At 39.6% G+C, this 109,157-nt stretch overlaps 5 protein-coding genes across 8 annotated transcripts; 3 read left to right on the top strand and 2 right to left on the bottom strand.

Annotated features, from left to right (window-relative positions):
* Positions 1 to 25,977: 25,977 nt before the first annotated feature.
* SLC7A13 (solute carrier family 7 member 13) lies at positions 25,978 to 32,553 on the bottom strand (the record flags this gene model as incomplete). The annotated part of the gene is made up of 4 exons (XM_080339312.1): positions 31,637 to 32,553; positions 29,053 to 29,184; positions 26,990 to 27,354; positions 25,978 to 26,223 (listed from the first exon to the last, which is right to left on the bottom strand). The coding sequence occupies exons 1-4, from the start codon at positions 32,358 to 32,360 to the stop codon at positions 25,978 to 25,980; spliced, it is 1,467 nt and encodes a 488-aa protein (XP_080195438.1). The 5' UTR covers positions 32,361 to 32,553.
* Positions 32,554 to 38,117: 5,564 nt separating this feature from the next.
* On the top strand, positions 38,118 to 57,048 carry LRRCC1 (leucine rich repeat and coiled-coil centrosomal protein 1). Of its 3 annotated transcripts, XM_080340476.1 has the most exons (19): positions 38,118 to 38,296; positions 38,807 to 39,012; positions 39,359 to 39,424; positions 40,168 to 40,335; positions 42,127 to 42,290; positions 42,390 to 42,599; positions 43,374 to 43,567; positions 44,565 to 44,748; positions 45,088 to 45,236; positions 46,406 to 46,610; positions 48,358 to 48,497; positions 49,788 to 49,989; positions 50,953 to 51,138; positions 52,352 to 52,526; positions 53,245 to 53,408; positions 54,255 to 54,463; positions 54,652 to 54,789; positions 56,066 to 56,201; positions 56,778 to 57,048. In XM_080340476.1, the coding sequence occupies exons 1-19, from the start codon at positions 38,238 to 38,240 to the stop codon at positions 56,898 to 56,900; spliced, it is 3,078 nt and encodes a 1,025-aa protein (XP_080196602.1). In that variant the 5' UTR covers positions 38,118 to 38,237; the 3' UTR covers positions 56,901 to 57,048. The 3 variants fall into 3 exon arrangements, with proteins under 3 accessions (XP_080196602.1, XP_080196601.1, XP_080196603.1); XM_080340475.1 differs by lacking the exon at positions 56,778 to 57,048 and having other exon boundaries at positions 56,066 to 56,678; XM_080340477.1 differs by lacking the exons at positions 38,118 to 38,296; positions 56,778 to 57,048 and having other exon boundaries at positions 38,903 to 38,988; positions 56,066 to 56,678.
* A 3,238-nt stretch (positions 57,049 to 60,286) lies between these two features.
* Positions 60,287 to 74,940, top strand: E2F5 (E2F transcription factor 5). Of its 2 annotated transcripts, none has more exons than XM_080340556.1 (9): positions 60,287 to 60,469; positions 66,258 to 66,367; positions 67,006 to 67,169; positions 68,406 to 68,447; positions 69,846 to 69,910; positions 71,502 to 71,769; positions 72,459 to 72,659; positions 73,066 to 73,110; positions 74,429 to 74,940. In XM_080340556.1, the coding sequence occupies exons 1-9, from the start codon at positions 60,341 to 60,343 to the stop codon at positions 74,536 to 74,538; spliced, it is 1,134 nt and encodes a 377-aa protein (XP_080196682.1). In that variant the 5' UTR covers positions 60,287 to 60,340; the 3' UTR covers positions 74,539 to 74,940. The 2 variants fall into 2 exon arrangements, with proteins under 2 accessions (XP_080196682.1, XP_080196683.1); XM_080340557.1 differs by lacking the exon at positions 74,429 to 74,940 and adding an exon at positions 73,866 to 74,333.
* Positions 74,941 to 75,099: 159 nt separating this feature from the next.
* Positions 75,100 to 79,799, bottom strand: RBIS (ribosomal biogenesis factor). Its single transcript, XM_080340558.1, has 3 exons — positions 79,641 to 79,799; positions 76,589 to 76,705; positions 75,100 to 75,287 (listed from the first exon to the last, which is right to left on the bottom strand). The coding sequence occupies exons 1-3, from the start codon at positions 79,758 to 79,760 to the stop codon at positions 75,219 to 75,221; spliced, it is 306 nt and encodes a 101-aa protein (XP_080196684.1). The 5' UTR covers positions 79,761 to 79,799; the 3' UTR covers positions 75,100 to 75,218.
* A 1,061-nt stretch (positions 79,800 to 80,860) lies between these two features.
* On the top strand, positions 80,861 to 100,996 carry LOC308053471 (carbonic anhydrase 13-like). The gene is made up of 7 exons (XM_080364352.1): positions 80,861 to 81,107; positions 87,213 to 87,410; positions 90,840 to 90,958; positions 94,247 to 94,342; positions 95,464 to 95,526; positions 96,374 to 96,529; positions 98,796 to 100,996. The coding sequence occupies exons 1-7, from the start codon at positions 81,077 to 81,079 to the stop codon at positions 98,907 to 98,909; spliced, it is 777 nt and encodes a 258-aa protein (XP_080220478.1). The 5' UTR covers positions 80,861 to 81,076; the 3' UTR covers positions 98,910 to 100,996.
* Positions 100,997 to 109,157: the final 8,161 nt, after the last annotated feature.

Here is a 109,157-nt window from a genome sequence, read left to right as displayed (position 1 = left end):
AGGTATAAGTGAGAATCACTACTATAATGTGTTAAAATAAAAAATAATTCAAAAAGGGAAGACTTTAAAAAAAATTCACAACCCAGGCTTATTAAGTCTGTTAATGATGTGATTTTCTGCCAACTGTTTCCTGTTTGTTTCTCCACAAAGAATCTAGAAAGAATAATGACAAAGAAACAATTACCCTTCTAAAGCAATTTTTAGAAAAGAACATGTATTTTATTCTACCAAATAAAATTCTAGTCCCAGTGAAAATGCCTCGTTCACCTTTCAGCAGAAAAATACAATTTTGTCCTTCTACAAGAAAGCCATCCTCCTTCTAAAAGACAAAAGCAAAAAATATACCTGAAAGGTGGCTTCTCTATCCAGCAGCTTGTTTGTTATTTAATTGGCTTGTTTAAAGGTCTTACTCCTCATTTCAGATCCTTCTCCATTTACACGCTCAGAATATCATGGCAGCAAAAACTTGATCACTAAGAAAACACTACACATCTTGAAGAATACCTTTTGAGCACAAAATTATAATTGACAGCTGTGACGTTTAAAACTATGCCTGGATACGTGCCTGAATTTATCTTTTAGTGTAAAACAGAGCTTAAATGGATTTTTCTATTAATAAATTATGTCTATTAGAGAAAATCCAGTTACTAATTAGTTCGTTTTGCCCACAGACACTACTGTGCTACTACTGTGTTGATGCAAACCATTCCCAGGTCCTTTAACTCATGGCCCCAGAGCTAAAACTTCCTGTGACAGGATGTGAACAGTGAGACTTAGAAGAGACTTGAAGACTGTGTGACACCTGTATGGGCAAAACTTGATGGAAACTTACTGTTTAGAGTCATATAACTGAGAAAACGTTGGCAAATCCTCAAGAGCCAGTCTCTAAATGATTATTATTCTGTGCCTCCTTCTCCACATCAAGCACTTATGGTCAAACATAAACAGCCATCTGCAAGGCAGGTGTCTGCTCCATACCTTGTCTGTCTCTGAGAGAGACCTTGATTTATCCTCCAGGCCTTAGTCCCCTGTTTTCTGGAGGTGCTCGCCTCTCATCACCATTACAGAAAGAGCCTACCAACATGTCTCGTATTGGCCCAGTGATAATTGCCATGTAGAAGTTAGGTGAAGTGAATACCACCCATAGACATAGTTGCATTTACTAGGTATACATGAACTGGGGAACCTTGTCAGAAGTTTATCTGGTTTTAGTCACTCACTGTTCGTAGAATGAAAGAACAAGAACAAGAACAAGAACAAGAACAAACAAACAAACAAACAAACAAAAAAAAACCAATAAACTAACAAACAAAAATCCTATCAGAATCCATTAGCAAGGGAAGCTTGACATGCACAAGCAAAAAAAATTCCAGTAAAGTCATGGAAAAATACTAGGTGCTTACCTCAAATAGGTCACAAAATTCATTGAATTATTTTAATACAAGCAAGCTATTTTGGCCAACTCTGCTACCACATAAATTACATTAAAAAAGAACGCAAATAACCAATCAGTACTGCATAGCTGTTACATTAGTAGAGCAGCTGGACGCAACATTAAAGTCCTCATAAACGAGAGGAATTATTGTTGTTATGCTACAGCATAAGACTTGAGTAAGATTTTTAAAGTAACATTCATTTTCTTGATTAAAGATTAACAAGGTTAAGTGTTTAATTGGTATTTTAACCAGATAGCAAGTAAAGAAATTCTGCAGTTGCGAGCTGAATGGATTTTGTGGAACAGGAGAACACATTTCTTTGTAGAACTTGAAATTTAAATAGCTAACTCAAATCACATTTGTTTAGGAACATACTGCTCTAGATTTAGGAAAATGAGGAGATCTGGTATTTTGATTCCTATGCTTTGTTTCTGTCTCAACTGTTTTTCTGCTTCATAGACAGTAAATCTTGTGTAACTAATCTTAGACATTTAATGACCTTTCAAGTTTGGCTCAAAAAGTTAATGATGCTGATATAACACTATTTCATCCGTGCAATAGTGTCCTCTTAAGAGTCCTAAAATACCTCTTTACCTGTCAACACAACATTTTCTCCTAATGCAGCAACACATTTCTGGACCTGCATTTTTGTTCATATAATTTCAAGAATTTCCTTCTCCTCTCTGTGATATAGGTTTTGTCCTTTCCACAGACTTCTGCTGCTCCATCTGTATCTTTTTAAAAACTAAGGGGTTTTTTTTGCCTTCTGTAGCTGTTGTTCCCTTTTAATTTAGGTGTTTCATGTTGCCTTATATCATTAAAAAAACCCTTGTCCATCTCTGAGCTGGATGTCTCACTTCTCCTGACTTGTTATGTTCAGTCTCTGATAGTTTTGCCCTGTTCCATAGCTCAGCTTAGTCCAGAAAGTGGCTAACAGGATTATTCATTGTCCTAAGCTTCTTCTGTCACCACCTTTGCTCGTTATATGGGAATGAGACATAAAAGAATTTCTGGCTACATGAGTGGAAAATACAATGGCAGACAGTGATTCTTGAGGAGCAGTTTTTATAACAGTAACATAACCATTTCCCTAATTTCAGCAATAATTCACACTTTGTATGAATTATCCCAGATAATTGTCCAGATTGTCATTCATGTTATCCAAGTAAGATGAACACAGCTGTTTGGGTTTTTTTTCTGATTTAACAGCTCAGGACTATTTAAACCTGTGAAACACGCTAATATTTAGTATTTGCCAAGAGGCTATTTAATGTAATATTTACTGGTTGATAATGTCACTACATGTAGAGAAGTTGCTTGATTTTCAAACCTTACTACTTAGTAAGAGCAATTGGAAAGATGAAGCTATATGTTGTAAATGTCATAGAATCTTCCACTTTTAGCAGTAGCAGATGTTGATCAAACGACATCTCAATAACTTGACCATAAAACACTCTAGGATTCAAACAGATTCTCTCTCTCAAATCTATTTAAGGTAGATTCTGCTTGCTGAGCTCAGAGCTCACTTTCAATGATAAGGGGAGCAGAGAGGGCTACGCTCCTTGGGAGAGGTTAATCCAGATTACATTCACACACTAGTTTTGTATATTCAGAGATACCCAGTACAACTCGGACTTTTTCCAGACAAGTCAGGAAAAGAGAACGAAGGGACTTTCATTGCTGGATATATGTATCTCCTTTTGAAGGTTGTTTAGAAGTCCTCGGATTTGCAAAAGTAGAACCATCAGCTCCTGTTTAAACAAAATAAAACTATAAGAAGGCAAAAGGAGTAGAACTGTTTGAGTTGGGTTTTGACATTGCAGTAGCGTTCAAATTAGTAATCCTTAGAAAAGCCACTTTTAACAATAGAGAGTGATGATGTCCAGTGCAGCAGGAGTTGCAGTGGCACGCTGACCAGAGCTAAAACCACTTTGGCCCACCTGGATTTTGTACCCATGCAGCAGAGAAAAGGAGATGTCTTTCTACAAAGGGAAATGTGTTACTCCACATGATGCATATGAGGTACTTCTACCAAATGTGCATAACCGTCAAACCTATGCAGACTGGTATGCAAGGGGGTCCAATAGATACAGACAGAGAATCTACCATAGTCAAATCTTGTTCAACTTGAATAAAATTGGCTGGCAGCCAAGGACCATAAAGAGTAAGGAACTGGCAGCTTCAAGTGAAACACTCCTTCAGCTGCAAGAAACTGTGGGCACTCTACAAACTTCTTCATACAGGGATAACATCCGTTATGAAATAACTTTTTTAAGACTTACTGAGAAAGAGCATGCAGCCATAATTAATAAACATAAAAGCAATACTTACAAATCACAGCACTTAACAGAGATTCTAAAATCATCACAATCGAAATTTAGTTTCTGTAAAATGTGTTGTATGGTAATCCAGGAAAAAAACTCTCCAAGTTGCCCTGATTCTGAAGAGAAATAAAGAAAGTCCACGAGAGCACAAATCACTGATCTGTACCTGCCTTGATACAAGATAACTACTTCTCTTTGATCTTGGATAACTCAGTTATTTTACTTTGTTGAAGATGTTTGTGGAATCTCCACATAATATGAGAAAACTTTCCAGCCTGCTGTTTCAAGTGGAAAAGGATTCCTGTTGAACAACAACAAAAAAAAAACCTCTCCTCTCTATAAACTTTACCCTGAACCTCCTGACCTCCTGACAGTGTTTTAATTTCCTATTTGCAATGTACTAAGAGGTACCTTCGTCTTCTGCATTAAAATTTAGTTGGTGTCTCAACTGGATAGGAAGAAAGATTTCTCCCCAGATTAGATTGTTACTTCACAAATGTGGGACATGCACTCATATCTAGCTACAAATGTTGATTCTTGGTTGAATTGCAAACTTCAACATGGTCTCAATTGTGATAATGGACACATTAATGGTCCTAATCCCTTTGACATATCCAAAATAATCAATTTATCTCCTAGTTAATGTTAGGATTTTTCCAAAAGACTGAAAAATGACAAATATTGTTTTATGGGAAAATATTTTTCAGTGGACATCTTTTTCCTACAAGAGCAAGCTCAATGAACTGACTCATTTATTCCCCACAACCATTTCATTTAAAATACATTGACAAAAGCCCAGCTGCAAAAGTGACTACACTAAACCACTTCTTCCTCAACAACACAATAGAGAAAACAGATATTTATTATTTGAGTTTGATTGTTCACAGCTGCTGCTTTCATCAGCCAAGCATAAATATTGGATGTTGGACCCATGCCACAAAATTTGGCTTCAAATTGTAGTGCCCCAAAACAAATTTTGTGGAGTTCAGGTGCAGTCTTATCACAGAATCACAGAATGGTGAGGGTCAGAAGGGACCTCTGGATATCATCTAGTCCAACCCACCTGCTAAAGCAGGTTCACCTAGAACAGGTGACTTGTAAATTGGGTTCTGGGGTGAACTTCCAGTCTCCTCCAGATCTGTAGGAAATTGACTAAATTTGAGTATTTCTGTAGTCAGTACACTTACAGACTAATGATGCAAGAAAGGTTAACTTCATCAACTTGAAGCACTTGGTTTTTAAACATGAACCTGGAGCTACTGAGTAAAATATTTACACGGTCTCTGAAAGAAGGTGTCTCTAAATCTAACCTCTATCCTGAATCTTGGGATGTACAGCACAACATAAAGAAACAGCCACAGGGTTTTTAAGAAGAAAAGTATTTCACTTAGGAACCTATAAAAATCTGATTCCTTGTTTAAGTCACACTCCATTGAGGTTAATTATCTCTATTTCCATTTTTTTGTGTATGTGAAAGGGCACTGATGTAAAAAACAATATAGGTCAGAACTCATTTAATCAGCAGTTTGGCAAAGGAAAAAGCCATTCTATATTGCAGTGTAGCACTGGCTGTTTGCCTTATGTTATCAATCTTTTCAAACACGGGGATTCAAACTAAAGCAATAAAATATGAACTTCGATTTTTTTTTTTTTTCCAAAAGAATACTGAAAAGGCCACATTAGTCAGAAGAGACATTGAATAAACTGAATAATAGGATGAATATGAGTTTCTACATGTGTATCCAGATCGGGATTTTATATATCCTCCTTTTTTTTTTAAAAAAAAAAAAAAACAACACCAAAAAAACAGGTGATTAAAAAAAATTAAAATTAAATTAAAGTATTTGGTCTCATATATGTTTGAGTAATCTCCAGAGATGTATTCTGTTATGTACAAGCTCTAGTTAACTCAGCTGTACCTTTAAGCTGGTAGCGTTTATCCAGGCCAGCATTTATACTACTTACAGCATAGCACTTTCATCATGAAGGATCCCCAACTGATTTCACAAACTCTGTGTTGGCTCATGTTTAGTCACATCATTTTCCAATGGAATACATCCACTGTTTTGATGGATTATAGCATCAGTTTAAGAGCACAGTGACAACACAGCAGTAGATGGGGACTGAAATATTCTGGATTTACAACAAACTACAGAAAGATTTAAGTAGATTTCCTACATATCTAGAAAATGGGTACTAGCTTAAGTCTTGCCAACCACCCATACAAAATTGCTCTGATTAAAGAAGTTGACTTGTCGAGAATGGTACATTCAACTTTTAATACTTAATCATGTTTCTAATTACAGTTATTTTATGGCTGTTGTGTACAACTCAGCATCAATCTGGAAAAGTTGAAAACATTATAGCAATGTCTTTAAACTCTAAAGGCAACCTACACCACTGTGCAAACCAAGGACCAGTTTTTGTCTCTAAGACAGCCACCATTTCTCTTGGAGAACCAACTCAGACAAGAACAAATTGGAAGCTTTCTAGGCATGGCAAATTGGCATCTATGACACTCTAGCAAGTATCTTCATAAAAGATATGGGATTTTATTGCACTACATCATAAGACTTGAAACAAAGACCAAAGATGGGAGTTTGTCTATGATATCAGCCAGGAGCTTCCTCTGGAGGATCTGAGTGGTGTTCATCTATAATATATGTTTCACATCAATTTCATGCTGACAACTTTCAAAAGAGTGGCCATCAGAGTGAATTAAAAAAAATTAAAATGAAAAGATACTTTACTTTTTTTTCCTTGTCAGTGTTGTCCTCCTTGTCCTATGCTTTGATCCAGTCACTAATTTTTAGCCTGGAATATGTTTAAAAAACAGGTAAACTTTTTCTTCAGATGTATCTACAACTACATTAACAGCTTTAAAATACTTAGGTTAGTTTTAAACTGATATTACCATCTGATATTATGAATGAGTTACCTGGGAAAATGAAGTTAGATATGTCATGCAAAACTGAATTTAGCTGTTATGAATAATGAAATGTAAGCATGTGTTTGGGTTTTAAATTATGACCACAGCTTAATTATCTTTCAACTTTATTGTGGAAGGCATTTAGCCCTCACTTGAACAGATTTATATTTAAAGAATATGTATGTGTACATAAGAAAATCATTGGGATTTCATTGATGTGATGTTATAAATACAATAGCTTTGATTTCTTGACATATAAAACAGTTTATATAATTGCTTTTCATTGATTTTCAGAGATTTTACTCTTCCTATTAGAATTCTACCAAACCCTTTCCTAGGTGCCATTCAACTGTGAAAAACTTCCTCGACCTCAAAACAAGAAATATCTGAAGTCCAGGAGTCAGCACCATCAGAAGTGAAATGAGAATCTGGCCAGACTCATGAAAAGAAAATCAAATAATCTGTTTCTGTCATATTCACATTTTCACATGAATTCCATTCCAAGCCCACAATCTTCTTTAACACTTATATTTGCTGAATCCAGTCTTTTGATCTGGATAATGATACTGTAGATGAATCCAAGAAAAGCATTGCAATTACAGTTATTCTTGCAAAAAAGATTAGAACCACTTAGGTATGAAATAGACAATTTGAGCATAGAAAGTCTTTATAATTGCAAATAGCAGAAGATGGAGTAGATGGCTGCCAAAGCAATTCAAAAGCCTGAGGAGGGCAGGGTCTCTGCTGCCTGCACAAGCTCTGTTACTGCCCACCCTGGGTGCAGGGCCTGGTTTGGGAGAAGAAGGGCAGCTCCCAGCCCTGCCTTCACCTTGCAGAGGGGGAACAAACTGCATCCTGACAAGGGTTGGGAGGAGACACCAGTTCAGTGGAGAAGGTGACATGGATTAGTGAGGAGAGACACATAGAACTCCTTCCTCCCTGGAGCTCTGTGAGTCCAGCCCACCTCCATGCTCTAACACTTTATGGTTGTCACCTACCACCTCTAAAACTCTCCCCTTGCCATCCATCCTCCCTGCCACAGCCCCTCCTGGGATTCACCCTCTGCCCCAACATCTTGAATGGCACTGCCCACAGAGGTAAAGGACAAGGTCACCAACACCATCACCTTGGGGCAGAACTTACATTTTGTCTGTGGGCTCTGGGGAGAAAGCCCACTTTGAAGTTGACTGAGCTTTGAGCACCATTGTCTTTAATGGTCCACGTTGGCCAGCTTTTCATCAAGTTTAAACTCACTGTAAGTTTAAATGAATCCCGCTTAAACTGCAATTACACAAGTGAATGATTAATCAAACTTAATGAATCTCTACGTGAAGTTGTTTCTGAAGAGGTTTCACAGTGCATCACAGAGTGGCAAATCTTTTTTATTTGGGAAGTGTTTGTGTTAAATAAAGAATACTGAATGGTATCATACGCAAGTCTCAAACCTTGGGAATTTGCTACCAATAGGGGAAGCAAAGGAGGAACAGGAATTTTCAGAACAAACAAACAAACAAAACAAAAACAAGGGCAGATTTATACAGTATCTAACTTGAATTACTGTGTCTGGCTTTGCATTTTAAACATGGACCGCAGTAACATGGATTTAGACTAGAAAATAAACCCAAGACTCAAAGTTTCCATTTGCATGAATAAAAGTGGTGTTATCAAGAGCACTGTTATATTTTCCTCCTTTGTCATTGCTGGCACTGTGCAACACAGTTTACTAATGTATGTTCCAGAGGGGTGCAGTGGGTATTGCATAGTGAGAGTGTTTCTGCTTACTTTGAACTCAGGGCTCTGCACTGACGATAACGCCACTGTTCCTCAGCTCCTTTAAGGTATGTCCAGGTTTGGAAACTTCCTTGCCTTCCACTTCTTCTCTGAAGGGGGCATCTTAGACAGATATAAGGTATGGATTTGCACCACAAAAATCTGACAAGGACTCTTCCAACTGTACGGTACAGAAATGTATTTTCTTCTTAGGAAGTCAGTAACTAATAGCAAATGCACAGGGCTCCAGATACGTTAATTCCACGTCCTACTAATTTATCTCTGAAAACATTTAAAGCAGTTTCCTCTTGTGCCTAGTAATAGAAATTCATTGTCTCTCTGAGAATTCTTCCTTTCTTCAGATACTCCTATCAAGAGTTACCAGGTTCTCTAAAACTGGTTATGCATTCAGAGTTTTATAATGAGAGAAATTGCTTTTGGTTGTTCTGTCTTCTTATTAAGGTCAGAGATTATATAGGAGATTACATATTTGTCCTCAAAGAAAAAGAGATTTATTGCCTTTGCCAGAGAGGTGTAAGAAGCTGGAACATTTTTTCTTTCTTCTTTACAATCCAAAGTATTAGAGGAGTTTTAAAAAGTGATATGGAATGTGTGGGTGCAAACAATATTTAAGCATTAACAGCAATATAATAATATTACTGCACTACAGACCCTCTACATGACATGTTCAGCTTTTCACAGCTGAAATGAAAAACTTAATACTGTATTTCTGTATTTTTTGCTCTTCTTGGTTTTTGTTTGTTTTTTTGTGGGTTTTTTTTGTTGTTGTTTGTTTGGTTGGTTTTTTTTAGTAGTACTTACAAGAGACCAGAATTGCATTTTCAAACCAAAATATTTGTAACAGAAAGCACACGTGCAGGCATATTCAGTGGGGACGGCATGGTCTGGAAACAGACTGTTACCTGATGGGCAAGTAAAAGCTGTAGAAGGCTAACTGACCAATCCTTACTGACAACCTTTGAAGACCTAAGAGATGACTATAAACACAGTCTGTCAGGGAGGGACATGAGGATGAGCGGTCCCTCCTTGCTCTCTCTGGACAGACACCCATGTGCACTGGCAACACCAACCATGACGTGATGCTCAGTGCTGGTACCAGAGCCGTAGCGTGATGCTGGATTTCACCCTGTGGCCCAGCAGCCCAAGATCCAGAAAGACTCAGCCATGATTCTCAGCACAGGCTGTTTCAGGCATGTTAACTGCTGTGTTTAGATGGCTCTGGCCAGCCCAGGAAAGCAAAAGCTCATGGTAGCTCCTGCCTGCCTTGGAAGCCATATATAGGAAATTAAGATGCTCATATTAACAAAAAGGTTAAATCACTTGCAAAAAAGGTATGCCAGTGGGAGGGCAAGAGCCATGAACACCTTCAAATATGGGAGAAGCCTTAAAACAGGCTAAAAGTGCATTTCACAGTTGCTACAAGGATTTATCTCATCCCACAATTAGTTTGGATACAAAGCCCTTTGACATCAAATAGAAAGTCCCTCAGAAAATTCAATAGTTTTTGATCCTGGCCAGAGAGAGGAAAAAGCTGTGGGACCCTGTAAATCCTGATTCAGCTTTTGTTTAGTATGCTCTAAGAGTATGGCTTCATATGTTTAAGTTAATTGAAAGCACAGTGTTTGCATAATGTCTTCAAGTTGCCTTTTGAAATTGGCTCTGTTACTTTTATTTAGTAGTTTTCACTGAAAAGCAAGGGAAAAACTGTCTCACCATTGTATTGATAGCACAAAGGAAATTGCTTTCATAGTATTGAAGGGAACTATAGTTGATGTAAAAATTGAAGCATGACCTTAGGAAGAACACTGTCATTTTCAGCATCAGAAACACAGTGTTCCCAAAAAATCTTTTCCAACCCCAGAAAAGCTGTCACCAGCTATTCTGAAGCCTTGCCTCTAAATTAATAGAGCTCAGAAGTTAAAAGTCTGTACATGGAATGGAAAATTTTTCTAACTGGGAACAAGGCTCATAATAAATAAAAAGGCTAGAGAGGTTTGGTGGGGTTTTTTTCCCTTCTCTACGGGAGAGGTTTCAGGGGGATTAAGATATGACAAATGTTTGACAGTGTAGTGAATTCCTATTCCAAATTGCCTCTTTCTCACTTAGTATATCCCCACTGGACTTGATAATGAAGTCAGATCACGTCTTTTCCATTCACACCACTGGACTTATGAGGTGGACTGGTGTTAAGAGGACAGAAGTGCTCTTTCTGTGGAGGATTTAGAAACCCACATACCATATTCTTTTGGATTTAATTTAAATTCAGGAGAAAAAAATACAAATATTGTATATGTGATTTTCATAAGAACACAAAGGATATACATCAAACAGCTGTACTGGATTCCCAAAGGATATTCTAGCTCCTAGTGTCCTGCCTCCAATGCTAGCCAGTGGCAAACAATAAAAACTATAAAAAGGAGAGCAAGCATGTTGTGAATATTTTCCCAGAGTTACTTTCTCAGCCTCTAGCAATCCATAGCACCAGCATTTACAAACCAGAGATACAACTTCTCATAATCCACAATGGACTTTTCCTTAGTTGATTTGTCCAGTTGTTTTTTTGAATCTTGGTAAACTTCCAGCATTCACAACATCCAGTGATAAGAAACTCCACAGATTAACTATTCATTGTGTGAAAAACACCCTCACTTTTGCTGCCAACTGATAATTTTGTATCCACTAGTTATTATACTGGAAAATAAAGATAAAAAAATGTTCCCTGTCCACTTTGCCTATGCCGTTCACAAATTTACAAGCCTCTTTTTATATTTTGCATTTCCATTCAATTGCCTCTTTTCCAAGTTCAGTATCTATGACTAGTAAGGAGGCATTCTTTGTCTTTATTTACCCTTGCAACCCATGTTTCTTTTCTGTTTTTACTATGCCCTTCTGAAATAGGAATGAAACTGCACATACAGTTTTTAACTTACGAAAGGGCACAGTGCCGTGCTCTGTTTTGTTCTCTGTTCCTTTTCTGATCATTCTTCTGGCATGGTGTTTGCTTCCTTCTTTTACTGTGACTGTGATTGGAGCTGATATTTTCATCAAAAGGACCTGCTTTAACCCTGAGGTCACTTTCTGTAGCCTTCTCATATTCCAGCATTTCCCAACATTTTAAAATAAAGAACATTATTTTGCACTGTGTAACATTTTTTTTCTCATCATATATAAAGCAAACTGCATCCTGTACTCCTTTATGAAGACCATGGCCAGATGATCAAGAAAAATTGCTGTGCTCCTCAGCACCGGGGTCTAGTTTGAGGCTCCCCAGTTTAAGAGAAAGAGGTAAGGCAGTGGCAGGGGATGGCTGCCAAGGGGCCTAGAGCCCCATGAGAAGGAGCTGCAGGAGTTGGGCAAAGAGGGGATGCTGCAAGAACCAGCAGTTACTTGAAGGGTAGTTGCCAAGGTGACAAAGCCAACAACTCCTCAGTAGTGGCAAATGACATAGCAAGGGGCCACACATTGCAGTAAGGGAGGCTGAGGTTGGACACTAAGAAAAATTCTTTCACTGGAAATGTAGTGCAGGTTTCCCAGAAAGGCTGTGAAATATCCATCCTTGGAAGCATTTAAGATTTATGTCTAGACATCAGCACAGCTGACTTGACAGTTGAGTGTTGGTGATGGTCCAATTTTGAGCAGCAGGCTGGACTTGATAACTGCCAGAGGTTCTCCCAACCAACGTTGCTGTGAGTCTGTCACTGAATGACTTTACAGTTCTTACACTCAGTATGATAATTGCTGATGTGTTTCTTGAGTTAACAGTGTAGTGAAGCTATCTGAATATCTTCATCAGTATTCAGCTTAATTAGATATCTGTAGTTGTGCATCCTGGCTTTAAAAAGACAAATCCTTGAGTTTTAGAGGATGGTAGGAGCAACAGTGAAAAATGACACTGAAATACCATATTATTTCATAGAGCTCACACAGTGGTAGTTAAACTTTGTTTAAATTGACAAAGATTCACCCCTAAGATTTTACATCTTTTAGAAATAATCATGTAAGAGCACTTGTGTCTTTGCATATTCAAAAATAAGAAAGAGCTTTTAAAAGAAAATGTGTCTTTAGCACTCAACCACGAGAACTGATCACCACAACTCATAGAGTGTGATTTAGGTAACCAGCCAGGTAGATCAAAAGATTCTGATCCCCTTGGTTGGCTGATTCAGTGTGTTACAAGCATGGGAGATGCTGAAGACTTCAAATCTTCGGAGAGAGATGAAAAAGGACTGAGCAGGTCTCAAATGTTTTAAATATTAGATTCTTCCGTCATCTCTTTCCCAAGAGTTTCTACTGCATTTAATAAGGTTCATGGACTCACAATTCTAAAATAGCTGTTTTCTCTCTGTACTAAAGAGACGGTAACATATTGGGTTTATTTCCACTAATTAGATTTCACAATCAGCTTCATTCTTTCTTATTCACAATACAAAATTTACTTTTCTGTCTTCTCTGTGTTGCTTTCATTCTAATTTCAATTACAGTGAAGAAGTGACTAGAAAAGCATTTCTAGCATAAATTCAAGTGTGAATGCAAAAAATCCTTGTTCTGGTTTATATTAGTGAAAACCAACTTATTTACATATTAGAAAGAGGAAAGGAAATTTTACAGAAAATACTGCAAGGTGTATGTTTGAAGACAACTACTTTTAAGTTTGTCAGACACATTTAATGTGTGCAGCTTTGTGAATATGCACCCAAAATATTTTTAAGCATAAAACTCTTTATATTATGTCAAGGAAAAAATAAAGATTATTGTACTGACTAAGACAGTAAATATTTTTCAAGACAAATATCCATAATATAGGCCACGTGCCTGTTTGGTTTGAGCAGCACTTCGCTCTTAGGAAAATAATTTATTGTCAGTAATTCGGTAAATAAGTTTTGCTCTCATACTGTCTCACTTTTTTCTGCTCCTTTCTTGGATTCTTTTTCCACACTAACTTCTAAAGTTTTTACAAATATTGCTCTTTAACTTGCTCTTCAGGGAGAACAAAAATAATTTATCATATTGATGCTTTGATTGAGAATGGTATATTTCATTACCTGACTTGATTATGGTAACCTTTAGAATTAAGTTAATGGTGTGAATAGAAGAAGTAGAAAATTCATAATTCATTTATTAAACACACTGCAGCCCTTGCTTCAAATTAGCTGTTTACCAGACAGACAGTTGACATACAGGAAATGCAAAATGGGTGCAGATACAAAGAAGAAAAAATAATATTCAAATTAAAATGAAAACATATGATGCTATTCTGTTGTGACCTTGGACTTAAAGATTTCTTTCAGATGAAAGCAAGTACTTCATCAAGTACATAATAAATGTGACTGGTAAGAATAAAAACTTTACTGGCATGTTATGCTTTCATACTCTTGCAAAATGGACTACAGATATTGCAAAATTATGCGTGTAAATGATCAATTCCAGCATTTCTCAGGTAACAGGGTTTGAAGTGTTCATCAACATAATTTCACCAGTTTAAGCTTTACCCTAACTGTGTCACCACACATAGAAGTGAGGTGATGTGGAAGCCCACAATGATGCACCCTGGCAGCCAATGACTCAATTAAGGCAGAGCAACCACTTCTCTGTCTCTACATACACTGAAAGATAAAAGAGTGACTCCATGCTTCGTCTCTTGTCAAGTCAATGAGCCAGAAATGTGGAGATTTAAAATGCCAGCCATCTCTCCCAAAGTCCTTGGAAGGGACCTAATCCACTCTTAAAAAAAAAACATTCTGGTAGGATTCATCAACTCTCAGCAACACAAAACAGGTCTGGCCCCTTTTACAGGACAGCTTCACATCTTCAAGGGTGACACTGACGATGGAGGCAGGGACAAAGGCTAGGAAAGCCTCAGCAAATGTGTTGTAAGTGTTTCTGGGACAGAAAAGGCAGAGCAGAAAAGTGAGTGCAGGCTGGAGGCCAAGGCATAATCAATGGAGAGCTCCAGGATGAGGTGCCCCCAGGGTAGCAGCCTTTGGACTCACCTGGGAGCGTGCACAGGGCCAGCAGAGCCACGCTGAAGCTTTCTGCTCCATTCCCTCCTACAAAATACCCTGCATGCAGGGACAGGGAGTGGATCATGGAAAACTAGTGAAGTTGGCTTTTTCACCAGAGGCTCCCTGTATGTCAGAAGTCCCAGCTCCCTCAGCAGATTTCCAGCTGGCTTCCAGCAATGAAGTGGTGCAATGCACCTGCAACAGGCACTTAAGGGACCACCACAAGGCTGTGCTGCCATTCAGCAAGACCTGGACAGGCTGGAGGACTGGGCAGAGAAGAACCTAATGAAGTTTAACAAGGGAAAGTGTAGGTTGCTGCACCTAGGGAGGAATAACCCCAGGCACCAGTACAGGTTGGGGGCAGACCTGCTGGAAAGCAGCACTGCAGAGAAGGACTTGGTTGACAACAACAGGTTGACCATGAGTCAACATGAGTCAGCAATGTGCCCTTGTGGCCAAGAAGGCCAACCGCATCCTGGGGTGCATTAAGACAAGTGTGATCAGCAGATCAAGGGAGGTTGTCCTCCCCCTCTACTCTACTCTGGTGAGGCTGCATCTGGAGTACTGTGTCCAGTTCTGTGCTTTCCAGTTTAAGAAGGATAAGGAATTACTGGAGGGAGTCCAGCAGAGGGCTACGAAGATTATTAGGGGCCTAGAGCACCTTTTTTATGAGGAGAGACTGAGAGAGTTGGGTCTGTTCAGCCTGAAGAAGAGAAGGCTGAGAGGTGATCTCATCAGTGCTTATGAATATCTCAAGGGTGGGTGTCAAGAGGATGGGACCAGATTCCTTTCAGTGGTGCCCAATGATAGGATGAGGTGCAACAGAACAGACTGAAGCACAGGAGGTTACATCTGAATATGAGGAAAAACTTCTTTACTTTGAGGATGCCAGAGCACTGGAACAGGCTGCCCAGAGAGATTGTGGAGTCTACTTCTCTGGAGACATTCAAGATGTGCCTGGACACATTTCTGTACAATCTACTCCAGCAGGTAGGTTGTACTAGATGATCTTCAGAGGTTCCTTCCAACCCCAACCATTCTGTGATTCTGTAAAAGGACACCAAATTCAGGGAGAAAGGAAAGCTCAGTTAAAGTTGCTGTTCCGACTCCATCTCAGGCTGCTGAAACAGTACGAGAGGTCACGGGGAAAAAAAAAGGGTATGCAGTGCCCTTGTTTTGGGAATACATGCAGACTGTTTGAAAGCTGCCATTATTTATCCAGAAAAGCAGATTACAGCAGCTACTGATTGCATGAAGATGTGCAAGAACAGCAGTGGAGTAATAAATACTGCAGTAGTTGGTGTGGATCTTCAGTGCACAAAGGGACTGAAGAGATGTTACATGCAAGTACAGTGACAGAAAAAATGCTGAAAATTCTGAAAAAATACACTAAGGAAAAATTTCAAGAGACAAATTCTGGTGTCAAAAGAAACTACTGCAATAGATTAATTTTAAACAATGTCATTTGAATTACCACAGTAAGAAGAGATAAATGCTCCTTTTTAATATCTGAAAATGTTCTAAGAGATGCATTTCAATAAATTTAATGAGAATGTTTTAGAAACTTAAGAAAAACATCCTCAAAGGATCTTCAAGGAGTTAAAATGTAGGCAGGGTGTTCTAAATGCATTAACATTTATGTGGAACGAAAGTTCAAATAAGACCCTTCAGTCCTAGATATGATTCAAGCCAATAAAGAACTAAAACCCTGCTGTGTTAATGGGAGCCTATCCATTGGTTTCACTGGGATTTCACTTCAGCAAGCCTCAGATATAGTCCTACTTTAATTTAAAGTTAGATTTTCAAACTCAAATCAGTACTTTTTATTTGAGGAAGATTTCTTAAACTGTACTGAAACTCAGCAGACAATGATAAATGCTGCTTTCCTGCCTATTTCCCAGTTTCTCACTTTTTACACACTTCAGACCAGCTCACAGCCAGATACTCACTGATCAGCATCACTCTGCAGCTACCACCACATTTATTTTTGCCTGTTCCTCTGCCAGATCCCTGATCTCTGTTCGGTGCTGTTAGCTTATACTAAATACATCTTTCCCCAGCTTGGGTCTGGAGCAGGGAAGTCTTCTGGCTCTGACGGAATTAATCTTTCATTTGTCAACCTCTTTGACCACCTCAGCTGATGTTAGATCACAGACAGGGAAATTACGTTTCTTATAATAAATGCACAAAGGATGGGGTCAGACACTGTGGCTGTGGTCATTTATTTAGGGCTGCTGGTTCCTGACACCTCCACTGGTCCCAGGAAACCTCCTCTCAGAGGTCTCACTGCAGGTGAAAGTCACCTGGCCCTCAGACAAAGTACCAGACAGGGCAGATGCAAATATTGTCACCCACCCTGCCTTCAGGTTGCAGTGGTTGGAAAGGTATGGGAAGGTTGGAGAAGTAGTAAATCTGTCCTTTACACATGTATCAAGTAAATTAATTGGCTTTAAGGATATACATGTGTTGTTGTTGTTGTTGTTGTTGTTGTTGTTGTTTTCTGGATTACTGTCTAGAGTGCTTTGGAAAGCACAGCTAAAGGCTGCACAACTAATATACAAATCAGTGAGGTTTCCAACCAGCCAAGTGAGGGATCAGAGACGCAGAGAGGCTTCTCTGTCTCCAGAGCTGTTTAAAAGGAAGAGTGACTCTCCTTCCCACCCGCAACTTGCTGTTGGTGGATTTCTTGATGAAAGACTTCAGCATGTAGTCAAAGACTGTTACATTAACCATGGGTGAAAGGAGATGCTTCTGCTAGACCAGACACAAAGGGAACTGTGGTCTGAGACATACCCTCATCTTTGAGGGTTGCTGCTGACACCTCCTATCTAAACGTGCTGGTTTGTGCCAATCAGTCGAAGGTGGACAAGTTGCACCATTGACCCTGCAGAAATCACCGTGGCAGGCTCCTGGTAGGAGGCAGGTCATTTAAAACAGATGTCTTTTTCAGACATCTCCACATGATGCTGAGATCTCAACATACCTTTCCAAAAACCCACCCCCAGGTCTGAATTACTTGATCAAGATTTTCAGAGGAAATACTGTGAAATGATCAAGGACTGGATGCAATTCACCTGGGTCCCAGCTGAAGTTATTAGTATGATACCAGCTTTATTAATACAATGGCTCTGCCACTTAGGCATAGGAATCCCTTTGTCTAACATACTGAAATATCTGGCTAGTATTGTTATGCATGCATGTTCTGAAAACAAAGAGCTAAACCAAAATGAGTCCTTAATTCAAGCCTCAAATTACATGTCTGATTTAGAATAGTTGAATAAGAACCACATGTTGTCAAGTATTTTAGGAAATGGGGATTTGTGAGACTAAAAGATCAACTACAATGCTGATCTTTACATTATTTGTTTTTTCTTAATGAAAGACCTTGTCTCTGGGGTTAATATATTATATTGATTATATATATTATTTGATATTGATTTGGATTATATACAATATCATTGTTATTGATTATATATAAAATCCCAAAGATTAATTATGCTTATAGTGATGATGCCCTAAATATTGATTCTTCCAATTGTGCAGATTTTTTAAATGCTGAAAGGCTAAGGTTAGTAAGGCTGAAGCTAGTACTAAGCAGGGAATGTGTCAGTGGGTTTCAGCTCCAGAGAATCTTTTGTGTTTTCTCCAACTAAAATATAGGCATTATCTTGATTACAGGAAGAAAGCTAAGAAGAGCCCAACTCAAAATATCAATGCCACTAAGAGAATCAAGAAGTGACAGAGTTGCAAACATGATCAGCTACCACAAGCACAACATATTCTTCTATTGCACTGGGAAAGTGATTATGAAGTATGTTCAGAATCCCCCAAGTTAAATGTAATAATGACAATGCAATAAGCTTATATTTTTTCAAGATACTTGACTCATCCCTACTTTATACTTCTGTTCCACACCCAGAAATTATACAAAACTACCACAGCACATGATAAATCAATTAAAAGCTGGTAAATTACAAAACATAATTGTGAAAAAGGATGCATCCTCCAACAGATGTATTCCTAATAGAGTTCCTCATGTATCGCCTTTCATCCTTAGGCTCTTCAAAATATTTTATCTAGCCTGGAGAAAAAACACAAAGCTATCCCTGACATGCTTTTGGTCTGTCAAAGCAGAGGAAAATCACAAGTAATGAAATGGCAAGCTGCTGCTACAAGGCATGCTGAAAAATCTGGACATAGTCACTGAAATATGAATTTCTGTATCACCCCTCCAAAACAAGAAATACAAGCCATGTTTCTGGAATGTGGGAGTCTCTCCTGGGAATCACTGCTTTGAAGCAGATGTTAGAAGCCTTGGCAAATAACTAGTTAAGCATAACTCCTTAGAGTGACACTGTGGCCAGGCTCAGAACACAATTCACACAGTGCAAGTAAAAATTCCCCTGTTTCACCCTATAAGAACTGTACTTACATCATTTGCACATCCGCTTCTTGGATACAAAGCCCAGTTTTACTGTCCTCAGAGGGTGCTGATTGGGCTCACTTAAGAGAAAATGAAGAAAGAATCACAAAATCAATTTCATTAAATAAACTGAAAAATCACTGATTTTAATGAAGATTTCCCTCTGTGAACAGGGAAAGCTCTATAATGACTTGGTCTGTCTAATAAAATCTCTATGGTGAACAGAAATTCAATAATAGCAAACAAAGAAAGCACTAAATGCAAATCAGAAAGTCAAAGAAGACAAATTCAAAAGTAAAATACTTTTAGCAATGCATTTTTTACACACCAGAACAATTGTACAAGCTTGAGTATCAGTGGAAATAAAAACTAAATCAACCACCAAGTGTAAGGTAACAGGCAGAAAACTTGCACGGCAATGAATCCACAGAGGAGATGTTGTTTCTGACAGCAAATTCAGAAATTTCTTGTGCTGGAAGCTGAAGACCACAGTTCAGTGCCCTGCATGTTTTCATGTTTGGGTGACTTTTTGAGTATTACTACAATAGTTCTGCCAAACTAGTCCAACCACTGTTTGCAACGAGGATAAACTGCAGATCAGAAAAGTCTCTTTTACAAAGACTGAAATCCATATGATAAAATTCAACTGACATGTTTTGGCAGATGTCATGTTTATCCTCAGGAGTTTTTGAAAGTAAATTAAAAATGATTCCATAACCTTTTTGGCTTAGAGTGAACTCACAACCACAAACTGAAATCATTAGACAATTCTGAGGAAAAAAAATAGAGCTGCCAAAATGTGCTGCATAAGAGAAACTTTTAAACAGTGACAGGAATTGCTTTGACAGAAATGTCTGCTACCAAGTGTGTCAAAGGGTGAAAATTTCTTACTGCAAAAAGGGATTAAGAATAAATAGGATAAATAAAATTTATTCTCATGTTTCCTGAATATACTTTCATTTTTAAACAGGACTGAATGAACATATTGAGCATAGCAAAATAACATATATATGGATTTCAAATTCAGTCTGAATTGCTTCAACATTCAGGTCCAGGGTCTTGATATATCATTATATGCTAAATTAAAGTGCCTATTAGAAATATTTTGCTCTCCATCAAGTCAAACAATTTCTGTGTGGCTAAACCAAAATATCCAGGTTCCAGATATCCTTCATGGTTGTTTTTGTGTCATTAACTTTCTGCTGTTGGAAAGGATTCAGGTAGAAATCACAGCAATTTCTCCCTTTGTGGACAGAGAACTGGAAACAGTTCTTCAGAGGAGGTCTCAGCGTTGCTGCCAATGGAACACAAAGCAGGACCTCACCGAACTTCACTTCAGTTGACCTTTCCCAATGACTGTGGACCATTTCTCATAGCCACTGGCAACAACCCTGATCTAATAGTGTGCTTCTACCAGAAAGGAGGCAGTGGTTTTGGTTATTAGATGACCATAACTCTTGCAGAGCACATTGTTTGCTTCTATCCAGCTGATCACAGAATCCTGACTTTTTTGGCTCTGTGCCCTGCCATCTTATTGTTTGTTTGGGGGTTTTTTTGGCATTTTCCATTGTAGGCATGCATAAACTGTTCAGTGATAGCTTCATTTTTACAGATTGTTGACAGGCATATGAAAGAGGGTAGAATCAAGGTCTGATCTCTGTGGGGCTGCTCTAGAGACTGCTTTTCACGGGTTAAACTGAGATCTCATTTGACAGTTTCTAAAGCATTTAATGTGTGTCATGTTGATTTTGTCATCTTTCAGACATTTCATAAGACTTTTCTCATCTCGTTTCAAGTAAATTTTTAATATTATACATCAACATTATTATCCTTTAATCAACCAAAATTACAGAAGATATAATGTAAAGCTGGTTTGATAGGATTATTTTCCATAAACACAAATGAACTGGCATTAATTATGCTACTCTCTTTTAATCCTTTATTCAGTTTCATATTAGCTGTTCCATTATTTTTGTAAGGATTTATGTCACACTGAGAAGCCTATAATTACTTGGGTCATCTCTTTTATTCTTTTTAAATGTGGCATGCTAACTTTCTTTTACTCTCCTAAAACTTCCCATGTGTTACAAGAGTTATTAAAAATCAACATGAATAGTTAGGCTCCTCTAAACCTGTCAGATACAGGTTATCCAAACCTGCTAATTTAAAAATGTTTAATTTCCTGTTCCAAAGCAGAACAGCAACAGCTTTACAGTTCCTGAAGCGCTTGTGGCTCTTACCCCTCCACATCAAGCCAGCAAGAACTGGGAATGCTCAAGGTCCCCCATCACTTGGAATAAGTCATAGAGGGCACTGACAAGAGTAATTCCTGACTGTGATCCAGAAGAGAAGGTGACAAGTGAATATGCTTTGACCTGTAAGCTGGTAAAACATGATTGTTTCTGGTTTACCAGATGTGGGGAACCTCAGCAATGCCCACAGTGCCATGTACCAAACCTAAGATTAGAAGTCAGAAGGTCTGAGCTGCTCCACGTCTTACAGCTGCAGGCAGCTCCTCACACACCCTCCCCTGTGCAAACCAGAGGTTACAGCCAAAAAACACAAACAAAAATGTGCAACTGCTTATTATTTATTATCTTTTTATTGGAATCACAGCTAACAATAACTATGAAAAGGGAAGTAAATAAATTAATTGCTGATTTTTTAAATTTCTTCTGTACTATTGCTGTTTTTTGCCTCACAGTGAAACTTTTCATAAAGTAGCCAGCACACATGGAATTAGCAAAAAGTATATCTACAAGTGATTTTTAAAATAAGACTGATTATCATTTGGGTTTTTATGTTGTCTTTTTATAGTGATAATAGGAAAAAAATATTGCAGAAATACATATAAATATTGTGTTAGACACCTAGAAAAACAGCAAGGGATGTTACAGGCCAAACTCGCCAGTATAGTATTGAAAAAAAAATCCACATTTTAAGTTTATTTGTTGTAAGGTTGAACTTCTGAAACATGCAAGTATGCATGAGCTTACAAGAATTATGAAGTCAAAGCTAAAAAAAAATAAATAAAAAAGGTAAATAAATATCGGATGTAGTCTAGTACTAAACCAGTCACGCTTTTATACAGCATTTTCTGAGATATGTTCAAGTAGGAAAGCAGCTGAGACCAACTAGTGTCACTGAAAACAAGCTATAATGTTAAAATATTGAATTGCTCTTGGCCAGAGCAGTTAATAGGAGCTATACATTTGAATGCTGTTCCTTTATGCTTAGTGCTTGGAAATGTGGAATGATCCAGTAACAATGAGAAATCTATATGAATTGAACACTGTATTTGCTTCTTTGTGATCTGGCATTCTAAAACACTCAAGCAAAAGAAAGGCTGCATTAAGAGAACATCAAGTGATTCATATTCAGAAGACAGAAAATACCATATCTGAGATTGCTTTTATAATGTTAATGCAGCTCAGCTCTGTAAGTCCCTTTCTAAACAACAGGCCATTTAATAAGAGAATTATTTTTCAGAAGACATCCACTTCACTCGGATCTGGGAATACATCAAGAGTTTATGTTGAGGAAGACACTGAATTTGAGACAGCAAATCCTGCATTTGCTGTAGAAATGGAATTTGACGTAGTAAATGAGGTGGTACTTGCAGAAGGGTTGCTGGATTAAGAAATTTGAATATTGCCCAGAAGAATTCAAACTTCTCTCCCCATAAAAATCCAAGGTCATACTGGAATCATTTAAAGCAATATTTTGTTACATTTTCATTAATTATGTTTTTCTCATTTTCTATACCCCATGTTAAATGCTTATGTTTTGATTTAGTGGAATTTTAAACTCTCATAGTTGTAATTTAACATTTCATAGACTTTATAATGTTCTAAAAGAATCACAGCTACCCACACTTGGTCAGAAGTTGAGTTATTCATCCAAACCAAAGCAACTGTGATAATTTATTCTTCTTTCCTTTTTTAACCATTCTTAGAACTTAATTCCAGGAGACTATGCACTCTATGCATACTATGCATACTATGAACTTATTAATTATTACGAGAAATAAGGTCCCAGGTATCCCAACTTAGGAATCCAACATCAGCAAACAATTTTGGCCGTACTTCCTTTGTTCCCACCTAAAAGGTATGGAAGAACTGAAATCTGCATATGGTGGCTGAATATCCACACAAGATACGTATGCATTGATTCCTTTTCCTCTCCACTTTTTTGTCCTGCTTCCTAAGGTAAAGAAACATCCATAGCTGGACCTGAATCTCCATCAGTGGTTCTCCATCAAGGTGTTTGATCTGCATTGAAGGATCTCACTTGTTGTGCAACCCACACATCAGCTTAATTCACTTTCCCCAAAGCAAATTGATACCACTGCTTCAGCTGATGAGAGTGAAGACAAATTAGTAGTTGTTTGTGAAGTGCTCAGATGCTGTCATGAGGAACACCACAGGAAAGTCTGTAGGAAATTAATAACCTGTATCAAGAACAGCATCTGAGCAGAGAGTGATAAATAAAGTGCAAGGTCACACGTTGAAAAATGGGAAGAAAACAGAAGTGAATAATCTGAGCACCATCCATTTTATCCAATAAATGAGGTAAGGGTATATTGAAAGAACAGTTTATGATCTGATAATCAAAGGCCACTCTAAGGTGCCTCTACAGAGGGAGCAGATTAAATTTGGATGGGAAATCTTAATTCTGACCTGGTTTTACTGTTCTTGTCCTTGTTGATTCTTTGGCAATAATAACTGAAAATTTGGGTTGTGTGCATGCCTGTTTATATGCCATTTCTCAGTTTTTTGTTAACAGAAAAAATATCTACTAGGTATTACAAGAAGATACATAGATGCAATCAATTTACTATTACATTTCATTGGGACTTTTGAGTTTTCTAATTTGCTGAAACTGCTAAACCTCTAAATTCAAGTCTTGTATCATTAACACACACATGCTCCCATTATCCAAACATACCCTGATATGTGTATTCACTAAGTACTCAACTCATTATCGAATTCAAGAGTAAAAACAAGCTCAAGCAGATCTACTAACAAGAAATTACACAGAAATTACACAACCAATTGAGCAACATTCCCTGGATGTCTGCTTTTTCTAACCATGTGGTCTTCAAAACAACATCATTGCCCTATCCCCTTTTTTTCTTCTTATAATTCCCATTTTTATTTACAGATTAAAACCCAGATTTAAATAGATGACTTGATCAAGACCAGTTGAAAATCTGTGGCACTGCCAGACATCACACCTACATTTGCAAATCCCTGGTTAGTGCTTTAGTCACAGTAAAATCCTTCCTTCCTTTTAATATTCACCAGAATCAGTTCTTAAAATATTGCTTCTATAAAATGGTGTCTAGTTTTGTGATTTTTTTTAATATTTAAATAATAAGAGAAATGTCTTTCTGACAGCACTATTGAGCTAAATTAAACATTGATTCCTGTCTTGCTTTCAGCAGGATCCAGTCTCCAGCTCAGCTGTATTCATTTAACTCCTCACTTGCATAGACTCTTCCTACAGCATTTTAAAAGGTCTAATTTTTACTTCAGATTTTCATTCTGTGTATATCATCAGCTGTGAGAAAAGCCACTTTCTTCATGTACCAGTTTCCTTTTGGGGGCTTTATCCAGTGGAAATTCAAATCCTCCTGAACCTTCAGTGCGTTCCTAGCATTATAGGACCTATGCTTCGGGTACTTATGGATAAAGTCTTTATCTAACATTCTGACCTCTAAATTTTTGATATATCAGAGAACTGGATGTTCTAGCAAACACTTTTTCATTCTACTGTGTTAAAAGCTAATGCTCTGTAAAACTATTTCTCTCACTGGCACACAATCCAGCAACCCAGAACATCACGGTTGAAGAGCGATGTTAGTCCAGAGCCCTCTACTGGTTGTAGTCCTGAGCTTCATATAGACAGATTTGAAAGGGGGAGGAAAATATTACACACATAGTTCTATTGTAATCACAAAAACAATAGCACATATTAATAGATGAATCACCTAAGTATACGATGTTTCTTGTGTACTGATTCTTTGGTTTTAAGTTTTAATATTCAGTAGACATAATATGGCCCAATTAACAAAATAAAAAAATCGAGAATTTATTTATCTTGCTTTCATAAACAAACCAAAAATGGAGGGAAGGAGGCCTAAAACACTCTGATTTCTCAATAACACCCAGAAGGAAATAAGAAACAAGGTAATATTAATGCTTGCTAAGATTAAAAAAAAAAAAAAAAAAAAAAAAAAAAAAAAAAAAAAAAGAGTAATCTAGATATCCTGAGTTTTACCACTGTAACAAATAAAATAGATAATTCTTATTGCTTTACTTTATGCTTAGCAAGATTACACTCTGCATTCGTATGTGTTGATCTGAAATAGCTAAGGCACACCATGCACAGTTTTCTTGGGATTAAAAAAGGTCTCAGTGAATTTTATAATGTCTTTCAAATGTTTTTATTAAAACATAATAAATTCAGATGAAAAAAGTAGCTAATGAACAGAAGTATAAAGCCTCTATAACCAGCTACTATGAACTATAATTAATCCAGATAGCTTAATATGGAGACCAAAAGTATGTTGTACAATGATGTTGATAAGTATGCATTTACTCATTTATTATATGAAAACATTAATAAGTATTGGTGCTGTAATTTAGTCTTATTTCTATTAATGTGAGTCTATACGCAGCTTTAGCTGTGTCTTCAGGAGCAAGAGAGAGCATTTTACAGATTTTACCAGTTCAAGAGAGATTCCCATTTTAGATTCACCTATTAAATATGTATACACACAAACACACAAAAATATATACATATTAACTCCTGAAGCTAATGTCTATACATACATATGCATATAGGTATATATGCAGATATGTGCACACATGTATATGCATGTATATATATACACATGTATATACGTATGCAATATATGTATACTCATGTATACATGTATATATTATATATATACACACATGCATGCACACCTGTATATCACACCTAAGATCCAACTTGTGCCTTCTACAATTACGGTTAAAGAAAATCCTTGGCGGTTCTTAGTTGCACTGGGATTAAACATTTGCCATTATTCACATTTGCTCTCAGCAGATCCATCAGCAGGAGAAACTTCCAACAGCAGCTGTAACTGGCAAGTAATTTTATCAAGAAATGCAAAATGCAGTTTAAAATACACAAAAGGGAAATAAACAAGAAGACTTCCCAGCATAAACAGGAAAGCATAAACATACTGCATGTTTGGAGACCAGACTATAGGAGCTACAACCAGGAAGAAAGACATTGCCACCATCACAAATGGAACTGGTAGAAACACCTGCAAGAGAAAGGAAAAAACTGGTTTAGGAAATAAACTCCATATGATTTCATGCATCATTCATAAGAGAAATAACGCAGTCTTAGCTACATTTGAGTACCGTTTCTCACATTGCTGCAATCCCACCCAGGATGAGATTCATCTGGCCTCAAATTCCCTACAAGACAGGCAACTTTTCTAAAATACTTGCTAAGCCTCCTTCTCCTGTCAAAGCAGAGAGACAGGCAGTCCATGAACACCATTCATCCACATTTGATATTATGGACACCTAGAAGAAACTCAGGGTTGGGTGCCTACAAGACGCCTTGACAATGAGCATACACTTCTAGCCTGTGTTTCTGACAGCTAGATTGAGATTAAACACACCCTTCACGTCTGCAGCTGTGTCAGGAAAGATGAGAGTAGATCAAGGTTTAATTAACCATGAATGGCCGCTTTGGACCCCACACTGTTCTGGTGACTGCTCCACACTGGTTTGGTTTCCTATCTCACACTGTTTCCATATCTTCCCCTTTCTGCACATACCCATCCCTTGTTTTCAAGTGCAAGCTCTCTGGGGCAGAGATCATCTGTTTTGTTTTGTTTTCTCCTTTCTTCCTACAGTGTGAAGTAAATGTGTTAAATAAGGCTCTAAACATTGTGGTTATTATTCGTATTTTTGCAGTGACTATCCACTTTTGACTTGCATTTGTTCCGTAACTTTTGCATGCTACCCATGACTCAAAAAAAAGTCTTGAAAAATATTTTGTTACTTATTTCCATTTACTTTGTATGGTCGATGTAGATGAGGTTCCCGGTATCGAAGTACAATCAGGCTTGTACAAGTCAATCCAATCATAAGCCAGGCAGAAAATCCAAAGTAATTTGTTAACATAATAAGGTCAGAGGGGATTATAAAAATGGATGCAATCATGGTTGAAAAAATCATGGCTGGTGCTGGAGTACAGGAGTGGATGTTAAGCATGGATATTAAAACAGGTAGATGTCCCGACTGACTTCCAGCATAGCTTAATCGACCTAGTGTGAACATGCTGCTGTTGAGGGCACCAAATATTGAGATGGCAACAGAGAGAGGAATGATCCAGGCAACCGAGGGGATCACTCGATCAGCCCAAGTGACTGCCACAGCAACTGCAAGAAAGCAAAGCATTAGTGTCGCATAGGTACCATGTTCTGAATTACTGTCAGACTCAACAGAAACTTCACTTAAAATACATGAAATACCTATTATTTACCAGCAATGCCTATTTTTTTGTTGCAGTTGACAAACATGACTCATCTAATCCTAAGGGTATTTAATTCAAGAGCTAAAAATTTCCTGGGGGGGGATGACAGCAAGAAGGAGTGCTGCCTGCCAGAGCAAGCTGGGCAAACCTGCTGGGGCCAATACCAGGGTAATGAACTGCCCAGCGGGAGCAACCTGCATCCCACCACCATGAATCACAAACCCACACGCATGGGCAAGGCCACATGGGGAAAGAAAATGAACGCATTAGTCCTCTGCGTGACCACAGCGGTGACATGATCTACTGTTATGAGGGAACCGTCAACAGGAGTGCGTGTACAGGCAGAGACGGGTCAGCGAGCATGTTATTGATGAGGTTTTGGGTTGGGTGGAACGGGGAAATTTGAGAGTATTTCTGAACAAGAGATATTCAATATTTCTTGGAAAAAAACTATGGCCCATATTATAGCGAGGACTAATATTCAGTGGGCCTATAACCAACTGCCATGAGGAATATAGGTCTTGCAGCGATCTGGGCAACATGCAATGTTATTAGAGTAGGGGAAAACAACCATCAAAAAACCTGTAGTGAACAAACAAGCACCGGGGCAATGCATAGCAGTGTTTGAAACAAAAGCTATAATTTTAAGGCTATGTCCTCAGCTGATGTAGATAAGCACAGCCTCTTCAGCATTTTTGGAGCCACTCATGCCAGCTGGGCAGCTGCTGTTCATGGATACTCTGATATTCGCTGCCTCTTTCATCATAGGACAGATCTGTAAATGTGTGCATGTGTCCCAGCAGATCGCCTGACAATGGCTCAGCGATAATACCAGGTTGCGGAGTGACAGCTACACCACTCCCATTTATGTAACTGAGCTGTTCTCACAGGAAAAAAAAATAACCAATCTATCCAAATGACAAATGTTTTTTGGCACTCCTGGAGGCAAGGTCTGACAGCTCGGTCTTGTTAGAGTGGTATTTAAAAGGTGTTGTTTGGACAATCAAGGAGAAATAAAGCTCCTCTTGTACCTTGTCACTGGTGCAGGATCTGAGAGATGTTTTACATACGCTGGACTTTAGTATAGGCTCTTCTAAGGAATCCCAGTACTTATAATGAATAACCCCCCCCCCCCACACACACACAAAATGGCTTCAGTTTTGTATCCATAGTATTTTCTATATTCCTTATCATGGTAGATTTGTCCACTTGCAGAACACTATTGGATTTAACCGGAGACACCATCAGGTAGGGAAAGAAGGAGAAGAAAGGACTAAAACCACAGGAAAACAAAGGCCTTTTCTATATTCAGTAGAGACCTGATCTCCACTTGATTTTCCAGGTTTTAACACACTTCCGATTTCTTTTTTGACAGTGCAGGTATAAACCAACATTTTCTACAAATAATAACAGCTGTCTACATTCAATCCAATGTGTTTCATACAGTAAAATTAAACAAGAATTCCCTGTTAAAACTTAGAAAGAAACCCAAACTTCCTGACCGTGAAGTTATATGAGCAGAAGTAACCCAATAAACTGACATCAGATGGGTACGCTAATTGCCCACAGCTTTTTAATTAAAAAAAAAACAACACATCCATACCTGAAGATACGATTTCCTTAGGCGTGAGGACAGTCAGATATGAGATGTTCACCAGTAAATAAAAAACAATCACTGCAGGAACAGCAGTCATCACAGTTAAGGGGATATTTCTGCTAGGGTTTTTCATCTCTTCTGAAAAATACAATTTAAAAAGACTAATAAAGCAAGCAATGTAGCTTCTGCAAGTTTGTTTCAGGAGTGAATCTGTGCAGAGCTTGACAAGGTGAATACCAAAGTCCTGCCCCAACCACTAATCATAGCTGCTAAGCTACATTGCTTGTGAGGTCCTAGTGTAGTTCTCAAATAGCCTATTACTAAATAACCCTAAACATTTTTTTTCTTTTTCTTATTGAGCTATTTTTTAAGTATTATGGAAGGAAAGATGGATGGAGGTCTGATTAACTGATTTTAAAAAATTACAAAAGGACTGATTTGATTAAACCCATATTTGACTTACATTAGAAAATTGATGTGGTAAGAAATTTTAAATCACTAGCTTAAACATGAGACTCTGAAGTCAGATTATTTATTCTTACATCACCTCATGTGTCCTGATCTGACACTTTCTAAGTGTATTTTCCTGCTCCTGCACAAAACCTTTATCTTTGCCAGTACATCAGGAAATGCAGAAAAGGTAATGGGAGAGACTGAAGGTGTTGACAGAAGAGCAGTAATGCAGTTGCTTTAAAAGGGGGTCATTCCCAGCTCGATTCTGCTGTTGATTATCTTTTGCAGGGCAAAGCTGACAGAGGAAAACTGTTCAGTGCTAAGCCTGGCATCTTAACTTAAAACTGATCTTACAAATAAGAAAAACCTCCAAATTTTGCAGTGGCACTGGCACAGAGGCACTGGCACACGTTCCTGACTCTGTGATAGTTCCAGAAAAAGATGGAGTTGGTTTCCAGAACTTTACTAATTCATTCTCATCTCAGTCAAAAAGCATCTTTTTTGTCTCTTTCACTCTCGCTCCCCCTCCCCTTCCCACTTCCCCCAGCATTTACAGAAGCCTTCCTCAGTATTACCAACCAATAACTCACAAGGGGGATGAAGTGAATAGTCAAATGTGGAGCTTACTTTAGCTCTTCATATGAGACAGAAATCCCTTTTCTGCCTCAAATATAATTTCTGTCTCATTCCCAGAGCATCAGTTTTGAGCCACCCCAGCGCCAGCCACCAGGCACAGAGCCAGAGGGACTGAATGAGCACAACAGCAGAATTCAGATACGGACTATCAGAGAATTTTGGATTTATTTCAAATGTAAGAAATACACTTGGTAATTTTCAGCCCAGAAGTGGACAATCCTCAAAATTGCCAATTTAAATTTATCTTTCCATTTGTTTTGTTACAGTCCTGCATTCCAGCTGGCACCTGAGCTTCAGCTGAAGCTCACAGAAATGAAGTTATTGTTGAAGAATAGGAAATTCAGTTCAGAAAAGGACAAGTGCGTAGGTTGCATCTGTCTAAACAGCTGTGCTGCCCAGTGTATGGTATTTATTATTACTGCTAATTGATCAGAAAATAAATTTTACCAATAATTTTTACCAATATATTCTCAGGCTTACAAAACTAAATTCTTGCCTCTAAGGAAATCCTAAGAATCCAAAATTATACTTTGCTGATTTATTTCACTTTTTTATTGCAGCATATTGTTAACACTGGAATAGCTGGTTTGTAATAACAGTAATTTTTTTAAACATTAACCTGATTTTCACACTGTTCTCACCATTGAACTTTGTGTTATGCATTTCACACAGTTTATTTACTGTCCTACATGTGATAGAGGTCAATGGGTAAATAAAGATATAAAAGTAACACTCACTTGCTCACAACTTAATTCTATAAATCTGATTGTATTATGAAACACTATCTCTGTAGCTATATGAACATTATCTCTGTAGCTTTAACATAAAACTGCTGTATTTATTATTGCCACCTGTGTCATCGGATACAGAATAGGATAAGTAAATGGATATTCAAAAAGCTTTTGAATGTTTAAAAACAAGTACAAGCTATATAAAGGGATTTAGACCACTTTCTTCTTCGCCTTCTGTGCAAAACTCTGTTTTCTCAAGGAAGTAACTACTGACCATCCCATATATACTATAAAATCATTAAATTTTAACACTATTCAAAATGAATTTGTCCCATGTAAAAAGCCAACTACATAACCTCAGAGATTTAATACAAATGAATAAATTACCTTTTTTTTTTTTTTTGGTCCTTACTGTGAGCATAGTTTGGCATGGATATCTTAATCCTTTTCTAAAAATGTGCTGACACTGAGATAGACAAAAAGCAGCTTTTTAAGGTATGAAAAAATCTGTTTATGCCTGAGATTTTAAGTGAACTATTCTGATTTCTCTTATACTCCTTTGGAAATGTCAGTCTGATTCTGGAGACTGCACAAGATGCAGGAAACTTCCCTAGAGAGGAACAAAGCCACTTCTACTAGCCCAGACAAACTCAGGACCCACATAAAACATGAAAGACACTATGGTCTTGAAAGAGAGAGAAATTCTACTAAGATGAGCTGAGGAACGTAAGAACGGTGACTGCAGAAGAAAACTGAAAGGACTGAGATACCTGCCATATAATTGAGGGACCACCAACCACCGTATGCATACAGCCCTTGGAAGAAGGCTTCGGCAACCTGCGACGAGTTGGGCATCTCTGAGCTGAATGTGTCCTCAAACCTGGCCAGGCTCTCCTTCCTCCCTCCAATGAGGAGGACGATGCCACCGACAGCGATCACAGACAAGGCCATCATCTTCAGCAGAGTGAAGACTGTCTGCACCCAGGTAGCCACTTTGACACTGCGGCCATTCAAAATCCCCAGAGACCAGAGAACGGCCAAGGCCAAGCATTTCTTCAGCACGTCTGGTGCAGGGCAGACGCCGTAGAAGGGCTGGGTGGCGTATTCAGCAAACAGCAAGGCTCGAGCAGCATTTGACGCCGGCTTGGTAAACGTTGACGTCCAGATAAACATAAAGGCAGGTAGGGACCCGAGGCCTCTTTTGATGTGGCTGTATTCTCCTCCAGAGAAGGGCAGAGCGGTCCCCAGCTCCGCATAGCAGAGGGAACCCATCAGAGACACCAGTCCAGATGCGATCCAGATCACCAGTGCGACCCCGACGTTGAGTAAGGAATGCTTTAGCACCCCCGTGGGAGACACAAAGATCCCTGCCCCAACAATCGTTCCTATAATAAAACTTACCCCATCGAAATAACCTATATTTCTTTTGAGTTGCATCTTGGCCTTTTGTTTCCTTTTCACATCTTTAGGGCTGTTGCTCTCTTGTTTTCCCATTTTGTTCTGTGTTGTTTTTTTGGGTTTTTGTTGGTTTTTTTTTTCACAGCAGATTATATGACTTCGGAGGATTACATGTATTTCTGTCTCACTTCGTTGTTACCAGATTGTCACAGCCCTCCCTAATTGCTAGTGAAATGCTATGGGAAGCCTGGCTTAATCATTCAGAAAAGAGAGCATACTTTGGGTTCTGATGCCTCGTGTGTGAAGATGATTAACCAAACACTTCAAGAAGCACTGGCAAATCATGTACATGTTGGTTTAATATGTACTTCAGAAACTTATGGGGGTATTTTTAAAGAAACTGCCACAACAAATAGTGCAGAATAAATGCTCTTTTCTTGTTTGATTTTCATTGACAGATTTCAAATTTTTTATGTATGTCTTCAGAGACAACTGTGAGAGGTGGGTAAATGTGACCTTGGCATCAGACCTGGGGGAAGGAGAAGGACATAGCAGCATGAAGAAACATGTCAGCGCTCTTTATGTTATTGACAGTGACACAGGCATTATTTGAACAGTCTGGCACTATTGTTCCACCATCGATACATAAAAAATGAGAGTGACCACCAGCGAACACCACCACATTTTACCAAATCCCCATCAGTCACCAAGTATAGTGGAGCTTGTTTATACTTCACTCATTAAACACTGCCCTAGAAAGAAAATGATCAGTTTATTCCCAGCTTTTCTCAAGCGCTCATCATTACAGCAGTAGCCAAGCATTTCCTGAGAGGGTATTAATCTTTGGACTCTGCTGCAAGGGGAAGGGGCTGTATCATCATTCCTCTCGTCTGTATGGGGAACAGAAAGACGAAGGATGAAAGGTCCCACCACCTCTTCAGGTGTGGCCACTGATTTTTCTACATATTTAACAATCCGTGGTACATTTTCTGTTCAAAATATGGAAAAGGAGCATCTCTTCAATCAGATGTGGGTATGTCACTGCCATAGACACCTGCTCCAAGAATAACATATTTGTTCTTTCTAAGAGATGTTGAGAAAAATGGGCAGAGAGTGGTAAAGTAACCAAAAAAGAAGCTCAGCATATACTTTAAGGGTTGTTAAATGCCCAAACTAGTACCTGCAAAGTTCTTACTTTTTGCCAGATTTTCCCAAAGGTCAAAGCTCTGTAAGGCAGTGAACAGAACTCATGGTTTTACAGGGTGCAACTTGAAAGACACAGTGGTTCAGATCAGTCCTGAACAGCTGGATTTTCACTCAAGTACCAAATAAATTAGTCTTAAAAATTAAGTTTATGTAATATGCCATCAGGTAGACATCTGTAGTTAAACTGGGCATGTGCATAGGCTGTTATTTTATTTTTTTTTTCCAATGACTTGGTTAAAGTAAGTGTCTGTCACTATGCAGAAACTATGGAGCATGGTCAGTGACAGAATCCACACCTCCAGAAGAGCTTATAACCATAAGACAATTCTTCCATCTTCTGCAAATCAATGCAGCACTCATTATATACCTTCACTTCCAAAAAACATCAAGTCCTACAGAGTACAAAAATTTTAGTTATACATGAAAATCACCTCTATTTATAAAATTTTGCATGCATTTTAAATGGCATATATTCACTTTAGAAATTGTACTATGTATTTAAGTTCAACTATACATTTACCATTTATTATGAATAATTCATAATAATTCAAAGTATTTATTCACCAGTATTCATGAACTGGAAATTAAGTGTGACAAATATTTTAAACAACTAAAATATCTTATTTCCTGTTTTATTTCAATGCCTTCCCTGAGTCTCCTTCTTTGTGAATGCATACCCATTTTTTGATATCCAGCAATCTTCCAACTCTTTATTTACAGCTGGATTTGGATTACTATTTTTAGAACAAATAAATGTTACACTAAATGGCAGCTTGAAGTACAGATGCAACTGATTTGGTTTCGCTGTTCATCCTAAAGTACGTTAATTTCTAGTACAATAGAGGCATTTCCAAAATCTCCCAAGCAGCAGATTATTAATAATGAGGATTTTTTACTTACCACAAAGCTGACTGATTTCAGAAAAGCCTACTGAGATTATTACTTTCTCATGTGTGCTTTCTGCCTACCTCAAAACAATGTTTCTAGACTTTCAGTGAAATGCTTTGGAGATTTATGCAAAGCATGCTTTTCATTTTGGTGTGTTGTTGCCAGAGTAAGAGGAGGCAAAAGCAGAGATAATGACAACATTCACAGAATCACAGAATCACAGAATCGACTGGGTTGGAAAAGACCTCAGAGATCATTGAGTCCAACCCTTGGTCCAACTCTAGTCTGTTTACTAGATCATGGCACTAAGTGCCATGTCCAACCTCACTTTAAAAACCTCCAGGGACAGCGAATCCACCACCTCCCTGGGCAGGCCGTTCCAATGCCTGACCACTCTCTCTGTAAAGAATTTCTTTCTAATATCCAGACTAAATTTCCCCTGGCAGAGTTTAAGCCCATGCCCCCTTGTCCTATTGCTGACTGCCCGGGAGAAGAGACCAATCCCCACCTGGCTATAACTTCCCTTCAGGTAGTTATAGAGAGTGATGAGGTCACCTCTGAGCCTCCTCTTCTCCAGACTAAACAACCCCAGCTCCCTCAGCCTCTCCCCATAGGTCTAATGTTCAACCTACAAATCCAACAAAAACTGACGTTTGGGGAACAGCACACTGACATGAGCATTATCAGGGCAGAACTCAGTAACACAGCTGGTTACACAACAACAGGTAGTTTTCAGCCAAACTTCTTTTTTTTCAGTAGGTAAGGGTAAGAGTTTTCTGAAGCACATCATAAATATTCACTCCCCAGGTTTTCTGTAACACATCCAACTTCTCCCTCTGGCTGAGAGGATAAATTGCCACACTCTATGTGATTATCTCCAGGTCTCATATGTCAGCGTCTCCTGCCTCACATCCAGCTGTGTACTCAATACCTGGTCACAATCACTTTGATGGCATTATCCAGGGACTCAACCGTTGAATATAGGGCAAAGATAAATGATTAAAATAACCCAGACACATTTGTAAGACAAGCCTGAGATCCCCCAGGTACACGGAGTACACTGAAAGGTCGTATCATCATCTAAATAAAATGACACAGTACTGCAGTTTTTACAGTCAACAGGGAATGACAACATTTCCTTTGAGTGCCAACTACCGAGTACTCTTTGACAGTAAAGTGAGGTCAAGAGAGTGCAATAAAACAGCTACAGCTGATCCTGAAACTTCAGCTGATCATTTCCAGTTCTCCTAGCATTTAGGATTTTCCCTTTTAATTTTCTGACTTCCAAAGTTATTTTAGCCTTCAGTGTCAAGTTTTTCACTGTCAACTATCGAATGCTTATCATGGCTGACATCTTCAATCACTGTTGTTTCTCTAGAAAAAACAATACAGAAAAATAACGGAGGCATACTTTTGTGGCCTAAAATGGATATGTATTATATGTACTTGTAATGAACTCAATTTCAATGTACTTGGATAAGGAGTCTCAATTTCCATCTTGTAAGAATTTCCTGTGTGTACTCATACAGTCTTTCCTATGATCCACTCACTGATTAGATGGACTAGAAAGAAGCCCATCTGTTTAAACAATGTCAGATTTTAAAATATTTGTTTAGTTCCTTTTCAATTAACTACACAGTGTTTCAAGCATGATATTGACTTATCTCTGCATCATCCCAAATCCTTTAATGGGAGAAGACACAGCAAAAATTAGAATCTAATTTGTCTTGCAAAGTTTCAATAAATATTCTTTGTGCTGTCTATAAAGAAGGTTACTGCTGCTGACATTCAGCAAGGATAAAGAAGCAGAGGAACAAAGCAAAACCTGAAGAGATTCTAGAAAAAAAGCAGTCATAGCTAGTCTTCCTTAGCATATGTCGAGACAGACTGTATTTAATGACTGAAAAACTTTATTTATAATCCTCCTTTTTTTCACCTCTTCTTCACCTCACCTTTTGTGGGAAATATGACATTTTAAAGTAGCGCTTCTGAAAGGAGTTCAACAGCTATTGACGGGTTTCTGTAAGTCCCATTAGTTAGAAGTCAGTTTGCCATCTGCCGCACTGGACCCCATGATGTATTCACAAACTTTCACTTAGAAAATTAGTCTGCACATAGGTGCAGGTGACAATCTACTACCTTGGCAACATCCTTTTTCCCTGGTACTCTGCCAAGCTTACTATACATCTGCCTTTCAGTAAAAGACTTAAGGACCTATTATATGTGTTTTTCAGGCAGGTATATCACTCTACTTTTACTACTGATCAAGAAAGAGACCCCACATAGTAGTCAGCTAATGGCAAACCAAACTACACAGGGAAATCCACTCTATCTTGATATGCTGCAATGTTTGCACTTTCATCCTATACAACGGTTCACACTAGCCATAGACTTTACTTAAGTATTCCTCGTTGTTAAAATATCAATATAAGTGTGTTTACATGAGCTGCTGTATACATTCTTTGTTGGGCTGTAATGTGTAAAGAAAAGTATGATGGATTTTTTGCAGTAACAGATATTAATAATCAGTGGCATGTCCAACGATACCACTTTTCTATGTAAATGTAGGTATTTAATAACTAGGTGTCAAGACTTTGTTAGGCTTCCCCTGTAGTAAAAAGCAAGAGATGGGTTGAAACTAATCCAATCCCAACATCTGTATGAAGTGTTCACTGGAAATTATTCCACTTTACTTTTAGATAGTTAGATAAATATAACCCACCACCCACAACATCAGGATGCTCCTGAATTTTCTGTATCAAATGCTCAAGGTTGTACTGTAAGCTTATATAGTGATGCTATACCACCCATGAAAAAATTTCAGTATGGTACTGTACAGGGCTACTACCATAGCACTGATATTTAAAAGCATGTACAGTCCAAGTAAGAAGTCTGTTAGAAGAGGTCTACCTGGAGGAGACTGGGGAAACCTCATTGGGGTCTACAGCTTCCTCACAAGGGGAGGTTGAGGGGCAGGTGCTGATGTCTTCACTTTAGGGGCCAATGACAGAACTCGAGGGAATGAAAGGAAGATGTGCCAGGGCAGGTTTAGGTTGGACATTAGGAAAAGGTTCTTCACCCAGAGGGTGCTGGAGCACTGGAACAGGCTCCCCAGGGAGGTGTCACGGCCCCAAGCCTGACAGCATTCAAGAAAAGACTGGAAAATGCCCTCAGACACATGGTGTGAACTGTGGGGTTGTCATATGCAGGGACAGGAGTTGGACTCGATGATCCTTGGGGGTCCCTTCCAACTCAGGACATGCTGATTCCAAGTGGCTGAAGCTCAGGCAGGCCTGCGCAATGCAGCAGGTTCGGCCATTGCCCAGGGGCCTGCCTGTTCAGGGCCAGTGTGCTGAAACCTGGGGGTTCCATCGCAGTGCCAGAATCATCCCTAAACAAACAAACAAACAAAACAACAAAGCAAAGCCCTGGTCGACGCGTCTCCCGACCGGCGCGCACCCGCCGCCCCCCGCTGCGCGCTCCGGGGCTCAGGGAGAGCCCCGCCCCACAGCGCCTCAGCCCCGCCCCACAGCGCCTCAGCCCCGCCCCACCGCGCCTCAGCCCCGCCCCACCGCGCCTCAGCCCCGCCCCGCGCCGGGCAGGCAGCGGCCTCACCTGCTGCAGTGCGCATGCTCCCAAGTGCTCCTCCCTCTCCCTCCCCCACCCATCTTCCTGTGCATGCGCCCTGACCATGGTGGCGGCGGCGGCGAACGGGAGGGAGGGAGGGGGGAAGGAAGAGAAGTGTGGAGGTGTTGCTTTACGGCTGTGTTGTCGTGCGGGTGCTGTGTTTCAGCCGTAAAGCGCTGCGTGTCGCCGTTGGGCGGCGAGGGAAGTTTGAAGTGGGGCGGCGGTTCGTGCGGGGGGCCCAGCGCCAGCGCCATGGCGGGCGGTCGCGCCATCCCCGGCGAGATCAGCCTCATGGATCAAGGCGTTAAGAGGTGAGGGGCGGGCGCGGAGAGCTGGGCCCTTGGGCTGAGGGGAGGCAGTGGCTGTGGCCGTGGGGGGCGCCGGGTAGGGCGGCCCGGCCGTGGAGCTAATCATAGAATGTCCTGAGTTGGAAGGAGCCCCCAAGGATAATCGAATCCAACTCCTGTCCCTGCATATGACAAACCCACAGTTCATACCGTGTGTCTGAGGGCGTTGTCCAGTCTTTTCTTGAACACTGCCAGGCTTGGGGCCGTGACACCTCCCTGGGGAGCCTGTTCCAGTGCTCCAGCACCCTCTGGGTGAAGACCCTTCTAATGTCCAACCTGAACCTGCCCTGGCACATCTTCCTTTCATTCCCTCGGGTTCTGTCATTGGTCGCCAGAGAGAAAAGTTTGGCGTCTGCCCCTCCTCCTCCCCTTGTGAGGAACCTGTAGCCGCGATGAGATCTCCCCTTAGTCTCCTCTTCTTCAGGCTGAACAAACCAAGTGGCTAAAGCTGATGGCAGTACCTTTCCTTTGCAGCCTGCTGGAGCTGCCCCTCCGCCCGGACCTGCACACGCTCAACGTGCACTGTAATCACATCACCAGAATCGAAGGGCTCAGCCACCTCCGGAACCTGCGGCATTTGGATCTGTCTTCAAACCAGATCCGCCGGATTGAGGGGTTGAGTTCCCTGGCTCAGCTGCGCACCCTCAGCTTATCCTGTAATCTCATAACCAAAGTGGAGGGTCTGTGATATTTATTTCTCTCTGGTTAGCAACTTATGAGGCTTTTCTAACACTTGTGTTAGAGTTTTCTTCTGGAAAATACATGTGTAATTAAGCTTATATTAAGTTAATATAAGCTACTAACCATATTATGTAAATTTTAAAAACAGCACATAGTCTCTGTAAGCTTTATCACAGAAATATGACTTAATTTTAAAAAAAAAAGATTTTTAGTTTATGATTGTAGTTTATTATCACAATTTGTAGTTATGACTTTAAAAGGCTTATTTTGCAGGATTTTGTTTGATGAAAAAAGAGCATTCTTCTGAAAACCTTAACTGTTTTTCTTTTTCTTCACTTTGTTTAGGACTGGAAAAACTCTTTAATTTAACTGTACTGAATTTATCGTATAATCACATACATGATCTCTCTGGTAAGTGACTTTGGCATGTGCAGCAAAAAGTATTTGCCTCACTTAAATTTTGAAAAACTTGACCAAATGCATTTTTAGACATTTCTAGTAGTTCAGCCAATTGACTGAGTAATGCTACTAAAGGTGGCAATTGCTGCTACTCTCAGCCTTCAAGTTTCTAACATAATGGGTTGTTTTGAACTGGAATTTATTCTTCTGTATTTGGCCAGACCAAGCATGTTCACAAAGTAGTCCAGTAAATATTTCAAACTCATTTCCAAAGTGAAAAATACAGCAGTCTCAGAAGATGTGAATTTGGATACGATATGCAAGTTTTCTTCTAAATCTGTTAGTGAAAGCAACAACTGACCATTTCAACAAAGATTCTAAGCTACAGAATCAAGGGAGTTCATAATAGAAAATTAAAAAGGACACTGATAACAATTTTGTTGATGAACTGAGTAATAGAAAGGAACTTCAAGTGAAATGCTTATTTTTCCCTGCTTCTTAACATTTAGAAACTAATCTGTTTCTTTAAAGTTAGCTCCCATAAGTAGCTTGACTTTGGTACTATGTAGTAGTGTACCATAAATAATTATACATATATACATAATAAACAGGGATTTGGAGGAAAAGTTGTTGCATCATTACCAGTTATGATGAATTATTTACTGAATATTTTTCAACAAGATGCTGTTTTTCTAAACCATGTAGTCTAGGATCATAGCAGAAATCAGTTTGTCCTTTTTTCTTCAAATTTTCAGGATTTCTGCACCTTCATGGAACCAACCATAAGATTAGCCGTATTGACCTTCACAGCAACTGTATAAACAATATTGATCACTTACTTCAGTGCATGAAGGGGCTTCGCTGTTTGATGAATCTGACACTGGAAAAAAATGAAAAGGCCAATCCAGTTTGTCACACAGCAGGTAGGGATCTCATCTTAGGTATGTACTTTGTGCTTCTTAGGTCAGTGATTTCCCCTAAGCTGTCAGCAAGGTTCAGAAGCTTGTAAAATCATTCATAAATTGGCCAGCCTGCAGAAGTCTAAATTCTGTCAAAATGGATTTGTTTTCCATAGAGAAAGCTCCCTGTCTGCTCTGGGCATATGCTCAAAGATGTAACTTCTTGTTTGCTTTGATAAGGTTCAACTTTTCACGTTTTAGGTTAAAGCAAGAGATGGACAAAGAGCGATGGGAACAGAAAGTATTACAGAAATGGGAGGAAGGCAGTATTACCCTGTTTCCCCAAAAGTAAGACAGGGTCTTATATTAATTTTAGCTCCAAAACTTTTTTACATGCATAGCTGCCTGGACACTATTTAAATTGACATTTTTAATGAACTGTGAGTAGGGCTTATATTTTGAGCATCCTCAAAAATCCTGAAAAGTCATGCTAGGGATTATTTTCATGGAAACAGGGTAATACTATAAGGTTTGGAGGGTGGAGAATTTGAAGAATATACATAAAGATATTGTGCTATACAGAAAGCGAGGAGGCATGGGAGTAGGTGGTTGTCCTCTACTGATAGAGACTACAAGAGGAAGATGAGTAATAAGCACTATCATCCTTTCCTCCTTTCCCCACAGCTTCAGTAAGCAGTGACAGACTATAAGTTGCTCTGCAGTAATTAGCATTTTCGTCAAAATGGTAGGCAGTGTGGAGACAAGTTGGAGTGTGTGTGGGTACATCACTTTCAGTTCTGTTGAGGGTAGGTTTTTTTGTGCTGTTTAAATACTACACTCTGTATTCAAACAAACTAAACTGTAGTATCCTATTTTGGTGTAGGTTTTATTTGTTTTCTTCCTTTGTGTATAAGAAAGGAGAAAATCTCTTACGGCAAGTTAGAAGTGGAGGATTGATACTTTTGGGACAGTGCAAAGATCATTTTGGAAGTATTTAAATGTCAGTCCATGACTCTTCATGCTTCCTGAAATATTTAAAACTCTGAAAATTTCATTGCCAACTACAAAGTGTAGAACAGTAGGAATTACAATTACACAAAATAAAAACCCATATCATGAGCATGTAAATGATACAGATGTAATATGTGTACAGTTCTTAGAAAGAAACCTGAGATAATTGAGGGAAGCCGAATAAGGCCTTAAGTAATGTTTTCAAAAGCACCCATGAACAAAGTTTACAAATGCATTTAGACACGATGGAAGCAGGAACAGGACTATTAAAGCTACCTGGATAACTGAGAAAATTCCATTGGTCTTTCTTCTGGAAGTGTTTATGTACCTCTTCAAATCTACCTCATTGGTGTCACTTTCAAATGTAACTGCAATGTTTAGGAGACCAAATTCTATGAATTTCAAGAAATTTGACTTCAATGCCTTACAGTTTCATAACGCCTTATTTCACTCGCTGAAAAAAGGATGAAGTTATCTCACCACTTTCAGAGCTTGTCTTTCCATTATGTTTGTCTGTCCTTGCACTTGGTACAACTGTTCTGGTTGTGTGTGCGACTGCAGTGTGCTGAAAATGGGGAAAATCCCTGTGCAGACCAGGACCAGGCAGGCAGCTTCTCAGTTTGTGTAATGTTGTCTGCTGAAAATCTTGTGGTTGGGGAAAGATGAGACACTTGTAGATACCTCACTACTTTTATTTTCTTCTAATAAAATGCAATGAATAATTTAAGATGACAGGGTACCCAAAAAACACTAGATATCTCTTTTGGAGATTGATTTCAATTTAAATGTGGTCTTTTCCTCAAGGTTATAGAGAAACTGTTCTCCAGACATTGCCCCAGCTAACAGTTCTAGATGGAAGAAATATTGCTGGCGAACCAGTGGACCCAGCAGAAGAAAAGCGTTCAGATTTGCAGTGTTTAGAAGACATTTTGGGCGTTTCCTCTGGGTGCCCATCACCCAGAGATCAGGTGCCATAGTTTTTGTGTGCTGATTTTAAAATTAGTAAATTTTATTTTTATATTGCATGCAAGTCATTATTGTTACATGGTTGTCTTTCCTTTTGATAGAACTCTGTTACCTTACCAGTGGTGACACCACATATCGACCAGGCGTTGGCTCATTTTCATCAACGTACAAGAATACCAGTACAAAGTGCCATCAGCTCCTCTACAGAGCTTGCCTCATCTTCAGAACCAGAGAAGGCTGAACTTCATAAAATATACAGTGAGATAAGAATTAAAAACATAGAGGATCAAATTTCACAGATACTGCAAAAGGTAACTTTTTTTTTCCTGTGATTGCACAGAAGTTTTGTTTATCAAGGCATATACTCCTTTTACAATGCAAGAGTTTGCTGGGACAGACTGGAGATTTTCTGCTGGTATGAATGTACTGACTTTGTGCTAATGTAATTTTGAGAAACTGGCAATAAAATAAAAAGTCTTTAAAACTGAATATCATACTTTGAATCATGAAAGCTTTCATCCTAAATAAGAAACATAGTTCTCCTAGTCCCATAGACTATCCAATCATATCACATTAGATACAAAATTTTCTAGGTTTGACCCTGAAGCTATCAAAATATGTAACTGAACCTGAGTAAAATATGAAATGCAGTAAAATATCTGTATTATAGACTTGGTGAAATTTAATTTTGCTAACTAATAGGTCAAGTTGGTCCGTTATGTTTGTTAGGTATGTTTTAGTAACAGTTGATTATGTACCTTGCATGTTTGCAGGGCTTTTTTCTTAAGTGCTGCACTTGTTTTACATTTCACACCAAACTTCTGCACCAAAGGATTCTAAACGGACTTCCAAGTACTTCAGAAAGATACAATTACGTGTTCTGAAGCACGCTGTTCTGTTGGGGTTTTTTTATCTTTAAAACAATGTTTTAGCAAGGAGGGATGGGGTAGTTTGGAAGCGATTCTTCTGTATCAATATTATTTTGTAAATGTTAACTTTAAAAAAAAAAACCACCTGAAAAAGTGTTAGAGATTAGCCAATTAGAAATTGAGAAATAAACAGATAAAACTTGTATCTGTTCTTAGGTATCTGATCCCTCAAGAAGTGAAGCTCCTCCAAATGTTCTCAAAGCTAAGAGAGACACAGATCCAACTTCTGAGAGTGAAACAGAGAGTGGGAAAGAGAACAACAGGAAGGTTGTGAAAAGAAGCAAGATCCCTACTTACCGTAAAACTACTTTATCTACTAGGGGTCATCCTAAGAACAAAATAACTGACAGGTATCCTGATGTTTGCCATATAAATCCAAAATTAATTTAAGCTGGATATTGTCGAAGTGAACATAATTTGATTTGAAACATTTTGCTGAAAGTGACAAGTGGGGTAAATTAGCTCTGTTAATAATGCTCTAAATATCAGTAGGTACTGAGACTTTATAACAAATCTATTGATTAGAAAACAATTGTGTTAAGCTTTAGATGTGTTCCACTTGCCCCAAATAAAAAGAGGTATTTGTCAGCTGGCCCTGCTCATTAATGTTTAATATACAAGCTGCTTCTTTCTTAATCTAACTGTTCATATATAACCTTCTGCATCCTTGTTTTTCTGTCCTTTAGGTGCTATGTATTATTGAAAAATTTTTGAAGTTTGCTTTCCACTCAGGTCATTTCCCTATATGAGCATTTTCTGTCATTAGGTGACAAGGAAATTGAACTGAAGATTCCAAAATTAAGACTTTCAAAATTCTAATATTATTTCAACTTAGTTATAAATTGTGGAGACAGAAGAATTCTCCACAGACAGGAGAACTGAGTCAAATTTAAAAAATAAAAAGATTCATGGTGTCAGAATGATGTTCAGGAGCGTAACCGCCCGTATCTTGTGATGAAACCAAAGATGTCATAGTAATTTGTTTGATTTACATAGTAAATATCAGAAGTGATTAATAGAAGAAGAATAAATTGGAATATATCCGTTTAGTCGGCCACTGCAGGTCTACAGCTACTCTGCTTCTCTAACATTGTTCCATATCTATGTGATCGTAAGATGTTTTTCAGATAGCATCTGGCAGTACTACACACTTTACAGTTGAAGAATTTTATTTAGCTGTTTGTTTTATGATCTGCTTGCAAATTATTTTCTGGGTGTTTTTGAACTCTGCACAATTCAGCTTTTACACAGAACTGTAAAATTTCATCCTGTAAAAGTGTCTGAATCCTCTGTTACTGTTTAAGCTCTGCATATTCCTAAATATACTTTGATGTCCTGTTATTATAGAGAAGAGAAGAGTTCCTCAAAGTGTCTACGCTCCAGTCAGAGAGATGCTCATCTTAATTCATCACCTGATACAGGAAACTTGGAAGTAGTGGGAAGAAAAGCTGAAATATTAATTGAAAGACAGAGCAATATAGAAAAAGTAGAAGAAATTAATTCAAATGCCACAGAGGAATCAACATACCGAGTATGTTTTGCATAATTTAAAGTTAAATATGAGTATGTCTTCAGCTGAAGCCAAGCATATGTCTCCTGGTGGAACTTTAGAATTGGAGGTGACAAAAATAATTGTGTAGATTAGCATTAAAAAAAAAAGAGTAGAGTTCTTGTAGTGTCAGCTGGAAGATAATTGATTTTATTTCACTTTTAGGGGTTTTTTGGCCTGGTGGCTTGCACTTGCCTCTGCCATCCATGAATTCCAGAAAGGGAAAAAAAATCTTGTCCAACAATTATTAACATTGTTTGTCTTTTTTGGCCACATTTGAATGTTTCCTAGTAAGCTGATTCTTACCACATTCTTCCTAAGGCGCTGATTCAAGAACTGGATCAAGAGAAAGAAAGGAGGTGGAAAGCAGAGCAAGCAGAAAAGAAATTAATAGAGCATGTCCGAGAACTACAGAACCATGCAAAAGAAGAAAAGAACATTCAGAGTATGGCTGTATACACTACAGGCAGGTAGGGAAACAGAGTGCTGTAGTTTAAGAGTTTGGGGTTTTAATTCAGGACAATTCAAATTAAAGCCTTAAGAAATGAGAACAGCTTTAAACAATATACTTACAAAATAATGCATCAAGAAGTAGTGCTAGAATTTCTCTCTGTATTACCTAGGGAAATTCTTTTCTACAGCTTTCTTCCTGTTCTTCTCTTGGAACACTATCAGTACACCACTTACCTACATTCCCAGCCATTACTTGCCAAGTAATCTGTATCGTAATTGTACTTTTTCTTTCTATTCAAGTTCTTGTAGCTGTTTCATGTCATAATTTCAACTTCCAATTTCCAATCTCCCTTTCCACCTATACAAACAGCTCTTTTGTTTTTTTCCTGTGTGGTGCAATTGAGTGAAGATGTTTCTGGCAGGCCAGAGCTGGCCAATAGGCAATACATCATGTGGGTCAGGTCTAGCATATCTTCGGATAGACTAATATTGTCATCCTTGTGTAGTTCTGAGCAGTGTCCTTTTTTTTTCAGTTCTCCCTTCTAACAAAGCATTGTTTGTTGTCAGCTATGATTGGAGATGTCTGCTTTATTTGATGAATATGATGCAGTTAAGAAAATGCCAAAGACACATTTTCTTTCTTGTAAGGAAGAAACATGTCAAATGCTTCCTGAGTTACCATCCATGTCTGTGATTATTTCCCTCCCCCCTCTTTTTTTTCGTTTTGTTTTAGGTTCACTTCCTACCTTTATTTGTTATCACCTTGGATAAGAGGCTTATGATGTTCCTTTTCTTTTGAAATAGTTCTTGTATCAAAAATTATCAGAATATTAAAGGGTATGGCATTTTTTTCTTAAGAAAACTACCAAATTATAAATTGATGCTATACGTTTGACTTCTCTATAAAGTAAAATGAAACCAGAATGTCATTTCCTTAAAGAGCATCTATGAGGTTGTCTCCAGCTTAATTTCTCTTAAAATTAAACTACATATAGTCATGCTACACATGACTTTAGTAATAGCTTACATATTTTTTTAAACAGGTTTACGTGATGGTGCTGTACATAGTAAAACTCAGCAAAGAGCAAGATAAGGTGCTGCAACACTTACTAATGTCTTCTTCTCAATGTATTTGGTATCAAACTAAATACTATTTGTAATACAATTTTCTTGCATTCATTCTCAGGTTAAAAGAATTTATATTGAAAGAGAGATATGTTAAAGCACGACTGCAAGCAGATGTCCAACAACTGAAAGGTGAAACTGAAAGACTTACTAATGAGTTAAATCAGGCAAGAAATAAAGAAGCAGAACATCAGAAGGCCATGCAAACTTTAGAAGAAACACTATCCAAGATGGAGACACAGAGACTGCAGCAACAAACAATAGAGGTAAATATTTTTCATGAGTAAAGAATAACGGCAACAGGATGGCTACTCAAGATATTTTAAAAACACTAGATTTTTCAAGCCTTAACTCTGCGTTTTCCACAATAAAAGCTGATTGTTTTTATTATGTAGTAGTAGTTAATAACAAGTATACATTTTAGTTATCAATTAATGTATTTTATAAATAGAAATAGCTCATGTGATGTGGTCTTAAGACAAAGAAAAACAAGTCCTACGTATTTAAAACTGAGAGTTTATATTTTCTCAAGATGCACAGTAACAAAGACTTTTTTTTTAAATGTTGCTGAAATCAATAAAGATCATATTAGTGGGATGGAAATCTGGTGGTTCTGTTTGTTTTGCCAGTTTAAGGAGTTAGATGCTTCTAATTGCAACCACAAGAAAACAGTAATTGCTGAGAACTTATTTTAAAGATTCTGATCGTTTTGAGGTTTATTTGTTTGCTTTGGGATTTGTTCATTTAGTTTTTACAGATGGGGAAGATCATGATGCTTTTGTTGTCAAAGTCACTTTGTTCAGTACACAAATACATTAAGATCAAGGTGCTGGACCCACATATTGCCACTATTTCTGACTGAATAATTCACTGGTGACTTCTCAGTGGCAAAAATCAAGTTGAGTGGACAGTTGTGATGGAAGTCTGCAAACAGATTTGGGATTTTTTTTGTTTTGTTGGGGGGGGGCGCTGTTTGTTTTCTTGTGAGCATTGGCAAATAAACTGGGCTGTTTCTGGATTCTAGCTATGCCATTAGACAACTGACACATAGAGTAGTCTGTTAATCACTCACAGACTTGATACTCTGGAAAGCACAGAGATTACCACTGTGTAAGTACCAAATGTGGAGACCTTTTGCTTTCCTTAGCAAGATAGTAGTTACTGCTCACTGCTTGAGCACAGAAGGATTGAGGTAAATGCTACAAGTAATGATTAGAAATAAGAATATCTCCATTAATATCACCTCTGCTGTTTCTGTTGCATGCTCTAATTTGCAGCCTTAATTCTGAATTAACATTTCATAAGTAATTAAAACCTTTTTTATAACTTCATTCATATATTTTTTTTCCTACTTGTTGAGACAGAAAAGACAGCTTTGTATGTAAAAGGCTTAAGATTATAAAATGGATTTTTTCATAAAAGCTTGCATCAAATGGAAAAAGTGGAGTGTGCCACCTGGTGTTTATACTGATACTCCATTTTTTGCAGCTCTGTTCAGGAACTTTAATCTGTGAACCTGAGAAAGATACAGAATTCTGTTAACTGGATTGTTTAAAAAAAAAAAAAAGTGGTGTTGAATGCAGCTAAAAATGTTTTGCTTGGAACTAATGCAAGCATTACTGTACAAGAATTTGGAATTAAGGAAATCATTCTGACAATACACTTGTTCCACTTCTGCAAGACACCTTCAGGTTCTTTTTTAAATTAAATAAATATTCTTGGTTCTTCAAGAAAGTTGCTTTTTGTGTGTTGTAGCAAGCTAAGCTAATTTTAAACATCTTGTCTTAAATTTCTGCAAGTGCAACAAAATGTATTAAATGGACATAACATAATTCCATAAAATTTTATGAAAAATACTGATAGTTGTGGAGCATGCTGTAAACATAATGGCCCAGGTGGTCATGTTTGAAACTTCTATTAAAGCACCTGTTCCTTTGTAGTCTAGTATAAGACATGAAGAATAGATAACAGTTTCAAGAAAATCTTGTTCCTCTCTTTATGAATTCTACACAGATGAAACAGGTGCAAGAAGCAGAGCTTAAAGCATCAGCAAATGAAAGAGAAGTACAGTTACTTCGAATATCCTTGCGACAACAGAAGGAGAAGATAAAACAACTACATGAGCTTCTCATATTAAGAGAGCAAGAGCAAAGGTATGGGGTCTTCTATTTTTCTTTTCACAAAATACAGATACTAGTGTTGCAAATGTGTTTTATTTAAACGCATTCAGGAAAATGTGGAGGTTTTGGTTTTTTTTAATGGGAGAGATAGTCTTTATGAAAATGTAGATGTCTTCCCACCAATTTTCTTGCTCATCTAAGAATATCTTCATATCTTGTAGATTAATGATTCATAAGTCAATGTAGGCAACTGTGTTCTTCTGGCCTGTCATTTGATAGGTTGTTGTCTTCTTATATGGCTGAACTTTTTATTTCAACGCTAAATAGATAAAAATAAAATTGCATTTGAATTATTCTGAAGATTTGCATATACTACAATAACACAAAGTGTTCCTAACCAAAAAAAAAAAGTCTGCTTCTACAGTACGTTGCATTAGGATAGGTGGGTGGGTGGCTTGCCCAGCTGTTATCCTGTTTGCCTCCCAAAATTTCCTGGTTTTGGAAAATACCTGAACGCAAGTTCTATGCTGTTTAAGCTAATATAATAAAATATGTGTACAAACTAAAGCAACAATTGGTATGTGGTATACTAGTATCTGAGGGAGGTTATTAATAAAGTAAGGTGGTTACACTTGCAAATTGTACAAGCATAAGTGTATTCAGACACAAAAATAACTGCAGGTTTAAATGGGAAGAATCTGATAGCTGTGTTTTGAGAAATTCCACTTATTATCACATAAATCCTCAAAAGATGTAATGAGGACAGGGGGTATGTTTTGTGTTTGTGGTTTCATTCAGATGAACAGAATAGTCTTCAAGTGCAGAGTAATTTTGCTTCACCATTCTCCCATAAGGATGCTTCCAGCCAGAAAGGAGGCTTATCCTGGAACACAACAGGACCCTAGTGCTGCTGCTTTTCAGGTTTTGGGTCTGAGGGAAAATCAACAGTTGTTGCGTGAGGGTGAAGAGGATGACTGTGAAAGAGCTTAACTGGCTGTACAGTGCTTCTCCTGATTCCAGTGTCTCTTTCAGATCTTTGCTATTAGCACAGCAAACAAATGGTAACTAGCAGCAAAAGAACAATTTGAATAATTTGTACAGAAGCTTGAATCATTCCTTTGAGTGTTTTAATGGTAGTCAATGCACTTTCCCTCATCCCAGGACCATTGTCATAGAAGACTGAAATCTGTCTGTGAAACTAAGGAATTTATCCCATTTATTATGTAATTTGTTATCCTTTTTAAGAAATACTAAGGAAATTAATTGAAACAGCATTGTGAGATACTGCAGTTCTTCTCTCAACTATACGTTTGGTTACTTCAGGAAAGAACTTGAAACTCGAGTTGCTTTAAATGGACCTGAATTTCAAGATGCTGTGTCAAAACAAGTGGCTAAAGAGGAACAGAGGCATGAACAGCATGTTAAAGAATTTGAGGAGAAAATTAATATGTTAAACAAGAAGTATATGGATTTAGAAGATGAATTTCGTTTAGCTTTAACTATTGAAGGACAAAGGTTTAAAGAGGTAAGACTAAGAGAACATTTCATCTCTTTAAAGTGTTTGGGTTTGTAGTTTTGGATTGGTTTTTTTTTTTGATCCTTAAAATCTTTGCTCTAAGGATTCATCTGAAAATACTGGTAGTAAGATTTGAAATACCAGTTGCTAGAAAATAAACACCCAGTGGTAAGTCAGCACTCAAACAAACAAAAAAAAGGCATTTTTGTTTGTTAAGTAAAATTTAATCAAAAGAAGTTAGAAAACTTCTATCTGCTGGTATTAATTTATTTTAAAAGATGTTGACCTTCTATTAGAATATATTCAGTTATAAAAACTTTTGTGGTATTTTAATAAGGTTATGGTTATGTATATACCAGCGTATTAAACAACAGGGAACTTTATTATTAAACTTTTCAAAACTGAATTTTGGATGCGCATTTTGAAATTCAAATACAAAACTTGCTTACTAAAATTCCTTAGATAACATATAAAATAATGTGAACACTAGCTATAGAATTAAGTGAGATAAAATTTTAAATGCTTCACCTTCATTAACTTTGTTTTCTTCACTTTAAATCAGTTGGATACGTGGGAGAAGATGGCAAAGAAAAGACTGTTCTTTCACCCTTCAAATCTTTCTCGTGCAAGGAAAAAATCTTTCCAGATTTCATGTTAATCTTAATTAACAATGAGGTTTAAACAAGGCACTGTTTTTATTTCCCAGCCTGTGATTTTTTGCACTGCTTCCCTTCCAGTCATGAATTAGTTTTTTCCAGGTTTTTGTTTCTTACAAACTTGTAGCTGAGTAGAAACAGTTTTTTGAGTTGAAGCATCACCAACAAACTGGTAGAAAGCCATTTTCAGATATTCATTAATTTCACATACTGTTGGTGAAATTCCATTTCTTTGAAATTCAAATGTCATTTGTCTGTATGTATACATACTTTTTGCAAATGTTAGCATTTTTCAAATTGTTTTATAAAACTTTAGGTAAAAGAGGGGTTTGAAAGTGCTGCTGCTGATCTAGTTGAATACAAACAAGCCCTCTTTGAGTTGGAACAAAAGGAAAAAGAGATGGCAAGTCTGATCCAGGACCTGACAAGTATAGTGAAAGAACAGAAAGAAAAGATTGCAGAATTAACAAAATCAAATGAAGAAGCTACAGCAAACCTAAAGGTACGTGTTCAAAAACATTTCAACTCCATAGGTGATTTTTTTGTAATATTTTATCTATAAAATAAAAAATTCCATACAAGGTAGATTCACTAAAAGATGTGTGTTTCCTGTTGCACTAAAACCTAATATTCAACATCAGCCTTTATTCTTGCATCTTGCATTTCCTTTCTCACAAACATTTTGCTCCTCATGTAGCAAAATCTAGACTTGTTCATGTCTTCAGAAGTGCACTCCTTGCCTTGTGAGCACTGGCAGTTTGTATATAAGAAGTGGTCACTCTAAACTGAGATTTAAAAGCCTGCAATAATACCCACGAACCTCTGAAAGTAATGCAGTATGATTCTGCAGTGGTCACTGTACATGAAGTAAAAATGAAATTGCACAAATAATCAAGTGCACTTATTAGCAGCTTAATATCTCTGAGAGTTGCATGAAATTAGCAGTATTAGCCATTATCTACTGTCTAATTTTAATGTTAAATACTGCGGGCACAGTTGCTTTATCTTGCACTACTGATCACCGTATGATAACATATTATGGTACTATGTTGTCCATAAATAATTCTTAAAAATCTTAGGAACAGAACTTTGAAACTATTGCGTGATCCAGGCCATGTATGTATCCAGTACAACTCTGCACAGCTGTTTCTAATCTTCTCCTACATGTTGCTGTTGGGGTGTCCAAACACTCTGTTGTTACACAGAACAGGATTCTGCCAGTCAGTGATGCTGCTAAAAACAAAATTTAAAAATAGCTGTATTAAACAGCTGTAATCTGTAAAACAAAAAGTAGCCTGCATAACTGAAGATAAATCTTTATCATGGGAAGTGGAAGTTCATCCCAGCTTCTGTCTGCTTTTGATTTGGTTTTTAATATCTTAACATTCTGTGACTTTTAGTTTATCTTGTTTTTTGACTTGTGCATTTATGATTCTAAACAAGTTTTTATAATGGGATTGATAATTTAAGGTAGCTATTTGGAAATCAGCTTTACAGCTTCCTGAGGATCAAAGTAGATCTATTTGAAGGAAATGTTTGTGTTTCAGCACTGGGAAGAGATGCAGATAGAAACCTGTATGCAAACAGACTGTTCCTCAGTGAACTGAATTTGCTGTATATCAGTATTACTTTCCTAGCTGCTTAGTGTTGATTTGAAATTTTGAATAGTTGTTTTAAAGGTTCTGACTGTCTTTTTCCAATGTTCATTCATACAGTGTCGAACCGGGGAACTTGAAACTGTGACTGAGGAGGACAAACAGAAGGCTCTGCAAGTTGAACTTCTGAAAAAGGAAAATGGAAAACTTATTTCTCAGCTGACAGCCCAGGAGTCTGTGATTGATGGGTTAAAAATGGAAAGAAAAATATGGGGGCAGGAGTTGGCACAACAGGGTAAAATTTGTATTGTTTTGCAGACAAAATGGCGGTGTTCAATGCCACACCTTTCAAATAAAAACTCCGATATAGGTGTAATCATGACAAGGTTTCTGGATGCCTTGTTGATCTTATCCAGCTGTAAAGATGCTGTGCTAAAATAGATCTTCTGTTTTGCTATAGGAACTATAACAGCAGTTGTGGGTTAGTTGTGAATGCATTTTATCTATTTACCTAAAATGTCAAAATACCATCATGATATACAAAGAATGTTTAAACATGAAACTACAATAGGAAAACAAGGATTTGAAAATAGTGTTATGTAATGCTACCAGTTTACTAGATTAAGTCTAATGTGAAAATTTCAGTAGGTATCTTTAAACAAAAAAAAAGTTAAATATGTTTAATATTGGGTGAAAAAAAGCTTGGGCTTCTTTCATGTTTTCCATGATTCATGTGACTCAGCACCACCTTGTGGGCTATTTGAGATTGGCTGAGTCTGTAAAAATTACTGTTGACTTTTGTTGAAATTTTCAAAGGATAAAATACAGACCATCAGTTCTGTGTTTCGTCTTAAGTGTTACCGACCTACAGATTAAAGCACTACAGTGTTTTCAGTGGGCAAAATGGTCATACTCAGTTTTTAAGGTGGTTCTTCCCCTGCACACCCCCCTTCCCCAACATTATACTCATCTGTAAAATGAGTGCTGCAGTGTGAGTATCCTGTTTTATCTAGGAGCTCATCTTGCTCAAGATCGGGGAAAACTGGAGGCAAAAATTGAAGTTTTAACAAATGAAATTGAGACATTAAAAAAGCAAAAGGAACAAGGCAGTGATACTATAAAAATTAAGAACAAAATAGTGGATGATCAGACAGAAACAATTAGGAAATTAAAAGAAGTAAGTGCTGTGTCTGACTATTTGTGTCCTTAGCTAAAATGAAGACTTGCAGTGAAAGTTACTGTAAAGGCTGTAATGAAAGTCATCTCTGCAATCCTAGTTTTACCTAATGGGGAAGCTCAGTTGGGCCATCGGGGCAACTGATTTCATTGAGAGGAGAAGAGGACTTTGTATTAACTTGATGTACAGAAATGCTACTTTGAATCTTTCATTGAACCATATTTATGTAAGGACTCTCTTGTCTTTGCCTTGCTTCAAGTTATTCTTGATAATTCCTCTTGAGAGGAAAAAACAGGATAGCATAATTCTTACTGTGCATTTAAAAGGGGGAAAATATTAATTTTGCTTCAGGTTTACTTTAAAATATTTTTTTTTCTTCTTGTAAATCAATATTTTTAACAGCAGAACTTGTACGTTTTGTTCTATTAATTCCATTAATCTCATTTAGTGACTTAAGATTTTAGCTTATTAATCAGAGCAAAGTTTTATAGTATGTTATGTAAGTCAAGGTTAGATAGTTTACTCATTAAACTATAGAGCCACGAATCAGAATGCGAGTTCAGTGATTTGTGTATGTAGAATAAGTTGTTATATATGAGTTTAAACTTTTCTTTCCATTTCAGAACTTTGTTTTGATACTTTTTTTTGAACTCTGACTTCTTTCAGATGAAGATTATTTGACTATCACTTTACTAAGTGTTTTTCATAAGATAATAGGTTTAGAAGAGTAAACTTCCATGTCAGTCTCTGTTTTATTCCAGCATAGATGAAATGATACTCTTTAAGGGTAACAATAAAATTAAAGTGAAGAGACTTAATGTGTTCTAAAATATTTCTCTTCTAAAGGCCTTACAAGAAAAAGATAAACAAATCAGAAAACAGCACGAAGAAAATGTGGAAGCTCAGAAATTTTTTCAAGTACACTTGGATGAAAAAGCTGCTGAAATTGAAGAGCTAATGGTAAAACTAAAAAGGCAAAATGAAAGAAAAGAGGAATTAAAGCAACTGGTGGAAGAAAAAGAAGTAGAACTTGATGACATTAAGAACGCACACAGGTGATACATACAAGTGGCAATAATTCTTTGGGATTGTAATAGCATGCAGCACTGCCATGAAGTTCTTTTTTGTTCAGAGAATACTTGCTTGCAATTACAACCCACAGAAACATGGAAAAATGGAAACTTTTTCCACTCTCCAAAGGAGTAGTATCTACATTCATTGTAAATATGTGTTTGATTTTCAGTGCACTGAAAAAGAAGTGGCAAGGTAAAGGAGAGCTATTAAGCCAGCTGGAGGTGCAAGTTAAACAAATGAAGGAGAGCTTTGATATCAAAGAGAAAAAGCTGATTGAAGAGAGAAATAAAAGTCTTCAAACTCAGAGGTGAAAACCTTCATAGCTTATTTTGTGACTGCTCAGTTATTATAGAGTTGCACTGTGAAAAGGCATAAAAAATATTTGATGTGGTGAAAGAACACACAATACCTTTTTAAGTACCTGGTGAGCCCAGCTGCTGCAAGCTCTGCATGCATGCAAGTAGTTCTTGCTATACAGGTGACTTATTTTGTGGAACTGGTGTTCAGTTACAGCATTTGTACTTCAAACTTCTTAGCTATGATGCCATTTTCTTTGAAAATAATTGGAGACTACACTACAGTAGATTGCTGGATGGCTGCTTGTCATGAGCATAGTTTGATAGCATTATTTTTTTTTTTACTTTATTGTGGCCCCCTTCTCTTATTTTTCTTCCTTCCAACTATTCTTAAGATGAGCTAGTCAATAAGTCTGCATATTTATCTAGCAGTGATAACCAGACTGTTACTGAAGGAATGAGCTAGTATGACTAAGGTTTTTTGCCTTACATTTTTAAACAGTTTAAAATTACCAGTGAAAGTGTAATTAGGGAAGGTCATTTGATTATTAAATGAAAGAAAATAAATGGATGGTCAAGTTTGATTTAAACACCAAAAAAACCCAAACAACAACAATGAAAGGCAAAAAATAAACACCCACACATTTCAAATAGTCAATAGTTACTAGGTTTTGTAGTGGTTGAAAGATCAGTAGTGAAACTGAAATTTTGTTCCAAATAACTTTGTTCTGTATCAAAATTTTGATGTAAATTCATTGTATAGTGGAATAATTTGCCTTGCTTTCTGTTGCTAGATATTTTAGAATTATCCCCTAAAAGCAGAATTTGCTTGGAGCCAAGGAAATGCTTCACTGCTGTGAGGCAGACACTTTTCTATTTCTGTGAGATGCAGGCGGCCAGGCTGTTTACAGGATTGCATAGTTCAGTCATTGACTTCTCAGGAAGCAAAAACATGTTGAGCAGATGTTTCAAAACAGGGACTCCTTATCCCTCTTGATAGTAGCAATCCCAAATCTTTGTACTCTTTGCTAGTGATTAAATGTTTTTGCTAAGGGGAGGGTCAGAAGCCTTAAATGTGGTGCATAAAACTAGAACATGTACTTCTGAAGCTAGATATTGAAATAATTGTCTTAATGCCTGTGTTATTAAAACCTCATTGAAGGCAGAATTGGGCAAAGCAAAATACTTCGGTTGTTTCGAGGAGTGTGGTGACTTTTTGTTTTGTTTTTGTTTTTTGGTGTTTGTTTGGGTTTTTTTTGTATTTTGTTTTCTTTAATTATTTTTTAGGATTGCTGTGGAAAAACTCCGTCAAATGGATGATGCTTTTAGAAAACAACTCGAGTCCATGGTGGCAGCTCATCAGGCAGAATTATTGCAGCTGACAGAGGAAAAGGAAAAACAAATTGAAGCAGCAAATGAAAAAGTAACTTTAATACTAAATTTATGTGTTTACTGTATTTGCATTTTTATTCTACAGACACTAGAACAATGGTGCTTACAGTTACGTGGTTTTCTGGCTGATCTCTGGATGGAAGCAGCCCTGCTTTAGTACTCAATCTTGGCACCGCAAGAAAAATGTCTAGAACTGTACCCTCATGAGGTTCTGTATTCAAGCAAAGCAATAGCTAAACGTTCCTTATCTATACAGGAAAAAATAATTATGATTATGCTGCATAACCCATTTAACTCACCTAGGCCAGTGTTAACGGTTACTGATCCTGTCATGTACTGCATTCTTATTAGCGTGACAACTGGTGCTTTTTCTACATAGCAAGTATTTTGGTTTTGATAAATTACTCACCATCTCCTAGCAAGTTAGTACTTTTTTTTTAAAGCAAAACTCTGCTACTGCATCCAGTGGCAAAAGCAGTGCATTGCTTATTTAAGCATAAGCATATAACCCTTGCATTGATCATCAGTGTTAAAAATTGACAAATTATGGTTTTTTAGGTGTATTAAAGAAACACAGGAATTCTTTATGATCTCTGTCCTCTTTCAGGTTTATTGTGTTGAAGAAGAAATGCGGCAGCTTTTACAGGAAATGGCAAACAATAAAAAAGCCATGGAAAGTAAAATAAGACGACTTACACATGCACTGAATGATATTCAACAAGACCTTTGAAGATTATTAATGTATACACTGAAAACATGTATTGGACAAACTTAAGCAAATATATACACTACAATGCACTTTTTTCTTGTTTGCTAGAGAAGAAATTATTTGATGTATTTTGATGGTTCAAGAAACATGTAAATATTTGTACAATATTTTAATAATAAATAATTATTTCTAATCATTGTTTATTTTTAACTCTTTTGTCAGTATGGGTCAAAACACAGATATAGGTGAAAAGCATCATACAAAATTATGAATTAGCATGTTTACTAAGGGAAAAGAAGGTAGAAAGGCTCAAAGACAAGTGCTTCAGGTTTTCCTTCACTGAGGTAAAGATTCTTGTAATGAGAGATGCAAGAATTTACCTGAAAGTGTTTACTCAGCCACTGTTGATGAAGTCATTTTTGGCAGCACAGTGTGTTTCTGTACCAGCAACAGGCTTCCTACTGGGCTTTTGAAAAATAGGAGATAATAAACTAACAGATTCTTACGGAAGCTACTCATAAGCCTTCTGTTAACGTGGTTGTTCTACTTCTTTCACAATGAAGACTTTACTGTCTCTACTGTCCATGGGCATTTATTTCATTTGTTTGTTATTACATCCTGAACTGTCCATGTACTACATTTTGATTAATGCTGCAGTAGTAAGTGAAACAGTAAGTAGTAAAATGAGTTCTGTGTTGCTACACCAGGTGGAGCTATTTCTTCCCATCCGGCAGTAGCTGAAGCAGAGTCCTGATGCCCCGATGACAATAGAAGCCACTAAGAGTTTTCCAGCAGCTTGTTCAGAACTCAGGCACAGGTACAATGATATGTTGTAACTCTGTATATCCATTTACGTGCCCGGCAGCCCAGTAAAAGCACTGGTGCCAGCAGAAGGCCCCTGGCCTTTGGCTAATTGTGTGAGGCTGGTTGGGCTTGTTATCAAGCTGTGTGATCTAGAGCTTGATACCTCTGGTGATGAAGTGTAGCTTAAGTGTGGGTTGTAAAAGGCCTTGAGAACATGGGCGCAAGTTGAAAGCATAAAAAACGACTCAGTAACGGTCCCAGAGCTGGGAATGGACTGCTTTGGCTTTAAGAAAGGAAGCAGCAGCAAAGCAAAACAGGAAAACAGCCCCACAACTGAATAAGGCACCTGCAGCAGACTGAGAAAACACCCCCCCCTCCCTGCTTCACACAGTAATGTTGTCCAAGGGTGGAGGTGGAGGGTGGGGAATTGCCTAGAGATTGCAGCCTCATAAAAGGGTCAGATCCCAAATCTGTGGGAGGTGACTGAAGTAAGAGCCCCGCTTGAGCTGCCTGCACACAGAGATCCTGCACCAGGCCCTGGAGACCTCTGAGGGCTGGAGCCATCAGCACAGTGAGGAGGCGTCCACTCTGGTGCTATGTGCTCCAGCGCAGGTGGGATACAGCTGTCACGGACTGACTGCTTCGTGTCCATGCTAACAGCTGATAGTATGTGAAAATTAATACATTCTGGTAAGAATGAACTCTTAGAACAATTGGATTAATGAATGTAATTTTACTGTAAAGTTTAAAATTAGCCTAACTTATGTGTCTGCTTCCATCCCAGTGATCTCTTGACTCTGTGATACAAATATATCAATGTTATCTAAATGCAGAAGAAAAGGTGTTCTCATTCTTACCTTGTGCTCTACACACTCTTGCTTCTTCAGAAGCCATATTATGTGAGGAACTACCTGGAAAGCTGTTCTGTAGCATTTACATGGACGTCACTTATGTAGAAAGGCTGCAGCATGTCAGAGCACTTTTCTGTTGTGTTTATGAAGTGTTTCCTTGTGCCCTCCTTTTTCTTTGCTTATTATTTAACCAAGTTACACCCTGGGGAGAACAAAATGAATATGTGGAATGTACCAGGAAGATAAAAGAACTTACTTTTACTCCAATTCAATTTATTAATACCAGCTTAGAGTTTCTTCTAAAATTTTCATTCTGAAACTATTTTCTGATTTCATCATAGTGAGTTGTTACTATTTGTTACTATTTTTTACATAAATTCTCTTTTTTCCTTGCTCTTGGCTCAAACAGCTCATACTACAGTATCAGGGTACATGCCCGCGTTAGTAGTATTTGGATTGTTTGTTTTTCATGTAGCTAATTCTACCTCTGGCATTGTTTCCCTCTTTATGCTTGCATGGCTTCCTTAGAACTTTTTAATAGATACTTGAGTTATTTCTACCTTGGGAAAAGGCCTCAAAACAATCAAATAACAAAAATATGGTGTAGATCAAAGCTGTGCCATATATACCTATACTGAGGGATAAATTTCAGCCAGAGATAACTGGAAGGTATAACTGAATACATAAAAATAAAAATGTGAACTCTGTCCTTGTCAGATGCAAGACTTGTTCTCCTGCATCGATAGTGACAATTTAAAACTGAACCCATGATTAGATTTTGCTTTGTTTTCATTTCCAGACAAGATAACAGAACTATTTAGATCAATACTGAATGTATAATCAGTCAGGAAATTCCTGCATTACCTCAGACCAATAGAAATGTGACTCAGGGTCCAGAGAGTGCATACCTGCTCGCTCCCATACACACATACGTTGCCCTGAAAATTATATTGGCTATGAAGGTAAAGCTCTTATGTGGCATGGCAACATTGTGTGGCCCACTGCCTTATGTGGTGGGGCATCCCAAGGTCTTTCCATAACAGCATTTCTTTCTTGAAGTGCATCTGTTGAATTCTTACGAGATGTGGACTTTAAAGCTTCTGTTTTTATCCGATGGTGACTGAAGGAAGGAGGTGAACCCCGATGGAGCGTGAGGCTGAGTGTATCTGGACATGAGTGCAAGCGATGGGGTGAGCACCCGCAGTTCTCGGTGCCTCCTGCTGGAACATCAGCACGTCCCGTGTCCTGCCTCAGCAGATGTGAGAACACAGTTTACAATTAATCTGAGTGTTCTTGCATCAAATGCACACGGTGAAAAAAAGAGACAAAGCGGTGTTGTGCAGGGGGCACGCAGGCACCCTGGTGTGTCGCCAACGCCCCGGTCCGACCCCGGAGGCGGCTCCAGGCCTGCGCCACCGGCCCTGCAGAGACCCGAGCGAGAGCCCGGCCCGGCGCGCCTCGGCCAGGTGTGATTCTCCTCCCGCACGCCGCGGGCTCCGCCGGCTGGAGGCGGCTGGAGGCAGCTGGAGGCAGCACCGCGCCGCGGGGCTCCCGGGGAGACGGGCGCTGGGCCGGGCGCGTCACCTGCCCCGCGGCCGCAGCCCCGAGGGGCGGGCCCGGCCCGTTCCCCACGGGCAGCCCCGGCCCCCCGCGGCCGAAACATGCCGGTGTCCAGGCAACGGCGGCGGCGTCACTTCCTGCGGCGCCGCCCCTCCCGCCGCAGCCCTCGGGCCGCGGCTCCGTTTCGGGCTCGGGCCGTTGCAGCGGCCGCGACACGTGGCGCGGCGGGGCGGCCCCGCTGCCGGCATGGCCGCGGCGGCCGAGGCGGCGGGCGGTGGCAGCAGCAGCCGCCACGAGAAGAGCCTGGGGCTGCTGACCACCAAGTTCGTGTCGCTGCTGCAGGAGGCCAAGGACGGCGTGCTGGACCTCAAAGCGGTGCGAGGGCGGGGCGGGGCGGTGGCGCCATGCCGGGGCCTGCCCGCGGCGGGGGGACGGCGCCTGCGGACCGGCGGCGCGCACAGCCCCGCCGCGCTGCCCGGGGGGCGGCACCGGGCCCGGCCGCCCGCTCCCTCCCTCCCTCCCTCCTCCCCCGGGCGGCGCGGGTGCCCCGGCCCCTGCCGGGCTGCGGGGTCGGGTGGGGGCTGACAGCCGCGGGCGGCTGAGCTGCGCCTTCCCACTCTTTCCGAAAGGAGTGGAATGGTCACCGTGCACAAAGTGCAGCTCGTTTGTTGCTTGTTTTCTATTTATTCTTTACTGTCCTGCGTTGCTCTCTGCACTGGCTCAGTGTATGGGCTGTTACCTAAAACTCTTTTTCTCACCTGTCCCCCTCGATGTCCTCCTACTAAAGGGGGAAAACTATGTTGAAAAACAGACCATCACCTCTAAAGTACTTTTTGTAGAAACATAAAAATGCTTATTTGGCGGGCTAGGTGGTGAATAATCTTCCCCCACTTCTGCAGTCCACTGCCCCCCAGGTGCGGAGGCGCTGGGCCGCAGCCGCCGGAGGTGAAGCCCTGGGGTGAACCCACCGTGCGCCAGGTCACTCCTGCCGGGGGTTGCTCTGTCACAGGCGGGACCCTTGGTCCATGTCCTGCTCGCCAGTCCCCTGCAGGCTGGGGCTCTGCTTGCCTGTCGGGGTGCGCGGCGCATTGGGCTGAAACGGTGTTTTTCCCTGGCTGGTGAAGATCATCAGCGCTGCTGAGGAGTTCAGCGAAGTGCCATTAGAGGCTGGCTTGGTGCTGTGGTTACTTAAGTCTTTTCTGGAAAGCTGACCTTATTTGTTGATTATTCTTAGCGGGCTCCAGGAGGTGAGCAGTGTTCTCGCGGTGTTTGTGTGCATCCTTTTTCAGGTAGCAGGCACTTCAGTGGTGTTAGAGTGGCCAGTGAAACTTTAGCGTGAATTAGGAGGGATACTGAATAGGTTTTATACTCCTTTAGTGATGTTGTGGTCTGTACACGATGAATTTCTTTGTCTGTAATTGCCTCGTTCTGTAGTAAAATGGAACTAAGCTGTGCACATACTCAGTTTGTAAGACATTGAGTCAAAAAAAGAACAAAAGAGGATGGATTTGAACAATGAAGTTGGGCTCTGTAGTGGGATGGGATGATGTTTCTGATTTGCTTTTGTGAAGAAGGTAGCCATCCATAGGGAATGACAGAGTGGATAGCCAAGGAAAAGTAAATGGGCATTGCAACAAGTCATAAAAATTTCTGCTGAAGACCTTTACTGGAAACTGGTTTCTGAATTACAGGATGCCATTTGTTGGAAGTAACTACTCACTGAAGTGAATAAATCTTTGGTACTTTCATTAGCAATGAGTCAGTACATACATCTCTGTAACCGGTATTTCTCATAAATAAGTCACATATCTAAGGAAAAATGAAAACCAGCATGTGTGTTATGCTGGTGTGCTCAGGGAACTGAAGAACAGGACAGTCTTGAAACGGAACAGAGCGTTCCAAGAAATGATCCATGCAGTAAGGATCTTCAGCTGTCTCCCTGCTGACAGGTATTGATCATCTGCTGTCATGCTGGTGATTAGTATTTCTGTAGCAAAACCAGTAGTGCACTATGAAGAAAATATAATTTGGAAGCAGTAAGTATACTTCTGGCTTTGCGATGTAGCAGTTGAGAGTGAAAAGCTGTTCCACACGACATTTCCTGGTGATACATCTATAATGAATAGCTGTCTGCAAGAGGATACTTTGGACATGTGTGCTGACCCATCGTGAAGCAGTAGTGATGCACTGTCCGATTTGTGCAGTTCCTTGCTTTAGGTGCAAGGGAGTGCTTTGAGTTCTGTATTTTTAAATGTTTCAGTGCTGGACATGTCTCTGCTAACATCTGACAAATTATGGGAGTGGGAGTGAGGGTTTTTTTGGAATTTGAGTTCTATAATGCTTATTTTAAAATCAAATAGCTATTCTTGAATAATTGCTTAACTGTCCCTGAATAACCTTGTATAAACAAATCTAGTTATGGAAATAAGCTTAAAACATTAAGAAATGAGATGGTAGGGAAAGAAAACAGAGTTCCTATATGCAGCAACCCACGAATTTCAGAGCAGAGAGAAAAAGAGCACAATGATTGTATAAGGGACAAGCCACCTGAAATGACTCCCCAAACATGGTGTCTTCTTTCTCTTCAGTAGCATACAATTGCTTCTGCCTTGATTTCATAAATGAGCTTTGTTTCTAGAAGAACACCATCCCTGCTTGTACTCAAGTAGTTTCTCATCATCAGTGCAAAACTTCAGGTATTTTAAAATCTACTTGTTTGCTGCTGCCTTTACAAATGTATTGATTGGGAGCAAATAACAACTGCATTACACTTGCTCTATTCCACAGAAGAAGGAAAAGCTTATCTATTAAATTTTATATTCTCTTAAGCCTTATGTGTGCAGCGATACTCAGAAGTTTTACTCGTGTGTTGCCAGGCACGCTATTAAGTGTAAAATTCCCTCCAAACTGTTGACAGTCCTCTGAAGGAGAAGATGTTGTCATCTGCTGTGGGCACAGGCTAGAAGATGTAGGACGTCTTTCCTTTGACACGTGGAGAGCAAGCGCACAGTGCTGGCCCTTCTGCTATGTTAAGCACCTCTGTTATGACTGCCACAGTGCTCGAGTGGATTCTTCTGCTCTTCAGTGCTAACATAGCCAGTGTGCAGCTGATAATTCCCACTGCCTTCTGTCAGCTCCCAGGGAGCAAAGAGCTTGCATGAGAATGCACCTGCTTTCTGGTTGTCTTTTTCTAAATTTAAATGTCTGTAGCTGAAACAGTGCTGAACAGCATGTTTTCTGTATTTCAGAAGCTGCACAAGCTGAATGCACACAGAACTGAAGCACTGCACCTCAATGTGTTTCTTCCAGTTTAGAACTTGTCTCTGAGACACTCCTGTAGTGCTTGTCTTGGACACATATGTAGTCAAAGTGTGAGGAGATACTAGAAGGAATGACTGTAATGCACCAGCTTTATATTAAAAAGATTTTATGAAGAAACTCCAAATGATTGAGAGGAAGGCATGTGCAAGCTACATCCAACTGTCATATCAGGGCCATTGCGGTAGATGTCCCTTTCTTGTGCTGCCTCAATCTGCTTCAACCATTTGACACAGGCTGTGAAATGATGAGTTTTTAAAGTGGTTTTGACAAAAGGACATTTGTTTAAAAGTCTCCGGAGGCTCTTTAAATTATTGAAGTCCGTAGTGCATGGTTTGTGTGGAAGAACTGAATGCCTGAACCTCATTCCTGAGCCGTGTGCCTATCAGAAGGTGTTACATTGGTAAATGCTAGAGTGCTGGAGAGGCACTTTTCTGTTGATTTTTAAAATATCTGTAAAACATCCCATAACATTTTGATAAGATTATTAGGTTATAAGACCAGCACCAGAAAGTGATTGTCTGGATTAAACTTTCCAGACTGGCCTCACTTTGATTTACTTGTTGGAATTCTTGTTGTAACTAGTTGGACTATATAGCTGTGATTGAATTATTTGCAGAGCTAGTCAAGCCAAATACAAATGTAACTGTGTCTTTCATTTTCTCAGTCCCTAACCTGGGGTTCTGGAGCCTGGTTTGCAGCAGCAGTGAATCTCCATTGCCAGTGTTAATGGGAGCTCTGCATTGGGCAGATGAAATGCAATAGAGTACTGAGACCACTCCAACTTTGAAACATCTGAAGTTGGGTACTCAAAATTAGTGATATTTCTTTTTTTTAGTCTTAAACTTTGGTTTGAAAATACATTAAGATTAGTAAAGCCTTTATGTATTGTACAAATGGGCATTTTGAAAAATGTCTTGAGGTAATGAAATCTGTCCTCAGAGCAGTTTCTTCATCATTCAAACCGTGAGCAGTAAACCAAGTCCTACGTCCATGTGTTGAACAATGGGGAAAAGGCAGAAAGTAATTAATCACAATAGCAGCTGATTAAGTGTGTGCTGACCATTCCTTGCACTGGGTAATGTCGAGAGCTTGTGGAAATTGTGCATCTGAAGACTGTAAGGTATAGAGGGTGTTGATTAAACGTTGTGCAGGCAGTATCAGTTTGGTCACTTCCTAAGTTTTGAAGGCTTCTCTTGCAGTTGTTCTAAGCAGTGTGTGCACACAGCAAAAATAGCAGGTTAACATAGCAGGTACATGTACCTGCTGATACAAATGATTAAAGAGCTTGTTCTCCTTGGAGAGAACCAAAATGTGCGCTTTATATGTATTTTGTTTTGTTAGATAGGAAAAGATTTTAACAAACTGCTACAGAAGACCATGCAAAAGATAAATATTGGTAACAGTGTGAGTAGAAACACTGTTTAGTAGGTACATTGCTGTCAAGGAGAACAAACAGTTTTTATACTTCATGGCTATAAAAGTATGTTTTTTAATTTCCTTTTTTATTTTTCCTTTTATTTTACTTCACTAGCAAAAAAAATAATTGTACTACTGAATCCTGGTAATTAACTTACTAATAAGAAAATGTCACTTCTTTGGAAGATTAGTGAGTTTATGGTTCAGGAAATGCTGTAAAAGGAGTTACATGGACTTTGCTATAAAATGATTTGATTTTCCTTCATATTTGTGCTTGTCTCAGGTTCTACTCATCATATAGGCCACTTTACTAAAAGCATTATTTTAATAGATTGTTAAACAAACTGAAATAAATCCTTATGAGCCCTTAGCAGAGAGCAGCTGGTTTTATGCATTGGTTCACATTTGGGATGCAGAACTTTTTGCCAGCTGTCCTTCTCTTTCTTTTTCCTTTTTTTTCTTTTAGTCTGTTTAATACAATGATTACAAGAGATTATATGTATGCGAGGGTCCTGAATAGTTATAGAGTCAGACTCCTCTTTGCTTTCTCTCCTTTTGGTTAATATTCTTTGAACTTGAGCAGCTTTGCAGCGTCAGAGAGATCAAGGTGTGGAAGGCACAACTACCTCGTTTACTTATTTTGTCTAAAGTCTTGCATCAGGTACATAAAGGCCACTGTGGAGTGAATTACAACATGAAGCAGAGTGTTTCCTCTGCCTGACACTCTGCTTTGAGTGACAAGCTGTTACAGCATGCAGACACACAACCTAGCTAGCTATGATGTAGGAATGATAGCATGGCAGCGGTGAGCATCGCTGTGAGCTGAACCAGGGTTCTGGTGACTGGGAAATGATTCTTGGTACTCGGTGTGACAGACCAAGCAAGCCCCGGTGCGCTGTGAGGTGGGTCCATGCAGTGACACGTTAGAGGACAATGCTGACTGTGAAGTATCACAGCTCTCCTGCAGCCACTGAGGGAAATTACAGCCCTGTCGTTCCATATCCCAGCACGGTTTAATCCAAACAAAGACTGCCAGTGTCAGCGGGATGATAAACTTAATAACTCGTTGCTTTCAGAGTCTTGTTCACTGCAGAGTGTTCCTGTTGGCCGTCCCTGCTTTTTCCTACCTTCTAAAAAACACATTGCAGTTGAATAGCAAATGCTCCAAATACCAAACGTGGTGTTTGCAGGAGTCTGATGAGGGCAGACTCGCTGGCCTTGAAAGAGACGACTCCTCTCGGCAGGCTTTGTACAGCATTGCAGGCAGGTGCTGAACTTTCGAATTAATGATTGAGCATCTGGCTTTTGAAGAGCCGAACCTTCTTCCTTCAGAATGACATTATTTGGCAGTTTTCCAAGGGAATGGCTTGACAGTGTCTTTTGCCCTCAGCGTGCAAGTTGCTGATACTTGTTCTTCTCTTGACAGGCTGCTGATACCCTTGCTGTGAGGCAGAAGAGAAGGATTTACGACATCACCAATGTTTTGGAGGGGATTGATCTTATCGAGAAGAAGTCAAAAAACAGCATTCAGTGGAAGTAAGCCCTGTCAATTCTGCATATCTTTACATGCCTAAAAGCAACAAAAATTGTCTCATTACACTTCTGACTAGATATGACACTGCAAAACTAACCTTACACTCAGAAATGAGCAGTATGGCATTTTGGAATTACAGTAAAGCTGCAAATGAACTTTGTCTTCCCTTTAACTTTCTTCTTTGATACATAAAATCGTGTTTCCAGCATACAGGAGGTAAACTTGCAGAAAACTTATACTGCTACTTTATAACTAGCATTTGTAGTGGAAAAATTTACAGTAGATGAATCTGAGATGGTGATTGGGACGTGCTGTCTCCACCTACCTACTCGTGTAGTCCATGCCTAATTTCTCTTGGGTCGCTTAAGGTGAAAGCTCAAGCTAAGAGGGGGAGGAGAAAGGGCCTGCAAAGCAGCTCCAACGCAGAAAAAACTGCATTCCGAAAGAAAGTAGGTAGAGGGGAATTCTAAACTTGAAGTTAAGAATTTTGAATTTTCTGTTAGAATACTGCTGGGAGGGTAAACATTCATTTCCATCATGTTGAATATTAGCAGATTTTCAAAATGTTTAGTCTTAAGAAATTTGCATGTTTGCGTTAGATTTTCACTTGTTGTTTCCTGCACCCTTACGCCTTTTCAAGAGGAGTAGGTGCTGGCTGCAATACAAAAGAAGTCATAGACAGGCTGAGATATCTGGAGGCTGAAATTGAAGATCTAGAGCTAAAAGAAAAAGAATTGGATCAACAGAAACTGTGGCTACAGCAAAGTATCAAGAATGTCATGGATGATTCCACAAACCATCAATATCCTTTTAAATCAATTGTGTGCATCTTGAAAGTAGAATTAAAGCAACACTTGAAGTGTAAGTAATGGGGAAGTGTAAGGTAGTCCATTTTATCCAGAAGGAAGGAAAGGCAAATATTTTTTTCTCATTTTGGCTCAAAAAGGAAGAAAATATAACTCCTATTTACATGACTTTTTAACCTCTGTGACTAACCTAAAAATAATGTAGACCATATAGGTATACATATATATATGGCAGTAACTTTAAGGCCATAGTATAACCCTGGTGTCTTATTTTAAATAAATTGTATTGCTTTCCAGCACTTTAATTTATACTTTCTTAGCAGTGCTTTACATGAATCTTTTTTTGTGTTGCTTCGTTCTCTTGAAAAGATTAAGCTATCACCTAAAGATAAATGGAGTTGACGAAGTCCTGAAGCTTGTTGGGTTTGAAACTGGAAAAAATGTTTTGTGTTATATATCCCCATAATAAAATACCTTCATAAGCAGAGAGTTGCAGCTACATACCTTGTAACCATGTGTTTAGCTGTCTTGCAAGATATTGAACAAAACAGACACCTGAGATTGGGAGCAGGAAAGTGCCCTTCTTATCTGTAGCAGCAGTGGTAAGTACTTAAAAATTACTTGAGTTGCTCTACAGAAGCTGTTCCTGAAAAATTGATTTTGTAGCAAAGGAGACTGAAGTTAAATGTGAGGACAAATTTCATTTGGGAGAGCTCACACTGGAATTGGTCCCTCAGGGAGGTGGTGGAATACCCATCACTGGAGGTTTTCTGGAAGAGGGGAGGCGAACGCCTTTCTGGAATGTCGTAACAGTTGATCATATCTTGAGGTAGGAGATGGGGATGGCAGATGAACTCAAGTCCCCTCTGGCAGTATTTTTGTGTGATTCTGGGAAATCCTGATTCACACTTGAATTCTGTAGTGTCAAGTTCGTGAGGTAAATGCTGTTCTTCAAAACAAGATTTTACATGTTCTCTTTCTTTAGAAGAATCTTCTCATTTAAGGTACACAAGTTTTTCCTTTTTGTATTTTCTTCACAGATATGATTTTTTTTCTTTAAAAGACAGAGCTCTACTATTTTTAAGTAGCTGTTCTGAAAGCCAAAAATCATGCCTTGATTACAGCCCTGAGTAACAGCAGTAAGTTTATAGTTTAGACTTAATTTGGACCAGCTTCTTTTAAACGGCAACAAATATCAGTTCCGTGTTGCTTTATTCCTTGACATAAATTACATTTTCATATGTAACCCATGAAGACATCTGCAACTGCTTCGATGGTAAGTTGCTGCTAGGCTGCATTTCTTAAGCGAGGGATTTCCTGATCTTCCTCTTGAAAACTAAGCTGCTAACTAACCTGTTTTTTTCCTGCAAGTATTTTGAATCTAGAGAAGGTATTTAATAGGCATCCGTGCTAAACAGATATTTCTCACTGCTGTTCATGACCAGCAGGTTCTGGCATTTTCTAGTTTTAGTCGCAGGTTGTACAGAACGGACGTTCAGCTGTTTGCTGAGTGCTGGTTTTGGATGTCTTTTTCTGTATTTATGCTTTGCAGCAGCTCACCTCAGGCCATTAATGGAATGAGGGACAGAGCATGTCAGTTCAACCCAAAGGAAAGACCAGGCAGGTCCAAATTTCCTGAAAGTTTCTGGTGGCAGCTGTGGCCAGTGGGAGCTCCTGATGATGCCATATAAATGGAGCCAGCTGAAGTTCAGTGATAGGGCATTGCTACAAAATCAACAGGATTCCTTCAGTAGAGGAGGTTGGAAGAAATTGCAAGGAATTGGAGGCAGAAGTCACTTCCCTTGACATCTTCTCCTGATTGAAGCTCAGAACCGTCTTTTCTTTGCCACAAGGAAGGCTGGATTTGTTTTTGAATAAAAATGCAAGATTAGACAACTACTGCAGAGTTTAACAAATGAGCTATTACTAAAAAGAGTTAGTAATTATAAAATGTGGAGGCACATCGTACAGCATTTGTGTGGTACTTCATATCTCTTAGGAGGCGGAGAAAGAAAAGCATTATTCCAAGTTATAGACAAATGGGAAATGATGTGCAGGTTGGTGAGTGACCTGCAGGGTAAGGCAGGTTGTGCCAGTGCTGTTGATGCAGTTGTGATCTCCTGACTTTAACCAATACGTTTTAGTGCGCCCGTTAAGCTACGGGTGAGTTTGGTAGCCAGCTGTCACATCCCACCTGTATGTGCTGCAGAAGCTGTGAGCTTAGACCCTGGGAAGCGCTGGCTCTGCAGACCATCATTAAGACCTTTTCTTCCATCCTGTACTACCACCATTCTGCAAACCCATCAAGTGAGCTGGACTGGAGAGCTGTTTTAGCTGAAAAAGAAACTGGTTAAATATTTTCACTTCATGTTATGTATACAACTAGGAGATCTGGGGATGGTAACAAACAGGTAAAGGAAGTGGTAAATATGGTATTGCTGTGAGAAACGGTTCTTGCAACTGTGGTCTAAATACTGGAATTTTGTGATTTATGTTGTAGTATATACTTGGATCTTATAGGGACTATGCAAGTCCCACCACAAGCTTATTTATGCTAGAATTATGCAGTTATTTTAAGTGACCTTACAGAATTACCATATGTGAATGGATACCATGCAAAACTTGAGAAAAATATGTACACTTAACACTTTTTTAAAAATTGCTGTTTAACCAGGAGACACACTTCTAGCAATTCAAGCACCTTGTGGTACACAGTTAGAAGTACCTATACCCGAAATGGTATGTACTGGTTTCTTTTACCTAAGTGTTCCAGAGGGACAGTAGAAACGAAGAGCTACTTTAGAGCAGAGGATTTACCTATCTGTGTGCAAGAGGAGACAGAAAAATGAACATTAAGATTATTTCAATAGAGAAGGGAGAGGCTGGGTGGGGAAAAGTGTTTGTACACCAAGGTAGACTAATGGTAACTCTATCTTCTATTAAAAACAAGACAGAATAGTGGATTTCTTTGCCATCTGTTCTCTCTTTTAAATGTTGCAACTTTCCTGACTAGGCCTAATTGTCATTAATTCTCTTTAGAACTTAACTAGCAGTGACTTTTATGTGTCAGATTTCTCTTTTGTATTATTAAAACAGGTCTCTTACAGAAGAGACTTAAAGATTTAGTTTAGATTTAGTTTGTGGTTAGTCTCATGGTACTAGACTGGATAGAGAAACAGACTGCAGTCTTGCTTTAGGCAAAAGGCTTAAATGGGCAAGATTAAAGTAGGAGGCCAAATTACTAACCTGTGCCCATCTTTAGTATTTTTTTTTTGTTGCAGTGCTCTGTTTTTTAATAGGATTTTCGTAGTTGGGAGAGAGCATTGTATGAAGCATGGTAGCCACTATGCTTGTAGAAGGCTGAAATTCACCTGACAAGTTTCACAAGCTATTTTTAGTGAGGCTGAGCACAGTCTAATATCATAAGAGCACCTAAAGCTAGAACTGTAAAGCTGATCAGTGGTCCTATCTTTGTCCGCCTCTGCTTAAGTCAGTTCAGGCAATGCTAAGGTTCACTGTGGGACCAAAGTCAGCAGCTGTGACGTTAGCTTGGAGGTTGTTTTTTAGCTTTTTGTCAAGGACTAAAACAGATCTTTGTCATTGAGTTCAAATTGGATGTTTTTGCTTTGGTTCCCTGAGGCTCCTTTGCCACTTTTCTCATTTTTTTAGAATGTACTTGGCTGAATTAGCCACTGCAGAGTGAACTGTCTCCTTGAGAAGCTAGTCCTAGCTGCATTGCCTATGTAATTTGCCAAGAGAAGGCCTGGCAAATCAGCTAAGGCATTGTTTCTACTAACTTGTCATCCTGTCTTCACTCAGTCTGTGTGAAATATCCATCTATTTTAGGATGCTTGGTCCCAACCAGGATCATTCTGAAGCTCTCTTTAAAAGGAAGAAATTTAAATGCACATAAATCATTATATCATTATTGTTAGTGATAAGGTGTAGCCCTGCTGTAAGTCTCATGTAAGTTGAATTCAAGATTTAGTTAAGCACTTTGAAGAATTGTATATTTGTGTCCTCTCTAACTGTGTTCTGGACAGGTAATACATTACAGGTTTGTAATCTGTTGGGGTTTATTAGATCACATGTATTAGTTTGTTGGTTTTTTTTTTCCTGGCTATGATTTGATAAGTGTGTGCCAATTATCACCTCTTGCTAGTGATGTAACTAGAAAAGCACTGTATTTATCTTCTGCATTAGTTTGAGAATTCTGTCCAAACACCTTCATTACTTTCTGTGGGAGGTAACTCTGTGCAGTTGCTGTTAGGTTTTGTAAAGTTCCAAGTTCTCAAGGAACTGTAACTTTCATAATATACCACCTTTACAGGGCCAGAATGGACAGAAGAAATACCAGATCAATCTTAAAAGTAGTTCAGGACCTATCCATGTGCTGCTTATAAATAAAGAATCAAGCTCATCCAAGCCCATGGTGTTTCCAGTTCCCCCACCCGATGACCTTGCACAGCCCCCATCTCAACCTGCAGCTCCAGCAACTCCCCTTAAACCTGCTGCAGCTCCTCAAAATGCACCAGAACAACACGATCTGAACCAAGGACAAGAGTTACCGCAAACATCAGCTGCGGACACGCCATCAGGTGGGTCCAGGGTTTTTCCTGCCTCTGATGGGTGGGGGAGGACGGAAGCTGGAAAGAAGGAAGAAGTTGTGAGAAAAGGTGGTAGATAAAGTAAAGATTAAGAATTTGCATAGCATAGCAGCTGTCTGTTAAGAAACCTCCCCAGGGGGTTAGTAACAGCTCAGGAGGTTATTGAGAAGCCTCTTCCTCTTCTGTCTGGTGAAACAGATTCCTCCCCCGGTAGCTTATCATCTTATACCAAACAGGTTTTGGATGTCATCCTGTTAATTATTCTGAGGTGCTTCTCCTGAATGCAATATGGAACGAAATTGCCAGCCGCTGATGGACTGTATGATTTGAAGGTGTACCTTTTAATGAGGCAGATAATACAGGCACCAGTTCCAGCTTTTGTGCCACAAGGTCACTTACCTTCTTCCACATAGCCACAGTGAGAGACTGCCTGAATATCAGGTATTTTTTTCATAATAGTAAGTTAAAATGAAAAGATTTAAGAAAATGCTATCAGTATTACAGACTGCATTTCTGAGGGGTCCTGATTAAATTGTGCCTGTGACTTTGGAAGAGGGAGACTCCTCTCGCCTCATCCCAGACATTGGTCATCATCTCCTCAAAAAACAAAGCCGGGTGCGGGCTTTTTGTGTTTCCTTTTACTGTAACAGACTTGATAATGTGCCTTTCTGTCTTTGTAGACAACAGTGTGCAGCAGAAGAGCACAACCCCTGCAGCTCCTTACTCCAGCCCTCCAGAGTCAGTGTTGTACCCCAGCCTTTCAGGAGACGTTGCCCAAGCTACAGCTGGCTCAAATGACTACCAGGGCTTGCTGCCCCTGGATGTTAACTGTATTCTCAAGCCAAACTCATTTGACATAGCAAAGATGGAGGAGCCCACAGGTAGGAAGGAGCAGTTACTGTTTAAATTATTTTATTAGTTTCCTGAGCGCTTCTTTGTGCACAAGCTACTGATGAGTTACACAGAAGATGAGCACTTTTCTCATAGAGGAAATGACAGATCTTTGTTCATCTCCTAATGAAGCCACTGAGCCAGCTCTGAGTAGCAAACTCGTTTTGAGCAAAATACCTTTGCCACCAAATAAGCTTCATATTGTACATGGCTCTAGGGTTAGAACGGATCAGAGGGAGAAACATACCAGGAGAAACTGAGGGATACAAAGGTACACATATTTTACACGGACGTGGCATGGTATCTCCAGAGCTCCACACTCTACTTTGCAATTAATTGTTTTCATGCAGAGAATATATGTTGACTTCCATAAACACATGTTCCTGTCTTTCACAGGAAATATAAGTGGGGATATTATTGATGAACTCATGTCTTCTGATGGTAAGTATTTAGCATCTTTACTTTTCTTATAATCACAGGTAGCAGCGTGGCTTTTGTGTGAACAGCATTCTTGGTACGTGTCTGTTAAATCTGATGCCAAGAGTCAGTATGAAACTACTTCTTTCCCCTGTACTGCCTCCTCTATCTTTGTCATTCTTGTCTTTGCTCCCCTTTCAGTTGCCTGCAATGGTTTTATTTAACAATCAAAATATAAAAGCCTTAATCCAGCAAGCACTTACATGCATGAGTAACCTACCAGTCCCTAATTCAGGAACACCGAAAGAGCAGGCTGATGACTGGAGTGCTGCCTTGAAAAAAAAATCTGGTTTAATTCTGTTCTGCCTCAGGCCTCCTGTAGGAGCTTAGAGTAAACATTGCAGAACACACTTAGATGCCTGCATGCAGACTGATACACATGCAGCTGTGGTACACTAACACAACACAACAAATGTCACCTGGTTCTGCTCTTCCACCTCGGTGGCCATATGAGTGCAGAACTGAACCACAGCGAGTAAGTTCACGTGCTCCCTGCCTCTCTGCTGTGTCTGCCGAAGGTGCCAGGCAGGGCTGAACATGGCTGACATTGTTCCTCTTGCCCAGTAAATACACTGCCATCAGCAGCCTCTGCTAATACCTGCCCTTCAAGCAGACAACCTCAGGGCTTATCCAGAAAGAACCATGCAATTATTGAGATGGCATTATGTGAATGTGCCAATGTGTGGCTATAATGGAAACAATCTCCACTTTTGGAGCAGGTACAGCACGCCCAGCTCATCTGCACTAGATTAGTGTTCCTGAGGTGCAGTGTGAGGGCTGAGGCTTTTCTTCTTGCATTCCCTCCTCAAAGATGGTGTCAAACTGAAGTGCAGTGCACGGAGAAACTGCTAGCTTCTTTTTTCATCTGTAAAATACAGATAATGGTAACGTACTTACTGAAAATAATAAATAATTGATATGCAATAATGTAACAAGACAAAGGAATATAAATTGTGGGTTTCTGATGAAAGTTTCAAAAGCTGCTCAGGAGGTGCTTTGCTGCAGAAGGAGAAATTAAGGCCATATTCCAGAGTTATTGCTCCATGCCAACAAATTCACTAAAAATACTAAGCAAAAAATGTACATACGTCACTTACTGCTGTAGTTTGGAGGCAATACAGGTATTCACAGTGTGTATCCTAGCACGCTTGTCAGATTATCAAGACTGTTTTAATTATTAAGACTAACCCTGATACTGGTGATGACAAACATAATGAATTATGAGATAGGGCTGATATTCCAAAAGTGGTTTAATTTAAACTAAACTATTCCTGCTTTACAGTTTTTCCTCTCTTACGACTCTCTCCTACTCCCGGAGATGACTACAACTTTAACCTGGATGATAATGAAGGAGTCTGTGATCTCTTTGATGTGCAGATACTAAATTATTAGATATTGTGTCAACCAGACTACTTATCTACCTCTAACTATAACATTCTAGACTTCTTCATAACCTAGGTGTTTGAATAATGAATGTATAACTTCTTAGTTCACTGACTCTGGGAGTATATTTCCTTTTGCTTCCTTTGACTACTTCACAAAACAAATTCAACAACCAGAAAAAAGGGCTTTTATCAAATTCTGGCATGTTTTTTCACCTGAGTGTCTTCTATGTAATCCAATTATTTGGACTTCTCTTTAGTAAGAAAAGTGAAAATGCTTTATAGCCTTTTGATCATTCCTTTTTCAATGATTAGGCTTCTTGCTCACGGTTAACAGCATTTTCTTTGAAGCTTTACTGCCAAGAAGCTTTCTATTTTTTTTTTTAACCTTTCAATCAATTTTGAAGCTTTCACTGCCAAGCTGAAAAGTGAAGGATATCAACTTGAGTTATGCTAGATTGTTTCAGTGAACCAATTTTGTGAAGTGCCTTCTGTTATAGCACTTTAAGTTTCTCACACTGACTTCTGACATTCCACTTTCCTAGATGATAGGAAAGGTCTGTTTGTAGTTTGTATTAAAGCGTGCCAATACTTGTAAATTAACAAGATTTTTTTAATAAAATTGTACAAACAAAGCCATCAGTGTTTTTGATCTTCACTTCTTCCAATCCCTTCATTGTCCATTATGCATTACAACTGAGATAACAGGCTTGTGGCAGCATCCACATTTGCTGGTTCCTCTTCCAGATGTGTGGAAACCTGAAAAATATGAATTACAGTTTAAAGCAGACAGCGATATCTTTATACTCTGCTTGGGGAAAAAAAAAAAAAAAATAAGGCAAAACCTGTTGTCTAGAAGATTAGTTTGTCTTTATATATTTGATTTAGGATAATTTTGCAGTCATAATTCAATAATTTGGAGGACTACAGCAGTCACTAAACTTGAAAGATAAGCAGGGAATACTTTATGCTGCAGAAGACAAGACATCATGCTGGTAACATAGCATATGTGGCCAAATGGAAGTAGGCTCAGCTTTTAGTCCAGGAAATGCTCTCAACAACATAATTTTGCAGTGATCAAATTCAGCATTACATCCTGTACAGCCCTACCAGCACGTGAGCAGGGATACAGTCCCAGTTCCTGTCTGCATGCAACAGCAAACCAGCAGGGATAATAGGGCCAGTGGCATCAGCTGCCTCGAAACTCCTCCTCGGCCTCATCCTGTGCCTGTGGAATTGTCACCTATGTTTCATTTTTTTTCCCTCAGCCTCTCCTTAAGGTATTTGATACTCATTCTGTTGCTCCCAGGCATACAGAAACTTGATCACCCCAGGCACAGTATTATAAAAAAAAATTGACTCATGTCCACTTTTCCCAACTCCCTCTGTTTTCCCCAATAGCCAGGATCGCTTCATCTGTACTTTGTCCTGGCCCACTGTTTTCCCTCTACCCCAAACCATGCCCACTACATCACAGAGTCAGCATAAAGAGTTTATACAGAGGTTGTCTGCAATTAAATTATTTTAATTACTTCTTGCCCAAGACTGCATGTAGCCCTGTTTAGTACAAAGGAAGATGAGTGAAACACTGTCTTGAACCCTAAGTGCTACAGGCAAGAACTCTAATACAGAAATTGTTTCAGGTGTTGGTACTTCTGATAAGGGAATATGAAGGCTTAGAAATTGGCATGCAGAGCTGTTTGGTTCAAAGCACTATCAGGTGCTTCAGGCAGAAGAACAGCAAAGTTCATCCTTACTTGCTGTGTCTATTTGTGTTGAGGCATAAGTCTCAAATCAAGGGGCTAGAGCTGGAATTAACTTTCAAAAAATCAATTAAAAACCAGCTAGAACATAATTTGGAAATATGTTTTAGAAGTTATGTAGCACTTGAATATGCTAAGCAAATTTCAATATTACCACACCACTGAAATTAATAAAGCTGGATTTGCAGCTTTAAAGCAACTGCATGATTTGCCTGCAGTCGTAGAGCCAGAACATAATGCTTTGAACATGCATTTACCTTTCATTTATATCATCAGATTTTTACAAAGGGAAATTACCTTCTGATTCTTCTGAGGTTCTGCTGCAGTGCCTTTTGATATCTGCTGTATTTCTTTCTGAACTTCAGCAAATGCTTTATTTATTGTGCTAGTTTTTTCAGCATTCCTAATGTTTATCTGGGAAGAGAAAAAAAAAGACATATTGGTATTTTTAAGTGAAATTCCATTGGCATGTGAAATTGCACCATTTTTGTACACCTAACATACAGGCAGTGTTATATGCATTTATTCCAAAATTGCTTTTTAGTAGGTATGTTTTTAAAGTTGAGTTTATCTATTACTTATCATCAAGTCATGTATTAATAATGTTCAACTAATTTGAAAATTGTGAAAGCAGCTAAACTTGTTCTATTGGAAAGGGAGCCCATAGAGATCCAGAAACAGAACACAGAAAACAAAAGCCAGGCTGCGGACAGGCCCTGCTGTGCTGCCTTCAGCTCATCTTAGTGGAGTGGAGTTCCAGGAAGGACTCCTTCCTTCATTTGTAAATTACCTTACTATTTTGAATTCCTTCCAGTAATTTGCCTTTCAGCATCACACCCTGCATTCCTACTTGTTCGTACTGTAGGTCTATCAGATTTTGCTACTACGGTATTTAAAGAAAGTTCTGTGCCTGCAGCAGACAAAGACATGTATCTGGTCCCTGGAAACCTCAGCCTTACTTACTAGCCCAAGTCTGCCTTCATAAGTTATTTCAGCAAAGCTGCTTGCCTTTGAAAGGGAGGAGCTAAGGCGTGGACACAGCTGTGCTCTGGGGACAATAACCTGTGGTGGAGGTGCAGGGTGAATGTATGGGGCCATCAGCTCTTTCACCACTGCAGCAAATATAAATTCAGGTGATCTCAGCCTTAGCACCTGTTGCTTCTGAAGCACCAAGTTTGGAAAAGGATCATAGCCAGATAACGGCCTATTACATTGCAGATGCTCCAGAAACATGTTCATACATCTTCAGGCACCTCCAGATTTCAGGATACCAGCTGCTGTTCCCTGTAATTCATCTCTTGGCATTTTACACAGAGAAGCAAACTGTGAATGCTTACACATGTTCATTTTGCTTTCAAGGCTTCCATAGTTTCAGGGCATGTATACATTCACAATAATTCCACTTATTCTGAGTGACGAAGAGAACCAGTAGTAAAAAAGCAGTAGCAAGAGGCTGGTAAAACAAGCCTCCTTAGATTAGCTTTAAATTCATAATAAGCTGTACAGTGACTCAAGAAATATAGACTCAGCTCCTGGCTCAAATCAGAGTAATGGGACCGTGTGCAACAAAATTTACCAAGAGCCCAGGTTTCCCATTAGGGCTTGTTACCATTTTCCAGCTTCACAAGGGTGCTAAAAGGATCCAGTTAGTTTTAAATCCCAGTATCCTCAGCTCTTCTGACAAGACTCCACCATAGAAAGAGGCTCTATAGCTAGCATGTGTATCTACATCTAAAGTTGTTTGAATAGTTATAATGGGCCTTTATCTATTAAAGAATAAACCTAATTTAACAATTTTTTCTGAGCATCTTCCTATACTGCTTAATGATAAGTAGATCCTCAAAGGCTTAATGAATTAAAGAATCCAGCATCAAATACACAGAATAAAATTTTACTCTTAATAAGTTACTTGCTTTTCATGAATATGTTTTTAAACCTGTTTCTCTCTTTATTATACAGAACCCTCTAGGCTTAAGTGGAGATGTGATGCCAGCAGTGTGAAATTGTTTATTTCCAAACTTTATTATGTTCCTGTCTGTCTACCAGATCAATTTGTCAAGTTGCTTTAGCTTCTAGGAAAAAAATGGAAAGGGGCTTTTATAGAGATGACACTCTTTATGCACCCAGCAGATTTCTGGTTTTACTATCAGATGCCCTTCTAGAGGGACCAGCTGAACTCTGAGCAGATGGCACAGCTCACACTGGAGGGAGGGTTTGGGAAGAAGACACCGTAAAGAGACTTCCAGCTACCAAGAGGAAAACTCTTGGTAAGATCACCCCCATCCCTCTTCCCCTGCATCATTCCCAGCCACACAACCAACTCTCTCCCTCCCCCAGGCTGTGGTGCTCACCAGACATGAAAATGGCAGAATTCTATTTTTGCTCGTTTGTAATTGCTTTAGTGTGTTAAATTGGCTCACAGAGGGTTTGCAGAGCATCACAGCCCATCTAAGGTGTTAGAAGGGGGAAAAGAGGAATTAAAACAGCAGTGTTCACTCTTAAATTTGTTCACTGCTTTTCACTGACATGGTTTTACTTGACAGTTGAGACACACAGTGTCTGGATCAGAAAAGGCTCCATCCTTTCTGGTTCTCCCTCCCCAAAATGTTTGTCTTGGCACTCATTCATAATCATGCTTGTTCAACTCACCAACCCAGCAGAGAACAAATGCAAAATACATTTTTAATTGCTTGTGCTGCTGACTTAGCAAGTTAGCATCAAGGCAAGCTGTGACAACAAAGCCCAGTAAAGGGGTGTGGGATGGGAAACATGATGGAAAGGCACAGGACTTCACCTTGCAGTCTGTGTGTCTGGTGGTTTGCATCAAGCGGTTTTCTTAAATTGTGCTCTGAATCAGACCAGCAGGGACACTGCAAGGGTGGTATAGTAAACGCAAGCTCATTAAACAACTGATATCTTCAGCATCACGTTCCCCAGGACATCCCGAGGTGCCATCAGGTTCTTTCTAAACGACCCCCCTCAAGGAGGACAGCTGGAAGTCTTACATGGCAAATGCTTGGAGGAGGTTAGTAAAATAAACTTGCTGCGTTTCTCTTTTTGAAGATTATGACATCAACATATAAACGGCATTTTCAGGTGGAAATCGTGTGCTCTGGCCTTTTGTACCCAGAAGAATCCTCGCCCGTGGAACTGCTCTATTCAGCCGGACACGAGCGCTCCCTCCGCGCCGCGGAGGCCTCAGAGGCCGCACCGGCCCGGCCCGGAACGAACCCTGCGGGCGCCCCGCGTGAGGCCCAGGGGCGACACGGCTGGACTGCGGCCCTCCCGCCGTGGGGACGCTACCCCGGCGCTCCCCGGGCGAGCCTCCTCCTTCCCCCGCGCCACTCACCTGCTTCAGCCCGGAGGTGACGGGCCGCGCCTTGCCCTTGGCCTTGGCCTTGACGGCGCCACTTTTGGCGATGCGGAACACGCTGACCGCCTTGGCCGCCCGGCCCCGGCTCTTCCCCATGGCGGCGGCACCGCGACGGCCGGTGACGTCACACCCGCGCGCCGGGGAAGCCGCCAATCACAGAATGACAGAATGTTAGGGATCGGAAGGGACCTCGAAAGATCATCTAGTCCAGTCCCCCTGCCGGAGCAGGAACACCCAGGTGAGGTCACACAGGAATGTGTCCAGGCGGGTTTTGAATGTCTCCAGAGTAGGAGACTCCACAACCCTCCTGGGCAGCCTGTTCCAGTGCTCTGTCACCCTCACTGTGAAGAAGTTTCTTCTCAAATTTAAGTGGAACCTCCTGTGTTCCAGTTTGAACCCACTGCCCCTTGTCCTGTCATTGGTTGTCACCGAGAAGAGCCTGGCTCCATCCTCGTGACACTCACCCTTTACATATTTATAAACATTAATAAGGTCACCCCTCAGTCTCCTCCAAACTAAAGAGACCCAGCTCCCTCAGCCTTTCCTCATTCGGGAGATGTTCCACTCCCTTCATCATCTTCGTTGCTCAATCCCCACACCGCGCTGCCGTTGGGCGGCCGGGCCGCGCGGGGTCGGCAGGGGGCGCTGCGATCCGCTGCCCGTTCGCCTCTGACCGGCTCCGGGGCGGCGATTCAGCCTCAGCGACCCCCTCCCAGCGTTCCACTCCCAGTGTTCCCCTCCCAGCGACCCCGGTCCCGCTCTCGCCAGGCAGCTGCCGGCACGGGAAGGCTGAGCTTGCTGCTCGTGCTGCCGCTGACCACCGAGTGAGACGCCACGATGCCAAATCACATGCGGGACAGTGCCTAAACCACAAGGGTTTAAAAACAAACAAACAAAGCCTAGTGGGTTGTAGGAAACCCTTCTGTCTATGGGGTGAATCTTCTTGCGGCCAATGTCAAGGTGAACGGCGGGAGGGGCCCAGGAGAGCCCGTAGCAGGGCTGGCAGCAAGGCCGGGCGGCGATGCTCACTCCGCTTTACTTTCGGGGGTGTGGCGGAGAGAAGTAACCCCAGAAACAAACACTTATTTCCCTGTCTTTCTTCGCCGCACAACTCGCGGCACTTGCGGAAAGGTGGCTGACGGAGCGGTAATACCTACTTTGTTAGAGCGGTCCCTTGCGCCGTGGCACGGCAGCTGCCACTGAGCCGCTGCCCCCGGGCCGCCCCGACGGCGCTGGGGCCGAGAACCGGCACGGGGGGCCGGGCTGCAGGGGCGCAGAGCGCTGCAGGCGCCTTATCGGCGCCCAAGCATCGGGGCGTCGCCGCCCGTCGCCTTCAAAGCGGGCGGCGGTGACTGCGCGGGCGCCTCTCCCGTCCTGTCCTGTCCCGTCCCGTCCCGGCAGAGACCAGAGCCATGCTGCACTGGGGATACGACGAGCACAACGGTAGGGCGGCGAGGGGCGGCGGGCGGGCGACCTGGGGTGGCCGCCGTGCTCCCCGCGGGGCCGTCGAGGCGGCCGCTGTCGCGGCGGCCAGTGGAGGCCGCCCCGAAGGCAGGTCCCGCAGGTGGCTGCGGCAGCTCCCGAGCCCATGGGCAAGCTGAGTGAGCTGGAATGCTGTCGAGGCTTTGCAACGTCAGACCGAGCAGATTTTTGTCTCGAAATGGTGCAAGGCTGGCTGCTGCGAGAGGTGTTTCATGCGTGCAGCGTTGCCTGCCGGAGTCGGGTGGGAGGTTGGCTCGGATTTGGAAACATTGGTGTGCCTCATTCCCTGTAGGGATATCGTTTGCTGGTCTAGTCAACGAGTTGTGTGTACATATCAAGTATTTATTAGACGGTCACGCTGACCAGAGCTGCTCTACTGGCAGTGACTTTCTGGCTCTGGCTGTGCTCCGCTCTGTTATATGGTGGGAAATACCAGATACTAGATTCAGTTGTTTGAATGCATAACTATGCACCTGAGAGGAGATGCTTTTGGATTTCACTTGTTTCATGGTTTCCTTAATCTTGTTGGTCTTTGAAGTCCCAAGATGTGCTCATCAGCACGCTTAAAGACTTTCTTCTGTTTTGCATTGTAAGTCATGCAAACACTGCTCCTGTGTTCAGACTGGCTCACAAGTCATGCAAGTAGAACTGAAAGTGCTTTTGTAGATTGGGAGAGTCAGCTCTGATAAAGTAAATAGAATAACTTATGTTGTCTGTTATAATACACAGATAAATAAATCACCATGATAGTAAAAGGAGAAAGCTATATATTTGCATATACTAAGGTCTATAGTAGTATGTTTTGTTTATATTATTACTTGGACTTTGGAATACTGTTTGTGCAAGTACTACCTTTCCTGCCTGGTCCTTTTGTTCAATCTTTTCTAGATGGATATACTTTTCCAGAAAAACTGGGTGGTGGTGGATCACAGCAATGTTATCTTATTAGGCTTGTTATCTACAGTTGTGCAGTCTCCTCTACCCCTCCCCTGAAGACATAAATGCGTCTTGTTTTTCAATTTTGTTTCTCCATATGTTTTCCAAGAGTGCTGTGGACTTTACCTGCACTGTCCAGATAAGAAGCTCACTTTCCCTCCCTTATCCTATCCCTCCTCCTTTGCTATTCTCAGCTTCTAGGAAGGGGAGGACACCAGAATTTCTATCGGGGTGGCCCTGGACCTTGCTTGAGGCCCCATTTCTCCTATGAAACTCTGTTTACCAGCTGATAACGTATTTGGGGTGGAGTTTGGCTTTCTCTGTCCTCTCTTGAAGCCCCCGGCAGCAGGGGTGGGTAGTTCCTCATCAGTTCATCCCCTTGTCCCCTTCCTCTCCCAAGCAACTAATGATGAGAGGTGTGGATATCCAACACCTCACTGCTCTTCCCTAGCATCAATTTTATTTCTCAGCTTTTTATCTTCTTATGCATTTGTTTTATTGGTTTTGCTTGTTTATTGTTTCACTGAATAGCAGATGCAGGAGATTGCTTGAGTTCTTGAAAGATGTTGCTCTGCATGGTCCTGAATAGTTTCCCTGAGATTCCTAAGATTAGTTTTTGCAACTAAGGAGACAGAAATAAAGTAAAATTAATTAAGTTTGGTGCAGTCATATATTAAAGTTGATTTCATAAAGAGTTGGAAAGACATCTGCATTCAATCTGAGTTCTGCATTTGTTACTCACAGTGATAAAAGCACTGTTTGTTGGGGTTTTTTTAAACAAAAATTAATTTACCTCTTAGCAGTAATAACAACAACATAAATCATTACGTGCATAAAGTAAACTGTCAAATATTACATATATATGTCTGCATATGTGGTATATCTGGTACACACAGAATTAAATATTCTTCTCTGCTTTGATGCATATATTTCTGAAATGCAAAGAGGCATTATGTTATTTTTATACAAACCTTGGTCTCTATTTTCTTGCCACTGTTATTGCCTCACAGTTTTGATGGTGCTTCTATATGGAGGCATAATACTGAGGTCTTGAAAAGTGGCTTCGGTGTGGCATCATGTGTGCTTTTCTTCATAGAATCATAGAGTGGTTTGGGTTGAAAGGGACCTTAACCCATCATCTGGTTCCAACTCCCCTGACATGGGCAAGGACACCTTCTACTAGAAGGTGCTGCTACTTAGCTGCTCAAGGTTCCTGTGAAGAGGGAAATGTCCTCACCCTTCACAGAAACAGTCCCCTTAGTTAACTGGGGAACTGACTTAGTTAAAAGACAAATTGAGAATCAAGTGCCTTTGGTTTACTATTTTTTAAATAAAATTTATGGGCAGTGCTTACGTGTATTGTGTTTTACTGCAAACTTCTCTTGGTCTAGTTACAACTCGAACACTGAGGTATTTTATAAATAAAAAGGGATATGGCTTCCTTATACTGTTTATTTCTCTAAGAATAATTACATATTTTTGCTATCTGCTTTAAAAAGAAGCACATAATTTTACCCATTATGAATTTCCTATTGTTTTTATTAGAGCTAATATTTTTGTAACCTAATATGCAACTAAATTACTTGCGAACCTAACTTTAAGCATTTTGTATATGACAAACTAGGCAATGGATTCTCTTCAGGAATTAAAGGAGGATGTGATCCTGCAGAGGTCAGACCATATTAAACTAATAAACTTTCTGCATGTAATAGCAAACTTTCAGAAAAAAAAAAAATCCACTTTTTCACCTATGTAGAACCACGGAGTAGTTGGGGTTGGAAGGAACCTCTGGAGATCATCTAGTTGTACTGTATTTATGCAAGCACAGAGGCTCACTGCAACTCAACCAGATGGTGCGATGTCTCTGCTGGGCTTGTTTCAAGTTAATTTTGCCTTTTTAGGAAACACATCACCTTTAACTCCAGCTGGGTACAAAAGTACTGCCTTTAGGTGTTATAGCGAGTTGCATTTCCTGACAAACTCCTACCTGCCTTCCTTATGAGATCGAGTTTGTGAACTGAATTATTTGTGCAATGCTGGTGGGTACCATGAGTAGCGATAGTCTAATCTAAAAGTGACAGGGCTGTGCATTGCATTTGGCAACTCTTTGTCCAAAATAAAGGCATGCAATCTTCAGAGCAGATGATTTATTTTTTTTGTCCTAAATCTTGGTTGCAATAGCTTTTTTCCTTTTCTTTTTTTTTTTTTCCTTGTTTGTTTGTTTGTTTGTTTTTTGTTAAGAGCTTCTAGGTAATCTTCTCTAGCAAAATAACATTTTCCCATCAACAGGAGGGGGTTTCATAAGTTCAAAAACCGGTATATTTAATCATGTTCCTCCCGCAAATTAAAAAATGAAGGGAGGTGAATCAGTGAGTTACACTTTCTTGGGTATGTCTTACAGTACATATCTAGGAAATTAAACTGCACATTATGTTGAGATGGAGGCATATAATTCAGGTCCAAATTCAGGATAAATTTTCACCCTGGAGATCCCATTGCCTTGAATCTGGTTGTATGACATGTATTTGAGCATCTCTTTCAACTGTAATGACTTATTTTCCAACAGTAATACACAAAGCTTGCTTTGGAATGGCAACCCTGGTAATGAATTGAGCCACAGTTTTCGTAGAATTGTAAGAGTATGATGATTCTATTAGATTGCTGGTGGATAATCTATTAAGGAATACCACTTGATATAACTAAGCGGTGCAAAATAAGCTGAAGTTGATTAATCTTTTCTTGTATATTTTGAAAAGTCAGATTTCTGGCAGTCTTATGTTACTGACATATGTTTAATCACCAAAGCAAAAGATTATTTTGGTCATCTAAGCTAAGGACAAGCACAAAAGCAAGTACAATGTCTTTTTAGAACTGAAGTTTATTGTTGAATAATTAGCTAATGCCAGAATCACAGCCTTGGTTCCTCTTTTTGACACATTCATATTTATGAATGCAAATCATTCATATTATTTGCTGTACGATAATTGTTGACACAGAGCAATAGGACAAAGGAGTTAAGCACATAAATATATTTTGCCTTTTCTCAGTTTAGGAATATCCTGAGCATTAAAATTATGTAGCAATAACCTTTTTCTAAGCATCCTAAATAACAGCAGTTAGTTAGGTATAAATGATGGAGTAGTTCTTCAGTTAATAAAATTGTGCATTTCATCTCTACAAGGTGCTAGGACCTAAACACAATTAAAATTTTATCATATGCTAAACTATATGTAATTAAAATATCTAATAGCTTTGATGACTGTTTGTGAAATGAGAAGAAATAAGTTTAAACAACTTTGTTTTTCAAACCAGTAGGATTTTTATCTTCTCTCTTAGAAGCAGTTTGCTTAATGAGTTTAGTTAACAAAGTTATTAACAAAGTGACGTTTTAACAAACTCGAGACTGAAGGCCTTTGCCTTTGTTCTGCCTGAGGTTTGAGGCTTAGGCTGGTCTGTACAAGCTACTCCTTCGCTCTTCCATTTTTTGGTGCTGCCCGACGGCACCCTGGGACGCTTCCTTCCCTGATTTACTGCCCGGGTGCTTGGGCTATTTTACCACCTGTGAGTTTCTGAGCTATGTTCACTCCTTTTGAAGTCAAGGAGAGAAAACTATCTAATAACTTTTGATGTTAGGCTATTAATCACAGCATAATACATTTTAATCCCTTTTTTTGTCGTCATGTTTACTTAAGTGCTAAGCCATCCAGAAAGACCCAAAACAATGGGCTGATTTTTAGACTGAGATCAGTTACTTTCAGTATAGGGAGTTATAAGATTTCCGGTGACGCAGATGTTACAAAATCAGCTTCTGATGCTCATATTTAAGTTTTTCTTATATCCAGTCTCTCATAGGTGATTTATTATGCTTCTTACCCGTGGTAAGCCTGGAGGAAAAACAAGTGCTATGCTCTTTATAATACTGAAAGATCATATGCTCTGCAAACTTTTCCCTTTTCCCTTACCCTCTTTTCCATCCTTAATCTTGTTTGCTGTCTTTACCTTATAGAATATATCCCCCAGGCAACTTTTTTTTTCTTCTATGGCCTCTTTTTGTGTTGTTTATCATCCAACTGTGATTCAATGGTGGCACATATATTCTTGCTGAGGACTCTCTGATGTTTGGTAGATAAGGACACCTCACACATCTCATCAATTAAGCTCTTACTGTTTTAGAATGACATTTGCCATTTTTCTCATATCTGTATTGTTGATTTACAGAGATAATGCTTTCCAACTGACTTTTGGCTTAGCTTGCATGGAGAGAACAAGTTTAACCCGGGATCACTAATATTGTTTAACAGCTTCTTTAGTTTAATTTAGTTTAATTTCTAGCAAACCCTGGTGAATGGTGGTGCAAGTCTGTGTCTGGAAGATCTGGAGGTAGTAGAAACCCAGACTTTGTGCAGGCACAACTGTCCTGAGTGTTTCTGTTCTTTGCTGATTTTGCCTGGACTATATTAGTGTGTGGGTGTGTTGTGACAGCTGGTTTGCAGGGCTGATGGGCTGAGAGGAGGTGATGGGTTGTGCAGTGATGCTCAGGTTACAGACGCTGCCATCAGGCCCCAGGAGAGTCTGCCCACCACTCAACCTTTTCGCCTTTTTTGACATTTCCCCATTTCATTCAGAAGATGTGTTCTCAGGTCTTTTGCAGCCAATGACTAAGGTATATATATTAAAAAAAAAAAAAACCTCTTAAAGCAGGGATTTTGGCTAGAGAGGAGGTAATCCTTAAAGACATGAGACTTGATATTAGCCAAAATAGCATGTCCGGAATTTATTGGGGCACCGTGCCGGTTGGATACAGGATGCTTGATTTGAATGAGCATTTTGTTGGATATGTCTTGTGCGTAGTTGAGTATTAACTGTGAATAATTAAATATCCACCTACTGCATGTGGCCTTGCTCAAAGGCCAAATACCATTAGATACACGGTGCAAGGCAAATAAAGGTGTCCTGAGAGCTGCTGTTGCAATGAAGTGCAGCGAAAGTGGCTGAGTATTTTCATCTGCTTTTTTTGATGCACCCTTTTTGAATTTAGAAGACGCAACCGAGAGAAATTCAAGCAGCATTGTCTTTCATATGAAGCAGGGCACTGCCATTAATTTAGACTTCTCCTCCAATGTGTTGCAGGGCCTGCCCACTGGAAGGAAGTTTTTCCTATTGCTAATGGAGACCGTCAGTCACCCATCGACATCAAAACTGAGGAAACCAAGTATGATCCTTCTCTCCGCCCTCTAAATCCCAATTATGATCCGGCTTCTGCTAAAATCATCCTGAACAACGGGCACTCCACCAGTGTTGAGTTTGATGACACTGTCAACAAATCAGGTATGTTCCTTTCCTGTCATGCTGTGTCTTCTTCTACTGTTTCCACAACAGAGTATAGATGGCCTGGGCAGCTCTTGCTGTTGGGTACGAACTCCTCATAAACAGTAAGGCTTTGCTTCTCCACATGAGAGATTCCTTTTTTTTTTTCCTGTCTTTCAGTATGATACAATGTGGGAACATATTTGGACATGAGTTTGAGGTTGCATTTCTCAGAAAGTACCAGGATTCCCTTCACACAAGGATGGTTTGTTCCACCCCAACCACCTAGAAAGCTCCAGCCCCCCTGTTTGAACAGTATTATGTATGATTTTTCAAGTGCTGCTCTCTCTCACTGCAGATGAATCCTTTGTGTCTCATTACAGGTTCATTCCAACTGAAACACTCAAGTCTCTTATCTGACTTTAGCTGCAGGTTTGGTTCTATATTTTTCCTTTTTTTTTTTTTACAATCCATACCTGGACATGTTGTGTCAGGAAAGAGCCAATACAGAACAAATGAAATATATCCCAAGTGATCTCTTTTCTTCTCTGAAAGTTATTATTATCCCTGTCTTTTCTAGGAGTATGTAGCTTCCTTTTTTTTGCAACCAATAATTGTTATTTAGAAGTTCTCTGGTTTAACACAGTCTTTGTAATGTTAGTGCCTTCATCTTTAAAGCTTTCTCTTGGATGGTAGGCAAGTTAGCACACCTTGCTGTGAAACTGTAGGAGTGCAGTTTCTATGAGCAATAAAATCCTCTTGTGGCTGCGTGAGGCTTAGCTGAGGATCCAAGCCCACATGGTGCATTCACAAGGGCCAAAGCCAGAGGAAGGCTAATTTGTGATCACTGTCCATTAGTCCTGAGGAACTATTGGCTTATAGTGGCAACAGGGAAAGACCTAGATGAAGATAACCTCATACTTTGCTTTCTCTGGACAGTCTTAGTTCAATTCTTACATTTCCTGTTGATACAAGCAACATCAGATGTTGCTTGAAAATCATCCGCTGACCATCAGTGACCTGGTCTGACATGGTGTGTGTCAGATGCCACGAGACTACCCAGAATTAATCTCTGCTTCAAGCCAAGTAGGTGTGGGTGGACCAAAGCACATCTCTTAGAAAAACATACAATTTTGATTTCAAAATTTCCAGCAATGACGAACCTACCACAGCCCTTGGTAAGTGGTTCTAGTTGTTAATTACACTCACAATTAAAAGGAATCAAAATCGCATGTTATTTCTGGTGTGAATTAAAACAAGTCAGCCTTCAAACTCCTTTTCTTAAAAAAGCAATAAACATGAATATGAATACATCAAGAACCTCTTCCACTTTCTAACTCTATCCATGAAGTGACAGAGCCTGAACACAGTACTTATTTCTGCAGGCTTACACCGGTACCAAAGCAGTGGTAATGCAATCCTCTTCTTACTTTTTTCCTCAGGCTTTATCTCCAAGGATATAGTTCGTGTTGTGGCAAAGCACTGGCAGGTGTTGATTAGATAATTAACAAATGTAATCCCCAGTCTCCTTCAGGAGACTCCGTATATTATTTGTGTGGACTAGATTCTTCAGTTCACATATATGGCTTCACATTTTCACCATTATTATGCTTTACTTATCAAAGAATTCAAGTCCCGTATCTGTAAACTGAGTTATTCACTATTTTCCCTAATATTTGTCACTGACAAACTTTATTAGTAATGCTTTTGTTTTCTTTCAGGTCATTGATCAAAAAATACTGAATTTCCTAGGGCCAAAATTTGGCCTCTGGGGCACCCTTGTGAAGTAAGCACTCTCGGCATACGATGATTTTATGAAAAAAAAAAAAAAATTGGTACTAAATACATTAGCATCTTTTAATACTTTATTAACTGACTTTCATATGAACTATTTCTTCACTTTGACCAGAACTGAAACTTGACTGTCAAGTCTGTAACTGTTTGTGTAATTCTGTTTATCCTCTTTGTTACCACATTATCTCCATTCTCTGAAATTGGTCTGTTGATGTTTCAGAGGCCTCTTCTTCCAGCTCTCTTCAACCTTTGAGATACTGATATTTGCCTTAAATAGCTTCTGACTAACTTCTTCCCTAATTACTGTTGGAATGGAAGGGTACCATCACCGTACGATGTGATACAAATACATCATCAGGCTATTTTCCACATTTTTCAGCAGAGGTATTTCGTTGAATGCTGATGCATTTCTACATAATTGTCTTCCCGCAGCCAGTTAGAACATCAGTCATTACACATTTCTAGGATCATTTGTCTCCACGTTTTCACATCTTGAAAGAAGGAATTTGTTTGAGGAGGGCCATTTCCCCATCCCCTTTGTTGACTAGGTTTATAGGCTCTGTAAGAGCATGTTTTAGAGCTGGAAGTTTTAAGGACGTCAGATATTCTTCCCCACAGATAAACACTTCCAGTTCCTTTCCATTAGCCTGGCTGCTTCTGTTAGCAGACAGGCAACTTAAGAAATTCTTCTTTTATCTTTATTTGGTAGTACTTTGTTCCTAAAATTCAGGTTTTGCACTAAATCTAGAAGAGATAAAAATTACCATTGTCCTCCCAAATGGTCTTAATTCAAAAGCCATCTGGTTAAAGCTCCCATACTTTCCCCTTAAAATCTCTATAATGAACCAGTAAACCAGCCCAGTCTAATTCCCAAACCCTCAGAGGAGATATGGAGCCAGGAGAGTGGGGTTATTTGTTTTGTGGTGAATAAGGAATCTTACTGCATTCAGGCTTCTGTGCAGAGATGTTTTGGATCCATCTGTGATTAGCAAAATATGAGCACTTGCAGAAGCAAAACAATAAAAAGCCCACCCATATGTGTGTTAAGTCAAAATAAATGGCTAATTAAGTGTAAGTAATATCGTAATTGTACAATGTATATGTAGTATTGGCTTCATTTTATTTATGTTAGTATATACTCCTTTTCTCAGACCTTATGTAACTGGATCTAGTTGCAAATGAAGGAAAGAGCCTTGAAATTTTTTTAAGCTCCACGAACTTTCCTCCAAGTTTCAAAGAGAAGAAATTCTGTTCACATTATGTTTTACTGATCCTACCCTTTATTCATAAAACCTGTATTCTAAGCTAAGTTTCTTAGTGAATCTTTTATATAATTCAAGAGAGGAAACCACTTGCAAGATAGAAATGTTTTCCTATCTTCTGAGAAATATCCAGCCCATAGCAAGACAAACCTGCTGATAATAACAAACTCTTTAGTGGGCTATAATCCACTAATCTACACATAAATGCAATTTTGAAAGTCAGATTCTGGACAAGTGGGGGTTTCTGCAGTACTTCGAAGAAATGGGAAGCCGTCCGAGTCCACGTTTGAGAAGGAGGGGACCGCCCGAAGGCTGAAGTCTGGTGTGGGGTTAGAAGATGTGGGTTAGGGCTCCCGTTCCTGCGGTGAAGCCTTGTCCTCTGCTTGGGTTTCAGTGCTGACCGGGGGGCCGCTTAGCGGGACCTACAGGCTGCGCCAGATCCACTTCCACTGGGGGTCCAACGACGAGGCCGGCTCGGAGCACACGGTGGATGGGATGAAGTACGCGGCGGAGGTAAGGCTTTGCCTCTGGCCTTGTGACTCCTTTTCTGTTGTGAGAATCATGTTGACCCTCCTCTTCCCACTCTTTGTTCTCCCCCCATTTTGTCGAAAGGCAGGAGGTCTTCCTGAAGTGTCACATGTTTGGTCCTTTCTCAAAAAAAGAATGTATTTGAAAGCTTTGGAGAGGATTAAAAAAAAAGAGTACAGAAGACAAGAGCATGATAAGAGCAAGATTTAATATTCAAGAGTTACCTTAAACTTTGTCTTTCGCTGTCTCTTCCTTGGAGAATATTTTCACAGTCAGCTTCAGTTACAAACCACAGAATTACTTGATTTGGGGCCTGTGCAGTGTAAAATTTATGCAAGACTTAGGAGAGTTGCATCTTGCGGTGCACTTAGCAATGTGATGGTTATGAACCGCACCTGAACACTGGTGGGGTGCCTGCTGGAGGTGCAGCGTTTCGGTGGAGGCAGCGTGCCCCGGGGACAGGAGCAGCCTCTGCTCGGGCAGGGAGAGTCCGCTCCTGCTCTGCCTCCTCCGCGGCATTTGAGTAGTCTGGAGCATAAATTCAGTGTCTGATTCCTCTTTGCAAACAGAAGTAACGTGGAGTGTTTTGATGAAACTGAGGTCTTTAGCAACAAATAATTCAGACAGTGAAGAATTTTCTGGGGTTAAAAAGAAGTAAAAAGTATAAAACTAAATGGTAATGGACAAACAAAAGACATAATACTAAAGAAGAAAAAAAAATGAAATGTATGCACAGTAGTGTGATCAGATTTTACTGAAAATGCTATAAGAGATAATGGTCAGAAAAAAAATCAGTTTTCTAAAATTAATGGGGAAAAGTGACATTTGCAGTGTTTAAAGGCTTATGTTTTCCACAGGAACCAGGTGAGATGGAATATAAAGAATTAATAGAGGTGCTTTAAAACCGTTAAGTACCAAAACCAAATTTCTAGCTGAGAAAATATATATATCTTTCCCATCTAAGAAACCAAATGGAAGGAGAAAATACCTCAGAATTTCTAGCCAGTCTAAAAACCTTTCCGTTACCCGTTGGTTGGGTAACCTTCCAGAAGAAGCTCTCTAGATGGCACTTTGGCTTGGGGATAAGAAACCCAGTATTAAGATCAAGTCTTCTGAGCACTGTTCACAAAAAAGAAAATATCTCAGAAGGAGACATGAAGATGGTTTCAGTGCTCACCTTTATAAGGAAGATGTGTAAGATTTCAAGAAAAAGCATCAACCAAGTCGAAGAAGGAATTAGTGTATAGGTAAAGAAGACTGCAAGGTTCGGCTCCCTAATCCCACCGGGAAGCAGAAGGGATCCATGGCTCCATTATTTATGACAACGTATGGTCTGATCAAGGTCTCTTCACAAGCTGCAGTGACAGAGCGGTGGTAAGACCGGATATATTCCTTAAAGAGAAGTCACAAGCCATTGAGAATGGGGCTGTACCCAAAAGTGTTCCACAGCTGTGTTTGGGGGTTTTGGTTTTGGGGGTGGCGGTTTGGTTTGGGGGAGGATGGCAAAGCTATCAGGGCGGGGGTGTGGGCTGTGGGAATTTTGCCTTTTGTTCTTTGTTGTTTTCTTGGTTTTTTTAAATGCACAATAAAAGTAAATTCTGACTGAGAGTATCTGTTTCCTTTTTGTGTATGTAAAAATGTACTAGTTTAAAAGCTGTTCAATGTAGCTTTTGTAAACTTGTATTAGTGAGTGGTGCAGGCGCTATGAGCTCCAGTATACTGATGCATTCGAGAACGGTTTAGTGAACTGTGTTCTCCTCCTAGTTTAATTTAAGATATTTTTAGCAACTTTCCTTCAAGGATCTGTGAAGCTGTGAGCCAGCATGTTTTTTGTTGTGAGCATACATGTATTATTATTATTGATTTCAGGGGGATTCCTTACTTGCTGGAAGCAATGTTTCAGCACTTCTGAGTCCAAGTGCTTAACGAACATTAATTATACCCAATAACAGCAAGTAACAGCTCTGTTTTACAGATATGCAAAACTAAAACTCATAGAGGTTAGGTAGGGATTGAGATTTAGAGCAAAAATCTTCACACTCCTAGATCTCTATTTCAGCCATGTAGCTGTGTTGCTTCCCATAGAAATAATTTAAAGCAAGTTCCAGCTTTCACAAATTGCTCTTACTTTAGAGGTCTTAAAGTGCTGCATTCCAAAAGTGAGCCTTTTTTATTTTCCCCCATGGATTCGTCTAATTTTAAGTCATTCAGTGGAGCTGCTTTTCAGCAGTCCTAAAGTTCAAAGTCTGACAAGATGGTCACCAATTTTAGAAAAGCCAGTACCATGGCCTGTTTCTGACCTTCTCTTTATATTTCTTTTTGAAACTATGTGTAGTAAGATTAACTAATCACTGAGAACTTACGGGAGCAATTAATGTTTGTGAAGTACTTAATCTTAAGCGCTGTGTGTTTGTGCTCTCTGCAGCTCGGCAGTTGGAGCAATGCTCAAGGCTGGGATGTCCTGGTGCTTCCCAGGATCCAGGAGCTCCTGCTGCAGAACAAGGCCAGGACTTAAAAAACCTGGCTTAGCAGGAGGAGCTGAGGTGGGATGGGGGTAGACATGATGGCGTTTTTCTTTCCCCACCTGGCTAAGTGGTGTTTTTAAGCTGCTTAAGCAATTACCACAGGACAGTTCCAGAATAAAGCATGTTGGAAATGCAAATGCTCAAGCCTGAGATAACCAAGCTGTTTGTGAGTGCCTAACTACTGGTAATCACAGAAAGAGACATTTGGAAAGTATAAAAAATGAAATCTTGATGCTCAGCTTAAACTAAACAAGGGAAAAGGGGTCAGTGTAAGTTTAATGTGTGTTCCTCTGCCTGTTTTCTAGCTATTTATGTGGCTGATTAACGTTACTGAAAGCTTGATTAAGGAAAAAGAGGAGCAAAATGCTAATGACATCCTTGTGATTTACAGTCAGTTTTTTAAATCAGCTGTACTAAAAATGGATTTAAAAGCTTTAGTTATATAACCTTGGGATATCTTGTCTTAGCTTCTCTGTTCAAAATCTGGGGACCTAACAGCAGTTTCCCAGGCACTGTGGTGTGCTGATTCCTGCTAAATTTTGAATAATTCCAGCCACTGGAAATGCTTTCACCATTTGTGTGAACTACATATTTATCGATTTCATTAAGTATTTGCATTTAGAAAACTGGATGGCTCCTAATACAAAAGAGTGAAGTAGAGTATGCAAACCGGTTAAAGTTGTAGTATTAATTTGTGACTATTTGAATTCAGCGGGAGTTGATGCTGTCTGTGTCTCTTGCTTTTCAGCTTCATGTGGTCCATTGGAATGCAGAGAAGTATTCCAGTTTTGTCGAGGCAGCTCGTCAGTCAGATGGATTAGCAGTCATGGCTGTATTTCTGAAGGTAAGAATAGAATGCCTCAACCCACCTCATAAATCTACGTTATGAGCCCAGAGGGATAATGGTGATGGTTGGTGTAATTATCACTAAAGACATACTTGTACAAATGGGCATTAAGTTATACTGTTTCCTTCATACTATTTACTTGCCAATATAGAAAGCTGTGCTTCCTTGAAGATTAAAAATATAAGATTAATACATTTTCAAGTCAATGAGACTCTTCAATTTGGCTAGACTGCCCTCCCTTGCAACTTAAGATGTGGAACTTAATTCAGCTGCTCATATATGGATCCCAATACCTTGTACATGACTAACAGGTTTCTTTAGGAAGGCAATCTGATTTGATTTGAATGTTTCTTTAACAGTTTGTTTCTGAGCTGGTAGTTTCTTCTGAAAAAATAGTAATAAAAAACATCCCAAAACCAGAAACTGGAGAATTTCCTTATAGTTGTTATGTACCTCTTTGCCTTCTGTATCCATTTTAAGATGAAATTAAACTTTTGCAATGGCTTCATTGACTTCTGCCTGAAAAAGCAAATGGAGAATTCACACAACCCATGACAAAGGATAGAGCTTTGGTCAAACCTGTGGTTTCAGCCTGGCTGCCACATCTTCCAGAGCACAGCCAGTGCTGGTGCAGTCAGGGAGACGTTTCAAAGGACTTCAGTAATTCTGTCTTTCCAGTTTACGTCATAATGATTCAAGGAAAGTTTCGCTGGATTTCTTAGCACACAAATTCTCCTTGGGATACATCAGAATGAAGTTTTCGCTGTTTTGAGCAATTCAAATTTCAGATGTAAGCCTGCAACTTTTAATATCCTGCGTATAAAACACGAAAAATGAATTACTTTTGTTCCCCTGCAGTGTAAAGTTTGTGGGTCTGTTGTAGCTGAAATAATTATTATGAGCAGGCAGAATAAATACTGCCAGTGAGGGAGTGCATCTTATTTACAACCGGTACTATTTCTAAGCACCAGCTAGTCACAGGCTTATACTCACAAAATCCATCAGTCAGTTAAGTAAAGCTGTATAAAACAGTTTCATTATGTATTTGCTTTTTGATTATTTATTTTTGCTATTTTTCTCTGGAGCTCAAGTATTTGTTTTTTCTCTGGTCTTAATAGATTGGTGAATGCAACCCTCAGCTGAAGAAGATCACTGACCGCTTGGACACCATCAGAATCAAGGTGAACAAATGTTTCTATAAGAATACTAATATTGGTGGTTGCTTTTGTTGTATTGGTCTTTTTTGGTAATCTGGCTGCTACTCTCTTCACCTTCATGTTCCCTAGTTCCATAGCTATCCATATCTAATTGATGTAGGAGAGTTTAGGAGTATTCTTGTAAGGTTAAGTTGAAAACTAAGCAGACAAATAATAATTTTTATACAATCAGAGATCAGAGGAAAAGGCTAATTCCTCACAGAACCTAATCTCTGACAAATCTGTTGCTATGAGAATAGTAACAGGGGAAGAACATACACTATGGAAAGCTGTGAAAAAGGTGAGGTGAGGAAAATGTTTTCTCCCTTGTTTTGTTGAGTACAGATACAGGGTGAGAAATAACCTATTGTTTTTGTGAGAGAAATCAACCAGACTCACAAAATCATGTTTCATACAGGCACCTCTGGCCTGGTAGCCAGAACAGGGAGAAGTGGGCCTGGGAGGAGTAAATGTGGAGGGGGAGCAGGTGGCAGGAACCTGTGGGGTCACTCTGCCAGTCCCACAGAGACCACGTTGAAAGTCCAACATCTTCTCATCTCTCCCTCCAATTCCCATCTTGTGGTCATTTGTACCTGCAGGAGCCTGTGTTAACATGGTGCCTTTGCTGGCATCCTGCTGGCCAAGGACAGCAGCAGCAAAGCTGTCGCAGAGGTGACACCTCACCAGGAGGACACTGGCTTGCTGCTGCCATCACCCAGGACACTGCCAGCCTACCCAACGGTGGAACAAGCTCTACCTCCTTTGGCATGATTTATCATGGCCTCTTGCTTTTAAACAATATTGCCCTGTTTTTCCCTTTTATTTTTTCCAGGGTAAACGAGCACTCTTCACAAACTTTGATCCCAGCTGCCTGCTTCCCAAGTCCCTGGACTACTGGACTTACTTTGGCTCTCTGACTGTTCCACCTCTTCTTGAGAGTGTCATCTGGATTGTCCTGAGAGAACCCATAAATGTTTGTTCTGAGCAGGTGATTTTGACTTTTCACTGCTATAGAAATGTTGCTTTTATAAGACTTGAAATTATAAATGCCACCCAAAACCAGATTTTTTGCAGACTTTGGCATTACATACCTTATCAAATTGTCAAAGGACAAAATATGTCCATCGTATTTATCCTGACTTCTCGTTGCCCTTCTGTGTGTAACGGGTATTTATTATCCATTTTTTTTAAAGAATCTGCATACTTCAAAAATTAACAATCAAAAATAACCCACAAGGAACTTATGGAAAAAATATGGTTCTGCTGAGACTTAGAAATCCTGGGATTCCATTCAATTTGATTATTTGCAGATCTTGTTCAAAGCTCTTCTCTGGCATTTTTATTTGGCAGATCAACAGTAAATTTCTTCTTGCATTCCAAATATGTAAAACTTGGTGAATTTATGAAAATAATGAAAAGCAAACACAACTGTAATAAGTTGGGTTTTATGTTAGGCTATCATAGGAAAAGTGTGATACCACATATGAGAGGTCTGTGTACATTTCTTGTTAAGCTTTGTGCCATATATTAATGTTGCAACAGTGACACCCAGTGGGCTGATCATCTCAGGTATGAAGAGTTTTTCCCACTGAAGACACTGAAGTTATGTCAGATTATAGCTTCTAATACTGGATGTTGATAAGTACATAACCTGCAATATGTTACAAATATTCTGGGCACACTGTAATCCTTGAGATTTTTGTACCACAGAATTTGTCTCATTCTTGGTTAATATTACCATGCCACGCACTCGGCAGAAAGAGTGATGTTGTGCAAAATGTTAAGACTCTTCACTGAATGGGATGCTTTTTAGTCAGGAGACCTCAAATTCTGTTTGTAACTGATCTGAAGTAATACGTTTGCTCAGTGTGTGCATTTGTCTCATCTGTGTCTCTTCCCCACTTGCCTCAGTCTGGCTTTGTAAGACTCGCTGCAATGTGTAGAGATCTAGGATTGAAACTTTGTGTTAAGATATCAACTTCAGGCCTAAAGACAAGCCATTTTTCAGGTTAAAATGTTCTTATTTGGGCTAATCTATAAATGATATATTCTAAAATGTAAAATAGTATGTGGAAATACCTATGTGTAACAGGTTTAGAGGACATGGTGTTGGAAACAATGTCAAATACACTTTGCTAGTAATTTTTCACGGACTGTAGCTGTATCTTATATTTAAAAGCATAAATATGCTATATTCTTATAAATATAAGCTTGCATATAGCTAAAAGTATTTGTTCTCCATAATGTCCACCATTCCAATTGATCAGTCATCACCATGACTGATACCATTTTGCCATTTAATTTTATTCCTCAAGTTTTATTTCAGGTCTTTACCATTTATTACCTACTTTTTGGTGCACTTTTTTAGATTGAAAGAAATTAAAAATAAATTTAACATTATTAGAAAATCACAGGGAGCCTGAATCACAAATGTTAACTTTAGAATGGAGTGAAGCAAGACAGTATTGACTTTTTTGCTCTTAATGCAATTAAGATGCAGTGTGCCATAAAATTAAATGCTCTATTATAATTGAATGATTTTTGTGCTGTCCTTTGATAACCTAGGAGGGAGGTAAAATGGTATATAGAAGTAGTCAATATGGGACATAATAGAAATTAGAGAAAATACTAAACTTCAGGTCAGGAATCAGACTCAGATTTCCTGAGGTTGACACACGAAGCTCTGATCTTGATTTCTGCTGAGATCAACTTAAGCACAGAAGCTTATGCTGAGGTATGAATAACTGTTTCTTCTGTGTCTTCACAAGAGAAAAATTTGGAGTACGTGTTTAATATATAAGTGCTAATTACAGAAGCTTTCTATATCACCACACCAACTATTCCAGGTTAATTTTGAGTATACTCTTTGCACAAGAAGATGTACACAAGTGCACGTAAGAAATCTAATTTTAGGCACAAAACATTCCAGAAACTCTAAGCTATAAAATCAAATTTAAAAATATAAAAAATCCTGGGTTAGATCAGGTTATGGAAGACAAAGTGTGAATGTAAGAAACAAATAATACCTATGCACAATTTCATTCTGACACGTATTTTGGAAGATTTTCTTGTTAGTCATTGTTCTTCATTTGCAAGGACAGGAATGGTGAAACTGCCATTCCCCATATGCCATAGAAAAACACAGTTCCATTCTTCCCAGTGGAAAAAAGGTAGGCAAGTAGCCTTAATATTTACCACATGCTTTTTCATCAGTGAGGTTTTTCTGTTGAACCTTGTGTCTCTCTTGATTGCAGCTGGCCAAATTCCGCAGCCTCCTGAGCACCGCTGAGGATGAGGTCGCCTGCTGCTTGCTGAGAAACTACCGGCCTCCTCAGCCTTTGAAGGGACGACAAGTCAGAAGGAATTAAAGGAGTAAAGTCAGCATAGTCTCCCTTTGAAACCAAAGGCTGAATTCATTTTAATAGTTAATATACTTTGTGATTTTTAATTTTTTTTTTGGTAAGCTGTTTTAACAAATAAGTGTTGTTTTGTTACTGGTTACCATGCAGTCATTTCTCACAGACAAAAGCATCCTGAGTTGTTGCAGGTTCATCGATATTAACAGGTCTGACTGTGTTTGAGTGCATTAGTTTGGGAGCACTGAGGCGTTGGCGTTGCACGCACGGAGCGCACTGCTAATTGTAAGGGCCAGAATTTGCCACCAAATTTCTGAACAGGATTCCTGATACTAATGGCAGTAAAGGTTGTTCTGGGATTATTGCTCTGGTCTCTAACATAACATTTATCTTCTATATAAGACTTCACACTGTAATTCTTGAGAAAAAGAAGATATTTCAAGGCTGATATAATTTAATTGCTGACTTTTGCAATACCATGCTTACCTTCCTATAAAAAGCAGTAATGACTAACAGCATTTAGGTAAAACAGATATTTGTGTGATCCTATAATTCTGACTGCTTCATAGCAGTAATGATGTACTGATTGATTTTCTTTTAGAAAGCAAACAGTGAGGCTTTTGTATATTGCAGGATCATGCCAGCTGGTTTAGGTATTCCTGAATTCCACCACAAATAGTGATGAAATTGTCCTGAAACCTGAAAACCGCAAGGTGGAAGGGCATAGAGGAAGCTGTTCCTATATCCACTCTGCTGCATTTGATGAACAAGAAGGGACTGTAACACTATATCCACATAGCATCAGACTTGTACCACTTAGAATCAGGGGCAGGGGCAGCTGTTGCTCCAGGCTGTTTCATACGAGACAAGTTGCACACTGCAGTGCAAAACACATACTGAATACCTCACATTGTGCAGTGGAGCGCAGCACTTCTCAGATATGTCATGTCTTCTAGGTGCTGGCTGATGTTCTGCTGGCATAGCTGAACTTGGGTGTTTGCACGGATATTCCAAGACCAAAGACAGTAGTTAGAGCAAGCCAAAGAAATCAGTCAGGCTAATATCTAATAAAAGATCAGCCCTCAATAGCCATGTGTTGAAATGTGTGTCTTTAAGAATTGACTGGAGCCTGTGTCTCTCTCAGGAGCTTTTGTTATTTGAATATCATTGTTTGTTTTGCCCCAAATTTATTTTTATTATTTTTAATGAACATTCCATAGGATATAGCTTAGTATAGGATTAGATTTAAACTGTGAGAACTACATAGTGGAAATCATTGATACCAGAAAGAGGCAGCTAGAGGTTTCATGGGAAGCAACTACCACCAGTCTGTAGTACTTCTGACCAACTCGTCTTCCATGGCTGCTCTCCATGAATTTGCTTGTTTGGTTTTTTTTTCTTTAATAAGTTTTGTAGACTGTGCCTTTTACCTCAACAGGTCTTTTGATCTTAGATAGACAAATATGAGAGAAATCACACTCAGAATTGACTTTATATACCTTTTTTATAACTGAATAAATTAGACATAGAGACATAGATATTTTAGCTTAGTTTAAGGTAGGTGGACTTTGTTTTCTCCTCCCCAGAATATAGCTACTATTGCTGCAAGGCCTCACAATGCCTTCTGAAGGAAAGGACACAAATATACCATGGGAGAAATAAAAGGCATTTGGCAACAGCAGCAGGTACGAGTATTAACCAAAAGGGAAAAATCTGCAGACACTTTTTGTTTTCTGGCAGAGGGAGAAGAATGCAGCTGAAAAGACCTCAGGCTGGTTCTTTCTGAATGAGGATGATTGCAAAGTGTGCATGGAGAGGAACAGGAGTGTGTTGCATGTTTTCACACCCTTTTTTAGACTTAGTGTTGGATCTGATATGTTTCTCTGTCACATAAGTAACTGGAGAACATGAACAAAATGTTTACAAATTGCAGGAAGGTGATAAAGTTTGTTTGACTCAGAAGATAAAGTGTTAAGGCTACTGATTCATAGCACAAATAAATGTTTTACATGTTGTTTACATATTGAAAACAGTGGAGTTGATCCAGTGTTTTCATATTTACAAGGATTTTATTAAAATAAAAAAATGGATTTTATGAATATGTCTTGTATTTTCTGTTGAAGAAATTGAAGTTTCATAGAGAAGGCTGCAGTTTTATAACTAGCACCTGCAGCTCTATTTTTGGAAAAAAATGTCACCCTCATTTGAAGTCTGTCTTTGGGCAGTGTGGTACTGGGTATCTTTTTTTATGCTCCAAGTAAAATGTCTTTGGCAGTGGTAAGACATGCAATCAATTGTACATGAAGTTTCTGATAGCACTTTTTCAAACTATTGAGAATTTTTATAGCATTATGCAAATAAGTTTTAGAAAAATACATCATTTACAGTAATTCCCCTAATGGGGAGATGCTGTGTTCATGTTAGGTTCACCTAGCATGGTACTGCATGGTACTGAAAGCTAGTGGTGGCATCTGAAAGCAGCTCCACGGAGAGGGATCTGGGCGTTCTGGTCAATGGCAAGTTGAACATGAGCCCACAGTGTGCCCTGGCAGCCAAGAGGGCAACTGTGTCTTAGGCGCATCCAGCACAGCACGGCCAGCTGGACAGGGAGGTGATTGTCCCGCTCTGCTCTGCACTGGTGCGGCCTCACCTGGAGCACTGTGTGCAGTTCTGGTGCCACAGGATAAAAAAGATATAAAGCTACTGGAGAGTGTTGAGAAGAGGGCTTCAAAGCTGGTGAAGGGTTTGGAGAGGAAGCCATATGAGGAGCAGCTAAAGTCACTTTTTTTTTCAGCCTGAAGAAGAGGAGACTGAGGGGAAACCTCATCCTGGTCTACAGCTTCCTCACAAGAGGAGGAGGAGGAGCAGGCACTGAACCATTCTCTTTGGTGATCAACAACAGAACCTGAGGGAATGGCAGGAAGATGTGCCAGGGGAGGTTTAGGTTGGACATTAGGAAAAGGTTTGTGGAGCACGGGAAGAGGGTCCCCAGGACAATGCCCTCAGACACATGATATGAACTGTGAGGTTGTCATATGCAGGGACAGGAGTTGGACTTGGTGATCCTTGTGGGTCTCTTCCAACTCAGGACATTCCATGATTCTATGAAAAAGACTAGAAATGCTCAATTGCCTGGAATCCCTTGGGAACAGCTTCCCAGGTTATCCATCTGTTGCAACTGTAAGGTGAGAGCATGGACCTGGTCTCAGCACTGAGCACTTGGTTGCACCCTCAGTCACTAACTTACTCTATGCCCAGGCTGCACTGAATCTCAACCAGATGCCAGTACCAGATGATGTACTCTCAGGGAGTTAAATCTCACGTGAGGGCTCTGGGCTCTGTGCTGCACTAAGATGACTCTGGAGCAAACAAGACTAAAATGTGTCATCATCCCCCCAGCTGCAGGTCTCTTTGATCAACTGTTTACCCTCTGACACACTTGGAGCCTTTGTACTAAGAAGAATTAAATGCTCAGTGACCAAAAAACATATAGGTTATCTGCTGAAAATAGTAGCTGTCAAGAACTGTATATGGCTGGATGGTGGGTCACTCATAAATTTATTCTCAGAATTAAATAAACTGCAGTAGGGGTCAGCCCTGTTGGTTTTGTCACAGGAGGGAAGCGGCATGCTCTGCCATGTTTATAGCCTTTGCCAGCCATGCTCATTATGTCTTTCATGTTGCAAAGACAGAGTTTAACATCAGCTGGGAATTTTCTTTATGTCAAATAAAACACTTGGGAAGTAGCTGTCTTTCCTTCAGGAGTACAGTGGGCTGAAGATCAGGCAGATGGATCTGTTTGTTGCAGTACAGCCAGTTGCTACGTACCTCTGCTCTCTCTGTCCCTTTAGAGATTTGTCTCTCTATTGCTTTAGCAAACAGGACTTTGCTGGCTTTCCAGACATGAACTGGGACCTAAATGAAATTGAGGAATAAATTCCAGGGAAAAAAAAAAAACAAAAAAAAAACAAACCAGGCTTTCCAAACAATCCATTTCAAAATAACTTTACTGAAAAAAGGTGGAATATGGCACCTGAATCAAGTAACAGAAAGAAATATGTGATATTATAAACTTAATGAAAAGGAAATTTGGGGGTTAGATTCTTATAGCTTTAGGCAGGCAAGGAGCAGATTGCTAGAGATCAGTCTTTCCTAGCTTTCAGGTATAAAAAGTTGCAAATAACTGAGAGGCACAGAGCACCTTTAGGTTGCAGCTTTGGCATAAAGGTATAAATGCCAGAGGAATGTTGCTCTAGAGATGGCTTTTCTTTTATTATCTACTAACTAGTATAGAAAAGCATTGTGACAATCTCCTTTATCACTTTGGCAGGCATTGGAACAGGCTGCCCAGGTAAGTGGTGGAGTCACTATCCCTGGAGGTGTTTAAAAGGCATTTAGACGAGGTTCTTAAGGACAGAGTTTAGTGCTGGAGTTAGGTTATGGTTGGACTCAATGATCCTGAGGGTCTCTTCCAGCTGAAATTATTCTATGATTCCATTAGATAGACCAGATCTAACTTCTGACCTGTTCTATTTTTTTGTTCCCCTACAGTCTGATCTTGCTTTGTAGTTTTAGCTGTGGCGTAAAGAGTTTGTTCCATTTTTGTTTTGAATTGTCATTGCTGTGCTTATTTTTCTATGATTTTTGTATGATTCGTCTTTCCTGGCAGGTCGTTAGGACTGAGGATAAAAACCTTAACTTATAAAGCATCCTACAAAAATTTAGTAGTGTCATACTTCCACCAGTGTTCTGCACATATAGATAGCCTGCTTGTTTTTAATCTTAAGTCTTGCTATTGCTTGTTTGCACAGATCTAGCCTAATAGAGATTTGGTCTGTGACTTAGTCTCTTAGATACTGTTATTTTCATACCTTTTATTAGTGAAGTATTTACTCTGTAGACAGGTGGCCTTTTCTATCTGTCTGCTGCCTTTGTGAGACAGGACATAATGCTGAAGTGCTTAAACAAAAATGTTTCCAACTTAATGCTTTGGTTCCTATTTTTGTCAACCTCTCTGTCATTCATGCCAGAATTTGAGGACAGGGAATGTCCCTTACAGGAGAGTACAGGATTGTCAGGTGAAAACAAAGATTTTCTGCCTCCGCTTAACAGAACTGGTGTGCTGCACAGTCAGTTCCTGTGTCACTTCTGTTTTATCAAATTTCACCCATATACTTGGGTACACAAATTGGAATAATTTGTAGATGCTCCTGATAGTTTCGGTTTTCAGATGTAAATCCTACAGGTTGCATTCAGCAGATAAATTAAATATATTTTTAAGGAAGATTGATTTATTTTTTTTTTCTGTCTCTGGTTTGAAATATTTTGAATAAAGCATCAGTTGTTCACCTCCTTGCAGTTCTTCTCTTTCCTACAGTTGCATGAACACCAGACAGAAATGTACTCTCAATAAAATGCATTAAAAAAAACCCAGCACTTTGGCATTTTTGAGAAAAAAAAATAACCCAGTCACCCTTGGTATGTTTCAGAGTCTGTTCTCAATTTTTGTTTTCCCTTTTCTCTGTTTAACCTCCAGTTTCTTATCTAGTTTGTGATTTAATGAACAAACATTTTATGTGGAAATCATGAAGGATCTCAGCATCCAAACTTACATTCCAAAATTGTTTTTAAATTCCCATGGTTGTGTAGAAAGTGTAGGTCCCTGTGTATGAATAGCTGAAAGAATGCTGTGTCCCCAGGTCTGCAGATGGCAGTGGCAATCCAGAAACTGCAAAGTTTATCTAAATAGTGTTTGTTACCTTTTTCATTGCAAATACGGTTATAAATAAGAACAATATCAAACTAAATAATATAAGACTCATGGTACCATGCTATTCAACATATATTAATTTTGAAGTCTTTTAAAAATGTCTGCAGAGACTAGCCAAAGAACTTCCAGCCTCTTGACCCAATGCCCAAAAGAAACCTTTAATCTTTCAAAATAGTTAGTTCATCTTCAAGACTGCTTCAGGGGACCTTCATAAGAAGGACAAAGCCAGAAGCAAAGCCCAGAACAAAGCTCTTCACAAGTGTCTGCTGCAGCCAACCTGTTTGACTGAATTAGTTTTGAACTGACTGATAGATAGCAATAACTAAATATATCAAAATAACATCAAAACACTATTTATTAATTAACATTATTTGAGTAGCTGTAACATGGTGTGTAGTATTTTCAGCAGGTATCCTGAGCAAATCCTTGAAATATGCTTTTCTGTACTCACAGTCCGATGGTGTTAATGTAATTGTTGTTCCTACATATTGTTCCTAAAATGTTTAGGAACTATACTAAGCTATCCATATATATTGTCTTTGTATATATGTTTATCAGTAGATACACAATACACTATATACAAGTTATGTAAGTGTAAGGGATATTTGGTTTGAAAAGGTGATAACAGACTAAACTGCATTAAGTAATCTAAAACTTTGAACTGACTGAAAAACTAAATGTTGAGATGGGAAGAAAACGAAGAAAAATGCCAAAGAGAGGAGAATGAATGTCGAAAAAATTTTCTAATAGAAAGGGAGCCTTTAGCATATTGTTTTTGCCAATAGATGTCACTGTAAATAAGGCAATGGTCTGGGTGTCACCTTCACACTGACGCAGCATCCCAAATAACACCCACAGTGTCCTGAAGTCTCAGCCTGTGGAAGAGTATGTAGTATAATTCACCTATTAAGGATATGCTGTTGCTTCTGATTTACTCCCTTTCTTAAAAGTGAAAAGATTATGAAAAAAATATTACTTTCAGGTACATAACAAAAGATGTTCAGATTTGAAAGACGGTATTTAGCTGAATCCGTGCATTTAAGTGCTCCCGTTTTCCTTAAGCAATTACCATCACGGAGTTCCACACATGCCTAAAAGCCACATGCCAGAAACAACCACTATAGGAGCAAGGTAAGTTTTTCTGTGTTCTAGCTGGAAGTTAGAAGAAAACCATTTGTGTATGGGGAGCCTGGACTGTGCACGGCCACATCAGTGTTACCAAACTGACTCTGTAGGTCCAGCCTATTCTGGCTCAGCTGGACCTCCCCGAGCACAGGGAAAGCCGCTGGGCAGAGCACAGGCAGCAGGTCAGGCTGTGCCCGCACCTGAAACCCTGCGAGCGAGCCCTGTGCAAGGACAAATTCACATAAGCAATAAGTACAACTGAGCTTAGGTGATCACCGCTGAGCAGGTTTTTTGCAAAGGTTAAGATTCATGAAGAAAATCTGAGCAGTTATTTGAAATGAGTTTCAGCTTCAGTCTCCTGACTGAGTCAAATGAATGACGGTGCTCACTGCAGCCATGGCACCACTCTCACCTCACTCTGTGTGGGAGGTTTCAGAAAGTGTTTGCCTACCTGTCTCTCTCATGTATGAGATATTTAAATATCACTGCTAGGACTCAAGGCAGGCTTCCTGGTTCACACAAGCACACTGTTAATCTGTGTCAACTGGAAAACGATCTTTGTGATTAGAGAAAGATAGGAACTGCAATTATGGACACGAAAATACCAGTTTTTTGATTGGATAACTGTCATTTTTATTGATCTGGATTTTACCCTCTATGTCAGTGTACAGGGGGAATATACAACCTACACTGTCCCCACCTCTGGATTATGGCAATCAGGAAGGAATCTAGTAATCTAGCCCTGCAGCAGGGACATCTGATAGCAGAGTGGGAACACCCAGGATATCGGAGCTGAACAGCACTCGGGTATGCACACTGCTCAGGTGTGATATTGCATAAAACTCTCATGATCGTGCTTCACTTTTCCTTAGTGACTGGCACGGGTGGGTTGCATCATGTGTTCAGTGGTGTTTGTAGTGTCTTGCACTAAGCTCCTACCAAAACGGGTTGAGATTAAAAAAAAAAATCTACTTATTAATGCAAGAGGAAAATGTGACTGACTGAACTGCTTTGTATTGAAATGGTGGAAGCTCCATTTTGTTTTCTAAAAGGTGTGTATTGTTGTTTAGTTGTGTTTTACACACTGTTACTTACATGTCTGTACGGGACTTTTTTTCTAGTATGACTTAATGCTGTAATCAGCCTCTTCAGAGTCAGTAGTCGTCCCAGTCTGGGCACTGGGTCAACTATTTAGCATGCAGGTCTTTGAGTGCTAAGATGTGCTTCACTTCTAATACTTAGCACTCGCATTGGTAGGCACTGTACAAACATTAGCTAATGCTTCTTAGTGGTGCTAAGAGTTACTTTTCTTGTTTGACAGGGAAAAGCTACCCAGCCAAGACACAAAAACATTAACCAAATGAATGGCTAGGTAGTTGAAAAGAAATATGTTAGTTGCGTATTATTGTTGATATCGCTCTTTTTTCTGAGTTTACAGGGAGGTATAATATCACACCCACAACATAAGTACTACCCAGTTACAACAGTGAAGAGTTAATATTAAAACCAGTGTGGCTGGTTCAAATGCTGCCCATCAGGGCACTTGCAGAGACAACAGGGATCCCTCAGGCTGACCAGGGAAAAACCACCTGCTTCTTCAATCAGTGTGTTACCAACCAACACACTCTGCCTTTCCAGAGGGAAATCAAGCATATCTCCTGTGCTTTGCAGTGAACTTAATAGCACTGCATATCATGGTAAATAAAACAAGACAGGGCCCACTTTCTAGTCCTGGAACAAGGGCCATAACGTGCTGAGTCTGTAGAGCTGAACTTTCCTGCTAGACTGCTGAGATTTTCTTCACACCTTCTTCCATGTGGGCTATTGGGAACCATCACTTCACCTGGTCTGGGCCCTCTCACAGAGAGCTTTAGCTGACATTTGCTGGGGAGCTTCCACTTGACCATGGCCAGGTCCTGACCCTCTCCAGTCCCAAGTATGGGCTCAGCTGACACTTCTGGTGTGTGCTAGGAGTGCCATGTGCAGCAGCGTGACCCAGGCTCCACCAACACCTCTCTCCTTTCAGAATCCCACTGGAGCACCTTGTCACCGCTCAGTCTGGACACTTAAGTCTCCATAAGCTGGCTGCTGTGTGGACACCACTGCACATGGCATTCCTGCATTATTTAGATGTCTCATAAATAAGAGAGGCAAGTTGGTGTCTGCTTTCTGGAGTTCTCAACTGAATTTAGCCACTGGCACTCGTGCCAAGTTTCATTATAGGTGCCAAAGGGACCTGGGGATCCTGGTGGACAACAGGATGACCATGAGCCAGCACTGTGCCCTTGTGGCCAGGAAGGCCAATGGCATCCTGGGATGTATTAGAAGGGGGGTGGTTAGTAGATCAAGAGAGGTCCTCCTTCCCCTCTACTCTGCCCTGGTGAGACCCCATCTGGAATATTGTGTCCAGTTCTGGGCCCCTCAGTTCAAGAAGGACAAGGAACTGCTGGAGAGGGTCCAGCGTAGGGCAACCAAGATGATTAAGGGAGTGGAGCACCTCCCTTATGAGGAAAGGCTGAGGGAGCTTGGTCTCTTTAGTTTGGAGAAGAGGAGACTGAGGGGTGACCTTATTAATGTTTATAAATATATAAAGGGTGAGTGCCACGAGGATGGAGCCAGGCTCTTCTCGTTGGCAAACAATGATAGGACAAGGGGCAATGGGATCAAGCTGGAACACAAGAGGTTCCACTTAAATTTGAGAAAAAACTTCTTCTCAGTAAGGGTGACAGAGCACTGGAACGGGCTGCCCAGGGAGGTTGTGGAGTCTCCTTCTCTGGAGACATTCAAGACCCACCTGGACAAGTTCCTGTGCAACCTCCCTTAGGCGTTCCTGCTCCAGCAGGGGGATTGGACTAGATGATCTTTCGAGGTCCCTTCCAATCCAGAACATACTGTGATACTGTGAAATGCATCTTCTGAATCCTATGGTAAGCCTTTCTTGTGTCTCTCCTTATTTACAAAACAGGTGCATTAATGCTTGTTGTGTTCCTTATCTGTTGTCTTTCAGCAGATATTCAAGATTTTTGTGACTTCCGTGCCACAGATGCCAGCACATAAGTGAATGCTGATGTAACTATGGAAACAGCTACCATCTTTGTTAGGTATATGGTCAAACTAGAACCATGTAGAAGATGACTGTAGTCATGTATCTGTCTCAGGGAGAGCAATGGAAGGTGGTTTTGGAAAGCTGTATTTTAATGGTAGGTCTAGTCTAGGGGACTGAGCCACCTCTTACCATGGGAGCCCTGCAGAGAAACTCCATTCTTTTCCTAACTCTGCACCACTTTTCTTTGTGGCTTTGCAATAATCACATCACATCAGTATTTTCAAACTGCTACTTAAGTCCTTGTTTAGCCATTTCACAA

This window comes from Nesoenas mayeri (genome assembly GCF_963082525.1).
Source record: "Nesoenas mayeri genome assembly, chromosome: 2".
Taxonomy (NCBI): Eukaryota; Metazoa; Chordata; class Aves; order Columbiformes; family Columbidae; genus Nesoenas; species Nesoenas mayeri.
The sequence above is the reverse complement of the archived record's forward strand: the minus strand, read 5'-3'. Positions and strand labels throughout refer to the sequence as shown.

Bases quoted from the DNA above. Each gene is read 5' to 3' on its own strand.
- LRRCC1 (XM_080340475.1), top strand. From the start codon at position 38,238: ATGGCGGGCGGTCGCGCCATCCCCGGCGAGATCAGCCTCATGGATCAA. The intron at 43,568-44,564 runs GTATCCTGATGT...CTGTTATTATAG, and splicing joins AAGAACAAAATAACTGACAG to AGAAGAGAAGAGTTCCTCAA. The intron at 54,464-54,651 runs GTGATACATACA...TTTGATTTTCAG, and splicing joins GACATTAAGAACGCACACAG to TGCACTGAAAAAGAAGTGGC.
- E2F5 (XM_080340556.1), top strand. From the start codon at position 60,341: ATGGCCGCGGCGGCCGAGGCGGCGGGCGGTGGCAGCAGCAGCCGCCAC. The intron at 67,170-68,405 runs ATCCTTTTAAAT...CATAAATTACAT, and splicing joins TGATTCCACAAACCATCAAT to TTTCATATGTAACCCATGAA. The intron at 73,111-74,428 runs GTAAGTATTTAG...CCTGCTTTACAG, and splicing joins TGAACTCATGTCTTCTGATG to TTTTTCCTCTCTTACGACTC.
- RBIS (XM_080340558.1), bottom strand. From the start codon at position 79,760: ATGGGGAAGAGCCGGGGCCGGGCGGCCAAGGCGGTCAGCGTGTTCCGC. The intron at 76,706-79,640 runs GTGAGTGGCGCG...TTCTCTTCCCAG, and splicing joins TCACCTCCGGGCTGAAGCAG to ATAAACATTAGGAATGCTGA. The intron at 75,288-76,588 runs GTAATTTCCCTT...CATATTTTTCAG, and splicing joins AACCTCAGAAGAATCAGAAG to GTTTCCACACATCTGGAAGA.
- LOC308053471 (XM_080364352.1), top strand. From the start codon at position 81,077: ATGCTGCACTGGGGATACGACGAGCACAACG. The intron at 90,959-94,246 runs GTAAGGCTTTGC...CTTGCTTTTCAG, and splicing joins GGATGAAGTACGCGGCGGAG to CTTCATGTGGTCCATTGGAA. The intron at 94,343-95,463 runs GTAAGAATAGAA...TGGTCTTAATAG, and splicing joins TCATGGCTGTATTTCTGAAG to ATTGGTGAATGCAACCCTCA.